The sequence below is a fragment of the Acinonyx jubatus genome, chromosome A2 (genome assembly GCF_027475565.1).
Source record: "Acinonyx jubatus isolate Ajub_Pintada_27869175 chromosome A2, VMU_Ajub_asm_v1.0, whole genome shotgun sequence".
Taxonomy (NCBI): Eukaryota; Metazoa; Chordata; class Mammalia; order Carnivora; family Felidae; genus Acinonyx; species Acinonyx jubatus.
The window spans coordinates 53,197,504-53,341,682 of NC_069383.1; the positions used below are offsets into that span (position 1 = coordinate 53,197,504).

Genomic DNA, 144,179 nt, shown 5'->3' on the forward strand with positions numbered 1-144,179 from the left:
AGGTGTGTTGTGTGACAATCTGGACGGTTAATTAATGTGGTCAAAATGCTGCATCTATTATTAGGTTAGGTGGCGGCTTTGTCCTCCCAAGGAATGCAAGGCACTTTAAGTTTCAGTATTTTAGGGTCTGCCTTAGAGAAAATTGGGAAATGGTTGATCTTTGCCTTAAGTCTCCTGATATCCATTCCTTCCAAGGTTCCTTTCTCCCCTGTCATGGAGAGCTAGTTCCCGGCTTACCCAGGAGATGGTCTTCTCCCCTCCCCCACACACGTTGAGTATGACTTCCTTGAACGTGGCCCAGCCTTTCAGACTGTCCTTGGCCCTTTGCTCAGTCAAAGCCCATCTGTCCTTTAGGGTTTCTCTCTCAGGAGATTTCAACAGGAGATCTGCTAAAAAAAAAAAACCTGTGTCTAACTGTCCAAAGTTGTTACTTAGTGTGTTAATGTGTTACCCTTCCCAAATACTCTCCCCACTTTCTCATTCCTGGCCACTGCCTCTCCATTTACAGATTCTCTACATTTAGATAGAGCCCATGAAGGGGTATCTGAGACTCCAGGCAACCTGTGACAGAGGCAGCAGAGGGAAGATCATCTAGCCACCACCTCTTGGTTGAGATGCAGCAAATGGTAATTTGCAGCCTCTTTAATGTTTACTTATTTTTGAGAGAGACAGAGACAGAATGCGAGTGGGTTAGGGGCAGAGAGAGGGAGACACAGTATCTGAAGCAGGCTCCAGGCTCCGAGCTGTCAGCACAGAGTCCGATGCGGTACTTGAACTCACGAGCTGTGAGATCATGACCTGAGCCGAAGTCGGTCGCTCAACTGACTGAGCCACCGAGGCGCCCCTGCAGCTCTTTATAAAGCAAAAATAGCTTCTCATTGACTCCTGTTGCCAGCAATGGAAAAACAAACCTCTGCCAGGCAGAGTTGGAGGTCAAGTAAACTCTTCTTTGGCAATCTAAGAAACATCTAAGAACACTGGAGGTTCACATACATTTTTCAGAGAACCTGTTGTGTCTATGGGTCATTCTAAGAAAGAACTTTCTGAGAGATTTTTATTTCACAGTGACAAAACACCTGTCAAAGTTCACTATTTCCTTGCTTATAAGAACTAATATTATCTGTACCAGCATTAATCATCATCATATTTTATGGCTGATGGTTAAATTAGTTGGAGAAACTGCCATCACCTATTTTCAAGCTATAAAATTTGAAGCTCAGCTGTTTTTCACTCTTTGTACTTAACCTCTTTCCCACCCCTCTGCCCTAGCCTCTGTTGGCACATCCTTCTCCCAGAAAGTGTTATCTCAATAATGTTAGTGATAATATACTGGAGCTGAACAGCAGGACTGACCAGAAATTACCTAGTCCAGAATTTCTCACTGCTACCTTCAGGCCATGTACATGTAGGGTAACTAACACATGCAGTCTTTGGTTTACAGTAGGGAGTTAATAACTGGTTATTGATCTTGCAACTGGTAGACAAGTAGGTCCTGGAGGTCTGATGCACAGTATAGTGAATATAGACAACAATGTTGTATTATAATCATCAAATTTGCTAAGAGTCTAGATTGTAATTATTCTAATCACAAACAAGAAATGATAAGTATGTGACATGATGGAGGTGCTATGGTCATCATATTACAATATGTAAATACATCAAATCAACATGGTGTATGTCATAATTTACATGACGTTATATGTCAAATATATTTCAATTTAAAAAAGGTTGTTGATTATGAATCAAAATGTGGCTGAGCAGTGATCTGCAATGAAACAGATATGCAGAAATGCTTTAAAATTGCAGAGCATGGAAAGGTCTGCATTAGTCATGAGGGAAATGCAAATTAAAACCACAGTGAGATGCCTTTACATGCCCACCAGGATGGCTAGAATTTAAAAGACTGGTAATGCAGATATTGACAAGGATGTGGAGCAACCGGAACTCTTATATTTCACTGACAGGTGTGCAAATGATACCATTACTTGAAACTTGTTTGGCAGCATGCAAAGAACAGTGTGTGCTGGCCTTACACTCAATAATTCCACTCTTGAATGTATACCACAAAAGTGCACATACATGTATTCTGAGAGTCATGTACAAGACTGCTCCCAGAAGCATTATTCATAATTAATTGCCCTCCTCTGAAAACAACCCAAATGTCATCAGTTGTAGAACTGTCAGATACCTTGTAGCATGTTCATATTTTAGAATATCATACAGCAATGAAAAGAATACAATTACAATAAGAAATATGGATGGACTCAACAAACATAATATGCAGAGAAAAAAGTCAGGCTCAAAATATATGTTCTGTATTACTCCACGTATATAAAATGTAGTAGGCATAGGTACATTAAAGCAATAGGAGTCAAAACTGAGGTTGCCTTTGGAAAAGAGGAAGGGAGTGGTAATTGGAAACAGGCCCAATGGAGCTCCTGGACTGTTGCCAATATTCTTTGTCTTGTGCAGTGGTTGCAGTGTTCACCTGTAACAATCTGCTGATGTAATCATATTTTTGCTTTATCTATTTTTCTACACGTACTGCTATGCTTCAGTTAAAAAAAAAAATAGAGGTTCCTGGGTGGCTCAGGCAGTTGAGTGTCCACTCTTGATTTTGGCTCTGGTCATAATCCCAGGGTTGTGGGATCAAGCCCCGTGCTGAACATAGTTAAGATTCTCTCTCTGTCCCTCTGTTCCTTTCTGCTGCTCATGCTCTTTCTCTTTCTCTTAAATATAAATAAATGAGAAAATAAAATAAAATAAAATAAAATAAAATAAAATAAAATAAAATATAATTGCAGAGCTGGAGGACTGATCCAAGTTAATACAGCCTGCTGCTTCTTGGCCTTTTTAGCATATCTTATTTCCTTCAGTAGACCTTCTGTTTTCAGCTCCTGATAGTGTCAGGAGCTCATGGTCTGCAGAATGAGAGACTCCTAGATACTGTCCCAGGCTCAGATATCTACATCCTGCCCTCTGCCCTCCCCATTATCTTTCCTAAAACCCTGCATTTTCTTAGGGACATGATCAAGTAGTCTCTGCTAATTTTCTGATGACGATAACGACTTTTCTTCCTGGGGAAATTCAAATTTGAAAAAAAATCCTTACGAGTGACTTTAGGGATTAGTACCATGGTTCAGCCCATAGAAGTAGAGGTTTTTTGGGAGGTGACACCCTCTAAATGACACAGGGTAAATGGGCCTGGACACATACCCCAAGCCTGTACTTAGGACTTGCCTCAGGTAAGCAGAGACATTCAGACATGGTGTTCCTTTCCTGGGTTCTGCTGGCACAACAGGTATGGAGAAAGACCAGCTTGATGGTGGGCTGGGTCACTTCAACATGGTGGTGGAGGAAACAGGTGCTGGGCTTGTCTTTACTGAACAGCAGTGATGATGTTGAATTTGCTCACTGGCATTTTTTTCTTTTTGGCATAAATATCAGGGCGTGGTGATGATGACTAAGTAGATGAGAACAAAATTGAAAAATGGAAGTATTACTCATATATTGGACTCTCTGAACCCAGGAGTTACAGACCAGAGTGAATGGGCTGGCAGAATTTTGGGGGGATGTGCTTCTTCCTGCCATTCCTTTTTGTTCCTCTCCTTGCAGCTGGGCTTCAAGGTCCCAGGCTTATTTACCCTTCAACCAGTACTTGAGCTTGTTGAATTGCTTCAGGGGTACCACTTGGCAAGAAAACCAAGAAAGTATGTGGCCCAAGAGCCGTTTCTGTTCTCTGGGTGAGAGGTTAACACATGGGAAACAATTTCGGGAGGATTCAAGGTGATACGCAGTGAAATGTTACACTGAATACTACTGAAGTACTTTGCATCCCATGAATGCAGTGAGCGGTCAGAAAGGGAAGAAATCATGTTTCCATTTGGCCTATGGAACCTGAAAATGATTCATAAACCAAACCTAGACTGTGGAGAAAAACTGCCAATTCTTCATGTTCTCCTTTTACCTGTGTTTCTGAAGTTCCTCCTTGGGCCCAGCAATTTCACTATTGTAGGAGAGCCAGAAATGACAAAACACAGTTCCTCTTCCCCTGGGGTGGGGGTGGGAGCAAAGGGAGAGTGTCACTGTTTATCACAGTCATCTATAGATTTTTTTTCTGTGTTTTCTGTTCTCTGGGTCTCCCTTTGGAAGGGAAAAATCTACATACAAGTTTGTGCTCTTATACTAAATACTAGCGAGGTCTTTTGCTTGTCAACGGTAATAAGATCTTCTCTGTGGAATTTATGACAGCACTTTAAAGAATTTTGAATAATGCATTGGATACAAGTAACAGGAAGAATGTTTCACTGAGGTTCACTTGGGCAGAATTAACAATAAGCTGTGTACAGTGTGTTGCCTATTCATCTTAAAAAATAATGTGCACTTCTTTTTTTGGTTATAGAGCTCTATCTGCTTTATTGTAGAATATTTGGTAAATCAAAAACATATATGAAGAAGAAAATGAAATCCACCATGATTTCTTCAAGCTTACATGTTGTTGATATATCCTCCTGGCACGAACATGTGATTCATGTTGTGGTCATGTAATATATGCAGTTTGTACCATGTTTTTCATCTTTTTCCCATGTCATAAAATATTTTTACAACAATGTAATTGATAAAAGCTATATAACAAGAATCTCCCAACAATAATTCTTCTAGAAGACATTGGTGAATAAATGTCTCAGGAGATACATGTGGACATTTTACATTTCCAATCACTTGAGTGTAGTAACTACTCATTAGGTTTTCCATCCTTACTACCTCTATGGCTTTCTCATAAATATGAGCCAGATTGGCTCCACTAGTAAGAGATAAGAGAAAGACTTTTCCCCCTTAAAACATCTGTTATAAACATACTGAAATTTTAATTTATGAATCTTTAAAAAAATTTTTTTTTTTTAGAGAGACAGAAGGAGAGAGATAGAGCACGAGTAGGGGAGAGGGGCAGAGGGAGAGAGAATGAGAGGAAGAGAGAGAGAGAGAGAGAGGGAGAGAGAATCCCAAGCTGGCTCCATGCTCACTGCAGAGCCTGATGTGGGGCTCAGTCGCATGGCCCTGGGATCATGACCTGAGCTGAAATCAAGAGTCAGACGCTCAACTGACTGAGCCACCCAGGCACCTCTATGAATCTTTTTTTTAAGATGTGAAGAATGTTTTTTTTTCCCCTCTGAGATGTTATTTCTAGAAAAATTCATAATCAACCTTGAAGGATAAAGTTCTCTTTGCAAAATACAATTGATCCAGCTTCTTTTGCTTGGTCCACAATTCTGGGAGTCTACTTACTGGTCTATACAGGAGTGAAAGGTACAACAATTTACTTAGAATACCTTAAATGATGCAGATGGGAATCTTATAGGACTCTGGGAACAGCTGGGACCTCACAGATGTTGAACACAGGTGAGAATTGGTGTGATTCAGTGCAGCTGTAGGAATGGGTTATCTCATTTTTCCCTCGACAGCAGGATTTCATTGATCTCTATCTTTATACAGTGACTCATTCTGCTCTGTCTCTACTTCTACGGTTCCTTTGTTACCAATTACTTCATTCTCTACTTTATATGTCTCTTCTCTGCCTAATGGCTTCAGTTTACTCATAACTTGCCCTTCTCAGGGCTTCTCGGACTGTCTTTCCCAATACATGATTGATTTTGTCTTCACATTCCAGTTCAAATTCTTGAAAGAGAATGGGTGTAGTTAGTCATTGCCATCCTTGTTTGGCTAGAGTGTTCACATCAGGTCACATTTTAGGCCTGGCTGCCTCAAGTTATATGTTTCTATGAAGGGGGTTGTCTGATATAGATCATGCCTCAGCCTGCTGCCTCACCTGGGGACACTGGCTGGAGTAAAACTCTTAAAGGGTAATCTGAATCTGGCACAGCAGCACAGAATGACCTCTTAGGCCCATTCTTTTTGTTTTGGGTTTAAAGACAAAAATTTTAATATACCACTAAGGTAACATTTTTCATGCTTTTTTTTTTTTTTTTTCCGAAGACAAAATTCTCCTAACTCTTTCATTTAATATAGTCATGTTAGGGGCACCTGGGTGGCTCAGTCAGTTGAGCGTCTGACTTCTGCTCAGGTCATGATCTCACAGTCTGTGGGTTCAAGCCCCGTGACTGGCTCTGTGCTGACAGTTTGGAGTCTGGAGCCTGCTTCTGATTCTGCGTCTCTCTCTCTCTCTCTCTCTCTCTCTGCCCCTCCCCCACTCATGCTCGGTCTCTCTCTCTCTCTGTCAAAAATAAACACTAAAAAAAATTAAAAAAATAAAATAGTCATGTTACATAGAAACAATAAGTAGATTTGTGTGGTTGCCAAGGGCTAGAGGTTGGAGGGAAATGGGGAGATGTTGGTAAAAAGGTACAAATTCCCAGTTGTAAGATGAATAAGTTTTGGGGATATAATATACAGCATGGTGAGTACAGTTAACAATACTGAGCTATATTCTTGAAAGTTGCTGAGAGAATAGATTTCAGGTGTTTTCACCATAAGAAAAGAAAAAAAAAAAGGTAACCCTGTGGGGTGAAGGATGTGTTAACTAATCTTATTGTGGTAATCATTTCACAATATATATGTATATTAAATCATCATGTAGTACATCTTGAACATATACAATCTTATATGTCAATTATATATCAATAAAGCTGGAAAAAAATAGTCATGTTACCTCGCTATTTTTCAGCTGACTCTAATAGAAATATATTTGAGCTAAATATTTCTTAAAGTTCCTAAATTTTAATATTATGGAGAAAATGTTCATGCTCTATAATGTTCAACTGGCATTTTAATAAGCTTATTTGCTTATTAAAGAAAGTAAATGCATTTTAATAGTTAATATAGAATTGTGCCTACAGATATCAGAGAATAGCAAAGATGGGTAGGGAAGGTCTGGAATATGCTGACTTTCGTAAAGTAGGTTAACAACATTTCCCTTTTGAAACAGAATGTTCTCAGGCATTTTCCTGGCCCTTGGCTGCTAAAATATAAATGGTTATGTGTAATGGTTAACTGCAGACTGTTATTGTTGGAAATTATTTTTATATGCACAAATTATGATGGAGAGTGAATTGCAAACATAAATTTGTTTTTGGTTTTATTCTGATTTAGAAGGATGACTTAAATTGCCTTCTATATCATCTTACCACTGTAAAACGGGAAGTGAAGTCAGGCAAAGAACTGCTTCCTGTCTTCTTGCAGAGAGGAAACAAATATATAAATATGCATAGGCAGCCTTCAGTCTTTCTCTCTACTCAGTCTATCCCATGCACAGTCTTGATTTAGCATTAGTAAAATATAATGTCGTTCCCCTATTCTCAACTCTGGCTGTATGTTAGAATCACTTGGAAAGCTTTTAAAAGAAAACCTATTTCTAGGCCCCACTCCCCAATTTTTTGATTTATTTGGTGTGGGTGCAGTTTGGGCATTGATGCTTTTGAGAGGCATCCTAAGTAATTCTAAGGAGCAGATAGGAAGCCACTAGGCAAAAAGACAGAGTGTGAACATTTACATTTGCCTTCAAGACAAATTTTCTATCCCCAGTTTAACTTATCAGGCAGTGGCCAGCTCAACTAGCCTCCCATACCCTCTGTACAGTGCTTGTGTTTCCCCCTCTTCTATTTCTTTTTCAGGGATTCCAAGAGTTTTCTTCTCACGCAGTTTTTTCTGATTCAAATTCCTGCCCGTTTTTCAAGACGCTGGCTCAGTTTTTACCTCCTCCATGAAGACTTCCCTGACTGCCCTTGTTTAAAGGGCTTGCTCCCTCTTCTGAACTCACACAGCAATTCTTGCTTAGAAAATCATCTAAACAATGAAGCAGTCATGTACTGCTTTGTGTCATCTCTTCTGTTGTGTTAAATACATTAATCTCACTTTTCACCTGTTATCCAGCTACCTACACTGTAAGCGTCTAGCATTACTTTGTATCTTTGACAAGCTGAGTGCCTTGCACAGTGTAGGAAGTCAATAAATATTCTCCCCTCCCTTCCATTCTCACTTCCGCAGGTATTGTTCAGGTCTTCATTTCTCCTGGAGTTTTGCCCTGGTCCTACTGTGCCTTCCTGACGCCAGAGTCTTTGGCTTTTTTAAGTCAGGCCAATGCATCAGTGGATCACATGGCTAGTGTCCAGTAAGACTAATTGTATCTTGTACTCTGCTCATTCTTGCTTTCTTCCTATTTTATGAGCTAAGTGACCCTTTGGCTTTCTACACCCCCCCCCCCCACCTTCTGTTCCCTCACTCTTTTACTCCCTATCCTGCCAGGATTTGATGACAAAATTCAATTTCTCAGGTTTTGACCTCTTGTGCTAAGATGTCAGAGTATAACATACTTTCTGGGGCTTCTTGTCCCTATTCCTTTGGGCAAACACTTCCCCTGCCAGGCTCTGGCCCAGCTGACCTAAATTATTTTGTCAGTACCCTTGTCTGATCTGTCAAGATTCCCCTCAAAGAGAACAAACACTCTCTATACTGTCTTTAGATTCTCATTCTTTAAAAGAAAACTGATTGTCTACATGATTAAAAACTTCTGTTGGTCCCTTATTGCCTGCAGAATAAAGTTTAAACCTGAGATGTCCAAGATGGGAGTAATTAAGACTCAATAAAAAAGTGAGTTCCTGATGTGAGAACGATCTGGCTGTGGTATCTGTCACCCCATTGATTGCCAAGGTTGATTTGGCTGATCTGTCTGGCCAGGTGGGTATCCATTTTCTCCCTCACCATTCTACGTGTTCTCTCCTGAAGCTGAACATAGCTCCAAGAAGACAACTTGTCCTGATAGAGGACCATTCTTCAGGTAGCTGAGCTCCCCTGCTAGATCCTATAAACAAACTCTCCAGGTCCATTTGTAGGAGAAGGTAGACTAATAAAGCTTCCAAGACTCCAGACACATCCAAATGAGGTGCTGCAGGTGGCAGTCTGCCTTTATTAAAAAAAAAAAAAAAGAGTTCTTCAGCTATGCCATATAAGTGGCTAGTGGCTATTGCACTGGACAACAAAAATACAGAGCATTTCCATCATTGCAGAAAGCTCTGTTGAACAGTGCTCTTCTAAATACCTTAATGTAGCTCATGAGGCCGTTTATAATCTCATCTCAATCTTTTGCTCTAAATTTTTTGGCGCTACTCACTTTCAGTCCCATCGACTTTCTCAGTGGGTGCCCTTTTACAACTCCATGCCTTTGACAATGCTGTTTCCCTTTTACTGAAATCCTGTTTGACTTTCTTCTCTGGCAAATTCCTATTTACCTTTTAAGATCCAGCGCAAACATTACCTTCCTTGTGAAGTTCCCTGACATTCCTAAACACGATGATTTCTTCCTCTGTTTCCCTTGCTCATTGAACCTAGCTCTATTGCCCTTATTACTGTATTTTGTTATTTGCTTATAAAGTCAGCTATGTTCTTGGAAGGGGGATGCTGACTGTTCTAGAGATCTGCTCTAATGGTTATCTAAAATTGTTTGCTTGATGCCTGTTTGAAATCATGTATTTTCTTATTTATGTGCTTGGCATGTTTGAAAGGATCATTTAGTGCTTTAGAAGTCCTTCCCCTTTCTGGTGTAAACCTAGAATGACTTCTTGTCTTCCAGACTGAAGTCCATTTCTCTTCTAATTAGTTCTGACTGGACTTGAGAGGGATGTGATAGGAGGAATTGACAAAGTCCAAAACAGAGGGACTGTATGTAGGAACTGGTTCAGATGTGCTCAGGTTCCAGTGGCCACACAAAATAGTATGTGTTTGGGAAAGAGTAGGGAGGGAATATGGAGAAAATAAAAACAGCCCATGGAAAGAAGTTGGGGATTTGTGTTTGACTTTTTCCAGGCCAAGGCCAAAAGCAATTAAGATGGGAAGAATTTTTATGACCATTTTGCAAAAACGTACATATTTTTCCCTCCTGGTATTTGATGAGATTTTAATAAATTCTTGTGACTTGAATTACTGGGAAGTAAATGCTCCTGACCAAGAAATTAAAGTATCAGTTAGTTTATCTTCTGCGATCATGGTTAACATCACTCTGAAAGGCTTATTTTCTTCTGAGAGGGCTATAAATCCTATTGGCTCCGATCTGAGAGACCTTCGCGGATCACTGTAATCTAGCCGTGCCGCAAATCGTACAGTCAGTCATCTTCCCCTTGGCGCCCCGATCACGCCCATTGATTAGACCACGCCTACCTAAAAGTCTCCCTCCCTCCCACCTTGTGGCTCCGCCCCAGGCCAAGCAGAGGAAGATTCTTATTGGTGAAGAAGTTGTCCTGGTTCCGCCCCAGGGCACGGCGATAGGCCGAGCCGGAGTGGGGCGGTGGTGGTTGGCTGCCTAGGGACGGGTCGGTAGCCTTGCCTGTCAGAGTGGCTGGCGGCAGTGGCGGCTCTCCGGGCTGGGTTGTCAGTCAGTGAGCAGAGGGGGAAGATGGCTCGCTGGGACCCGTTCTGTTAGGAAGAAGGGGGGGGCAGGTGGTGCTTCTACTCCGGAGAAAGCAGAGCAGCCGCCGTCGCTGTCGCTGGGAGTCAAACAAGCCGAGGTTCTGGAGGTGGAGCTCGGGAAGCCGCTCTGGTGAGTACGACCCAGCGACCCACGCCGGGCCCCCAGGGCAGCCGGCGACCGATAACTTTTTTGTCAGGGAGGAGCCGGGGCGAGGCGGCGGCGGGGAGGGGACCGGGACTTTGTCCCCGGGGCGGCGCCTTCGTTGGGGGTAACGGCTCCCTGGCGAGGCGCCGCGGGTGGGCGCGAGAAGGCGCTGGGCTCTAGGGGCGTCCGAGGGGCCGGAGCAGCGGGGTCGGGTGAGTGGGCTGCGGCCGGCGGCTGCTCGCCCCGAAGTTGGGCGCAGCCCGTGTGCTGCCTGGGCGGCGGCAGCTTTGTGCGCGTGGACTCGGGTCTTTCTCTTTCCCAGCAAGGAGCAGCCCAGACTCCGGGCGTGCCCAGGGGGCAGCCGCCTGGGCGGGACCCGCCGCCCCTCTGCGGGGAGCCCCCCACCCCCACCCAGCCGCAGCTGATGCTCGGGCCTGGCCTCTCCCACTCCCGGGAGGCTACGGCTGTACGTCCAGTCTAGTGGCTAAAATGGTCACCGTCAACTCCCCCCCCCCCCCCATCTTTAAAAGCAGCGTTCGCCCTGGTCTTCGGTGTCCCCCGCAGGGCAGTGAGATTCAGAAAGCAGCCACGATTCCTTCCTTGGTTATTACACTGGAGATCCCCTCTTCAGCACTTGCTCCCTTCTTTCTAGGAGTTATTCCGCTCCTGAGGCTGCTTTTAACGCGCTCGAGAATCGTCGGGGTTTTGTCTGAAAATGGTTGCATTGGAAGACCCCAAGTTTGCACGCTTCAGCAAAACTGCGTATCCGCCCTTGAGCGTGCACAGTTGTGCTCTTGTGCCCTCCAAGTTCAGGCATTCCTGAAAGATTTTAATTTTGCCCTAGTGGTTTCGTGCTGCACTGGATCGGGTCTCTGATAAATACGCTGTCACACACCCCGCAGCGGCTCCGCTCTTCAGGCAGGGGGAGTTTGTTCCACAGGCAGCTACTAATTTCAGAGACCACACGACAGGCAGTAGGACCAAGCTGTCCTTTTGCAAATTGTGTGTCCTTTGGGTCACACAGTAGTTTTTGGAGCCGATAGGCCACCCCTTTGGTTCATGTAACACTTGACAGTTTGAAATTTTCGGCATTTAAAATCTTATCTGCATAAAGTCATGAGGATCGGTGTAACCTTGAGTCAATGTGATAGACCCGGGTTGTTTTCCATAAGTACATTTTCCTAAAATCCACAGACTACCCCTCCCCTCCAGTTTCTAAGCATCTTTTCTTTGGGTTAATACATTTTTAAGGTTTACGAGATGAATGTTGGTTCCAAACACCATTTTTTTGAAGTACAGGGAAAGGCAAGAAAGAAAAAAAAAAGGATCTGCTGGGCCAATAGTAGCTTTAAAGTCAGTTATTCAAATAATTCATTTAAATAAAGTGGCTCAGGGGAAAACCATCACATATTTAGATTAAAAATATTCTGGATTTGGCTTATTTTATCCATAGATAGTTATTACCATAGAGGGATTATAAAACCTTTTAGTTATCGACATTAACAGCACCTGGATATAGACACCCAGATAAGGTGTTGGTTGGGTCAGTATGTTATTCCTGCTATGCTTTCTTTCTTTGTTGTGTTTCTATTTTATGAAATCTGCTCTTGATTGCATTTCTCAGAGTGGTGTCGTTTTGACAGTCAGAGTTTAAACATGTCTTATAGTCAACTGTTTTATTCAGGATCCTGTGGCATGATATTTATTTTATAATGAAAATGTAAAAACTTTGAAAAATGTTAATATCAGTACCCTTTTGGGGATATCATATTTACATTTTGTAAATAACTGAAATTATGCCAAACATAAATTTATTTTGCACTGCCCCAGGCTGAATAGGTTCTATGGCAGAAATGAATGGCATAACTCTTGTCATCAAGGAAAATACTGTATGATGTACAAGACAGATAAGTAACAATTATAATACAATGTGATAAATGTGAATAGAGATATGCCTAGTGTAGGAACGTAGCAGAGTAGGAGATGGCTAACTCAGCTTGGATGTAGGTAGAATCGGGAGCACACAGTACAGTTTGGAGATCTGCTATGATTTAGCCAAGTGCAGGAGGTCACTAACTTTCCAAGAGAAGAATATGATAAGTGAGAAGGCAAGGAGGCATGAGAAATTATGGCAATTTAGAGAAGTCATTGTCAATGACAAGTCCGAAGTCAATAACATTGACATTAACATGACTTGAATGCTGGGGTTAGATAAGGAAATGGTAGAAGATGAAAATAGTGAGGGTGGTAGAACTCCAGATCAGGGCATTGTATCCTTGGCTATGGGGATTGGATTGGCGGTGATGAGTAGGAAGCCATTTAACAAATTTCTGTTTTAGATCCTCACTCTAGTAGAGTGTAGTGACAGGTACTGTTACCTTTGGGAAGAAAGAAGGAAGAATCAGGACCCTGAGGATTTGACTTGGTTCTAGTGATTGGAAGTGAGGGAAGATGGAGGGAAGATGATAATTTCTATTTTGGGTTTTCTGAATCTGAGGAAGCTGTGGAGCATTCGGGTGAAGATGTCATTAGATGTTTGGATCCATGGATGTGGAACTTATAAAAGAAATCAGGATTGCAGGGCAGATTGGCGGTTGAATTGAAGCCGTATTGATTTGGTGATATTGAAATGACTCAGGGAAAGGTTTTAGTGTTGTAAAAGCAGCGGCTAGAGAACAGTCTGTTAAAAAGCAGAAATGGGTAGAAGAATAGTGTGAAAGAGATAGAAGAGTGCTGGTTAGAAAGGTAGGAGGAACATCAGGAGAGATGCTAAGGATGGAGAGAATTTCAAATAGAGGGGAATGGGTCAACAAGTTTGAATGTTGTAAAGAGGTGTCAAGGAAGGAGAGGATTCCAGGGACCTAAGGATCAGGATTCCATAGGTGGCTTGAACAGGTACAGTTTTAACTGAGTAGGGTTCAGAAACCAGTCTTTGGAAGATTGAGAAAGAATGGGTGATGATAAAGTAGACATGCTTGAGTGAGGCATTTCAAGAAAACTGAAGAAGGGAGAGGATGATAGCTAAAGAGCAGTGGTTCCCATCCTTCGCTGCACATTTCCAACCATCTGGGGAGCTTTTAAGAATCTTGGTTTCCAGGGGAAAGTCCATACCAATTTGAGGTTGAGGTAGTACCCCAGGCATTAGTATTTATTTCAGCAGCTTTGTTGAAATTAATTGGCATTTAATAAACCACACATATTTAAAGTGTGCAATTTAATGTTTGCCATAGATTTGCACCTGTAAAATCATCACCGCAGTCTGAATAATGAACATATCCATCACCTACAAAAGTTTTCTTGTGTCCCTTTGTAATTTCTCCCTCTCATCCTCAGGAAACCACTGATCTACTTTTTGTTACTATAGATTAGTTGGACAGGTATTTTAAAGTTCCCTGGGTAATTCCAATGTTCAGGCAAGGTTGAAAACCACTGAAGAGGGATATAGGTTGAAGGAATGTTATGTTTGTTTCTTTACATGCATAAATAAGGTGAGAAGTAAGAAGTAGGAAAGATGAGATATTTACTGGAATTGAGTCCCCAAGGAGATGGAAGTGGGTGAAATTCAGAGCTTTGACAAATAAGAAAGGAAGACAATTTGGAAGCAACAAAGAATCTGATGTTAAAGACAGCACATTTCTTTGTTATCAGCATCCAAGTTGTCATCGTGTAGTATCAAGACTGATTTTCTAAAGTATTCAAACAAAGTTAGCATATTAATATTGCGAAAATGGATGCCGCTCAGGAAATCTCCCTAAATGGAGCCTGGGACCCCTGGCACCACCATGTAATGCTTTGTCATTTTTTGGAGGGGAGCAGATGGAACTAACAGTTTGACTACTGCTTGTTACTGAGAGCCAAGTACTGCCAGAGTCTTTTTGGCCCTGTTGGAGTTAGGCTGCATATCTGCACTGAGGAAAGAGAATATTTAACATTTGAAAATCTTCTGTTTAAAACATCTTTTTGCTCAGAAGAAATTCTGTTTGCTTGCCCTTTGGATATATGCCTTTTAAATGCTTTGGAGGATGAAATCATTTCTGTGTCTCCCAAATGAGACCAGGAAGAGTTGTGATTAGGGAGTTGTCAAAGGCCCATACTTCCTATCCTGAGAAAGGTAATATTTATATCCCCACCCCCTCCTCTTTTTTTCTTTTCTTTTTCCTTTCTTTTATTTTCTTTCTTTCTTTCTTTCTTTCTTTCTTTCTTTCTTTCTTTCTTTCTTTCTTTCTAAACCTTCTAAATCTTTTCAGATTACCTTAAAAAATTTTTTTAAGGTTTTATTAATTTTTGAGATAGAGACAGAGCATGACTGAGGGAGGGGCAGTGAGAGAGGGAGACACAGAATCTGAAACAGGCTCCAGGCTCTGAGCTGTCAGCACAGATCCCGACGTGGGGCTTGAACTCACAGACTGCGAGATCATGACCTGAGCCCAAGTCAGATGCTTAACCAACTGAGACACCCAGGCACCCCTTCAGATTACCTTTAATTCAATTTATTAAGATCTCAAAAGAGCCCCAATGGAATTTCAAATTAATTTTTTTTGAGATAGTTGTGATACCTTTACAATATTTTCATCATTTCTTAAAGTCATTTAAAAAAAAATTAGTATTATTTTTATTAGTAAACTCTACCCCAACGTAAGGCTTGAACTCGTGACTCCAGGACCAAGAGTCACATGTTCTACTAACTGAACCAGCCAGGTGCCCCCAAGTCATTTTTTAATGACTCAGTGTTTTATAGTTTTCCTGATGTGGTTCTGCCTATTTTTAAAGTAAATTTTTGGTATTTTAAAACATGTTGCTATTGCGAATGGAATTTTTTTTCATTGTATTTTTTTTTTTTAACATTTGTTTATTTTTGAGACAGAGAGAGAGAGAGAGCATGAACAGGGGAGGGTGAGAGAAAGAGGGTGACTCAGAATTTGAAGCAGGCTCCAGGCTCTGAGCTGTCAGCACAGAGCCCGACGTGAGGCTTGAACTCACAGACTGGGAGATCATGACTTGAGCTGAAGTCGGACGCTTAACCGACTGAGCCACCCAGGTGCCCCTCATTGTATTTTAATGAGGATTGCATATTCTCAGTGGAATATAGAAAAGTTGGTAATTTAGGTATACTGTTTTCTAACTGGTCATTTTATGAAATTCTTTTTTTTTTTTAAACCCCCAAATAGAGCTTGAACTCATGACCCTGAGAGCAAGACCTGAGCTGAGATCAAGAGTCAGATGCTGAACCAACTGACCCACCCAGGCACCTCCATTTATAAAATTCTTAATTTCATTTTTTTAAGTTTATTTATTTTGAGAAAAAGAGAAAGCATGTGTGCTTGTGCATGTAAACAGGAGAGGGGCAGAGAGAGAGAGAGAGAGAGAGAGAGAGAATCCCAAGCAGGCTCTGTGTTGTCAGTGAGAGAGGTAGAGAGAGAATCACAAGTAGGCTCCATGCTGTCAGTGTGGCGCCCAATGCAGGTCTTGATCTCATGACCTTGATATCATGACCTGAGCAGAAATCAAGAGTGGATGCTTAACCAACTGAATGAACACCCAGGTGCCCCTAAAATTCTTAATTTCTTATAGTTTTTATTGGATTTTGTGATACAGCAGTTATAGCATTTGTAAATGATGGTAAATTTGCCTTCTTGCCAATATCTAATCCTTATTTTATTTTTGACATTAAATGTCTGGAGTGATGTTAAATTATATTAGTGAATAGTGAGCATCTTTGGCTCACTTCTCATTTGAGTGAGAAGCCTTTAGGGTTTCACAGTTGTGTATTCTTTCTGGCAACTTTTGTTTTTAGCATGTTAAGGAAATAATCTTCCTTAATTCCTTTTTGTAATTGAGATTTAATTGGAAAAGATATTAAATTTGATCACACACCCTTGTAATGTACACTGAGATGATCATATAGTTTTTCTTCTTTTACCTACTGGCTGATGAATTATATTAGAGGACTTCCTAGTAGATTTCACCAAGCAATTGCTGGTAAAGGCAACTTGGTAATAGCATACCTCTTTAAAGTAGTGCTATGATTGCTACGTAAGATTGATCTTTAGTATTCTTCTTATATTACCTTATATATTACTAGCTTCGCAAAATAAAAAAAGAAAGAGAAACCTTCCATTTTTCTTTTATATCCTCTGGCAATTCATCTCTTCCTTAAGGTCAGAAATAGTTTAGCTATAAAAATGTCTAGGCCTTTTGGATTAAGTACAGTTTATGTACATGCACAATTTTGAGACATAAGTAGCATTGTCCTTACTCTACAGATTAACTGAGACTCAACAAGGTTTAAAATACTTGTTCAAGATCAACAACTAATTAGTGGTAGAGAGTTTAAGTTGAATTCCTATCTGATGCCATAGATCATGTGTTTTAATCAGTACCCTAATTTTTTCTTAATCAGACTCTTCCCTTATTCTCTATTATTGAGAAGTTAATTTAATCACTTTATTTGAGTGTCTTATTGTTTTCCTTTCTGCCCAATTAGTCTCAGTTTTTGGTAACCCTATCATAATTATTACTAGTCACTCTATGTAATATCATATCTCCTGCTATTTTAATAAATACATCCAAGTGTGGTTATGATAGAAGATCCCAGAATTGAAATACAATAAATGTATAATGTACTTTATATAATTTACATTTTAATTTAATGCAGTTTCAAGATCAATTTGCATTCCTGAATCCTGTTTGTACCTTGTAAAGAATGTTAAGTGCAGCACAGATAAAAGATCAAGGAGTTTTGGAAAATAGTACTTTTCCACTGTAGTTTAAACATTTGTCATTGTTGAGGCTTGCATCAGAGTAGCCTTTTAGTAGTAAATGTTAAGTGATATTTGTTTGGTGTGTGTTTTCCTGAACAAAGAGTCTTTGATTAGCTGATGAACATTAGTTGCTTTCTCATGTAAATGCTTAAGGATTCATTCAGTTATTTGTACTTGACTTAATGAAAACATTGTATATGAGTTCTTAAACTGTACTATGAAAGTTATTTGAGGCATCAGCTTTTGGAAGATTTGCATTTATTCTTTCATAGAATGATGTTTAGGTTTGGAAATTTAAAAGAATAATGTAAGCCTTAAAACTGCCTAAATTGGGCAAGCAATTATGAACTCTATTTTAATCTTTTGGCGCTTGCCTGGTTTTATTTGTTTGTTTTTTCCCTTTTGAATGTAAAGAGCATTTAACTAATTTAATTAGGGTATTAGTTCTAAGCAACATACACATACTGTACTCCCCTGCTTCTGCCAATGGGGGCATAGAAAGTTGCCAGTCTGACCTCTTTATACTTGCCAGGTATATACATTCCCTTTTCAACTTAAAGTTCAAGGTTCCTGCTGACTTGTTAATCCATAGATATTACTGTGGTGGATGGAGTGGCAACATAGCCCCCCAGGCAGTGCGCACTTTTGTAGTGGAAAAGCAGGGGAGACTATTTTGGGAAATTATGAACCTTCAAGTGGGTCCTGATAAGGGAATAGAGAGGAAGGTGGAAGTGTTTTAGGAATCAGGAGGGGAGGGGAGAAGTGTCAAACTAAGAAAGGAAGTAGAAATGTGCATATGGAATGGACTATTCAAGAAGTACAGAAAATCAGAATGGTTATATGGGTGATAGAACCAGAATATTGAGGTCAGTGAAGTCTTAGAGTTTCAGAAAGGAATATGCGTGTGGCAAGGTTAAAGGGAAAGAATATTGAGAAAAAAATCAGTAGATTGTCATTTCTAAGGTGATGGAAAGTATACGATGAGAACCAAATACATACTGTAAAGGGGGTTAAGGAATAAATTGGTGGTGAAATAATTGGAGGCAGTAGCAGTAGATGAGGCTACTAAATCAGAAAGTTAATCGGTGAAGAATAAGTAAGTATGGAAGTAGCTAGAGAGCATAAGAATCTAATGAAGCCTCCCTTCCATCACCCCTCTCCCCCCTTTTCAGAAACTGTAAGCTTCTGAGATGCATTCTCAATTGTCCAATTGATAAATATTTTGTTAGTGACAATTAGAGCTATTGTTATTGAACATCTATGGTGTGCTAGTGTATTATTTTTAATCCCTAAAACATTCCTGTGATATAGATGTCATCACTACTTTTCACGTTGGAGGAAATTGAGACTTAGAGAGTTTAAGTAATTTGCTGGAAATTGGGCATGAGTTTTTGGACTCTTTTTATTGTGCCATGTTGCTTTTTCTATTTGTTGAGCTGTGTCAAAACACTAGAGGGGAAGGGTGTAAAAGGACTATAAGGTATGATAGTCTCCTAATAGAAAGGAGTGGAAGAGAGATTTTAGCTATGTTTGCTATAATTTGTATTAGCTATATTTTGTATTTAAAATATTAAACAAAAATTTTTAATGTCTTTATTTTTGAGACAGAGAGAGACAGAGCATGAGCAGGGGAGGGGCAGAGAGAGGGGGAGACACAGAATCTGAAGCGGGCTCCAGGCTCTGAGCTGTCAGCACAGAGCCCGATTCGGGGCTCGAACTCACGGAGAGTGAGATCATGACCTGAGCTGAAGTTGGACGCTCAACCGACTGAGCCACTCAGGCGCCCCTTAAAATATTTTATAAAAGGATTCCTTTCAACACACTTCTCTACCATATATATATATAACATTTAATTAAAAAAATTTTTTTTAATGTTTATTTATTTTTGAGAGAGAGAGAGAGACAGAGTGTGAGCAGGGGAGGGGTGGAGAGAGAGAGGGAACCACAGAATTCGAAGCAGGCTCCAGGCTCTGAGCTGTCAGCACAGAGCCCAACGTAGGGCTCGAACTCACAAACCACAAGATCATGACCTGAGCTGAAGTCAGACGCTTAATCGACTGAGCCACCCAGGCGATCCAGCATTTAATTTTTAACAAGCCCTTTTCTGGGGGAACTGATATGCTTTTTTTTTTTTTTTTTTTTTAAATCCATGATAATGATAAGTTGAGGGGAAAGGAAAGACAGGCTAAGAAAGGTGATGTCAAGAAAAGTAAGAGTAAAACTTAATTCTTTTCACTATGAGAACTTCAAATATGTTATACAGGTGTATGTTATACTCAGGAAGGCCAGCCTCTTGGTGGAAATGGTGTTGAGCTTGTTGCTGATGTAATCAGGGCAGATACTTTTCATGTCAACAGATTATAAAGCTCCAGAGTTTACAGTAATATTATGTGATTTATGGCACTCGAATTCCATCAGTCAGGAATTGGTTATTGGCAAAAGGGTCCAAACAGATGTGTTCTGTTTTCTGTTATAAACCCTTTTTTCAGAAACAATGCATAATTGAAAAAGAAATGCTTAAACTACTTTAGGGATTTTAAACATTCTTACAGGACTTTGAAGTACTTGGGGAGGAATCAAGATAGAAATTTTTGTTGTACTACTTTTAGTTTCATATTCAGCTGCAAAGCAACATCTAAGTTATATTTTGTTATACTCATATAAAAGTTAATATTATTGAAAACTTTATTTAAAGAAAAAATGTAATGTTTATTTTTGAGAGAGAGTGAGAGACAGAGAGAGAGAGAGAGCATGCACACAAGCAGGGGAGGGTCAGAGAGAGAGGGGCACAAGAGGATCCATAGTGGGCTCTGTGCTGAGAGCAGGGAACCCAATGTGGAGCTTGAATTTGCAAACTGCGAGATCATGTCCTGAGCCAAAGTCTGAAGCTTAACCAACAGAGCCACCCAGGTGCCCCTTGAAAACTTTATTTAAAAAAATTTTTAATTCAGTCTCTGCTAAAACAAATTGACTCTTACCCCAGTTAATATGCATCAGCATGATCATACTGAACCATTTATTGCTGCTTTGCTTTCTATAAGTTTTAAACCAAGATAAACAACTATTTTAATAAGATCCACCAAGTTTCTGATTGAGAAGAACCGAGTAGAATTTTGTAGTACAGTCAAGATCTGTCGCTTTTGTTATTATGGCTCTGCTAGCACACATTGCCATCATTAACTATGTTTACTTGCATTTTCTCATTGCACCTTCCCTTTGCCCCCATCACTTTTTAATTGAACATTGGAGCCTCTATTGGTGGCCTTTATTTATTTTAAATGATTATTTATTTATTTTGAGAGAGAGAGAGCACAGAGGGGCATAGAGAGAAGGAGAGAGAGAATCCCAAGCAGGCTCCATACTGTCAGCTCAGAGCCCCAGGTGGGTCTCGAACTCCTGAACTGTGAGATCATGACCTAAGCTGAAATCCACAGTGGGATGCTTAACTGACTGAGCCACCCAGGCCCCCCTCAGACTTTATTAACGGTTGAGAGTTTCATTCCAATATACGAAAGGGCAGTGACTCACTCTAAAACATCAACCCAACCCACAAGTCAACTGGAATTTGGCTCCCTTAACATTTCTCTCTTCCTTTGTCCTCAACACTCGAGCAGATAAAACTGCCACTTAGAATGCAAAAAGCTTTAAAGAAATTAAAGTAGAGCTGTGCCTCGGAAAGTGTATTTCTGTACGCTGTAATTTTGGGGAAAGAGAGAGGAAAAAGGACCAAATGGTAACAAAATGATTCCAAGACAATATTTACATTGGGCTTTCTTTTATATTCCTCCCCATTTTCCTCATAGCATTGTTATTATTTTATTTTATTTGCCTATACCCTGATTTGCCTTGCTTTGTTTCAAAAGGGATTAAAGGACACTCGCTTCCACGTTTACTTGTCTCCTACAGTGGACTGAGAATCCCTCAGGTCAGGGACTATGTCATATTCCGCTTTGTAAACTTAGCATCTAGGACATATAGACATTCAATAGTTTATTAATAAATGGGTGATATTTAAAAACCTCTAGTACAAGAAAAGAGAGATTACTTTCTACAACCCTACTTTATTGCAGCTTTGAAAGTGTTAATGGGCTGAATTGTGTCTTCTGTCCCCCTTTTTATATGTTGAAATCCTAATACTCAGGACCTCAGAATATAACCATAATTTGAGATAGGGTCTTTGCAGAGTTAATTAAGTTAAAATGAGATAATTAAGGTGGGCCCTAATCCAATATGACTGATGTCCTTATAAGAGGAAGTTGGGACATGACTTCTACTGACAGAAGATGATATGAAGACATAGGGAGAAGATACAAGCCAAGAAGAAAGGCCTGGAACAGATCCTTTCCACTCAGTAGAAGCCAACCCTGCTGACTCCTTGATTTTTGGACTTTTAGTCTCCAGAAATGTGAGAAAATAGATTTCTGTTGTTTAGACCACAGTCTACGGTACTTTGTTACAGCAACCCTAACAAACTAATATTGGTGACTTGTCTGCTTGGATTTAGTGAAATCCCAAATACCCCTAATTTGCCTATCCCCAAGGATCAATTTGCAATGCTGAATGCCAGAACCTTAAAACTTTGACTCTGCCCTCAGGCAAGACAAACAAGGTAGAGAGAAATTTGGATGGCTCAATGTAGAAAGTAATAACTATTTGTCTATTTTCACCTCCCCCCCACAGTACAGTCAATGGCAAGCAGCTGGCTGATTCTTTAGTTCAATTGGATTTATTTGGTTTGGCAAGGAAAAAGTGTTTATGGGTATTTTGTGTTCTTAAGTGTTCAAGAGCCTCTGCCAATAGACCTGGTTACTTTTTCAGAGTAGAAACTGCAAGAGGAAGACTGAATAAAATACTTTTTAATTTAATATTAATTTGAACTAATTGCTTGTACATAATCTTAGCAACATTACTTTGCTTGTGTTATGATCAATAGGAGCAGAGTAATGTATCTTTTGGCTCATGCCTATTGCTTTGATAGTTGTCATAACCCCTGATCATCAACCAGTCATACTGAGTTGTCTCAGTTATTGTCAGCACTTTGTCATCACACGCTTTAGCCATAAGCTAAATATATATGCATTTTTTGCCACTTATTTCTTGTTTTTTAATTGGACTATATATTAAATTGTGATGTGTTAGTCAACTCTTATAGTGTTTTGAGATACTTTGCTGAAAGGGAAAAATTTGAACATATACAAAAGTAGAACACTTGCCCTTTCATCATTTGGAAGCAGATATCAGAGTTCTGAGAATAGGGCAAACTAAATTAACTAGTGAACTCTGTGTCACCCTGCTAAAGATGATCTTGCTTAGTATCCCATAATGCTGTGTGTCCATCAATCCTAAATTCTGGCCAGTGAGCTATACGTGTAAGTTAAAAGGGGCGCAGGGAAGGAAGTCTCCCTTAAAAGAAAGGAGGACATTCTTTTGCCTGCTTAACTTCTTTTCTGGAATGTGGGCAGGATGGCTATGGTAGCCATCTTGGAATGTGAAGTAGCCTTGAGGATAGCAATTTTGCTAGGATAGTAGAGCAAAACAGGCAGCTGCCACCATACTAGCCCTGGACTGCCACCCTCTTCCCATTCATTTTTGATAAGACAGAAATAAACTTTATCTTGTTTAAGTCATTGTTACTTTGGATTTTACTATAATATACACTTAATTAAATTTCTAAAAAAAATGTCATTTAATTTATAGTAATTAAAATAGTGTAGTACAGATGCAGGAATAATCAAAAAGATCATTGAAATAGAGTCCAGGAACAGACCCAAGTATATGATAATTTAATATATATTAAATGTGTCAATTCTTACCTCTGGGAAATGGTTCAATAAATGGTGCTGGTATAACTGGTTATTCATTTGGGGAGAATAAGTTACATTCACACTGTGTGTATGTATTTAAAAAAAATCCAGAAATATTAATGATTTATCACATAGAAAATAAAAGTCTGGTTACTCTAAGGGAAAACTCTGGAGAAAAATTTTATGAAGCAAAATTCAGTATTAATAAAAGAAATGATTATCGGACTTGAGTACATAAAAATGTAAAACTTTCTATACAATGAAAATACCAAAAACAAAGCTAAAAAGCAAATGACAAAACTGGGGAAATATTTGCAACATTTAGAAAGGATAGTCTGTGATAAGCTCTACAAAATTTGAAGGAAAAAAATAGGCAGAGTATATGAGTAGACAATTCACAGAAGAAGAAATAATAAACATTTGAAAAGATTTTAACAGAAATGCAAATAGATGTTTGCAATGTGGCTTTTTTGGCCCATAAAAATGGCAATAATTAAGAAGATTAATAATGTCTATAATTGGTTAGGGTATAGGGAAATGACACGTCCATCTATTCTTAATGGAAGTATAGCATGATATAATCTTTTTGGAAGGCAATTGTAACCACAAGTAACCTTTGATCCAGCATCCTGAGTCTATCCTGTAGAAATACTTGGAGAGATTCAGGAAAGTTTATCATAGCATTGTTCAGTTAGTGAAAACTGGAAACCGCCATTTTAAAGGGCTGGAAAAAAATTTCAAAAATGGGAAATATCCCTAACTTAATAGATTTAGTTAAAATTGTAATATTCAGAAGGTTTTTTTCTCCAAAAGACCGATTTCTCTATATGTGTTCTGAGGTATATTAGTTATCTGTTGCTGTGTGACAAATTACCCTAAAACTTAGTAGCTTAAAAATAACAAAGATTTATTATTCTCATGATTTTATGGGCAGTTCTGCCTTTGTGTAGCTAAAATCAATCTAGTTGAAATCACTTGTGCAGCTGCATTCTTCTGGGGGCTTACATGAGGTTGAAATCCCCAGGATGGCCTCTCATTTTCCAAGATCTTTCTCCATGTGGCTTCTCATCCACATGCCTATCCCTCAGATTTTATAGCATGGTGGCTGCTTTCTGCTGGCATCATGCTTCCTAAAGTCCATTCACCAAAACAGGTCACATTGCCAAGCCCAGTACCAGTGTGGGAGAGGACTGCACAAAAGTATACAGACTGTTGAAGGCCATAAATATAATGGTAATAGTCTACCACACATGGATTAAAACACCACCACCACCACCACCAACAACAAAAACAACGAAGTCCAGGTCCAGAATATATTAGGTAAAAAAAAATCAAGTCGTGGAGAGAGTGATTCTATTTTTTTTTTCTTTTTGTGAAAAAATCAAAACACAATTTGACTATCATATCATATCAGTTTGAATGCAGGTGCAGTTTGAAGATTCAGCTGTGTCCTATTAAGCCAAGACGTTAAAGAAATTTATGAAAATATGAAGCAAAGCCATTCTTCTCAGTAACTTTTTTGTTTGTGGGAAAATTGTTACATTTATTTATTTATGATTATTTTTTATTTGAGTATAGCTGACACATAATGTAACATTAGTTTCAGGTGTGTAACTTAGTGATTTGACAAGTTTATACACTATGCTGTGTTCACTGCAACTGTAGCTACCATCTGTCCCTTACGTTGCTATTAGTGTCATTGACTATATTCCTTATGCCCTGGTTTTTATTCCTGTGACTTATTCATGGAGTATTATTATTTTAAATAAAAACGTGTGGGGCACCTGGGTGGCTCAGTCAGTTGAGTGTCCAACTTTGGCTCAGGTCATGATCTTGCAGTTTGTGAGTTCGAGCCCAGCATTGGGCTCTGTGCTGACAGCTCAGAAACTGGAGCCCGCTTTGGATTCTGTGTTTCCCTCTCTCTGCCCCTTCCCTGCTCATGCTCTATCTCTCTCTGTCTCTCAAAGATGAATAAATGCTAAAAAAAAAAAAAAAAAAAAAAAAAAATGTGTTATGTTGACATGTACTGGATTTATTGTAACAAATGTTTAAAGTTTTGTCATAAAAATTTCAAACATGATAACCATCAGTAAATATAACTACCACCATAACAAAAGCTATTTGGGATTCTCAATAATTTTTAAGAGTAAAGAATTTTCAGAATTGCTGATTATATAGTATATGCATGGAAAAGAGTTTGAAATAATACACAATGGTAAAGCAGTGCTTTCTAATGAAGAGTGGGATAGCAACAGTGAGAAGGATGAACATTTCTTTTAATTATGTGGGAAAGATCTAAGAATAGCAATTAAAAAAATCTCTAATATAGAAAAATATTGATGAAGGTGGGAGATCAATGTTTTACCAAAGTGTTTATATTTTTTTGTTTTCTTTTTTACTGGAAAATTTGTAATTTGTTGTAGTTGCATAATAAACAGAACCCTTCTTTTAAATTCTACATTGCTGATTTTGTGTAATTCTGATGATCTTATGATGATTCTAGCACTTGCAATTATTCCTTTGGAAAATAAAGGTGCTACCTTGTTTCAATTTTTCCCTCACTTATTTTCCTCACTTCCTTTGCCATCTGGATTATAGGCTCCCATAGACACAGAGCATATTTTACTGTTCTTTTGCTATTAGTACAAAGTAATAGGCATAGTTTGCATTATACTCAGTAGGCACTCAAGGGCTTGTTGAATTATTAATGTTGCCATTTGAATGCATAGTAATGTTTACTTTTTGTATAAGTAAAAACATTGTGTGAGTTATCCACATAACTTCCCATCCTATGTCTGTTTTTGCCTGGTCTTGTTCTCTTTCTTTGTTCCCACTCTGTCCCTGCCTGGCCTATAGTCTGGATAAATTGTATGAGCTAGACAGGGGATGAATAAAAATTTGCCATCTTGAGGTTCTGGTTTACTGAATCCGTAAAAGCATTACTAAGCACCATACTACTTACTACTTATGCAATATCTTGAATATTGTTATTGAATGCTCAGTGAATGGTATTGAGGTAATTTTTATCTTTTGAAATGTTTATACTTATCTCTTAAAATCTTTAAGTTCAAGGTTGTTTTCTCTGGTAAAGCCAATGACATGAAGTATGTATGTATCCACTCCCAAGAGCCACATTAATTATTCTTATAAGATAAAAGAGCATTTTCTTTAAGTAATGTAGATAACACATAATAGTTTGCATGTTGGAATATGAACATAAGGGCAAAGTGAGACAATGGAGGTAAATCATTGTGTTATAAATAATTTACCTCTACTTTGCTGATGGGGAAGTCAGACTTGAAAATTTCAACTTAATGGTAGTGTCTTCATTTACAACATGCAAATACTTTTGTCTTGTTACCTTCATAACTTTAAATTACACTGCCTACACCACTGCTTTTATTTTTCTCTCCATTAGATCCCAATGAAAGCCCTGGTGTTCAATGATTTCATTCCATTGGAATTATTTCCGGTTTTGTTTTCCTGAACATTCATCAGATTCTTTGTTGTAATTCTTATATACTTTTATTGCTTTCCTCTTCGATATTTCTCCTGTTTCCTGTTTCATTGAGTTCTATTTCATTGGCCCTTTTGGAACCTTTCTCAGCCTAGACCTGTATTCCTTCTCTATACTAAACATTAAAAATGACTTTTCACTGTGAATATTTACTTAGTTTGGGGCCTCCTATACTTAGTGTATGTCCACTTTGGGAAAAGTCATTTATTGTTATTGCACTCAAAATTAATACGTGGGTAGCTTTTCAAGAGATCTCTAGCTCCGATTCCTTACTTTTTTTGTAGTATAAAATTCCTTGCATTCAGGGTGACTTACTGCATACCATGATGTCAACTACCATGGAGGGCTAATAATAAGGTAAATATTACATTAAAAATTCTGAGTAGAATTCAGGGCCCAAACTATAAAGATTCAAAGATTTATTCTTATTTATTCAATGGCTCATGAACTTGTTATGTGTGAGCCAATTTAAAAAGGCCAATTGTAACTTAGATTTTTTTTTTCTTTCCAAGATTTTATGTTCATTAAAGTTGGCTAACATATAGTGTAGTATTGGTTTCAGGAGTAGAATTTAGTGATTCATCACTTACATTATAACACCCAGTGCCTGTCACAACAAGTGCCCTCTTTAATGCCCATCACTCATTTAGCCCATCCCCCCACTTCCCTTCCCCTCCAGCAACCTTAACTTAGATTAAAAAAAACAATTTTTTTTTTTTAACATTTATTCATTTTTGAGAGACAGAGCAGGAGCAGGGGAGGGGCAGAGAGAGAGAGGGAGATGCAGAATCTGAAGCAGGCTCCAGGCTCTTAGCTCTCAGCACATAGCCTGACATGGGGCTTGAACTCAGGAACTGTGAGATCATGACCTGAGCTGAAGTCAGACGCTTAACTGACTGAATCACCCAGGTGCCCTGACCCTAACTTAGATTTTTACGAATTGATTGGGTCAGAATGAAAAAGGTGTTGGGATTTAGCTGAGTTTAAGCATAAAATGAGCTATTTCTGTGAGGCTTGATTGTTAAGGAAAGTTAAAAATTTTTAGGTTTCCCAGATTAAAATGTGCCTCATAATCAGTTTGTTAGATTTCTTCTGGGGTGTTATATTTATAGTAGATACTAGATATGTTTACCATTCTACCCATGCACAGCCCCTTCTAAAAAACCAGTCTCTACATGAGTCTATATCAGTGATCTTAACTGTTGGATCCAGGGGAGATATCTTCCCATGCATGGCCAATCTTCAGCCTGGCTAGTAAGTTGTAGTCAGGATCAAAGTAAGGATCTGTCACAGTCAGATTTATTTACAGAATTTAGATTGTGGAAATTAAGAAATATAGATTTGGTGTAGAGGAGAGTGTGTGCCTAGAGCAAAAAGACCATGATAGTTAGGACTAGAATAACCATAATGGGCCATAGGTAGGATGAGTAAGTTAGGAAGCCATTCAGCAAATAAAGAATGGCACTGAATCAGAGGAATTAAAATAGACTGCCTTTAGAAGATAAGGATTTAAGTTCTAGTTTCTGGTTTTTTAGGTTCAATTTCTTTAAGCCCCTTTTGTGCTACAGTTCTCGCCTTGGATTTCTGCAAGATTCTTTGCAAATATTTTTTTTTAATTTTTTTTAACGTTTATTTATTTTTGAGACAGAGAGAGACAGAGCATGAACGGGGGAGGGTCAGAGAGAGGGAGACACAGAATCTGAAACAGGCTCCAGGCTCTGAGCTGTCAGCACAGAGCCCGACGCGGGGCTCGAACTCACAGACCGTGAGATCATGACCTGAGCCGAAGTCAGACACTCAACTGACTGAGCCACCCAGGCACCCCAAATATTATTTTTTTTAAGCTAGCATTCAAGTAGCCTTGACTAAAATAATGTGCAGTTTATTGACAAATTAGATTTCTTTTAGGTAAGAGCAGCTAGGATGGTGAGATCTCTGGGAACCCCATCACAGAGATGAGCCACTTCTTTTTTACGTTAACGTAACATATGCCTCAGTGGTTCAACGTATTTTTAAGTTCTCTATTTTATACTGTGGTTTGTGATGGGTTTTATGAACTGTGGCTTCCTGGTGGAGTGAATATGTGTTTCTTGGTGGTTTTATTATATAGTAAACCATCTGTAGTCTTTATCTTTCCCCCCACCTTTTGTAGAATGGTAGAGTTTATAAGCTCCAATATTCAGGATTATTCAGGTTAAAGGCATTTTACAAAGAATTATGCTCTGTATTTTGCCATCAGATTAATAAAAATTATCCCTTTGGAAAACATCAACACTTTGAAAGCAACCTATATTCATCCTATGCTTTGAGATATGGGTATTGGACATGTGGGTTCTGTGGTCTTCTATGTATATCCTTATCTAACATTAAGATAGTGTATTGTCTGAAAATGTCTAACAGTATAATAACATTTTATGAAACTTTGTTTTGAATAACTTATTTTTATATATGGATGTAGGATGAGGAGGCACTTTAAGAATCTTTTAATTTATTCCCTAATTTTCACAGGGGTTTTACTTAAAAATTTGTAGACAGATGTGTAGAGAAATCTATCACAGTCTTAAAGGATTTTGGAAATTGTATGTTTTCTCTCAGGTGCCTGTTTTATATTGAAGTTCCCAGTAATAAGAGTTATTAATTATTCTATCAAACCTGAATCCCTTATTGCATCATTTGACTTTTAAAAATTTATATTATATTAATTGTCTAAAAATTTGCAAATATCTTATCTTATACTATAAAGCAGAAAAATCAGATGAAACCTCATTTTTTCTTAACTGAAAGTTTAAATGGAATCATTGACCTCTCAGGAGAATTTTGAGGTGTTGGCATCAGGATATATGCAAAATGAGGTTGTTTATATCTAATGAATAAAAGTAATTTTTATGTAGTATAGTGGCAAATGTGATGGTTACTGTGGTATTTTGGTTTCATTGATTAAGCGTAGCACTTATGATAGGGTGATTATTAGTGAGTTTTTTTTCTCCAGACTTTGAATTGTATCCAACCAGTGTACAATATCTGCCATTATTAACAATAGGATCAGACAAAAAAGTATACATATGCAGAATATAATTACATTTATTGAACATTCATAGATTATGTCCTAGTTGCAATGGGTTTTACTATGAGTTTTCATGGAAAAATCTAATTCCTTGATGGCAGGGACCATGTTTTGCTTAACCTAATATTCTCTGATGTGAGTTAGCACAATGCATTGCACTCAAAAGGTATACCCTAAATGTTTGATTAAGACAGTATTGTGGTTATCCATTGCTACCTACCAAACCAACCTCAAACTTAGTGCATTCAAACAGCACATATATATTATGTCTCACAAATCTGAGGTTGACTAAATTTAGCTTGGCAGGTCTTCTGCTCCATGTTGTCAGCTGAAGCTGCATTCATCTGGAGACTTGACTTGGCTGGAACGTCCAAAATGGCCCAGTCACATGGCTGGTACTTAGTGCTAACTCTCAGCTCATAGCTTAGCAGTGGCCTCTGTTCTTTTCCATGCAGACTTTCTTGGTAGTTTGGGCTTCTTACAGTGTGGTAGCCTGATTCTAAATGCGTGGAAGTGGAAGCTGCAGGTTTCTTAAGGCCTAGCCTTAGAAGTTTTACAGAATTTAGTTCACTGCATTTTCTTGGTCAAAGCAATTCATAGGGCCAGTCCAGATATCAAAATGGTTGTTGACAAATAGTTTTTTTTTTTTTAACTTTGTTATTTCAGTTTAAATCAAATATCCTTTCCCTAGATAAAATATTCTTCTGAAGTCCTGAAGGATTTGAGAAGAATAGGAAGATAGAAATAGGAAATGAGAAGAGGGATTGCTATATTTTTTCTAATTGTCCTATCTTTTCCAATAGAAACACACTGGCCTGGTTGCCATAGCACACTGATATCCTAATATGATTATATTTGTTCTTGGGGTAGACAAAAGATGCTTTAGTCAAATACCATGTCCCATAATAAAAATTTCTGCTCTATTTTTGATAATCAGATACTTGTTTTATGATTTACAGGGAGAATAGGCCTAGGTTACAGGTCTTTGGATTGACTTCCCACATCAGGTTCTATAAATTTCTATTTCTTTTCCCTGTGCCTTGAGAGGAAGCTTTATTCACTTGAGGACACAGGTAAGTAGTGAGGCCATGAGCAACACTTCTTTTCAAACAATAGCACGGATACCCTATTCTTTCATAGGATTTTCCAGTTGATTGGTCAGTTTCTAAGCAGTGAAATCCTTAAAATTAAATTCATTTTATTCTGTAACATAATCTGAGCATTTCCTTCTACTCTGTTTTCCTGTAATTCAGCTAAGAATCTTTTTTTTACTATCTCACTGAGTTTTTTTTTTTAATTTTTAATTTTTTAAAATTTACATCCAAATTAGTTAGCACATAGTGCAACAATGATTTCAGGAGTAGATTCCTTAGTGCCCCTTACCCATTTAGCCCATCCCCTCTCCCACAACCCCTCCAGCCACCTTCAGTTTGTTTTCCATATTTATGAGTCTCTTCTGTTTTGTCCCCCTCCCTGTTTTTATATCAGTTTTGTTTCCCTTCCCTTCTGTTCATCTGTTTTGTCTCTTAAAGTCCTCATATGACTGAAGTCATATGATTTTGTCTTTCTCTGACTAATTTCACTTAGCATAATACCCTGTAGTTCCATCCACGTATTTGCAAATGTCAAGATTTCATTCTTTTTGATTGCCGAGTAATACTCCATTGTATATATATACCACATCTTCTTTATCCATTCATCCTTCGATGGACATCAATGGGCTCTTTCCATACTTGGCTATTGTTGATAGTGCTGCTATAAACATGGGGGTGCATGTGCCCCTTCGAAACAGCACACCTGTATCCCGTGGATAAATGCCTAGTAGTGTAATAGCTAGGCCGTAGGGTAGTTCTATTTTTAGTTTTTTGAGGAACCTCCATACTGTTTTCCAGAGTGGCTGCACCAGCTTGCATTCCCACCAACAATGCAAAAGAGATCCTCTTTCTCTGCATCCTCGCCAACATCTGTTGTTGCCTGAGTTGTTAATGTTAGCCATTCTGACAGGTGTCAGGTGGTATCTCATGGTGGTTTTGATTTGTATTTCCCTGATGATGAGTGATGTTGAGCATTTTTCATGTGTCGGTTGGTCATCCTGATGTCTTCTTTGGAGAAGTGTCTATTCCTGTGTTTTGCCCATTTCTTCACTGGATTATTTGTTTTTTGGGTGTTGAGTTTAATATGTTCTTTATAGATTTTGGATACTAACCCTTTATCTGATATGTCATTTGCAAATATCTTCTCTCATTCCATCGGTTGTCTTTTAGTTTTGCTGATTGTTTCCTTAGCTGTGCAGAAGCTTTTTATTTTGATGAGGTCCCAATAGTTCATTTTTGCATTTGTTTCCTTTGCCTCTGGAGACGAGTTGAGTAAGAAGTTAATGTGGCCAAGATCAAAGATGTTTTTGCCTGGTTTCTTCTTGAGGATTTTGATGGCTTCCTGTCTTACATTTAGGTCTTTCATCCAGTTTGAGTTTATTTTTGTGTATGGTGTAAGAAAGTGGTCCAGGTTCATTCTTCTGCATGTCGCTGTCCAGTTTTCCCAGCACCGCTTGCCGAAGAGACTGTCTTTATTCCATTGGATATTCCTTCCTGCTTTGTCAAAGATGAGCTGGCCATACGTTTGTGGGTCCATTTTGGGGTTCTCTATTCTGTTCCATTGATCTGAGTGTCTGTTTTTGTGCCAGTACCATACTGTCTTGAGGATTACAGCTTTGTGGTACAGCTTGAAGCCCGGGATTGTGATGGCTCCTGCTTTGGTTTTCTTTTTCAAGATTGCTTTGGCTATTCGGGGTCTTTTCTGGTTCCATACAAATTTTAGGATTATTTGTTCTAGCTCTGTGAAGAATACTGGTGTTACTTTGAAAGGGATTGCATTGAATATGTAGATTGCTTTGAGTAGTACCGACATTTTAACAATACTTGTTCCTATCCAGGAGCATGGAATCTTTTTCCATTTTTTGGTGTCCCCTTCAATTTATTTCATAAGCTTTCTACAGTTCTCAGTGTATAGATTTTTCACCTCTTTGGTTAGATTTATTCCTAGGTATTTTATGGTTTTTGGTGCAGCTGTAAATGGGATCGATTCCTTGATTTCTCTTTCTGTCGCTTCATTGTTGGTGTATAGGAATGCAACCGATTTCTGTGCATTGATTTTATATCCTGCAACTTTGCCGAATTCATGAATCAGTTCTAGCAGTTTTTTGGTGGCATCTTTTGGGTTTTCCATATAGAGTATCATGTCATCTGCGAAGAGTGAAAGTTTGACCTCCTCCTGGCCGATTTGGATGCCTTTTATTTCTTTGTGTTGTCTGATTGCAGAGGCTAAGACTTCCAATACTATGTTGAATAACAGTGGCAAGAGTGGATATCCCTGTCTTGTTCCTGACCTTAGGGGAAAGCTCTCAGTTTTTCACCATTGAGGATAATGTTAGCATTGGGTCGTTCATATATCGTTTTTATGATCTTGAGGTATGCTCCTTCTATCCCTACTTTCTTGAGGATTTTTGTCAAGAAAGGTTGCTGTATTTTGTCAAATGCTTTCTCTGCATCTATTGAGAGGATCATATGGTTCTTGTCCTTTCTCTGATTGATGTGATGAATCACATGAATTGTTTTGTGGATATTGAACCAGCCCTGCATCCCAGGTATAAATCCCACTTGGTTGTGGTGAATAATTGTTTTACTGTATTGTTGGATCGGTTGGCTAATATCTTGTTGAGATTTTGTGCATCCATGTTCATCAGGGAAATTGGTCTATAGTTCTCCTTTTTAGTGGGGTCTCTGTCTTGTTTTGGAATCAAGGTAATGCTGGCTTCATAGAAAGAGTTTGGAAGTTTTCCTTCCATTTCTATTTTTTTGGAACAGTTTCAAGAGAATAGGTGTTAACTTTTCCTTAAATGTTTGGTAGAAATTCCCTGGAAAGCCATCTGGCCCTGGACTTTTGTTTTTTGGCAGATTTTTGATTACTAATTCAATTTCCTTACTGGTTATGGGTCTGTTCAAATTTTCTCTTTTATCCTGTTTCAGTTTTGGTAGTGTATGTTTCTAGGAATTTGTCCATTTCTTCTAGATTACCCATTTTATTGGCATATAATTGCTCATAATATTCCTTATTATTTTTTAATTTCTGTTATGTTGGTTGTGATCTCTCCTCTTTCATTCTTGATTTTATTTATTTGGGTCCTTTCCTTTTTCTTCTTGATCAAACTGGCTACTGGTTTATCAATTTTGTTAATTCTTTCAAAGAACCAGCTTCTGGTTTCATTGATCTGTTCTGTGGTTTTTTTGGTTTTGGTAGCATTAATTTCTGCTCTAATCTTTATTATTTCCTGTCTTCTGGTGGTTTTGGTCTTATTTGCTGTTCTTTTTCCAGCTCCTTAAGGCATAAGGTTAGGTTGTGTTTCTGAGATCTTTCTTCCTTCTTTAGGAAGGCCTGGATTGCTATATACTTTACTCTTATGACCGCGTTTACTGCGTCTGAGAGATTTTGGTTTGTGGTGTTAACATTTTTGTTGACTTCCATATACTTTTTAATTTCCTCTTTAACTGCTTAGTTAGCCCATTCATTCTTTAGTAGGACGTTCTTCAGTCTCCAAGTATTTGTTACCTTTCCAGTTTTTTTCTTGTGGTTGATTTCGAGTTTCATAGCATTGTGGTCTGAAAATATACATGGTATGATCTTGATCTTTTTGTACTTACTTAGGGCTGATTTGTGTCCCAGTATATGGTCTATTCTGGAGAACGTTCCATGTGCACTGGAGAAGAATGTATATTCTGCTGCTTTAGGATGAAATGTTCTGAATATATCTGTTAAGTCCATCTGGTCCAGTGTGTCATTCAAAGCCATTGTTTCCTTGTTGATTTTTTGACTAGGTGATCTGTCCATTGGTGTGAGTGCGGTAAGAATCTTGATAATCTTCTTGTGGCACTTAATTTATTGCTATGGCTCCATTTCATAAAACAGAAGTGTAAAACTTCATGATGTGTCACAATCCACTTATAGAAATTTAGTTCTATAGATTTGTAGGAGCTTGATTTTCATAATGACATTAAAAAACAAATGGTTATGAATAAGTTGGTAGTAATTTTTGGTTAAAACTTCATGATGAAGGGGATGATGTAAAGTAATAGTAAAAATCAATAAATCTTTAGAGTTTTACAGTAAACATTGTAAATACATTTTTCTTTCTATTTTTCACTTGAAGCATAGTTGACATATAATAAGATATTAGTTGACATATAATAAGATATTAGATATGTAACAGTGGTTCAACAATTATATACATTACAAAATGCTCACCATGATGAGTGTAATTATCCTCTGTCATCATATAAAGATATTGCAATATTATTGACTATATTCCCTGTGCTGTATTTTTTGTCCCCAGACTTATTTATTTTATAACTGGAAGTTTGTATCTGTTAGTCCCCTTCATCTATTTTGCCTATCCTCCTTCACCCCCCTCCCCTCTGGCAACCACTAATTTGTTCTCGTATATATGTACACCACATGTCCTTATCCATTCATCTATTGATGAACACTTAGGTTGCTTCCATATTTTGGCTATTGTAAATAATGCTGCAATAAACATAGTGATACATGTAACTTTACAAATTAGTGTTTTCATTTTCTTTGGATAAATGCCCAGATGTAGAATTATTTATTGGGTTTCGTGGTATTTCTATTTTTAGTTTTTTGAGGAATTTCTATACTGTTTTCTATGTGGCTGCACCAATTGATGATCCTCCCAACAATGCACAAGCGTTCCCTTTTCCCCACAATCTTGCCAACACCTGTTATGTGCTATCTTTTTGTACATTTTTTTCTTTTATTTTCTTCCCGAATTGGAGAAAAATAAAACAATTACAATAAATTATGTGTCTCTGATGACAACACTTTTATGGTATGCTTTCTGGAAAACTTCTTGAGGAATTCAGGAATTGTTGTTAAAATAAGAATATAAGGCCCACATTATAGAAAGGTCTTATTATATACTAAAAAATATAAAAAAAATAATTTCACACAGATGAAGTCTGCTTGTGAAATACAACATAGAATCCTAGCAAGCTTTCTAATATAACTTTAAATGTTCTATTTCAAGATATTTTTGAGAAAGATAGGAAGTTAGTTACACAGCAGAAAGCATCTGTGTTAGTTTTGTTCCTTCTGCCTTTGAGAAGAATAAAGATACTTTATGTGTTTTTTTAAAATTTTAATGTTTTTATTTTTGAAAGAGAGAGAAAGAGACAGAGCACGTGGGGGAAGGGCAGAGAGAGAGAGAAAGAGAGAGAGGGAGAGTCTGAAGCAGGTTCCAGTAGTCTGAAGCAGCTGTCAGTACACAGCCTGATGCAGGGCTTGAACTCATGAGCCGTGAGATCATGGCCTGAGCCAAAGTCGGATGCTCAACTGACTGAGCCATCTAGGTGCCCCAGAATAAAGATATTTTAAATGTGAGACTATATTTTGAATATTACTTGAGGTGTCTAATTAGGTTTAAAAAGCTACAAAGTTACATAATCAAGACTGCCATAAATGTTAATAGGCTACATGTTAGATATGAAATGTAGGGGTGTAGAGAATCTCTTTGCTGAGTGTTGGTAGAAACAGTTTTTTAAATCATAGTTTCTATTTTGTGGTCACTTTGCTTCTTGCCCTACCTAGTCTCTAGTGGTACCTTTAGTCATAACTGTTATTCATCTTGGAGCCCAGGGCTAATGGAGAGAACATTAAAAAAAAAATAACATTACAATGTGTGGTTAGGACAAAGAAAAGATCTGCCCTATATGTGACTAATATCTTTCTATCAACTGGAAAACACTTGGCTTTTCACTTTCTATTTCTTTAAATGCCTATCCTACACTTTGTAAAACTCTATTGTTCTCTTTCTCATATAATGCATTAATATTTCAGGTCACATTTTTAAAAAACTTTTTAAATGTTTATTTATTTTTGAGATAGAGACAGAGCACGAGCAGGGAGGGACAGAGAGAGAGGGAGACACAGAATATGAAGCAGGCTCCAGGCTCTGAGCTGTCAGCACAGAGCCCGATGCGGGGCTTGAACCCACAAACTGTGAGATCATGGCCTGAGCCGAAGTCGGACGCTTAACTGACTGAGCTACCCAGGCACCCCCCACATTTTTAATATTTATACATTTTATGTTTTTCTTAAGATGCTTCTCCTTTTTATAAAGTTTCAAAAACTTGCCATTTGAAAGGATTTTTGTTAAGTTTTACCATATTTAGATTTGCTTTGAACTACCTTGATTTGGTAATCTAAAACTATATGAATACCATTTGAATTTGTCAATTATTAGCATTTTATGGCAGTTTAATATTTCTATGAAATTATAGACTTAATTTAAAATATTTCAACATTAGGGGAAGTGGGTGATGGGCATTGAGGAGGGCACTTGGGATGAGCACTGGGTATTGTATGGAAACCAATTTGACAATAAATTTCATATTTAAAAAACAAAAAACAAAACAAAAATAAAATATTTCTACATTGTACTGAACCTTTTTTATATAAAGACAAAAGGTTTAAGTATGTTGCTGTTCTTTTCATTTTTAACATTTATTTATTTTTGAGAGAGAGAGAGAGACAGAATGCGAGCAAGGGAAGGGGAAAAAGAGAGGGAGACACAGAGTCTGAAGCAAGCTCCAGGCTCGAGCTGTCAACACAGAGCCCAATGCATGGCTCAAACTCACAAACTCCAAGATCATGACCTGAACTGAAGTTGATCGCTTAACTAACTGAGCCGCCCAGGTGCCCCTGGAAGGTGCTTTCAAATTACATTTGTGGCAGATAATATGCTATATTATTCTATGTTTAATAAAATAAACTTACCAGGCACCTGGGTGGCTCAGTTGTTTGAGCATCCAACTCTTGATTTCAGCTCAGGATGTGAGATCAAGTCTTGGGATCAAGTCTTGCATGGGGCTCAGCATGGAGCCTGCTTGAGATTCTCTCTCTCCCTCTTTGCTGCTCCTTGGCTTGTGCGCACTGTCTCTCTCCCTCTCTGTCTTTCTCTCAAAGTAAATAAACTTTAAAGTAAAATAAAATAAATTTGCCTTTAAAAATTAGAAATATCCAGGGCGCCTGGGTGACTCAGTTGGTTAAGCATCCGGCTTCAGCTCAGGTCATGATCTCGCAGTTTGTGAGCTCAAGCCCTGCGTCATGCTCTGTGCTGACAGCTTGTAGCCTGGAGCTTGCTTCGGATTCTGTGACTCCCTCTCTCTCTGCTCCTCCCCCACTCACACTCTGTCTCTCTCTCTCTCTCTCTTTCTCTGTCTCTCAAAAAAGAAAACCAACCAACCAAACAAACAAACCAAAAAAGAATAAATGTTTAAAAAAATTAGAAATATCTGTACTAATTTTTATTTCAGATCTGCCCTATATGTGACTAATATCTTTCTACAGATTTGGAAATGAAGTTCTTGAGTGTACTCTTGCAGTTAAAACATTATGCAGACATTGCACATCAACTAGTCATTAGGGAAATGCAAATTAGGACTGTAGTGAGATCAACCACACACCCATTAGCACAGGTAAAATAAAAAGTAGTGACTACCACATGCTGACAAAGATGTGGAGAAACTGAATTTTTACACATTATTGGTGAGAATATAAAATGGTATAGCCTGGAAGACAGTATATCTGGAAAATAGTTTGGCAGTATCTTAAAAAACTAAACCTGTAACTATCACATGAACCAACAATCACAACAATTTCCTGGATATTTATTTATGTCAGACAATTAAAAAAAAATTTTTTTTAAATGTTTATTTTGAGAGAGAGCAAGAAAGAACATATGCAGGGGAGGGGCAGAGACATAGGGAGAGAGAGAATCCCAGATGGGCTCTGTATTGTCAGCTTGGAGCCCGATGCAGGACTTGAACTCATGAACCGTGAGATCATGGCCTGAGCTGAAATCAAGAGTCAAGACTTAACCGACTGAGCTACCTAGATACCCTGAGAAATGAAAACTTGTATTTGCACAAAAACCTGTATAAGAATATTCATGGCAGCAGTAATAATAAAAAACCGGAAACAACCCAAATGTCCTTCAGCAGGTAAATGATTAAATGGTATATTCATACCATAGAATACTAGTTTGCAATAAAAAGGAACAAAGTATTGATACATGTAACAACTTGGATGGATCATAGGGACATTATGCTGAGTGAAAAAAAGACCATCTCAAAAGGTCATATAGTATATGATTGTATCTATATAACAGTCTTAGAAAGAGAAAATTGTAGAGATGGAGAGCAGATTAGCGGTTACCAGGAATTAGGGATGATGAAAATGAAGAGGATAAGTGTGACTATAAGGGAGTATCACTAGATAGATCTTTGTGGTGATGGAATAGTGCTATATCTTGATTGTGCTGGAGGTTATACTAATCTACACACATGATAAAATGGCATAGAAAGAAACATTCTCTTTGTACCAGTATCAATTTCCTAGCTTTGATATCATATCAAATTTACCTATGGTGTAATGATTAAGAGAAACTAGAATAAAGAGTACATTGATTTCTTGTATTATTATTTTTTTAAGTTTATCTATTTATCTTGAGAGAGAGAGAGCAGGGGAGGAGCAGAGAGAGGGAAAGAGAGAATCCCAAGCAGGCTCCACAGTCAGTGCAGAGCCTGACCTGGGGCTCGATCTCAAGACCCTGTGAGATCATGACCTGAGCCGAAATAAGAGTCGGATGCTTAACTGACTGAACAATGCAGGCACCCCTGTACTATTTTTTAATGGGGTAAAATTCACATAAAATTAACCATTTTACACTGTACAATTCAGAGGTATTTGTACATTTACATTGTTGTGCAATCCTTGCCTCTATCCAATACCAAAACATTTTCATCATCCCAAAAGGAAACCCCATACCCATTAAGCCTTTCTGCCCCCACCTTCCTTCCAGGCCCTGACAACCACTAAACTGCTTTCTATCTTTATGGATTTACCTATTCTGAATACTTCATCTGAATGGAATCATATAGTATGTGATTTTTTTGGTTTGAATTTTTCTATTTACATAATATTTTTATTTATTTTTAAAAATTTTTTTAACGTTTATTTATTTTTGAGACAGAGAGAGACAGAGCATGAACGGGGGAGGGGCAGAGAGAGAGGGAGACACAGAATCTGAAGCAGGCTCCAGGCTCTGAGCCATCAGCCCAGAGCCCGACACGGGGCTCGAACTCACGGACCGCGAGATCATGAACTGAGCTGAAGTCGGATGCTTAACCGACTGAGCCACCCAGGCGCCCCCATAATATTTTTAAAGTATATTCATGTTGCTCATGAATCAATCTTTCATTTCTTTTTATGACTAAATAATATGGCACATTTGGTTTATCATTTCGCCAGTTGATGGATCATTACACCTTTTGGTTATTGTGAATGGTGCTGCTCTGGACATTCATGTGCAAGTTTTTGAACATCTACTTTTAATTCTTTGGGGTATATTCCTAAGAGTGGAATTGCTAGGTCATATGGTAATTCTATGTTTAAAATTTTGAGAACTGCTTGGGGCACCTGGGTGACTCGGTTGAGTGTCCGACTTCAGCTCAGGTCATGATCTCACAGTTCATGGGTTCAAGCCCCACGTCAGGCTCTGTGCTGACAGCTCAGAGCCTGGAGCCTGTTTCATATTCTGTGTCTCCCTCTCTCTCTGCCCCTCCCCTGTTCATGCTCTGTCTCTGTCTTAAGAATAAATAAACATTAAAAAAAAATAAAATTTTGAGAACTGCTAAACTGTTGTCCATAGTGGCTAAACCCTTTTACTTTCCCCGGCAGTGTACAAGGGTTACTGTTTCTTTACATGCTTGCCAACATGTGTTATTTTCCTTTTTGAAAGAAAAGTTGTTGTTGCATATTTGAAAGTTGCTAAGAGAGTAGATGTTAAAAGTTCTCATGACAGGAAAAAAAATTTTTTGTACCTATTAATGGTGTTGGGTGTTAACTAGACTTATTTTGTGATCATTTCACAATATATACAGATATTGAGTCATTATATTGTGTACCTGAAACTAACATAATGCTATATGTCGATTATACCTCAAAAAATTATTATAGCCATCCTACTGGATATGAAGTGGATTTCCTCTCATGGAGGAAATTTGCATTTCCCCAAAGACTAAACATCTTTTCATATGCTTGTTGGCCGTTTGTGTATTCTATTTAGAGAAATGTCTATTCAAGTCTTTTTCCATTTTTAAATTTGGTTGTCTGTCTTTTTTATTGTTATTGAGATGTAAGAGTTAAAAAAAATTTTTTTAATGTTTATTTTTGAGCAGTGAGAGAGAGGGGGGTGAGGGGCAGAGAGAGAGGGAGTCAGAATCTAAAGCAGGGTCCAGGCTCTGAGCTGTCAGCACAGAGCCCTACGTGGGGCTTGAACTCATGAGCCATGAAATCATGCATGACCTGAACCAAAGTTGGACGCTTAACTGACTGAGCCACACAGGCACCCAGAGTTGTAAGAGTTTTTTTTATATCTTCTTATAGTAGATCTTTATCTGATACATGATTTACAAATATTTTCTCCCATTCTTTGTGTTTTCTTTTCACTTTCTTGATGATGTCCTTTGATGCACAAAAATTTTAAATTTTGATGAAGTCTATTTTTTCTTTGTTTGCTCTTACTTTTAGTGTCATATATAAGAAACTATTGCCAAACACAAGGTAATGAAAATTAACCCTTATGTTTTCTTTCAAGAGTTTTACAGTTTTAGCTTTTATATTTAGATCTTCAAATCATTTTGAGTTAATTTTTTTATTTGGTGTGAAGTATGGGTCCAATTTCATTCTTTTTCATGTAGATATCCAGTTGTTCCAGCACCTTTGTTGAAGAGACTGTTCCTTACCCATTGCATGATCTTGACATCTTTGTTGAAAATCAGTTGAACTCTTGATTCTACTTTATTGATCTATGTATCTACCCTTACACCAGTACCACGGTGGTTTGGTTACTGTAGCTTTGTAATATGTTTTGAAATTGGGATGTGTGAGTCCTCCAATTCCATTTTTCTTTTTCAGGTTTGTTTTGACTATTGAGTTCTTGAAATTCCATAGGAATTGTAGGAACAGCTGTCAATTTCTGTAAAAAGGCATTTGGAATTTTGAGAGGAATTACATTGAATCTGACAGAGTTCTGCAAGAGTTGATATGACAGCTTTTGTTAGCTTATTAGTTGCTTCTGTCGAGAAATAGAGCTCTGGAATGCTCTACTCCCATTTTTGTCGACATTACTCCTGTACTAGTTTTTGCATCTTTCTATAAATTTATGAGTATTTCAAAATAGAAGTTTAAAAAGTTATCCCAATTTTGTGACCTTCTAAGGAATGAGCTATTATAAATTCATAGAAAAATAGTCTTTGTGGTTGTGTGCAGACTTTAGCTATAGAAAGTATTTTCTTTCTCCTGAATAATTTGGTTTAGAATATGACAGACAGCAAGAGAGGAATTGGAAGAAAGAGGTAGAGATTATTACCCTAATTTGAAGATCTCTAAATTTCTGTTCTTGAGTCCCCAGTTCTTAACATATTTACCTCTCATTTTGGTAAGATCAATGACAGTTTTGTGTTAATTCAAGCATCACCTGGATAATACCCTTTTGTGGATATTGAAGAGGTAGGTATGATATGGTAAAGTGGAATTTGAAGGACATTTTATGGATATCTTCTATATTGAAAGGAGGGTAAATAGATATGAATAGCAAGTAAGGCAGGTACAATTAGGATTTAATTAATACCCAGCTTAATTACTTTTCTGTTTTGTAAAGTTTACTTATTTTTGAGAGTGGGGGAAGTGGGGCAGAGAGAGAGGGAGAGAGAATCCCAAGCAGGCTCTGCACTGTCAGCACAGAGCCTGACATGGGGCTTGATCTTAGAAACCATGAGATCATGACCTGAGCCGAGATCTAGAGTCAGATGCTTAACCGACTAAGCCAGGCATCCCATTAATTACTTTTCACTAGTGGTTATTGACGTTTTTTATTGATTCTCTTCCCCCTTAACACTTGTCACTTCTTTGTAGAGAATAAAATAAAAATCTATAGTTATATACTACTATATATATAATACTTTAGAATTAGCTTTCAAATTCTTGGTTCAGGTCAGAGTCAAGAAATCTAAGCAGTTTTGAAAATTTGTTGAACTTGCTTGACCAATATGTGTCAGCTTTATTATACTGACATTAGCTATAATATATGTATAAAATATGCTAGATTTGTTTTTAAAAAGGGCTTACAGTGTATATAAATAGGGGCCATTTATTAACTTAAGAGATCTTTCTTAAATATCTCCTATCTGATAGGTACTGGATTAGGTACCGAGAATAGAATGTGGGCAAAACCAGTTTTAGTTCCTGCTCCTAAGGCAGAGTACATCTACTTGGTATATTATTCACCTATGCAAAAACAAACTGACCATTATATCTCCAGAGCAGCAATTTATTTCTTGCCTACATTACCTGTAGGTGATTGTTGATTAGTTGTGGCTTTGCCTACATGTCTCTCATTCCAGGATAAAGGAGCAACCTCTATCTGGGACATTTAGGTTTCCCCCTCCCTCTCTGCACTTTAGCCATACAGACTTCTTTCTTTTCCTTGAACAAACCCAATGGTTCATTTCCAGGGTCTTTTCCTAAAAGATTCAGTTTACTTGGCACACTACACACCACACCTTCTCATCATGTCCTAGTTAACTCACACTTAGTTAAATCTCAGCTGAAGTTCAGTTATTAGGGAAAATTTTCCTGATCCCCCAAGTCTGTGTCAGTTTACACTAATTCAAAGTGATCAGCCAGTAATTGAATTGATTACTAAAACAAAAGTCAACACTCTTTAGAGGATTATAAAAGGAACCAGAATACATTTTGTCATCCATAATGTCCAATATATAATCAAAGTTCATAGTCACGTAAAGGAGAAGGAAAATGGAACTCAAGAAAAATGAGTGGTCAATAGAGATCAGCCCTAAGATGGTTCATAAATTGGACTTAGCTGAGAAAGGTTTCAAAGCAGCTATGATAAATATACTCAAAATTAAAATAAAATATGTTTAAAGAGTCAAAGGAAAATGAAACCTTAATGACAAAATCCAGCACCCTTTCTTAATAAAAACCCTTGAGAAAGTCAGGATAGAAGGAACATACTTAAAGATCATAAAAGCCATTTATGAAAAGCCCACAGCTAACATCATCCTCAACGGGGAAAAACTGAGAGCTTTTTCCCTGAGATCAGGAACACGACAGGGATGTACACTCTCACCGCTGTTGTTTAACATAGTGTTGGAAGTTCTAGCATCAGCAGTCAGACAGCAAAAGGAAATCAAAGGCATCAAAATTGGCAAAGATGAAGTCAAGCTTTCACTTTTTGCAGATGACATGGTATTATACATGGAAAATTCGATAGACTCCACCAAAAGTCTGCTAGAACTGGTCCAGGAATTCAGCAAAGTCGCAGGATACAAAAATCAAGGTACAGAAGTCACTTGCATTCTTATACACTAATAATGAAGCAACAGAAAGACAAAGAAACTGATCCCATTCACAATTGCACAAAGAAGCATAAAATACCTTGGAATAAACCTAACCAAAGATGTAAAAGATCTTTATGTTGAAAACTATAGAAAGCTTGTGAAGAAAATTGAAGAAGACATAAAGAAATGGAAAAACATTCCATGCTCATGGATTGGAAGAATGAATATTGTTAAAATGTCAATACTACCCAAAGCTATCTACACATTCAGTGCAATCCCAATCAAAATTGCACCAGCATTTTTCTCAAAGCTAGAACAAGCAATCCTAAAATTTGTATGGCACCACAAAAGACCCTGAATAGCCAAAGTAATTTTGGAGAAGAAGACCAAAGTGGGAGGCATCAGAATCCCAGACTTTAGCCTCTACTACAAAGCTGTCATCATCAAGACAGTATGGTATTGGCACAAAGCAGACACATAGACCAATGGAATAGAATAGAAACCCCAGAATTAGACCCACAGAAGTATGGCCAACTCATCTTTGACAAAGCAGGAAAGAATATCCAATGGAAAAAAGACAATCTCTTTAACAAATGGTGCTGGGAGAACTGGACAGCAACATGCAGAAAGATAAAACTATACCACTTTCTTACACCATTCACAATAATAAACTCAAAATGGATAAAGGACCTGAATGTGAGACAGAAAACCATCAAATTCCTAGAGGAGAAAGCAGGAAAAAAACCTCTCTGACCTCAGCCGCAGCGATTTCTTACTTGACACATCCCCAAAGGCAAGGGAATTAAAAGCAAAAATGAACTATTGGGACCTCATGAAGATAAAAAGCTTCCGCACTGCAAAGGAAACAATCAGCAAAACTAAAAGGCAACCAACGGAATGGGAAAAGATATTTGCAAATGACATTGGACAAAGGGCTAGTATCCAAAATCTATAAAGAACTCACCAAACTCTACACCTGAATAACAAATAATCCAGTGAAGAAATGGGCAGAAAACATGAATAGACACTTCTTTAAAAAAGACATCCAGATGACCAACAGTTACATGAAAAGATGCTCAATGTCGCTCCTCATCAGGAAAATAAAAATCAAAACCTCACTGAGATATCACCTCATGCCAGTCAGAGGGGCTAAAGTGAACAAATCAGGAGACTATAGATGCTGGTGAGGCTGTGCACTATTGGTGGGAATGCAAACTGGTGCAGTTGCTCTGGAAAACAGTGTGGAGGTTCCTCAAAAAATTAAAAATAGATCTACCCTATGACCCAGCAATAGCACTGCTAGGAATTTACCCAAGGGATACAGGAGTGCTGATGCATAGGGGCACTTGTACCCCAATGTTTATAGCAGCACTTCCAACAACAGCCAAATTATGGAAAGAGCCTAAATGTCCATCAACTGATGAATGGATAAAGAAATTGTGGTTTATACACACTGTGGGATACTACATGGCAATGAGAAAGAATGAAATATGGACTTTTGTAGCAATGTGGATGGAACTGGAGAGTGTTATGCTAAGTGAAATAAGTCAGGCAGAGAAAGACAGATACCATATGTTTACACTCCTATGTGGATCCTGAAACACTTAACAGAAGACCATGGGGGAGGGGAAGGAAAAAAAAGAAAAAAAAAAAAAAAAGGTTAGAGAGGGAGGGAGCCAAAACATAATAGACTCTTAAAAACTGAGACCAAACTGAGGGTTGATGGGGGGGTGCAAGGGAGAGGAGGGTGGGTGAGGGGTATTGAGGAGGGCACCTGTTGGGATGAGCACTGGGTGTTGTATGGAAACCAATTTGACAATAAGTTTCATATTAAAAAAATAATAAAAAAAAAGAAAAAAATTTAAAACATATTGTTATTACATGACCTAGCAATTCTACTCATAGGTGTTTTAGCAAGATAAATAAAAATGTGCCCATAAGATTTGTATACAAATTGTTCCAGTTGCTATTGCTGCATAACCATCCCAAATTTAGTAGCGTGGATAAAGCCATTTTATCATGCTTATGGATTCTATAGTTAAGGATTTGAGAAAAGACAGGTAAGATGACTTTTCTGTTTTGTCTATGTTTATGGCCTTAGCTGAGAGGGCTCAAAGGCTAGGGGTGACTGGGGGCTGGAATTATCTGAAGACTCGTGTGCTCATAGGTCTGCTGGTTGATGCTGACTATTAGTGGGGAGTCAGTAAGATTGTCAATGGAGAACTCCTACATGTGGCCTCTCCATGTTAGTCCTTGGGCATTTTCATAATACAGTGGATAGGTTTTGAGAATGATGGTCCGACAGAGAATCAAGTGGAAGCTATATCACCTCTGTGACCTAGCCATGGTAACAAGCTTACCTACATTGAAAGGGAGGTTACATTGATTGCACTTCTTGATGAGACAGATGTGTCCAAGTTATCTTGTAAGGAGATTGTGTTGTGGTCATCTTCAGATAGTAGTCTGCCAGGTGAATGTGTATAGCAGCTTGATTCATAATAGGTCCAAACTAGAGGTAATCTGTATGTCAATCAACAGGTAAACAGGTAAATACATTGTGGTATGTTCATAAAAGTTAGCAATAAGAAAGAACAAGCTATTGATATACTCAACAACGTTAATAAATTTCAAAAACATTATGCTGAGAAGATGAAGCCAGAAACACACATACATAATATATGACTCCATTTATATGAAGCTCTTGTGCAGACTGAAATAATCTATAGTGATAGAAATCAAATCAGTAGTTGCCTGAGATAGGGGATTGGAGGATTGACTGGAAAGGTTGGATATATAGAACTGAACATTTAAAATGTGTACATTTTATTGTATATAAATTGTACCTCAAAGTTGATTTTTAAAAACTAAAAAAAAAAAAAAAATAGTAAGGGCAGATAGAAATTAGAAACAAGCATACAACTCTTTTGAGAAGTTTTAATGTAAAACTGGAACAGGAAATGTGAAGATAGCTAAAGAGGAAATGAGGTTAAGAGCTTTTTGAGGTGAATGAATTAGTAGCGAGGGACAAATTTAATTAGGAAGAGACGGAGACTTGTTAAAGTGATTTTGTTAGGTAGGTAAGAGAGGATAATTGTAGTGCATTATTCAAAGGATTGGCCTCAAATAGGTTCATGGACAATTCATTTATAGTTACCAGAAGGGAAGATGGAGTGTATAGATACAGATGCTTTAGGTATGTAGACATTTGTGAATATGTGGTAATTTTCTTGTGATTGTTCAGTGAAGTGGGAATTAAGATTATCAGCCAAGAGTTAGAATGGGGAGAAGGTTTTGGGGTTTTGAGTATCAGATACAATACATGAAACAAGCAGGAGAGTGGGAAAGTGAGTAGACTATAGGGGAACTCTGCATGATTGCCAGGTAGCCTTAAGGGCATGCTTAAGGTTCTTGGTCATAACTTTTAAGTGTTGTTTTAGTCATTTTCTCCACTTTGTTCAGCTGAGTGGTGCTGACATGGACCATGTAGAGAGTTGGATTTTACCAGGGCTGTATTTTTCCAGAGGAATAAACAATTAAAGGCAAAATAGCTGAGAAAGTATATTCAAAATGGTGATTAGAATTGACTAATAATTTAAATGGGCAAGGAGAGAAAGAATATTGGGATATGACATTATGTCCGGTACGGTCAAAAGGTTTTGGGGTTTGAGTGCATAAAAGGGTGTGCTGAAAAGATATGAGAGATCAAAGTGGGTAATGAGAAGGACTAGAGCAGTAGCTCTCAAAGGATCATTTGGGGATCTCTTGGGAATCCCTAAGACCCTTTCATGTAGTCTACAAGCTTAAAACTATTTTCATAATAATAGTAGGGCTTCTATTTGTCTTTTTCATTCCCATTGATAAATAAACAGTGGTTCTTTCCAGAGGCTACATGGTAAGTGATGACTAATGGGATGCTTATGTGTTCTTGTTTTTTAAAAATTTCTGTTTTGTTTTTAAATATAGTAAATATCAATAGATATTAACCTACATAAATAAACAACTTTTTCAGAGCCTCAATAATTTTTAAAAATAATTTTATGAACAATTTTAGATTTATAGAAAAGTTACAAAGATAGTAGAGAGTATTCCCAAATATCACACACCCAGCTTCAGTTTCTCTCTTTTTTTTAATTTAATTTTTTATTTTTAAAAATTAGCATATAGTGCAACAATGATTTCAGGAGTAGATTCCTTAGTGCCCCTTACCCATTTAGCCCATCCCCCCTCCCACAACCCCTCCAGTAACCCTCAGTTTGTTCTCCATATTTATGAGTCTCTTCTGTTTTGTCCCCCTCCCTGTTTTTATTAGTTTTGTTTCCCTTCCCTTATGTTCATCTGTTTTGTCTCTTACAGTCCTCATATGAGTGAAGTCATATGATTTTTGTCTTTCTCTGACTGAGTCATTTCACTTAGCATAATACCCTGTAGTTCCATCCACGTAGTTGCAAATGTCAAGATTTCATTCTTTTTGATTGCTGAGTAATACTCCATAGTATATATATACCACATCTTCTTTATCCATTCATCCATCGATGGACTTTGGGCTCTTTCCATACTTTGGGTATTGTTGATAGTGCTGCTATAAACATGGGGGTGCATGTGTCCCTTCGAAACAGCACACCTGTATCATGTGGATAAATGCCTAGTAGTGCAATTGCTGGGTCATAGGGTAGTTCTATTTTTATTCAGTTTCTCTTAATGTCATTTTAGGATTGTACATTTGTCATTACTATTACATTTCTATTAACTAAATTCCAGACTTTATTGGGATCTCATCAGTTTTTTCATCATTGTCCTTTTTCTGTTCTAGGATCTGTTCCAGGATACCATATTGTATTTAGTTGTCATGTCACCTTAGTCTCTCTGGTCTCTAAGAGTTTCCTGGTCTTTTTTGTTTTTTTATGACCTTGTTACCTTTGAGGAGTACAGATTGGAAATTTTGTAGAACATCCCTTAAATTGAGTTTTCTCTAATGTTTTTCTCATTATTATATTGGGATTATGGGTTTTTAGAAAGAATACCACAGTGGTTAAGTGCCCTTCTCATCATATCATATCAGGGGTGCGTGATATTCACATGACATCATGGTTGAGGTTAATCTTGATCAAGTCAGTGTTTGACAGATTTCTCTTATAAAGTTACTATTTTCCCCTTTCTATATCCTATTCTTTGGAAACAAATCACTATATACAACACATTCTCAATAGGGAGTCAGGGAGTAAACTCCTCCTGGATATATCATTTGGAATTCTTATGAAAGGAAGCCTTGTCTCTTGCTCTCTAAATTTTATATATTTATGTATGTATGTCTTGTCTTTCCATATGGATTGATGTATGCTTATTTTATACTTTGGGTAATAATTCAGTACTAAGTTATTTGTTTCATTGCTGAAATTGTTCCAGCTTTGGCCATTGGATATTCCTTTAGGTTGGCCCAATATTTTGAAGTGTAAAATGGCTCTGACCAAATGTTTGAGAATAGCTCATCTAGGTTATGATCATAGGATTGAGTAGCTGAGGCAGGGAAGAAGACAGTGTTGTTGGAGATTTTTAGGGATTAAGAGTTCAGGGTGTGAGAAAATAATCACCAAGAATTTAAGTCTGAGTAGTTTGAAAGAGGGACAGTGAGTCAGAGCTAAGGTCATTTACAAATGAAGGGGAGGGATAGTGGTGGGTTTGATTGATAGATGGCAGCTACAGGAGTTTCAGGGTAATGTTGGGTGGATATTTTAAAAAGAGAGAGGGAGAATGATCTGGAATGATAATAAGGAGGAAGAAGGACACTTATTTTACCTCTAGGCCCAGTGGTTTCTTCCAGGGCTACATGAGGAAAAGCAGCCACTCTGAGAAGATCACAGGGAAAGCAGTGTCTTTAGAGAAGAACCAGGCTTCGTGTTAGAATAAGAAGAAAGAGACATACAGAGAATTGTTGAAGATGTAGAGGATTTGGCTGCTAACAGATTGTTAATTTCAGAAGGCACAGTGAAAGAACCTCTTTCCAGAATTAAGATGGGATGGGAGATGGCGGTAAAATAGAGTGTACAAGAGTTATAAACCTTAGTGTGTGAAGGCAGAGTGTAACCTGGGGGTGGTAGCTTCTTGTGGTTCCCAATTTAAACAGGAATCAGGGATGAAGGGAATAATGACTTTGGTTTTGGTAGACCAGAGGCAGATAGTGGTGGTGAGGCTGTGAAAGTTTCAAGGATAAGGAGGTATTTTGAGACCTCTCTTTTGAGTTCTACAGAAGAAGGCTCAAGTTTTACTTGAGCTTGCATGCCTGTGAAACACGTGAGGATACAGATGAACTCAGGTATGCAGTTGAGGTCTCCCATTTGATCTCTTGTCAAGTGGAAGATAAGAGGTCTGGCTATTTGGTGTTACTATTGTATAATATACACACAGAAAAATGTGCAAATCAGTGTTAAGCTTGGTGAATTTTCACTAAATGAAAATTTAGTAACTGGCCTCTACATCAAGAAGCAGAATATTACTAGAACCCAAGAAATAATTCCCTCAGGGGAACCATTATCCTAACTTTTTTTTTTTTTTTTTAATTTACATCCAAGTTAGTTAGCATATAGTGCAACAATGATTTCAGGGGTAGATTCCTTAATGCCCCTTACCCATTTAGCCCATCCCCCCTCCCACAACCCCTCCAGCAATCCTCTGTTTGTTCTCCATATGTAAGAGTCTCTTATGTTTTGTCCCCCTCCCTGTTTTTATATTATTTTTGCTTCCCTTCCCTTGGGTTCATCTGTTCTGTGTCTTAAAGTCCTCATATGAATGAAGTCATATGATTTTTGTCTTTCTCTGACTAATTTTGCTTAGCATAATACCCTGTAGTTCCATCCACGTAGTTGCAAATGGCAAGATTTCATTCTTTTTGATTGCCGAGTAATACTCCATTGTATATATATACCACACCTTTTTTATCCATTCATCCATCGATGGACATTGGGCTCTTTCCATACTTTCGCTATTGTTGATAGTGCTGCTATAAACATTGGAGTGCATGTGCCCCTTCAAAACAGCATACCTGTATCCCTTGGATAAATACCTAGTAGTGCGATTGCTGAATCATAGGGTAGTTCTATTTTTAGTTTTTTAAGGAACCTCCATACTGTTTTCCAGAGTGCATTATCCTAACTTTTAACACAATCAATTAGTTTTGCCTGTTTTTGAAGTGTATGCAAATGTAGTTACAGAGCATGTACTCTTTCGTCTGCCTTCTTTTCCCCAACATTGTGACACTGATATAATTATAGTTTTCTTATTGTCATTGTTGTATAGAACTCCATGTGGTATATTTATCCATTCTACTCTTGATGAACATTTGGTTTGTTTCTAGTTTTTAACTGTTTACAAAAACTGCTGCTCTGAGAATTCCTAACTAAGCACATCTTTCAGAAAACGTATATCCACATTTCTCTAGGGTATATTTTTATGAGTGGAATTGTTGGTCTGTGGAAGATGCATTTGTTCAAGTTCAGAAGATATTGTCAAAGAGTTTTCCAAGATATTGTACCAATTTATATCCATACCAGCTCTTATGAATATTTTGTTTGCTCCATCTTTTTTCAACACTTGGGATTTTTGTTATTCATTCTAGCCACACTTGCAAGTGTGTGTGTGTGTGTGTGTGTGTGTGTGTGTGTGTGTTGAACACCTTTCATACGTTAGGTTTTTCATTTGGGTAACTGTTATGCTTGTTTTTCCTACTGGATTATCTGCCTTTTGTTACTAATTTGAGTTCTGTATATGAGACTTCTGTTAGATATATGATATGCAAATATCATCTCCCACCCTTTGGCTTTGTCTTTTCATTCTCTTAGTGGTAACTTGATGAACAGAAGTTCTTCCCTTCCCCCCATCCCCAAACCCCACCAGCTTTATTGAAGTGTGATTGACAAATAAAAGGTGTATGTATTTAAGGTATCAATATTTTGATATGCCACAATCAAGCTAATTAATATATCCATTACCTCACTTAGTTATCTTTGTGTGTGTGGTGAGAGCACTTAAGAGCTACTCTCTCAGCAAATTTCAAATATACATTGTCAACTGTAGTTACCATGCTGTATGTACATTAGATCCCCAGGACTTATCTTGTGACTGAAAATGTACATCTTTTGACCAACATCTCCCCACTGCCCCCACCTCCGTAGCCCCTGGATACCATCATTTTACTCTCTGTTAACTATGAGTTTGACTTTTTAAGCCTTTACATATAAGTGAAATATTGGAGTATTTATCTTTCTGTGCCTGATTTATTTCACCTAGCATAATGTCCTCCAGGTTCACCCATTTTGTCACAAATGGCAGGATTGCCTTTTTAAGGCTGAATAGTATTTCATTGTGCACTGCATTTTCTTTATTCATTCATTTGTTGACAAACAGAAGTTCTTAATTTAATGAAGTCCAATTTATTTTTTTAATTGCTTTATGAACAGTGCTTTTGTGCTGCTTGTTTAAGAAACCTTTGCCTACTCTAAGGTTATGAATGTATTCTCTTATGTTTTTCTCCAAATGCTTTTTGTTTTACCTTTTTCACTTAAATCTAAGATCCAACTGGAACTGATTTTTGCATGTGGTATGAACTACTAGGTCATGGTTCTCCATATGTATGTGTGTGTGTGTGTGTGTGTGTGTGTGTGTGTGTATATATATGTATATATATATGGAATGAAACAGGGTGGCCAGAAAAATATTATAATTATATAATTATACAATATAACATATATATAATTATATAATATTATATATATTATATTATTTAATATATATATATTTTTTTCCTGGCCACCCTGTTTCATTCCATTGATTCTTTTTGGCCCTTTTGATAATACACACTGGCTTAACTACTATAATGTTTGTTAAATTTTCTAGTAAACCTTGATGTTTACAAGTTCAAGTCCTGTAGCTCTGTTGTTCTTCAAGATTGCTTGAGTATTCTTGATAGTCAAATCCCTCTTGATTCCTTTCAACCTTTTAAAAATTAATTTTAACTAGGGAGTTGTTTTGAATTTTTGTAAAAATTTCACCTCCCCAATTCTCTGTAATTTGATGTAACATCGTTTTATTTGTGATAATTTTCTATCTTAATTTACTAAATAAACAATGAATCAATACAAAAGAAAACATGTGTATTTAAATTTACTTTCCTTCATTTTGCTTCACAAATAAGTATAATGTAACAAGATAAAAATAAAAATGAAGAAATAAAATAAGGATAAGAGTATAATGTAAAACGACAGATAAGATTAATTCAGGCCTGCTTTTTTGTATACAGAGTTAGGGCAGAAACTGTAACTCCCATTTTATTAGAGTCAAAGCAAAGAGAATCAGTTATGAGATTCACAGTATCCATATGTAAAAGCAAACCAGTTACCTTAAAGGAGAGTTTTTCCTAGTCGTAAAAACTGAAGATGTGAATTTTCTCCTTTTTTGGATTTTAAAGGTGATAACATGTGAGATAGCAGTGTTTTGGGTAACATTTGGGACACAATTCCAAAGCCCAATTTATCTGAATGGACAGTTCTATAAAATCAGTAATATGGTACAAATTTTGCATAGTATTTAAAGCCTTATTGCCAGGTACTGTAATAAGTGCTTTTATTTGCATTTTTCATTTAATCATAACCCTTGACCGTAGGTGCTATGGTTATCTGTATTTCACAGATGAAAAAATTAAGGTAAATAACTTGCCTAAGGTTCTACTACAAATAAGTAATAGAATCAAGATTAAGTTTCGGGCAATTATACCTCTATTTCTACTACATGATTATGCTGATAAAAATTAAGTCTCATGCAGGATTTGTGCTGAATTAGGGGTTTAGGAAATTCAGATAGAGCTAAGATTTTCCTCAAGAAACAGTTTCTAGGTCTACGTTCATATAGATGGGTGAAGAAAACAACACTGTATTTTCACAGCAATTTTGCTTGAGCTAAATTTGTTTTGCATGTTCTTTAGCTTCTTTTTTCCCCTTAATTTTACTTAACTAAATCCCAATCTGAATAACTATTGTTGAATGTGATCATTATCTTGCATATTATCACTTTTACTCTTGTTTTATGAGTATTAAGCTTTCAGGGAGCCAATTGGCTTGCCTAAATAGATCGTAAAGAATCAAAATATAAGCAAATTAAATTACTAAACTGCTTTGTACAAAGTCAGTTTTGTAGCATGTCTTTTTATATTTTTGCAGTTTTAAATTATTTTCTGAAATTTTCTTAAGATGCATGATATTTTGGAATTATTTCGTTGAAACTGGGGGAAAGTATTCAGTATGTTTTGCAGCTGGCATTCCTAAAGGCTGAATGAACATTGCAGAGCCAATTTAATTATGTTGTGATATTTATACTTTTGTTATAATTCTTGCATTTGAATACTTGTTTGTGCACATTGTTTTGAAGTGAGCCTACTAATTTATGTTTGAATCTGCCTTAATTTCACAAAGAAGAAGTAACACAATTTTATAGGATTAGTTCTATTCATAGTAATCTAAAAATAAAATATATTACAAATTTTAACATTTTCTATGTTAACTTCCAGGTTGGAGGTCTAGAACAGATGTGGAAAGATGTTCACTTCAGAGAAAGGGGTTGTGGAGGAATGGTTGTCAGAGTTTAAGGTAATATTTACTGTCTCAATATAATAATTATACTCCAAAGAAGTTTTGTCTGGGGTTTAAATCACAGTGGCTTTTTAAAAAAATATTTTATTTTACTTTTTGTAATTTTTATTCTTTTTAATGACTGAAAGGCTAAATATCTATGGAAGCAGAAATATGTTCCAACAAATCTTAATAGGGAATTATTTATACATAGTAGTTTTTTCTAGGAAATCAATTCCTTTTTTTCTCCCAAGTGGTTAAAAGATTTTGTTTTCTCCTTTTCACAGCAACACCACAAAGAATGGTTAAAGTTTCTGATTATTAATGTTACCCTTTCTAACCACCATCAAAAATTCAATGTTTAAATGTTTCTCCCAGTTTAGAGGGCAAAGGGAGTGGGCATGATCAACAATGAGGAGAAGATGGAAAGATATTTGCCCACCTTTCTAACAATGGATTCTTCTCTAGCTGGTTAACTTTTGTTTTCTTGTCTTATGAAGTTTTCTCTATAATTGCTAAAATTGTGTTCTTTAACCAGTTAATTACCTTCTCCTTGTCCTCTGGGTCTTGTTACACATAATTACGTGAACTTCATGATCATGAACCAGAGGAATGAAGAGTTTTTAATGCAACTATCAATTTTTTGTCTAGCCTAATGAGCCCACCACTTTCTGGGACAGATGTATTGTCTGACAAAGTCAGACTTAATTGGCTTGTTTCAGTGAAGGAGACTGCAACAGGCACTATATGGCCAACTTACCAAACAGAGGAAAAGACAAAATTATTATAGTATTTGGAGGAAGGGTGAAATTCAGATGAAAAATTAAAAAAAAAATTTTTTTAATGTTTATTTATTTTTGAGAGAGACAGAGAGAGGGAGAGAGCAGGAACAGGGGAGGAGCAGAGAGAGGGGAGACACAGAATCTGAAACAGGCTCCAGGCTCTTAGCTGTCAGCACGGAGTCTGACACGCGGCTTCAACTCACAAACCGTGAGATCGTGACCTGAGCTGAAGTCGGACACTTAACTGACTGAGCCACCCAGGGGCTCCTAGATGAAATTTAAATGGAGTAGTATTTTGATGGGCTTAACACAAAGCAGAGCTGTGTGTAATGGAGTTAAAATCTGGTATGGACTTCAGAGTGGACCCAGGATCATGTTGTCTTGGAAACTACACAGTTAACATCCATGTGGAATGTTGTGTTCAGAAACCCCTTATATGAAGCTCTGCACCTTGACTAGAAATCAAGCCTGCTTCTCTGTTTCAAGGTGACTTAGATCCTTCAGGAAAGAGTGGATGTTTCATTCTTACTGATATATGTTTAAACAGCAAAGTTTTTGATATCTATGATTTTAGATAACAAGGCTTCTCAGTGAATAAGGATATAGCTAGTCACTCAAAAAAGGGAGGTTGTTATGACACTTTAGCTGCAGTGTGTCCTTGAGAGAAGTGGTGTTTCCTGTTAATTTTGCAGCTGGTCTTATCAGTCATTATTATCTCATCCTGACAAATGTCTGGGCAGATTTTTACTTTGTAATTTATTATAGTCAGGAGTTGAGTATCCTTCTACAGATCCCCTAAATCATCATAACGTGAGGTAGAATCTTATAAAAGTGCACTGTATATAGTGCCTTCTACATATTTTAATAATTTGATTACATTTTGTATGTGCTTTTTTCCCCTGCATATGTTGTTTTTGTGAGTAAGTATTCAAGGTTTTAAGCTTTTTTTGCTTTAGGAGTATTTAATTTGGTTCATTATACCATGATTTTTTTTTTGACAGTTGATGGAAATTGTCAAATTTAAAAGTTGAGTACTATTAAGGATTCTTATGTTTGATAATGAAGTCAAATTTGCAAAAGCAGATATAGCCAGTTAGCCATTTTTTAATATGGAAGTTGTGGAAAGAGGGCCTGTTAAAGAATGGTATAGGGGAGGGGTCAACTGTTAAGGCAAGTAATTGAAAATCATGACTGATTCCTTACCTTCCTGCCTGTTTGTTTATTCCCTTCCCCTCCTGGCTTGGATACATAGCACCCTAGTGAGTGTAGCAGTGAAGAGTAAGGTAAAGGGGCAGTGCAGCAGTATGGGCAACACTATGCCCTAGTGCTTGAAGAAGTGGGTAGCTAGGGTGGAGGGTTGCAGAGGTGACATGTAGAAGACTCAACCAGAGGGGTTACATTGGTAGGTTGGTTATAATAAATAAATATATGGAGGATAATGGGAGTTAGGTTTCTCAGTGTCTGAGAAAGGAATTAGAAACATGGAATGGGGAATGGCAAGAAAGAACCTTAAGGTGTTAGATTGGAATTGTAAGAATCAGTATGACTCATGGATCTAAATATGTATGTGATATCATTATACATGTATATCCGTATGTAAATGCATACATATATTTCCCAGGTTTGTTCACTGGGAGGGCTGAGAAACAATGACAGTTACACCCCAGTAGTAATGAGTATACTATGCACCCAGATCTTATTTTCTAAGTACCATTTTCCACTAAAAGAAAGTAGGATGTGAATAAAGTATTATCTAAATAATATTTTATCTAAATAGTGTATTAGTGAGTAGTGCTATTTTATCAAAATTTTTATAAGTTTAATTCAAGGATAAAGAAACTTTTCCATTGGGAGGATGGGAGTAAAATCCTGGGCCCTATGAATTAAAAAGTAATTTAATTTAATTTTCTTCTAACCCTCAAGATTAAATTTACCCAATTTCCAGTCAATTTAACTGAGTAAATGTTTTAAATTATTGTCAAGTCTGTATTATAGTTAGTTAAGAAGACATTTTCTGTTTCTTGGTTAATTTGGTAAGCATTCCTGAAAATTATTTTGAATGTTATTCTGAATTGTGTTCATGTATGTTGAATTCAGCTCTGTTTATGTTTAATGAAGAGATTAAGGTTATCAGGCAAAATCAGCAGCATATTAAAGGTAATAAAAGGTAGAAAAGTACTTGAGAACGTATCTCTTAAAAGTATTTTGTCTTTTGAAATGATTTGTAATGTTAATTACATATTTTGGTTAAAATAAGAAAGGAAGTTTGGATGTGCACATATATATATATATATAGAGAGAGAGAGAGAGAGGGAGGGAGAGGGAGAGGGAGAGGGAGAGGCAAAGAGAGAGGGAGAGAATGAGAGGGAAAAGGAGGGGGGTATTGAGGGAGAGAAGGGGTTGGAGGAGAAAGCCTTTGCTTGGTTGTTGAATTTAATAACCATGGTACTATTAAAGCTAAGATCATCAGATTGATAAAGTATTACAAAGCACATTGGGCTGAGATGTCAGAAACCGTTTGATCTAATCATAATTATTCTGCTGTGTGGTTTTATGATGTTGGAAAAATCACATAACTTTTTTGGGTTTCAATATCCTCATCAGAAAAAGTGAGTGGGTGGTCTGTGAAGATGATTTTAGTTTTACGTTGTTCCATGGTCACAGTTTGAACTCCCAACCTAACTTCATTCACTATGCTCTCAAATGCACAAAGAGAACACAATTTGTTGTGTGAAAAAAAATTTTTTTTGCCTTTGGAAAAACTTTTCGTATATACTCTAGCTATAGGCCCTCATTAGTATTCTCTTTATATACCAACAAAATGATTCGATTTGAGACTTCATTATTTTAATATTTTCTGAATCATTCAGTTTTTATCTTTTCAAAGATTGATTTGTAAAGTATTAACTTTCAGATTGTATTGTGTTTTCCTTAATGCTATGTGTAGATTTATCTAGCAGAATTCTAGACTGCTAATTTTTCAATTTTCTTGTAGTCACTGAATCTCAAAATCTAGTCTTATGTGTAATGTTGTTGAACAGAGTTATTTTATTTATTGGCTCTCCATCCATCTGTCTATCTTCATTAATTCTCTTCTACCCAACCCATATCACCTCCTTACGTTTTTAAAAAGCCATCTGCCAAATGATACTTTAGTATGAAGCATCTGTCTTCTTCAACTTTTGCCAAGACTAATTTCCCATTACTTTTTTTTTTTGTCTTCTGACAAAAATTCTGCCTTCTGAAAAGTGAGAAAACTTAGCTGGTATTTAAGAAGGCCGGTACCTTTGAACTAGTACAGTGCAAGAAAATTCAAAGGTTTGCTATAGTAGTACTTAAGTCCACTAGGCATGGTTAGATCTTAAGTTTTTCAAAACACTGTTTATAAACACAGAAATTATATTTTCTCCCCTTCTATAGACAAAAGTAGCTTTTCCCACATTCACAAAATGAAATAACGACAGACTTGTGCACTAAGTTTTAGAAGACACTTCCTCTCATTTAGCAGCACAGTGTCCTGGGTCCAGGATATTTTCTGGAGTTTGTCTCTTCAGAGAAGAGCTATCCTTTTGTCTTTGGCTGTTTCACAGACAATGTTTTATTTCATGAAGGTTAATTGGTACATAAATTGAAAATTATAATGAACATTTTTAATGAATGTTCCAGTTTTAGCCTAAATAGTATATGTAACATAATAATCTTTCTATTTACTAATCATTTTTAAAATTTATATTTCAATTCACTCCATTTTAGATTTTATAGTTAGACATACACATCTATATAATAGTGTATTTTATATATATATAGTTCAGGTTCATTTCCATTCAGGGGGTTAGAAATCTGTTATTTATAGGGATGCCTGGGTGGCTCATTAGTTTAAGCATCTGACTTCTGCTCAGGTCAGGATCTCATGGTTAATGGGTTCAGCCCCACACTTGGCTCTGCGCTGACAGTTCAGAGCCTGGAGCCTACTTTGGATTCTGTGTCTCCCTCTTTCTCTGCCCTCCCCCGCTCACACTCTGTCTCTCTCAAAAATGAATAAACATATTAAAAAAACTTAAAAAAAAAAGAAATCTGTTGTTTATTTGACCGTTACTCCCTTTTATATAAATTCCCCTAGTGTAAGGTTACTCTTGATCAAATAACGGAAATGGAATGTTGCCTGGAGATCTTTTGTTACTTGCTTTTGAAATATTGAAGAATGCCCTAATCTCCTCTTTATGTAAGCAATTGCAGTGAAACTTTCTTTTTTTACTCTGGAGAATGGTGGAAGGTTTCCAGACAGTTCATATTTACTTACTGTTCTGGTAAACAAAACTATCTTATTGAATTAAAAAAAGAATCTATTCATTTATATATCCTAAGATGTAATGTGACCTATTTTTAAAGAATCTACTGAAGTGTAAATAGTGGCAGTGTTTATTCTCATTTTGTTCATCTATACTAAGTCCCTTCAGCGGAGGTTTGAGTATGAGGCCTTGTGCTGAGTGCTGTGGATGGAGAGATAATAAGATAGTTTTTGCCCTTAAGGAACTCATGGTAAAGTAAAAATGAATCATATATCCTTAGTACAAACATTTATGCTGTTTAATTTTCAGTGTCTGTTTATGTACATGTACATGTATATGCACTAATCATAACTTTTAAATTATTAAATACTAGGAGATGGGACAAATAAGAAATAGTATATACCGTGGAATGACTATTAGCAATATCCTGAGACACTGTATCTACTGCAAGATTAACATTTGTTGACTGATTAATTGAGGTAATTTGCATGAGAAAAAATAATGACTTGGAGACAGATATTAAGGAAGAGGTATACTCTAGAAGGGTAGGTTTTTGTCATTTGTTATAATGAAGTGTTTTGTTTTTGTTTTGTTTTGTTTTTTTCAGATTTCCCTAGTACTTTTACCCTAAACCGTCTGATACTGGAGTTTGATCTCTTCCCATTCCTCTCTGGTCATGGTGTCCTTTCTGAATGGGTGGTACTGGCAAGCTGTAATTAGTGGTCCATATTTTATTTTATTTTTATTTTATTTTTTTAATGTTTTTATTTATTTTTGAGACAGAGAGAGACAGAGCGTGAGCAGGGGAGGGGCAGAGAGAGAGGGAGACACAGAATCCCAAGCAGGCTCCGGGATCTGAGCTGTCAGCACAGAGCCCGACGCGGGGCTCGAACCCACGGACTGCGAGATCACGACCTGAGCCGAAGTCAGACGCTTAACTGACTGAGCCACCCAGGCGCCCCTAGTTATCCATATTTTAAATGGCATTAGGAAAATTAGTTTGCTGGTAGTATGGCTATCTTTTTCACCAGTTCTGAGAAGAAAATTTGCCCCCAACTCTGTTAATTGAACAGCCTTATCTAAGTTAACAGTCACCATATATAACTCAGGAGTTACTTTGGTAGATAATCTGTGGCTTTAAGGTTTGAAACATTAGATCCATATACAACGTGTTTATTAAGAGGTAGGATTCAATACCGCTAATGAGATTTTGAATTTATATGATACTACAAAAAATATATCTCTAGCTTTACATATGTTTTGTATTCTCATTTCTAACCCCAAACTGTTCAATCAAAGATGAAGTGTTAATGTTAATTTTTATCCTTGTTGATGACAAGAAAATTAAATATGTTTTTTGTTGAGATATATTTCACATAACATAAAATTCATTGTTTTAGGCTGAAAATATAGTGGTTTTTAGTATAGTCACAATGTTATGCAACTAACACCAGCATCTAATTCCACCACCCCAAAAGGAAATTCCATACCTGTCAGTCACTCCAAATCTCCCCCACCCCCCAACCTCTGGTAACAAGTAATGTACTTTCTATTTATGGATTTGCCTATTATAAAAATACATTTTTTTTAAATTTGTTTAGACACTACCAGAAACATCTTTATCAAATTATGCCACAAATTTGAAAGAGAAGAGTTCTTTAGTTTCATCTCTGTATAAAGTTATCCAGGAGCCACAAAGTGAGGTAAGTACTCTTATAGTTTATTGTGCTTGTAGTATTCAATTGATTGATTTTTAATTTTTTATTGTGAAATATCACATATATATAAAAGAATTAGAAAAAGTATATGTTTAAAGAACTTTAATATATATTATGGGTTGTTTATCTGATTACATTTGGGAAGTGGTGTAGAGGGGATGAGAGTAGAATACGGTATTTTCAAAAAAATGGTTGAATAATAAAAAAAAAGAACTATAATAAAATGAACTTCACTGTACCATCCCCTAGGCTAAGAAGTAGATTATTACTATATTCTAAAAGCCATCTCTGAACATGTTCCTCCTCTTCTTTCTATCTATCTATCTATCTATCTATCTATCTATCTATCTATCTATCTATCTTGCTAGAGGTAGCCTAGAAAGTCAGCGTCATTATATGTCTTTGTTCATTCAGCAAATATTTGTATGCTCACTATAAACCAGCTTTAATGTTAGGCAATAGAAAATCAAAGAGTAGTAACACATGGTCTTTATCTTGAAAGAGGAAAAGGAGAGAAAATAAGTAAATACATGCTTTCAAGGGAATGCTTAGATGCATATGCATAAGCTTTCCAGATATGTAATGTGAAAGGACATTCTAAGCTGTTGGAATAGTATATGGAGGGCTGAGAAAATGCAAAACACTCAAGGAATGGCAAGCAGTTTTGTCTGGCTGATGTTTCTCTGTGCTTCCTTCTTTTCTCTTGCTCCCACCCCCCGCCCCCATTTCCTTCTCTTTTTTTAGAAAGAAAATTTAGTTTGAAGGTGGTAAAATGATTTATACTTCAGATTCTGGTGCTTGTAAATCCCACTATTCATAATAGAATAGAAAAGGATTGGAAGTAGTGTGGACAATAAAAGGCATGGCATTTGGAAAATAGCAAATAGGCTAATGCAATAGGAAACAAGAGAATAAGACTGGTGGTACTGAACTGAAGCTGGAAAGATTGGTTTAGGTCGTAACCATGGTGAGCCTTGAACTCCATCATAAGCAATTTAGACTTTTGTACTGAAGGTATGACTTGATCAGATTATTGTTTCAGGAAGGTGGCTATGTGGAGGATAGATAGGAGAATGGAAAAATTGAAGGCAAGACTAGGGTACTAGGATAATAGCCTAGGAGGAAGCTATTGAGAACGGAAAGAGGGGGAACAGAGGAGAGGGATACGAGGAATGTAATTCTTTTTGTACACAAGTTTGGTAGATGACATGGCAGCTCTGACACCACTAGTCTTATTACTTGATGGTAAAATAACTTATACCCTGGAGTCCAGTCCTGTGTGGATCTATGTGTCTTTTGGATTAACCTTCCAAAACTAGAGCCTGTTGTTATTTGAGTAGTTAACCTCTTCAGGAAGGAGGTCTGGAAAACCCAGCTTCTACTGATGATGCTATAAAATGCATCACGACTGTTATGTGCAAAAGACAAGACTAGGGGTGAAATTGACAAACCCCAAACTTGTCCTGGAAAAACTGAATAGAATAATCACATTTTGCTTGTTCTTTCCTTTTCGCCAAAGCTTTTTAATTTGTATAACATGTATAGGTAGCTTGTTTTCTTGAAGGGTTTTAGTTTTCAAAGTATTTCGGTGGATGCTATTTTAAGGTTTTCCATGTGTAAGAATTATTTCACCAAACAGAGTAAGTATAGGTATAGCTTTATTATTTTTTTAATAAATGAAATCTTGTTTCTAATTTACTGCTTTATATTTTGAAATTACCCTGTGATGAATGTTGATTTAACCAGGCTATGTTGGATATAGTTTGTAAGGTAAATTTCTGATAGACTAGTTTGGTTCATAGCATTTCTTTTATTCAAAGTAAATACAACTCTTATGGTTCAGAGCAGTATTTCTCAAAGTATTTGTGGTGAAGGACCAGTTTTTAAAAAAATTTCAGTCTGTTGCAGACTAATAAGTGTACCTAGTGCACATGATTAACATGAAACTCACATCATATGTGAGGTACCACATAAACTTGATAACCCCTAACTGATCTATACTATATCCTGTTAAGTAAGTTTGCTGATCACCAACTTGGATGGTGAAGCAATATCAAGTTGCTATAAAAGTCTCTTAATGTTTCCTCTCAATTTCTGTATTTACATTGTTTCCTCTCAATTAGTGATAACATTTGTGGCTGGTCTTCAGTCCATGGGCCATGCTTTTAGAATCACTAATTTAGGAGATTTTGCATTTAAGTTTGTTTTATGTTTTTAGCCAGATTTATGTGGTGAGGATAGTGTGTATTCTGTATTCTTAAAACCCAACTCAATCTTAAAAAAATATATTTAGAAGGGCTTCTAAAATATAACAGTGTAATCTATTTGAACATCATAACCCTCCTTTTTCTCTTTAGAATATTTTGTATCCTAATTTGGAAATAGTCCCAAAATGTTGATATCATTCATTGTCTTTTGGCATTTTTGAAATTTGGAACATTGGTTTGGGTGTTATTTGAAGTTTAGCAAATTTGGTATTTGGATTTTAGTAATAGTACTTTTTCATTATTTAGTTTAATTCTTTAAGTATTTTTTGAACCCATAAATGTTCCAGAAATCACTTAGAAATGTAGCAGTGAACAAAATGGACTAAATTCTTTTTTTTAAGTTTATTTATTTTGAGAGAGAGAGAGAGAGAGAGAGAGAGAGAGAGAGAGAACACATGCATAAGTGGGGGAGTGGCAGAGAGAGAGGGAGAGAGAGAATCCCAAACAGACCTTGCACTGTCAGCTCAGAGTCCAACGCAGGGCACGGCCCATTCCCCTGCAATGTGAGATCATGACCTGAGCTGAGATCAAGAGTCCTACGCTTAACCAACTAAGCCACCCAGGTGCCCCAAAATAGACTAAGTTCTTGACCTTCTGCATCAGAACTTTTAGGTGAGATAGACGTTATACAAATACCTAAATGTATAATACAGTGTCAATTAGTGATAAAATTATGAAGATAAAGTGGAGTAGGTAAAGTATGTGTTGAGACTCAGGAGCTCTTGGTTGAATCAGGTCTGAATGAATTAGGGGGAGAACATAAAAACTAGGGGCAAGAATTTTCCAGGAGAGTAAATTTTCCAGGAATAGTAAATACAAAGACCCTGAGATAGGAATATGTGTTATATTCAAGAAATCGTAGAAGCAGTTTGTGGTTTGCTTGACTGGTATATGTATCTATCTAATCTATCTATTTCTTTAAAGTGGGCTTGAACTCAGCAACACTGAGATCAAGACCTGAGCTGAGATCAAGACACTTAACCGACTGAGCCACCCAGGAGCCCCTTGACTGATCCTTTTAATTGCTGTAACTTTAAGAAAGGCATAGGGGCGCCTGGGTGGCTCAGTCGGTTAAGCGTCCGACTTCAACTCAGATCACTATCTCACGGTCCGGGTCCGTGAGTTTGAGCCCCGCGTCGGGCTCTGGGCTGAGGGCTCAGAGCCTGGAGCCTGCTTCAGATTCTGTGTCTCCCTCTCTCTCTGCCTCTCCCCTGTTCATGCTCTGTCTCTCTCTGTCTCAAAAATAAATAAACGTTAAAAAAAAAAAAAAAAAAGAAAGGCATATGATTAGAAGCTAACAGAGCCTGTTATGAAGTCTGTTATGAAGCCAGCTATTTTTTGAAAGAGTCACATAAAGTCTGGTGTTCTAGGCATAGGGAGCCCAGAGTATGGAGAGATCAGTTCAGTGGCTATTGGCACCTGAATAGTGGTGTCCTTCCAACTTCTATATTTTTTCCTACCTATGTGCCTCATTAATAGTTCAATGTAAAAAATGTGCAAGATTTTCTTGTAAATATACCCGACCTTAACTCTTTCCTAACTTCTATCCCTGCTTTAGTCATTCAAAGGCATTTTTTTTTCGTATTTAAAATAAATGTTTACTTATTTTGAGAGAGAGGGAGGGGGAGCACAGGCATGAGTGGAGGAGGGGCAGAGAGAGAGAGGGAGAGAGAGGGAAAGAGAGAGAGAGAGGGAGAGAGGGAGAGAGAGAGAGAGTCCTAAGCAGACTGTGCTGTGAGCTCAGAACCCAATGTGGGGCTCAGTCCCATGAACTGTGAGATCATGACCTGAGCTGAAATCAAGAGTCAGATGCTTAACCTACTGAGCCACCCAGAGGCATTTTTATGTCACATTTCTATTACCATTAGAGGGACTCCTGGGTGGTTCAGTCAGTTAAGCATATGACTCTTGATCTCAGCTCAGGTCTTGCTCTCAGGGTCATGAGTTCAAGCCCCGTGTTATGGCCCCACACTGGGTGTGGAATCTACAAAGAAAGAAAGAAAGAAAGAAAGAAAGAAAGAAAGAAAGAAAGAAAGAAAGAGGGAGGGAGGGAGGGAGGGAGGGAGGGAGGAAGGAAGGAAGGGAAAGAAGGGAGGGAGGGAGGGAGGGAGGGAGGGAGGGAGGAAGGAAGGAAGGAAGGAAGGAAGGAAGGAAGAAAGAAAGAAAGAAAGAAAGAAAGAAAGAAAGAAAGAAAGAAAGAAAGAAAATCTCTCTTAGGATACAGACTTCTTATCTAAAAATAGATTTTTGTAAAAATTTCATTTGTAACTTCTTTTAGAATTTAGAATATATTTTAGAATGGTAATAAGGTTATGATTAGATTCTCATTAGATCCATAAAAAGCCCATTTAACACCTGAAAATATACTTGAGGTACAGTTCTTTCTTAATAGTACTGTAAAATCCACCCACCAAATAGAACAATATATCCATGAGAAAATACATACAAAAATTCGAACCAAACACTAGTAACATAGCATGTTCTAATGCTCCATTACTTGTCTCAAATATATTCAAGTTAGATAAGCCAAATACTACCTATATTTCATACATTATGTATCTTTCTATTCTTTTCTGATATTTTTCAGGTATGTTTGTAAAGGAGTCAAAAAGTGTTGGCTGCAGTTCTGAGCTTTGTGAGCTGCATAATTTTGGTCATATTAGATGGCCTCTTTGTCTCAATTTCCATGTAGAAAGTATGGATAATGATATTCTACCTTACAATGTTGTGGGAATTGAATAGGTTCAAGTGCTTTGAAAGTGCTTTGCAAGTTATAAAACATTGCACAGATAATTGGTATTTCTCTCTCTCTTGGTTTGATATACATAATTTCATTTAATCTCACTGCAGTATCATAATTTCTCCACCCCATTGAATCTGTCTTCATTTGGTTATGCTTTTGTAAAGCAAAAGCCCTTTTAATTTTGGATTTTAAATTGGTTATAAGGTCTTTGGAGGGTGTTCTGATTAAAATTTATTTATGTGTTCATGCAGATTATTGAATAAATTTTTAACATAAGATTTTATAATTTTGCAGATACTTGTTAGATTATATCAGTTGATTTAACCAAAACACTCGTAGGTATTTAGAGATGACGGATGTTCTACAATAATACAAGATTATTGACACTGGCCCACAAAGAAATTTTAAAAACTCCCCCCTGAAAGCTAAACATCTCCCTACCAGTTTTTCTTTTTGCCTGCTACCCCAACCCAATTATTCCAAATTTCTACCTTGAAAACTTCTCTAGCTATGTATGAGTAGGGTTACTTTTCCTCTAACCTTCCAGTTTCCTGCTACCCTTGTCATACCACAGTGGACACCTGTTGCCCTCTAACAACCATTTTGAGAGTGAAAAAAAATACTCCTTAACTGTCAGAAGTTAGATAATTTTTCAGTAGGAAAGACTAGTTTGACTTAATGTTCATTAAAGTGTAAATTTTGCTATACCTTGTTATAAATAATACTGACTTTAATTATACCCAGTATACATTACATATTTAGCATATTTGAAATCATAACATCTACTGTAAATTAGTTTCTGTTTATTATAATTACTGGAAGTATAAAATCAGTTTAGTAAATTGACTTAAATCTATTGCCTAAGTTAGCAAAATGAATGAACTATAGTCCATTGAAAATATAATAGCTTGATGCTTTGAAAAATCAGTATCCTGTGACATATTTATGACTTGTGTGTGATCATTGTATATGCTTTCAGGTAATACTTACATATGAGTCACTTATGTTAACTTTCTGATTAAAAAAATGTCTATGATATAGATACAGTCAGCTCTATTGACTGGGTGATGCTGGCATGTGGTGGGAGAGGAATATGTTAAAAATAACTTTAAATCATGTTTCAAACAAAATGGCAGCAATGTTTAGATTATCCAGGGGCAATTAACCATGGTTACAATAGGGATCTAGATTTAGGGGTGCAGTAATTATTCAGCTACTCCACACACATAGCTGTCGTATGCTGCCTAATTATAAGCTCAGGAGGGTGATGTGATGATAACTACCTACATTCCCATTTCAATTTCTCCATCCCAGTAGCCAATCATGTATATATTGGCATGTTTTATCAGGAAGTAGGATATTAAGGATATTAAGGAAGAAACTTCTTATAGCCTAGCTATTTTAAAAATAATTTTTTTTTACATTTATTTATTTTTGAGAAACAGAGTGAGACAGAGCGTGAGCAAGGGAGGGGCAAAGAGAGAGAGAGGGAGACACAGAATCTGAAGCAGCTCCAGGCTCTGAGCAAGCGGTCAGCACAGAGCCTGATGCGGGGCTCGAACCCACGAACTGTGAGATCATGACCTGAGCCAAAGTCGGACGCTCAACCGACTGAGCCACCCAGGAGCCCTAGCCTAGCTATTTTAATAAGTTAAAAAGATATGGTTTAAATACCAATACTACTTTAGAGTTATAGGATATTTAAAGTTTATTAAGTGCTTTCAAATACGTTTATTTTGAACTGTTTGACCTTCCACTAGAAGTAAACTTTCAAAGGTTTGCTAAATAGCTTAACAGTGAATAGTTTTGCTTCCAAAAAAATGAAAACATTTATATATTTCAGTAATTACCAACAAGGAAAAACCATTTATATTTCATATGTCAGTGTCTATTCAAATGCAGTGGAACCCTTGAATTAACACTTGGTCTTTTTTCCAGTTGCTAGAACCCGTCTGTCACCAGCTCTTTGAATTCTATCGCAGTGGAGAAGAGCAGTTGCTTCGATTTACACTGCAATTTCTTCCAGAATTGATTTGGTGCTACCTTGCAGTCTCAGCCAGCAGAAATGTGCATAGCAGTGGATGTATCGAAGCTCTTCTTCTAGGGGTTTACAATTTGGTTTGTATTTAATGTAGTTAACAAGTGTTTGCCAAAAGCAGATCTATAACTTTTATAGCAAACGTGAAGACATAATAGCAACTACTTTTCATTTTAGTGAAGCTAGTATTTGTTTTTCATACATCAAATGACTCCTATCTCATTCTCCTAAAAATAACTTTATTGAGGTTGAAGGCTATACAGGCATACATATAACTATGTAAATATATTTTTTGGAGTTGATTGAAGACTGAAAATCAGACCATTTCAGTTCTTTTATAGAGGTATCTCAAAATATCAGTGTTGATTTTTTTTTTATTTTTTTTTAACGTTTATTTATTTTTGAGACAGAGAGAGAGACAGAGCATGAACGGGGGAGGGGCAGAGAGAGAGGGAGACACAGAATCGGAAGCAGGCTCCAGGCTCTGGGTCATCAGCCCAGAGCCCGACGCGGGGCTCGAACTCACGGACCGCGAGATCGTGACCTGAGCTGAAGTCGGACGCTTAACCGACTGATCCACCCAGGCGCCCCGAATTTTTTTAAACTTAAAATCTATTGTCTGTAAATTGTCTGTTAGTGACCTTCACAAAAAGCTTGGGAAAAAAGATCTAGTCTAATATGTGCCACTAATAATTTCATAAAATCTGGACTATCACCAGAGTTCAAACCATTGATTTAACATATAGTTTGCATTACTCTTTGTTTATTAATCAATATGATATTCTACATATTTAAGATTTGTACTTTCTTAAAAAGAAATTTAAGGGCCTTTTCTTGACATATTTCATAACTATGTTAATGGATTTAGAAAATGTGACTTTTTACATGAGAAATATCAGTGATTATTAAGACACTACATATCTCTATTTCAGCCTTCCTTAAAACTGTGTTCCTTATATCTTTCTTGTACCTTGTATCTTTCTTTACTTATATCTTACTTGTATCTTAAAAAGGAAGGTTAACTCCTGTTGTTTATAAATAATTGATCATTGATTGTCTTAGTTTATGATTTTAGTCAACTTTAAAATTCCTTTCCTCTCAGATCTTTTTTTCTTAGACTAACAGTTTAAAGTTAGCTCTTAAACTTATGTGTAAAAAATAAATATTTTAAGTTTTTTTTCACTTTTATAGGAAATAGTTGACAAACAGGGACATAGCAAAGTATTGAGTTTTACGATTCCGTCTTTATCCAAACCATCTGTATATCATGAAGTAAGTAATATTTTATCAAAGTAAATTTTTTAGTTCTAAGATTTGAAGGTGTTATAAATTAGGGTCTGGTTATTGAGGCAAAAAAAAAAAAAGATTGATTTATTAGTACCTTAAAAAGTGTAAAACACCACACAAAGTATTTACTATACCCAAAGTGAAATGAGAACTCAGTATCATAAAGCTTTAAAATCTGATTACAAGAAAGCTATCAAAAATAATCATTTTGAAGTATTTTCTCTTCTGATCAATAAAACTAGTCTAATATTTTTGTGTGTGGCAGTTGTGTATTTCTGGGGTAGAATTTTTTAATTAAGTTTTTATTTTAATTCACCAGTGGTGAGGTAGACTTTTTGAAAGTAAATTATTTTATTTCTATTTGTGGTTTGTATTTTAATTATTTGTGAAATATTTGAGCAGAAAATTTAGTATGCAGTTGGAATATTTTTAAGACATATGATGTTCGTGGCCATCATTCTTAGTGGCGCATATATTCCTAATGTCACATTTTCAACAGAATGGCTTTTTTTTCCTTCATTCAAATGTCTCTTCTTCAGCCTTCCAGCATTGGGTCCATGGCTCTGACTGAGAGTGCGCTATCCCAGCATGGTTTGTCGAAAGTTGTGTACAGTGGACCTCACCCCCAAAGGGAGATGTTGACAGCACAGAATAGGTACACTGTGGAGACATAACCCGCTATTCTAATCCACCACACTGGTTTTTAAAAAATTATTTCAGTACCTTTATAGGTAATCTTTAATGAGTTGTATGTAACAGGTTTTTTGTTGTTGTTGTTGTTGTTGTTGTTGTTGTTGTTGTTGTTGTTTTAGATATTGGGTCATTTTATACAAGGGAAAAACATGCTTTCCTAATTTGTTATTTTGTACTTGGATTCGGATGTCATCTGGAACACTGAAATTTTGAGATCATTTTCAGATGACTGTTACTTGGGAAGTCTTTTTTCTTTTTAGTTTTGTATTGTTACTGGTATAATTATATTGTATAAGTCTGTTCTGTAATATAGTATTTTTCCCCAATGCCTGCTAAATTATGATTGACTTCTTGGAATTCTAAAGATTTATAAATATTCTTTTGGTTTATCTTTAGGTTTGAAGTATTGACATTCCTTTTGTTGTGTTACAATGCTGCCTTAACCTATATGCCCAGTGTTTCTCTTCAATCATTGTGTCAGATTTGTTCAAGGTAAATAAAAATTCAAATGTTTTTAATATTCAAATATATGAATCTAGGATTGCTAGTTTGTTACATGTCTAACTTATTTTTGTTTTGTTTAATCATTTGTTTAAAACATTCGAGAAGTTAATATGAAGCTTAGCCTAGTCAACACATAGAAAGCTCCCTATAAATGAAATTCCAAAAAACATAATGAAGAGGGTAAAGCTGAATAACATTTCAATGGAATATTTAATCAGGTATTATTCTATATAATTAAAAGGATGCAACTGTTATGACCTTTTGATTTTTGACATGTGGCTGGTTTCTGTTTTGTTTGTTACTTTGTTTTTATTAATTTTATTGTGTTCTGATTTGGTATCAAGAAATAAGTAAGAGATACTAGTTTTTAAACTCTCCTTGTTAAAAAAAAAATAGTTGAGCCAAGAGGTTGCTTAAATAAATTATGACAGTCCTTGGGTAGACTATACAAACATTTAAAAATTCCTATTTAAAGGTATTTAATGACAGTATATAGGGTATCATTCCAGCATTGACTGAATATGACCAGAATATTAATAATACTTATATCTAATTGGTAGAATTATGGTTTGTTTTCATCTTTTCTGTGTGATTTTTTTGTCATTCTTTAAATTTTCTATGATGAACATATTACCTTTTTAAAAAAGAAAACAAAAGAGAAAACAGAGAAAATGCCTTTGGAAATTCAAGTAATAAGGGAAAATATGGACTTAAGAAACTTGTAGAATAATTTAGATTTGGGGAACTTATTTAGAAGATATAACTTTGGGGGGCACCTGGGTGGCTCAGTCAGTTAAGTGTCCGACTTTGGCTCAGGTCATGATCTCACAGTTTGTGAGTTTGAGCCCCGCATCAGGCTCTGTGCTGACAGCCCGGAGCCTGGAGCCTGTTTCAGATTCTGTGTCTCCTTCTCTCTCTGCCCCTCCCCTACTTGTGCTCTGTTTCTCTCTGTCTATCAAAAATAAATAAATGTATAAAAAAAAATTTTTTTTAAATAAAAAAAAGAAGACATAACTTTGGAAAGTTAGTAAGAGGGAGAGTATATAGAGCAATACTTAGAAATCAAAACAAAACAAAACAAAAAAACCCAAAAAAGCATAAATTGATACTGAATAGAATAGGAAATAGGGATAGGACCAGAATAGGATAGGACCAGAGGGAGAAAGTAAGTAACAAGGCATGGAACTTACTAGAGAAGATAGAGAAGTGGAGAATCTTTCAGATAATTCCTGAATTGGAATTTGGTTATGTTTCCCAGACCTTAGAAGATGGCACCAATGTGCCGTCCCTCCCATTTACTGAAGCTTTCTAATGTTTCTTATTTTAAATCCTTTAAAGAGAGAGGTATATAGAGTTTTGAATTTCACAGATCTGTGAAATTTCAAAAAGTTAGAGTGGGTGGGATATCTGTATAGCATTGCCAACTTTTTATTTTGCCAAGTCAGTATCTTATTATGAATTTCTACCATTCTAGTAATGTTTTGTTAACATTATTTAACAAAAGGGAGACGATTTGAACATCAAAAGAAGTGGGGAGAGTGGAAGTGAGGGACAACAATTTATAAATTAAACATAGGATGTTTAGCTTTTCTTGTTTCTCATTTCACTATGATCCAGTGAAAACTTTGTAATGGACTAAAATAAATGTGAAGACCAGCCCTTCAGAAACATTTATTTAAGGGGTAACTTGATGTAGCAACTTTTACCTGTAGAACTTAAAACACACTATAAAGCCCAAGTATACTCTAAAGCAGCGTCTTAGATGGTAGGACCCAGGAATAATGTTCTAATACATTTGAAGCTCTAATATTCTAATACAGACAGATAATACAACCTCCTAAATAAGAATGACTATTGATGTTTTCTTGAAACCACTGATGGAAATGTCAGGAAAGAACTTATATCACTGGTTTCTGTCCTGTGTGACTCCTATGGACTGCCCTATAATATAATTACTTTCACATTTTTGGTAGAAAATTGCTAAGATACCCATTTTAACTAACCAGGGAACTGTGTAATCCTTCAAAAGCACAAGTAATATCTGGTTTTAAAAACAAGGAGAAGGGGGGTGCCTGGGTGGCACAGTCGGTTAAGCGTCCGACTTCAGCCAGGTCACGATCTCGCGGTCCGTGAGTTCGAGCCCCGCGAGTTCGAGCCCCGCGTCGGGCTCTGGGCTGATGGCTCGGAGCCTGGAGCCTGTTTCCGATTCTGTGTCTCCCTCTCTCTCTGCCCCTCCCCCGTTCATGCTCTGTCTCTCTCTGTCCCGAAAATAAATAAACGTTGAAAAAAAAATTAAAAAAAAAAAAAAAACAAGGAGAAATACAGATTAAAAACTAGCTGTAGGATTTTGGCCAAGATTTTAGTAGAGACACGTTAGATTAATTCTATGCCACCAAAGAAAAACTGAAAAAAGGAAATCTTTGTACGAATGTTCACCAGCTGGAAGAGAATGAGGGAGGAAAGAGGTCTAAGTAATCCAAAAGACTTAAGCTATTTAAGTAATGCTAACTCTTAAGCCACAGAAGATATATAAGAGGAACTCTATCAAATTTGTCATACATGTCTTTTTTAGTTTGCTTTTGTTTTTTTAGATTCCCTATTCCTGTGTTCTCAATGGTTTAAAATCCAGTTATTAATTTCTCGTAACTCCTGACTTCCTGAATCGTTTATCAAATATTCTGATTAAGATATTTTGTACATTTTTAAGACTAATAGAAAAGAATTAGAAAACACTTGTAGCCGATCAAGCAAAGCCTAGTCCATGTCTATGGAAAGAAAATTGATTACAGCACTGTGATGGCAAGTAAGTTATAAATGGTTATGATAGTGAAAGAACAGGAGCTTCCTGATGATATTGGTCCTAGTATCACGCTACGGCTAATCCAGCCCTTTTGGCCACGTGGCAGTTGTTTTAGATTGCTACTCAGTTTGTTTGTTGATGATAACTATGCCAAAATGATTGCGTTATCTAGGAGGAAGGATACAACCAGAAAAATTTCATGGAACATTTGAGCTAGATTCAGTGACAAATGTATCCCATTCTTTCCTTAACCTTCTGATTGTAATGAATTATGGAAGTAATTAAAACAATCTTGGTTGCTTCCCACCCTCCACCCATACATACATATCCCTTCTAGGGGCACCACTGGTTGAGTGTCCAACTCTTGATTTTGGCTCAGGTAATGATCCTAGGTCGTGGGATCAAGCCCTTGCTGGATTCCAAGCTCAGTGTGGCACCTGCTTGAGTTTCTCTCTCTCTCTCTCTCTCTCTCTCTTTCTCTCTCTCTCTCTGTCTCCTTTAGCCCCTCTCTCTCACTCGTGCTTTCTCTCTAAAAAAAAAAAAGGAATAATAATTAAAAAAAAAAAAGAAAATTTGCAAATCCCTTCTACTCAGCAAAAATGTTTGGTTGCTATAAGCTTTGCTTTCCTGGTTCAGACTTAAGGCCAACTTGATAGCCTGTATTTTCCTCCTGTGCAGTGTGTATGGACTACTTGAAGAAGAGACCTGAAGAGAGGCAAGAACTAGACTGAATGAGTTTTAGTCAAATTTTTATTTTCACTAATACTAAACATTATATATGGTCCTCCTAAAAGGACTATAACCACCAATACTGCAAATGAGTTTTGTTAGTATATACCCAAATCCTCTAAATTGTGGGAAATAAGTTTCTTTTTTTACTGTTGACATCTCTTATAATATAAGGCTGTTTAACAGATGGCTTATCTTGCTTTTGGTGTGGAATATAAATATTAAAGATGAAACTGTACTAAGCTAGTAAGTTAAATTATTTCTCATTGTCTAAGGTACTCTTAATTTTGTTCACATGGTGAATCACCTGGCTGACTGACTTGGATACGTACTGCTATGGATTCTTGATCAGTGTATTTGTTCTTGTGTATCTGTAGTAAAACCCTGCCCCTCTCCACACTTCTATGTCAGCTTTCCTGACCACCTAAACAGATTTCTTCTTGTTTTTTGTTAGGGATACGCTTAGTGCAATTAAGCCATTCTGTGGATTAATTCTCCTGACTGATAAAATTATATGTGTATATCCTATATTACATACGACATAAACCACTTAATATATGTTTTTACATATATCACTTAACATGTGTATGCCACTTTGTCATCATCCAATAAATGACAGCTATTATATATTGTACACTACTGCTGAACATACATGCTTACTGTGGATGCATAGCATCATTTTTTTTCTTGCCTGTTTGCTATTACTGACATTTAGAGAGCATGTCTTACACTAAATCATGCCTTGTTGAAAGAACCTACAGTTGACTTTTCATTGCTTCTTATTTGTGAACTTGTTTTTTAACTTATCTAAATCTTCTCCGTCCTTTACATCCCAATTAAAATACATCTCCTCCAACTTGAGAACAATTTTCGTATGTGCTGTTCTCTTGAGGAAAGTGATAGAAGATTTAGACTTTATTAAGCTCCTAATTTCAAAAAGCAGAAGCATGAGAACAGAAAAGTGCTCATTACTGGATAGGCAGTTCTTATTTCCCCTTTTTCTGTTTGCCTGGCCTTTTCATCTCCCCTCTCCTCACTTGAAAAGCAGAGCAGAAAAGGAAGAGGATTTGAAATTAGTTTGTTTTATTTTATAGTCTATACTTTTACCCAGATGGATAAGAAGTAGAACTGGACCAAATTTAGTAGAAATGGACCAAATTTTAAATATTTCTCAAACTAAAAGTTAGAAAAACATTTTTTCCCTTTTTCTACCTAGATTTTACTTACTGGTCTGATGATCTGGCAGTAGCTAATCTATGTTCTTTTCTCCTTTAGGTTCTGGTATATTCATGAATCAATACTCTCTCCAGTTAGCCTTATTGTAATTGTGCCTTCTAATTATTTTGTGGTAACTCAAAATATATTGACAACGCTCTCAAAAGTTTACTTTTGGCTAGGAATGAGACAGCCCAACAGAGAATGAGAATCATGGCAAGAGTTTTCCTCACTTAAAAAATGATACTTAGAACTTCTCCCAGAGATGTATTTACAAAATATGCCTCCCCAAAGTATTTTTGTTTTAATGTGGTTTATGACTTGGGGAGATACCTATATGTGACCAAAGAGTAAATTTAATACAGAAATAGGAGTAATATCACCCAGCTGCTCTTTTGTAGGGCTGGGTGCCTATGTTTTGAATTTGTAAAATTCAGAGAAACTTCAGGATACTTCTTTGATGAAAAGAAGAGTCAGGCATTCATGTGGCATTGATCATTTTTATTTTGTTCTGCATTTTATTTAAATTCAATGAGGGATCTCTGAGAAAAGAATATCCTTAAATAGAGAGATCTGAGACCTGAAAAGTAAGTCAGAGAATTCTTGATTATTAAAAGGAATGACGAAAAGAAGGTAAAGAGATTGCTCTTTATCAGTTAATGATGCAGGTGGATAGGATTAGATGATTTTGGGTCTTGGCTCAAATGTCACTTTCTTGGAGAGGCCTTCCATGACCATTGTTCTTTTTTTATTTTTTTAATTTAAATTTTTTAAATTTACATACAAATTAATTAGCATATAGTGCAACAATGATTTCAGGAGTAGATTCCTTAATGCCCCTTACCCATTTAGCCCATCCCCCCTCCCACAACCCCTCCAGCAACCCTCTGTTTGTTCTCTATATTTAAGAGTCTCTTATGTTTTGTCCCCCTCCCTGTTTTTATATTATTTCTGCTTCCCTTGTCTTAGGTTCATCTGTTTTGTCTCTTAAAGTCCTAATATGAGTGAAGTCATATGATATTTGTCTTTCTCTGACTGACGAATTTCGCTTAGCATAATACCCTCCAGTTCCATCCACGTAGTTGCAAATGGCAAGATTTCATTCTTTTTGATTGCTGAATGATACTCCATCGTATATATATACCACATCTTCTTTATCCATTCATCCATCGATGGACATTTGGGCTCTTTCCATACTTTGGTTATTGTTGATAGTGCTGCTATAAACATTGGGGTGCATGTGTCCCTTCAAAACAGCATCCCTGTGTTCCTTGGATAAATACCTAGTAGTGCAGTTGCTGGGTTGTAGGGTAGTTCTATTTTTAGTTTTTTGAGGAACCTCCATACTGTTTTCCAGAGTGGCTGCACCAGCTTGTGTTCCCACCAGCAATGCAAAAGTGATCCTCTTTCTCCGCATCCTCGCCAACATCTGTTGTTGCCTGAGTTGTTAATGTTAGCCATCTTGACTTGTGTGAGGTGGTATCTCATTGCAGTTTTGGTTTGTATTTCCCTGATGATGAGTGATGTTGAGCATTTTTTCATGTGTCGGTTGGCCATCTGGATATCTTCTTTGGAGAAGTGTCTATTCATGTCTTTTGCCCATTTCTTCACAGAATTATTTGTTTTTTGGGTGTTGAATTTAATACGTTCTTTATAGATTTTGGATACTAACCCTTTATCTGATATGTCATTTGCAAATATCTTCTCCCATTCCATCGGTTGTCTTTTAGTTTTGCTGATTGTTTCCTTAGCTGTGCAGAAGCTTTTTATTTTGATGAGGTCCCAATAGTTCATTTTTGCTTTTGTTTCCCTTGCCTCTAGAGACGTGTTGAGTAAGAAGTTGTTGCGGCCAAGATCAAGCAGGTTTTTGCCTGCTTTCTCTTTGAGGATTTTGATGGCTTCCTGTCTTACATTTAGGTCTTTCATCCAGTTTGAGTTTATTTTTGTGTATGGTGTAAGAAAGTGGTCCAGGTTCATTCTTCTGCATGTCGCTGTCCAGTTTTCCCAGCACCGCTTGCCGAAGAGACTGTCTTTATTCCATTGGATATTCCTTCCTGCTTTGTCAAAGATGAGTTGGCCATACGTTTGTGGGTCCATTTTGGGGTTCTCTATTCTGTTCCATTGATCTGAGTGTCTGTTTTTGTGCCAGTACCATACTGTCTTGAGGATTACAGCTTTGTGGTACAGCTTGAAGCCCGGGATTGTGATGGCTCCTGCTTTGGTTTTCTTTTTCAAGATTGCTTTGGCTATTCGGTGTCTTTTCTGGTTCCATACAAATTTTAGGATTATTTGTTCTAACTCTGTGAAGAATGCTGTGTTATTTTGATAGGGATTGCATTGAATATGTAGATTGATTTGGGTAGTATTGACATTTTAACAATATCGTTCTTCCTATCCAGGAGCATGGAATCTTTTTCCATTTTTTTGTGTCCCTTTCAATTTCTTTCATAAGCTTTCCATAGTTTTCAGTGTATAGATTTTTCACCTCTTTGGTTAGATTTATTCCTAGGTATTTTATGGTTTTTGGTGCAACTGTAAATGGGATCGATTCCTTGATTTCTCTTTCTGTCGCTTCATTGTTGGTGTATAGGAATGCAACCGATTTCTGTGCATTGATTTTATATCCTGCAACTTTGCTGAATTCATGAATCAGTTCTAGCAGTTTTTTGGTGGCATCTTTTGGGTTTTCCATATAGAGTATCATGTCATCTGCGAAGAGTGAAAATTTGACTTCCTCCTGGCCGATTTGGATGCCTTTTGTTCCTTTGTGTTGTGTGACTGCAGAGGTTAAGACTTCCAATACTATGTTGAATAACAGTGGTGAGAGTGGACATCCCTATCTTGTTCCCAACCTTAGGGGGAAAGCTCTCAGTTTTCCCCCATTGAGGATGATATTAGCGTTGGGTTGTTCATATATGGCTTTTATGATCTTGAGGTATGCTCCTTTTATCCCTATCAAGAAAGGTTGCTGTATTTTGTCAAATGCTTTCTCTTCATCTGTTGAGAGGATCATATGGTTCTTGTCCTTTCTTTTATTGACGTGATGAATCACATTGATTGTTTTGTGGATATTGAACCAGCCCTGCATTCCCAGGTATAAATCCCACTTGGTTGTGGTGAATAATTGTTTTACTGTATTGTTGGATCTGGTTGGCTAATATCTTGTTGAGGATTGTTGCATCCATGTTCATCAGGGAAATTGGTCTATAGTTCTCCTTTTTAGTGGGGTCTCTGTCTGGTTTTGGAATCCATGACCATTGTTCTCAAATAGCACCTTCCTTACTGAGTTTATGTTCTTTTAGCACTTATAACACTGTAACCACCTTGTTTGTTCATTTGATACATAGTCTGTCAACTGCTGGAACTTCATGAGCTCAGGAACTTTGTTTTGTTCACTGCTGTCAGAGTTTAGAGAAGTGCCTGGCATACAGTAGAACGTAATAACAATTTGTTGAATGAATGAAAAATAGATGACCTCTTCCACTTCCAATTTATGATCCACTAAGTATAACTATGATTAAGTAAAATAATTCATTTTTTAAAAAATCTTACATTGAGAAATGCAAAATTCCTGCAGTTAATTCCTACAAATGGGTAAAGTTTTAGTAGTTATGAGAAACTAACTGCTGCGGTCTGAATGTTTGTATCCCCCCCAGAATTCATATGTTGAAATCTTAACACCTAAGATGATGCTATTAGGATGGTATTAGGAGGTGCTGTCATAGCCAAGAGATGCCAGAGGTCCCTCTTCCTTCTGCCATTGAGGATACAAGGAAAAGTCTACAACCCTCAAGAGGGGGCTACCCAGTTTGTTGTACTGTGTTGTAGCAGCCTGAATGGACCAAGACTAATCCTTTGCATTTCTAATTTTTTTTTCAACGTTTATTTATTTTTGGGACAGAGAGAGACAGGGCATGAACGGCGGAGGGGCAGATCTATGGCAAAGTTGTTTTTTTAAAAAAATTGTGTATAAATAGCAATAACTTCTTTTTCTGTCTATATCTTCTATCCTGAATCCTATACTTCCTGATTCTAAACCTATATATCCAATCCTATAGCCATCTCTATCAAGATGTCTTATAGGGGCAGCTGTGTGGCTTAGTCGGTCAAGTGTCTGACTTTGGCTCAGCTCATGATCTCATGGTTCATGAGTTCAAGACCCACATCAGGCTCTCTGCTGTCAGCACAGAGCCTGCTTCAGATCCTTTGTCCTCCCCTCCCTCTGCCCACCCTCCCCCCTACCAATAACTAAACATTTAAAAAAAGATGTCTTACCTTGTAAAAGTTAGAACTCTTTTTGCTGCAACTAATTGATAATCTATATAAAACTAGATTATGCTAAAGGGAAAATTTTTTGGCTCTTTGTTCCTGGGAAGAGCAGGGATGGAACTGACCTCAAGATCCACTAGATCCAGAGGCTCAGATGTTAATGTGGATATTCTCTACCATCTCTCTCTCATCTCATCTTCTTCATCTGTTAGCTTTGTATTTTCTTTGTGTAAGGCTTCTAGGTTGTAAGAACAGTGACCACAAGCAGCTGAAAGCTTACATTGTCTACCTTTAATGAACTCAGAAGAAAGAACCTCTCTCCCAGTTTTACTGTGAAAAACAAGGCAGCGAAAAGGCTTTGATGTTGTAAGCCTGAAGCTTCACAAACCCCTCTGGGGTCACATTTGGTAGTTTTATTGGAAGAGTACTATATCAGTTTAAATATTGGTTTGGCTGTTATAACAAAGAAGAATAATGGTAACTTAAATAGATATTTATTTTTCTTTCACATAAAAGTCCAAGCTGGTAGATGGTCTGGGGGTAGATTGGTTATGTTTCTAAGGTGTTCAGACTCCTTTCTTGAGATTCTGCCATTCCCTAGGATGTTACTCTTCTCTGTATGGTGATGGATCACTATTATTACATGTGCCTTGTATCCTGCAAGCATGGAGAAAAAGAGTGAAAGGCATGCAACTACTTTTTAAGGGTACAACCTAGAAGTTGCACTACATTGGTTAGCAGATCATTGGCCAGAACTTGTCACATGGTCACACCTAGATGCTAGGAAGACTCGGAAATGTGATCTCTAGCAGGTGGCTATTGTTCTAGTTAAAATTGGTGGGGGAGAGTGGAGGAGAGCATACCTTATGTCATTAAAGGGAAGAAGTAAAAATAGATGTTAGGGTGTTGACCTCTTTTCATGGGTAATTTTGTTATTTTATTTATACCACAATCACATGGTTATACTTGATGATATAGAAGAAGACTAGTTCCTAAAAGTAAGAGGGTTAGAGGTGCTATTAATGGAAAACATTAGTGTCAGGGGGAGAGTTCATGGCAGACAAAAGTGACATCTATACCATATACCTACGAATCAACATATCTGATACTTAGCATCTTCCCAAACAGTATCTCTTATTTGTCCAAGTTCGTTTAATAACACTACCATCCAGCCAGCTATCCAAACTAACTGTGGGAAAATTACACACTCTTCTTGTTTCTTCAGTGTTACCCCATGATTATACTTCCTAAGTGGGACTCCAATCCCACCCTTTCACCTTCTCCCCACATTACTTCTTTACCTCAAGCCACCTTCATCTCACTCATGGGCTATTTTGACAGTCTCCTCTCCAGAGGAACACTATTATCAAGACTAATCTGATCATGTCACTCTCTTGCTTCAAACAGCAAAACAAAAACCTTCAGTTGCTTTCAATTGCCTGCATGATAAAGCCTGGCAGGTTATAAGATACTCCATGATCTGACCCCTAGTTTGCATCTCTGTTACTTTTCTAGTGTCTTTCTATTCTCAATCTCATTGGTGTCGTGCTGTTTAATCCTTCTGTATTGTTGCCAATTGCTGTATTTTTGCCAGGAAAATGCCACTTTTTCTTCAAGGCTCATTCTGGGAAGCCTTCTCTGACCCTCTGCTTCTTCCACTAGAGTTTACCACTCTCTCCTTTTGCCACCTTTATAACTTATTCATTGCAGATATTTGTTTACTACACAGTCTTCATGATGAGACGGTAAATCCCTGAGGGAACTACGTCTTTCATCTACATTCCTAGTGTCTGACACAATGTAAATCTTTAAAAATATTTACTGAATGAAGAAATGCATTAATTGAAAAAACCTATCTTTTGTGTATTGATTCTCTATTATTTACTACTATCCCTATCATAAAGGTATATAAAGTATAAGGAAAAAAATTTTTTTCTGAGCTTGCTTCTTTAGATAGTAAGAGGAATTTCTATTCTAGTTTGGATATAAGTCTTTATAATATCAAACAAAATTTGAATTGGTTTTATTTCAGGTACAGTTAATTTTTTTCAGTTTTTATTTTAGTCATCTCAGGCTGCTTTAATAAAGTACCATAGGCTAGGTGGCTTAAACAATAGATATTTATTTCTCACACTTCTGGCTAAGAAATCTAAGGACAGGGTACCAGCAGATTTGATTTGTGGTGAAGGCCCTCTTTCTGGCTTATAGGAAACCACCTTTTCACTGTGTCTTTCCATGTCAGAGAGTGGATTCTGGCCCCCTTCCTCTTTTTAATAAGGGCACTAATCCCATCAAGGAGTGTTCCCATCCTCATGACCTCATCTAAACCTAGTTATTCGCAAGGGTCCCCAAATGCCATTATATTGGGGAATTGGGGCTTCAATATATGAACTTGGGAGAGAACATAAATATTCAGTCCAAAATATCCCTGTTCCTTTTTTACTCTTGGTTCTAAAGAGTTCTAAGATCCTTCTCAGTATTAAATGAATTTTTATTTTTACTTTAAAGTTACTTTGAATTGAAGAAAAATAAAGTTACTTTGAATTAATGATATTCTCAAGGGTATATTTTTGAAATGGTCTGTGATATACTTTAGCATGTTTAAATGAAGGCTCAGATTCACTGAGTGGGGGAAATATTAAGTCCTAGGTAGTAATTGCATGTGGGAGGGGGTAAATAATGATAATCTATTGACTAGTACTATCATAAGTGAAGTTTTATTATATCAACCACAACATGTTATGAGAAAACAGCTATTTTCTAATTTTATTAAAAATAGCAACTTACTTTTGTTTGTTTTAAAAGCAGTGTGTGTTGATCATAGAAAATTTAGGAAATACATACAAAGAAGAAAATAAATCTAGAATCTCAAGGCCCAGAGACAACTCTAACTTTGTGTATGATCTTTGGGCAGTAACACACACATCATTCACCTTATTTGTTTATTCCAAACATGTGTTATGTACAGTTTTTACCCCTGCCATTTAAATAAGCTTTCAAAACATCATGTTTAATTGTTTCATAGTATTCTCTGAATGATTTATATGATTTGTTCTCTGTGTTGGACCTTTAGGTGACTTCCTATTCACTATAGTAAATACACGTACTCCTTAAATATTCTTCATTATAATAAATACTTTAAATTTCAGCTTTTTTCATGGTAGTTTCTTTACAAAAATTAGTAAAATCTGTTGGTCTTTAGGATTCTACCTTTGATGTTATGTTTAAACTTATAAAGAATATGTAACTACTTGCTTCTGTTTTATTTCTCTTACGGTTTTTTAACATTAAAAATTTCAATCTACCTGAAATTTATTATAGTGTATTATATGGGACTTGAGTCTAATTTTAGAGTATTTTCTTGGAGCCTGCAGTTCGTGTCAAGAACTTTGTCAGGAATAGAAGATCATACCATAGATCTATTTATGATAAATAATACCAAATTTCATGTAGTAGGTTTTATGGTAACTAAAAATTATCAATTATTAGATTGATTGAAATTAGTGAAATAACTATATAATAACATACCTCTAGCTTTATATATTTTTTCCCCTCAGTTTCACTTACCTAAGAAAATGTTCTATACAAATGTTCTGTTTGGATAGATTCTTTGTTTCATAGCTATTAGGTTTGTTATGAGAGCATATCTAGTACATTGTTTCCTTATAAATGTTAAAAAAAAATAAACTACCTAAATTTTTACCAATTTGACAAATATATTTATTTTGTTTTTTCTAGAATCTGTGTTTGTGGCTATCCCCGACAACATGTAAGAAAATACAAAGGAATAAGTAGCAGGATACCAGTTTCTTCAGGGTTCATGGTACAAATGTTAACAGGAATTTATTTTGCTTTGTAAGTTCATTTCATATACAGAGTAAATCTTTGATCTCTCTGGAAAATCATAGTCTGTTGTGTTAGTGCTTTTGTTATTTTATAGTTATTATATTAGAATCTCATTGGATAAACAATCAGCATATTTTTGTGAAAGAATATGAATCAAGATCTTGATAATAGTTTTATTACTTAAAACATATCTCTTAATGTTCTGAAGAATTTGTAACCAACTAAAACACTTCATCTTTCTTTAACTCAAGGACAGAATGAAAATTAGCAACACCCACATATACTCACAGTTTTTTCATTACTCTTTTTTTTTTTTGCTGTAATTTCCAAATAGCTTTTTTTTCCCAATGAAGATCTTTTTCCATTTCCAGAAATTTTAAATCTTGAAAAACACTTAGAGCTTCTTTGATCATAAAGTTTATTATTAATTTACTATTAATTTCTAATATTGATGCTCAGTCTTACTTAGTGCCTTAGATACTGGTATTTGTCTTTGAACCCTATCTTCTACTATATATATTTTACTATACTTTACATTATATCCATTCAGTACTTTAATTTGTCTTAGCAGATTATAAGCTTCTTGACTAAAGGCAGAACTTGTGATCTTTGGGCTAAATATGGCCTGCTGCCTGTTTCCTTATTATTAAAACACATTTACATCTGTTTGTTTACATATTGCCTATGGCTGCTTTTGAGCTACAGTGACAGAGTTGAATAGTTGCAATAGAGATTGTATGGCCCACAAGCCTAAAATATTTATTATCTAGCCCTTTAAGAAAAAGTTTATCAACCCCTGCATTAGACCATTAATATTGTCCCACAGCTCGTGAATGCTCTGATCTATTTATTTTCTCTCTTTATTGCTTTGTGTTTCAGATTTAGTAATTCCTATTAACCTATCTTCACATTCATTGATTTTTTTCTTGATGATGTTGAGTCTATTAATGAGCCCACTGAAGGGGTTCTTCATTTCTGTTACTATTTTATTTCTAGTCTTTTCATTTGACTCTTTCTTATGGTTTCCATCTCTCTGCTTAAATCACCATCTGTTCACACATGTTTTCCGTGTAACTATTTATCATAGTTATTTTAATTTCCCTGATAACTACAGAATCTGAATCATCTTTGAATTTGGCTCTATTGTTCTTTGTCTCTTGACAGTGGGTTGTTTTCTTCTTGCTTTTTGTGTGCCTTGTAATATTTGATTCATTATCCTTTTGTTCATGGATAGAACAATAGTGACTGAGGTAAATATTGTTTATGTCTAGAAATGGGCATGCCTCTTTTCTTCTAGGCTTCTAGTGGAGTTATTATAGGCAGGAATGAGCTGAGGTTGGATTTTGTTGTTGCTATGGTTACCTTCATGGCACCACCTACCTCAGATTCCTCTCATGGTCCCTGGCAGTTAGGATGTGAGCTGGATTGCTGGAGGGTTTTTCTCAATGTTCTTGCTCCATCCTCAGCTTTTAGCTTTTCCTTTGTGTCTGTCTGTACCTCACAGACGATCTTTCTTCATGTCTTGTTCCTCCTTCAGCAATAGAGTACTTTTGCTTGTTTCTAAATGTGTACTAGTCTAGGTGGGGGGTTTGGAGGAAGTGGTGTTCTCTGTTGCCTGGTCCAGCCTCAGTTATAAGCAGGCCCTGTTTCCCTCTATCTGGGATTCAGGAAAGGAGGGTAGCTCTTCAGTGGTCCTGTCCCTCCTCCAGTGGTAAGAGACCCTAGTGGTCTCAACATAGGACAATTTCCTGATCCTTTCCCACATGTAGTTTTTTCTTTTTCTTTCTCTCACTGCCACAGTCAATCTTCACCTCTGCCCTTGGGGTGAAAGGGTTTGATACTCTCTCCCCAGAGGCTTTAAAACTTTGCTTTCACTTGAGAAAAAGGTTGGCTGGGTCTTCATGCCTTTCTTGCTCAGGCGGCTACTCTTCTCCTCTAGGCCCGAACTACCAGAGCAACTTCCTCTGGTCCCTTGCCTTGCCCCCAGTTTTTCTTATGAGTGCCTAGAGGAGGTTTGTGGTAAAGAGCTTGTGAGTGGTTATGAGCTCCCCTTGCATCTGCTCCTAGAGATTCTATACTCTAGTGCTGGCCCATACTTGGCTTTTAGCAATTTGTTTAAAAAGTTTAGCTCAAGTCTTCTAACCTGCTTGCATTGTGGCCTATCTATCTTCAGAGGCATCTGTCTGCCCTTAGGTTTTAGGCTACTTGGCTGCCCTGTGACTTTAGCTCCTTGCTGGATTCATGGAAAGCTAGGATTTTCTAGATTATCTGACTTTATCTTGTTTTTAGGGTGGATAACAGTGCTGTTTCTACTTTTTAGGCCTCACTTGCACCCTTGATATAATTCATACTTCTTTATTTTTGTTGGCAAATGACCAAATCATTATTTCTGTGTCCATTGTTATCATGTATCTAATTTTTAGAGTTTGGCCATATCTTTGAAAATGAATATGCATAACATACACTCTTCCCCCCCCCCAGTATCTATCTGATATTTGCAGCATATATCATATACAGTTCTAAATGACTGTCAAAATGCAAAGAAGTAATTACTTAAGATACTGCAAGCCACAGTAGTTGTAGATTCTCACTAAAATCTGTGGGAGTTACAGAGTAATTTGACCATAAAGTGTTCTGAACATTATTCTATGATATATAATTTATTATGCTCCGACTTGTTTTGAAAGTGTAAAATGCTTTGAGATTGCCTCTTTTTTTTTTTTTTTTTTGATATCTGGCTATAAATAGACATGTTCTTTAGAGAAGAAATATAGATCTATAAAATTTTCTTTGCTATTAATAGCATTTTTGGATAAAATTGAAAGGAATTCAGAGATATAAAAATAAGTTTTCAAGGAGGGTGGCATGCTAAGCAGTGTGCTAATGTGATCTATTATTTTACTCAGCAAACATTTTCTCATTGTATTTTGTTCAAATATACAGAATCAATTAAAAATAATTAATACTTTCTTCATTTAATTTTATAGTTATAATGGAGAATGGGATCTAGCTCAAAAAGCATTGGATGATATTATATACAGAGCTCAGCTAGAATTATATCCAGAGCCATTGTTGGTAGGTGCCTCACTTGTTTATGTAAATTTTGTAATTTAAGATTTCTCATTTTAGAACTATAAATTGAGAAGTAGCCATTCATAGTGCATTAATGCCATTAAACTCAGTGATTCATGCTGTTATACTAGACAAATTTTATGCTTGAAAAGGTGTATATAATGGAATTTGAGAATTTCATTAAGCTAACTTCTGAGATATTTAATAGTCTTTTAAACTTACAAGAATGTTCTCCTTAACATGCTAGAGCTGCACTTATGAATTAGCATTAAGCATTTAGAAATATAATTTCAATATTTTGGAATTTTAAATTTCATCACTTACATATTATTTTTAACCACAGTTTCCAGGGTGCCTGGGTGGCTCAGTCAGTTAAGCATCCGACTTCGACTCAGGTCATGATCTCACGGTTTGTGGGTTTGAGCCCTGTGTTGGGCTCTGTGCTCATAGCTAAGAGCCTGGAGCCTGCTTCGGATTCTGTGTCTTCCTCTCTCTCTGTTCCTCCCTTGCTTGCACTCTGTCTCTTTCTCTTTCAAAAATAAATAAACATTAAAAAACAAAAGAACGATAGTTTCCTTCTGAGCTCTTACTCCTTATCCTAGAAGATTTACATATCACTTTAGGAAATACATTGGAGAAAGTATGATTTTATAAAATCTGTTAAAATTTGGCATTTTATTTGATGTAAGGGTATAATACGTCTGTTAATACCAATCTGAAACTGTATTTTTTCCTTAGGTTGCTAATGCCATAAAGGCTTCATTGCCTCATGGTGCCATGAAGTCTAGTAAGGAGGGTACAAGGTGTATTCAAGTTGAAATCACACCAACTTCCTCTAGAATATCAAGAAATGCAGTAACCAGCATGTCAATAAGAGGTCATAGGTGGAAAAGACATGGTAAGAAATAAAAAAGTCTTCAAATTAGAGGATTGTTGATTCTATCACATTTTTGTCTGTATTTATAGGGCTATAACTTCTAACTTTAGTAAATAATATCATAGTGGCATGGATGAAAGCTGTTGGATCAACTCCTAAATCATTATCCACAAGTGATAAGCAGTAGGCAATATAGCTCCTTATGTTACATATATGAATGAAAATTTATTTAAACATTGTATTTGTTTTTAAATTTATTTCAATAGAGGAGGAGAGTAGGAAAATGCATGTTAAAATTATTCACACATGGGTTTCTGTTCAAAACTATTGGCAAATATTCCTAAATGTTTCTTATTTCTCAACTCTTTGGCAAGTAAACTTGCATATTGAAACAGAACAAGTAATAGGGACTTTGACATTTTCTTTTGTACTTCCTGGCAAAGAATGCCATTTTATTGATACAACTCTGGGCATTTCTATTTACTGGAAGTTAATTTTCTTACAAGATTTTTTGTTTTAATATTTCTCCTTGTTTTCTTCATTTTACTACTTAAAAATTCTACTAGAAGTTTATTTTATTTACCGTGGCCTTCTTAATGCTTTCTCACTTCTCTCCCTTTTCTCAAGATCTATTATTTTTAATTTAATTTCTTATTCTTTTGGTAACTCCCCTCCTACCTACAAGTTACTGTAGTGGCAAGAATCAGTGTAAGATTACTATCACCTCTCTGAGAAGGTAATCATAGGACCAGAAGCAAAAAGCCACTTCTGTGCCCCAAGCAAACATATATATTACTGTTTTCTTTTTCCTGTAAACTGTGATGAAAATGGTAGCTCCTATATTTGGTTCCAGTTGTTTTTATGGTCTCTGCAGAGAAATGCAAAAGTGAGAAGAATATTATTCATGGTGAAATAGAAAGTTCGTAATAAGAACATTGTTCCTACTTAGGAAATCTAGGAGATAATATGTCAAAAGGGAATGGTGATGGAAAATTCCAGCTTACCCAATGATAATTTTCATTTTTTTAAAGTATTGTGACAGTTGTTGAAATTTCTTTAGAAAGACATAAAAGAGGTGATAATGTTTGCCATTAACAAGGCAAATTTTGTTACAATTTAAACATACAGAGTCTAAACATACTTCAGTTTCTTCAGTGAAATTTATGCTACTGAATGGGACTAGATTACAGGTAAAAAGTTGTTTAATTAGTATGATGGCACCCTAGACTTCAGATTTCTGTTTTGGCATTAATAGGTGAAAATAGGCTTACAGGCAACGAACCAGATCATGTGGGTCACTGTGGCCATAATCGCTCCCAAACTACTATAGGAAATGCAAAGAATGAGTTTTAATTCTTTTTCCACATTCCCTTCTTGCTCGTTAGGTGACTGGGGAATTAGAAAAGAGTATATAAGTTCTGCCATTAAAAATATGAAATATTGAAGTTCAATTGTATCTATGCATGTGTGTGAGAAAGAGGTATGTGTATATTTCCATGCATGCATTTAACAGAACAAGATGTGTACCCTGCAGTAAAATAAAAGCAATTTTCTAGAAATATTTTATAGGAATAAATTACCAAAATGAGAGAGAAGACTACCTGAATATGCTGTATCTATTTGATTCTTACTATCTTCCAGATTCCATTTGGCTACTGTTTGAGGAGTTGGTCCTGTGTCTTAATGCGATAGCCATGTTAAAATAATCTCTTTTATCAGCTACCCCTTATGCTCATTCAACCCTCAAAACTCTAACACTTGGATAACTCCCACTTATGTTGACAAAAACATCACAGATGAGGATTTAGAAGAGAATGAACTATTAAAAAAGCAAGTCAGGTTCACGGAGACATTATAGAATATGGCTTATCTTGTTTACCACTCTTCTGTAGTTGTGAATTCTCTTTTTCCAGTGACTAAAATACTCCTACTTTAAGATACTTATTTATCTCTACAGGTAGGTTGCATTCTCCCTTTTAAGGGTAGTCTTGGCTTCCCTTTCCAGAGCGCTGTTTTTCATTGTTAATCCCATCCTATTGAATTAAAAACTACTGTTTTCCATCTTTGTGATCCTGATTCCTACTTGAACACCTTATTGTTCTGGGCTTTCTAGCCCACTGGCTTCTTGTGGGGAAGATAGGTAACTGTGCTTTGGTTGTTAAATATATAGGCAATTCTTAAGTTATAAATGGATTTTTTTATATATTAATTATATAAATTTTAACAAAATTTACTTTTACATTAATTTTTGCAGAAACAATGTTAAAGGGTTTGTAGATTTCAGGGTGAACCACAAAAGGCTTTCATCCCATAATGTTTCTGAAGCATAGTGCTATAGGATGTAGGTTTAGTTTATGACTCTGTGAGAGCACATTTAGAGCTTATTTTATGAAACTGTTTCCTGTTCCACCTGTATCCTTACCACTCTCTTACCACACCAACCCTCGCAGGAGGAGGGATTTCATATCAGACCCCAAACTGTATCACACAGTAGGAACATGGAATATGCAACTCTAAAACAGTGATGATGAGGGCTGGGGATAGAGAAGGGACAAGACACATGAACTTAAGGCATATTTCTTTTTTTTTCCTTGTCTCTTTCTTTGTTATTGTTAGTGCCAGGAAAGAAGAAAGCAGTTGGCCCTTTTTTCTTTCCGTGGGTCTCTTCCCTTTTTCTTTTCTGTTTTCTTATATATATGTCTTTTTCAAAAATTGAGATATAATTGACTAGTAATACTATGTTAATTTCTGGTGTACAACATAATGATTTAATATATGTGTATATTGCAAGATGACCACCACTCTAGACTCTACCAAGTCTAGTTACTATCCATTGCTACACATAATTACACATTTTTTTTCTTGTGATAAGAACTTTTAAGATCTAGCAACTTTCAAATATATGATACAGTATTATTAACTATAGTCACCATGCTATACCTTAGATCCCCAGGACTTACTTATTTTATAACTGGAGGTTTATACCTGGTGACTGTTTTCACCCATTTTGCCCACCCCACCCCACCCCTGACCTCTGCCTCTGGCAACCATCAATCTGTTCTCTGTATCTATGAGTTTGGTGTGTTTGTTTGTGTTCCACATACAAATGAGGTCATATGGTATTTGTCTTACTCTGGTTTGTTTTACTTAGCATAATGCCCTCAAGATCCATCCACATTGTTGCAAATGACAAAATTTCCTTCTTTTTTATGGTTGGATAATATTTTGTTGTATACATAGCACATTTTCTTCATCCATCCATTGATGGACATTTTTTCTCCTTTTTCCAGCCTATCTGGGGAGAAGAGGGAGAGGAGTAAATGAGGTTCTCCTATGGAAGCAGCCAATCAGAATTTCTTTTTTTGTTTGCTTATTTTCTTTCCATCTCTTGTTATTAAAGAATATAGATAATTAAGTCATATATTAGTATGTTTGCATATCTGGGTCACCAAAAATTATATATGCAAACAAATGCATTAAATTAGAACAATTAATCACATATATTCTTTTCTCTTATTGTAACAGAAAAAAACTATCTTTACAGCAAATGCTAACTGATATTTTAGTGATTTTAAAGTTAATTTGGAACAGTTTTAATTTCTTACATTAAAATTTTTTTTTTCTGAGCTCTTCTAGAATGTATTGCAGATCTGCCATTCTTTTCTTTAAGTTAAGAATTATCCAAAGCTTATGTTTTAATGGAAAGTATTCTTTTGGAAGGTAAAAAATTAATAGTTTTAACATTTCCACACATTTCAGAATTTATATTCTTATTACTATTGAAAAACAATCCAAATTTCTAGGATTATATTTTGATCAGTTTTATTTGCTTGGCCCTTTATTTATATAATAATAATAATAGACTTTATTTTTTAGAGCAGTTTTAGGTTCACAGCAAAATTGAATGGCAAGTGCAACATCCATGTACCCTGTGACTCCTGCCACGTCCCCCTCCCCCCCATATATGTCCTCCTCCACTATCAACATCCTATGGCAGAGAGGTACATTTGTAAGGCCCTGTAATTTTACTTTTGACCAGACAGTGTATCCTCATATCAACTAAATAGGGTGACTTTTAAGGAAAGTTTGGTTTCTACAGACTTATTAACTTAGACATGTTTGACGATTAGCACATTTGCCTAATTTCCCCCCACTTCTCACTTGATTATTTTACTATTGTACTGATACGGCTTAACTTAATGTTGTGTTTTTAAACTTTTTAAAATTTGTGTATACATTTCTGAGAAAAGTTTAATGACTTTGTAATTCCATGCCAATACATATGTTTGGAAAGTAAAATTACAATGTAGAACTGCTGCTTTTGACTTTTAAGGGTCATCATGTCAGAATTAATAGTTTTATTTATATATTATTAATTCTTTTGAGTATATTGTGTTTTACTTAGTGTATATTTTTTAAACCTAGATTTTCAGATGACCTACAGATTGAAGGCTATTTAGAAAGTTATAATTTGAAAGTAAAATGCAACTAGGAAAGGATAATAATAATCACTTAAAAAGGATTAAGGTAAGGGAAGAAAGAGTAGATTATAACCAAAGCAAGAATCAAAATGAAAACTCCAATTAAAAAGAAGATAAAATAGTGAAAAAGATTATTGAAAGTTTTAAATTAATAATAAAAATGCAATTCTATTACATATATATTTCCTTTAAAAAATAAACATAAGTAGCTAAAAAGAAAACAGAAAATATCTCTTTACAATTATGCTTCAATTCTATAGTAATTCTTAAATGTTACTTCTAAAAGCTTTCTTCATCATCTACCATTTCAGCTATTAATAGACCTTTTTCTTAAATCCCTGAATGATTTTCCACCACTTTAAGGTTCTATTATACAATCTGTACTTATTTATTTCCTTGTACTTTTTCCATTCCCTCTCCTCTTCCAGAACAAATTTAATTGCTGTTTTTTTGTCTGTCTCCCCGTGTCCCCCACCCCCACCAACCATTATGACTCATTCTTCTTCCACTTAAAAAAAATATATCTATACTTGGAAGAAGGTAACCAACTTTTCTCTGTTCTTTTAAAACACTTGTTAAAATATACTTCTTTGTTCTAGAAAAGTCCCCTAATTAAGTTATGGTTGCAAATAATGAGTGCTTATAATTTTTGCCAACTGGTTATCTAATAAAAAGGCTTATCTAGTGAAATCCCAATTCTTTATTACTGCCCACCATTGTTTCTACTTGTGCATTTATTTGTGAGATAATGAGGCAAGTAAGTGAAAAACATTTGGTATGATTCAAAGCATTACATAAAAGCCGATTGTTAACTCATTAAGGACTATTTAATTTGTTTCATTAGCTACACCATAATTGTATTCTTGGTAACTTTTTATTAGCTAGCTTGCTATTCGCATGGTCCTGTATTTGAGTTTTTCCATAAAATGATGTTTTTTGAAACTTATAGTTTGGATTTTCTCAATTTGAGATAAACATTTAGTGTAAGTATCAGACACAAAAGTATACATGTGTTATATAATAGTAACAACCAACTTAATGATTTTTTTTTTTTTTTTTTTTTGGTAATTTTTGCAGCCCTGAAGTATAGTATCCTAATCTGACATTTATATTACTGTTACAGTCTGGGCTTTTTAGAAGGTTGTTTTAATACCTGTTGTCTCACTTAATCCCAAATTAACATGAAAATAGAATAGATTGAATTTGTATTTCTCATTTATTTGTTGTTAACAACTGTTTGCCCAGGTAGGTATCAATAATAAGAACAGTATTTATAAATTAGGTCCTTTTATAACATTGTATTTCATGACTTTGATTTAGTCAACAATACAAAGTTTTAAGTAGTGAAAAAGAACTAAAAAAAAGAACTACATATATATTTAAGTCTTCAACTTAATAATACAAAATAAGTACACTGAGGATTTTAGGGTACTTAATAAATTATATGAAATGTTTAAGTGAAAAATAAAATTAAATACAGTTTACATAGATTAAGTCTAAAAAAGTGAAGTTTCATGTTGTTATAGCAGTTTGATCACATTTTTAGCATTAAGTTTCTATTTAAGGGATATTTAAATAAATTTAAATGATTATAGCAAAATTCAAAGAGATCTGTGATTATACTTTTTAAAAATGATGAAAAGTGTGATTTGTTTTAATTTGTTCTAGTGGTTTAGTACTAACATATTAGATGAGAAAAGAAAAAGAACAATAAAAAGATGTAGTTCATGTTGGAAAATAATTTATTGATATAGAAATTATTATTAATTTGATTATCACTAAATATCTAACTGTTGAACAAGTCTGAATAATTATAAGAAGTGTATTTCAGTTAAATATTTTAGAAAATCATTATTTGTAAATATTTCCAAACATTTAAGGTAGACTCTTCCTATATTATGACATTATGAATGTCATGTCTTTTTTTTTTTTTAATTTTTTTTAAACGTTTATTTATTTTTGAGACAGAGAGAGACAGAGCATGACCAGGGGAGGGGCAGAGAGAGAGGGAGACACAGAATCTGAAACAGGCTCCAGGCTCTGAGCGGTCAGCACAGAGCCCGATGCGGGGCTCGAACTCACGGACCATGAGATCATGACCTGAGCCAAAGTTGGACGCTTAACCGACCGAGCCACCCAGGCGCCCCATGAATGTCATAAGTCTTGAGATGTCACGTTTATTTTGTGAATCTGATTTTATGAATTTATGAGAAAAACATTCAATTGAGGAGAAACAAAATTGCTAATAGTTATGAAAGCATTTTGATAAACACAGAACTCATAATTTTAAACCAAACATAGCAAGCTCTTAAGAATTGGTTATTGGAATTTCACATCTGTAGATAGAAATGTATAATGCTTATGTATTTATTTTAAAAGTTGCCTTACTTGTTAAGGAAATTAGAAAAAATGATCTGGCAGTTTTATAAAAAGGTTGAAATGTTTTTAGAATCATTTTGAGATGCTCCATTATTTTCAGATTCTAAAATACTATTTGAGGAATAAATTTTCCTTTCCTGATATAGATGATAAAACATTTGGACCAAAAATAAGCATTTCTTTCTAACCAAAATTAGCTCTGCATGAATTTTAACTGGCACTCTTGGTATGAATCTTTATGGTCATGGAGGACAAAATAAAATATTAGGAAATATTAGATGATCACAAGAAAAAGGACAGATTAGCCAGAGCTAAAATATCATGTTGTACAATTGACACATATAAATAAACATTAGGTTGAAAGAGAAAAGCCTCAGATATCCTGGCTTAGCCAACTTTAGAAGAAAACAAAAAAATCTTAGTCTATTTCTAGGGAAAATGAAATAAAAATGCTTTTCTACGCAGGGTAGCAAAATATTTCAAAATTATTGGTCTTATGAGGCAGAAACACTTATTTGTAAATTATTGTGTTCTACATTTTTTGTTAAGGAGGCCTTCCATTAAGGAAGAGTTCTTGCTATGGTTAAGGATTTAACCCCTCCCCCCCCCCCCCCCCCAGCTCCCCAACCATCACACTTCTGGGAGCATTTGTTACACATTGCACACAGAAGAAGAAAAAGGCTTTTATAGATAGTTTTGTAATACATGTTGTTTACCTGGTTTTGGTATGTCTGGTCATGAGGATTTTTTATCATCATGAAGGATTCACCTGTTCTGGCAGCATCCATATGTTACACATCTCAAAGAGATTTTTTTTTAACCTGAGACCTAATAAGAACAACAAAAGAAATTACTGAGAATGACTGTATCAGCCTCAGTAAGAAGAATTGTATCATTTCCTATATACGCAACAAAAGCTAAAGACTTGACTGATATTTACTTAAGGAAACAGGGAATAGCTCCTAAGCAGTATGTTTATAAATAAATCATTCTAGGGGCACCTGGGTGGCTCAGTTAGTTAAGCATCCAACTTCAGCTCAGGTCATGATCTCATGGCTCATGAGTTCAAGCCCGGCATTAGGCTCCGTGCTGACAGCTCAGAGCCTGGAGCCTGCTTCCAATTTTGTGTCTCCCTTCTGTCTGTGCCCTTCCTTGCTCATGCTCTGTTTCTGTCTGTCTCTCTCTCAAAAATAAATAAACATTAAATTTTTTTTAATTAAAAAAATAAATCATTCTAGTCCATACTGTGTTTTTCTTGGTGCCCCAGACTGCTCTTTTTTATCTGGAACATCTACTTCTGGCTTCAGGACCCATATTTCTAAGTCTTAATGTTTGTTGATGTCTTTACTCAGATTGCAGCTCATTAACTGCAGGGTCCTTATTCCGTGTTTCTATGGCAGCTTTGATTTCTTCTAATCTGCCTTGCAAATTGCTGGCCCAGGCTATAGATTGTTACAGTGCTGTTTTTTCTAACCCAGGGCACGCTTCATACTCAATATTTTGTGTTACATAAGTATGACTTCTGTTGATAAGAAATGCTAATAAAATACACACAGTTTATCTGTGTACCTGTCAATGGGTGTGCAATGCAATCAGAACAAAATACAAGGTCTACACTTTGGCATAGGTGATATGGTATCTTGCCTATCACTTTGACCTGAAGTGAAGACCAGACTCATCTTACTTTCTAATTCTTCAACACACTAAGCCATTTCTGTCTTAGGAGGTTCATACTAGTAATTTGAGATATTTGAGCAGAGGTTTGAAAGATGAGAAGAAAGTGCCAGCTTGAACTGTCTTCTTCCACATCATTATGTAGACAGTGACTTTTCATCATTCAGATCACATCTCAAATATCCCTTTCTCAAAGAGGTCTCCCCAGACCATTCATCTTAAGTAGACTTTCTCCCCTACCATCCTCCTTTACTCTTTCCCATTATGCTTATTTTCTTCACTGTATTTTCCATCTAAAATTCTGTTGTTTCCTTAATTCCCATACTGTAGTGTAGGCTCTGGGAGGGCAGGGTCTTTGGTTGGCCATTGTATCCCCAGCATCTAAAACATTGTCTGGCATATAATAGGTGCTCAATACATAGTAGTTGAATGCATAAGTGAGTGAATGAATGATAAAGAAATTTATAATATAGACTGAGCAATTCATTCCTTCTTTTTTTGAAAAACACTGTAACAACATGATAGTAAACTGAGTAGAGGGATATTCACTTATAATCCCAATTCTTAAAGAATTATCATTTTATAGGTTTTTGCATATGTATATGTATTTTTCATAGTTGTGCTCTATTTAAAATTTTTGATGTTTTGCTTTTGTTCATTTAATGTTGTCAGACATTTTCCTAAGTTCTCCTAGTAAGTCCAGTTGTTTTAATGGCTACATAATACCACATTGACTTGATATTCCATCATTTATTCAACCATTTCCTTAACATGTTAAATAATTTGTTTCTAACTTTTTGCTATTATAGATAACACTGCAATGAATAGCTTAATGACTATAGATAGCATTTTTCTTCTACTGAATAGGATAAATTATAAACATAAGCTGACTGGATTAAAAGGTATGAAGCTGTTCAAATATATTATGACATTTAAAATATTTATATCTTATAAATTGCAAAGGAATGTATATCACTTTATTTTAGAGCTTACTCAAAAATACTTTTCATAATGTCAAAATGGCATGATGCAGATGTTTAAAGGATAGGTTAATTTTTAAAGCTTTGGCTTATTTTATTATTTTCACACATATTTATAAAATACTGTAAGTGCCTTGGGTCATAACCAGATTCCTTTTGACTTACAAAGTAGTCTTAGTACAAAGCTGTGTAGAGTCTATGGATAAATGATATTCCTTTATTTAAGTTGTCACTTTTAGTAAATAGGGAAGCCATAAAAAAAAAAAAAAGCTATAGCTAGGATAAGGAGCTTCATGCGTGATGTAATGGGATAGATATTTGGGATAAGATTACATATGAGGGAAATCACAATTTTTCGTGATCAGTTTTAATGATATTTGCAATTTGTTTTACCTTTTTTTTTTCTCAAAGCTGGAAGAAATTTTATAGGGAAAAATGATTTGAGTGCCTTTGAGAACCAATTTGGAAATGTCTTTTAAAGTATTCTTTAACTCTCCTTATTTCTGTATGTGGAGAGAAGTTTACCTGTTTGTAGAGGTTATACAAATAAACTATTCTTTGAGATGTTTCTCTTTGGATCTTTTTTGAACTTTTCGAATTATTTGAAGTCAAATGTAAGTATTGTTTTTTATAGGCATAGAACAACCATGCCCCTTTTTGCATAGATTTAACATTAGATTCTGGGCTTTCAAACATTATGTTCTATTTTCTAATACCTTTATTCCCTTAAAACATCTCCTCTCTAATTTTCTTAAAGAAAGATTAACTTCCTCTCCTTTGCTATTTTATCTAGAGCATAATATAATTTATTATGAACTGTAAATTTAAAAAATGTATATTTTGGACATTATTAAGCATTTTACTAAACCTGCATTTAGAAGCGGCTACTTCACTTTTCCAAAAGAGACTTTGCTTTTCTCTGCCATCTAAAAATTCTTATTAGCATAAGCTGTATATTATTTTTTTCTTTTTATGTAGTCAGGTAACACTTTCCTAGTTTATCTTTGTCATGTCTTCTCCATGATTTTTCACCTTTTTTGTTTTTAATAATATTACCATGTAACAGGACATTCATTTAATTTATCAAGCAAATGTTAATTGGGCACCAACTATATGCAAGCTACTTTCTCAGGTACAAGGTATGCAGGAGTGACCAGAAGAAAGTCCCTGCCCTCGTGGGACATGATAAATAAATAATTGTATTAGAGAGTGATTAAGTGCTGAGAATAAACAAAGTAGAGAAGAGAGTGTATGAAATATGGGGGACATTGAAACTTGATGGGCTGATCAGGGAAGGTTTCACTGAGAAGGAGATTTTTGAGAAAAGACCTGAAATAAGTAAGGAGATGAGCCATGGAAGTAGCTATGTGGGGAAGAGCATTCCAGGTCTAGGGAATAGCAAGACTGGTAAGAAAGCGTGTGCAGGGGGATTGGGTCACATGTGGGGGAAGAAACTGGAGAAAAAATAGAGAGCAAAATCATGTAGCAAATGTTGGAGTTATGTAGTTATCTTTATTCTGTAACTTTCCTGAGAATTTAACTCAAATTGATTTTGAATGAATTGAAGAGTTAGACTATAATATGTTAGAGTTAGACTATAGTATGTTAGAATTGACATTTGGAGTCAAAAGATTTTGCTGTTAACTCACCCGCTGAATAGTTAACTCTTTCTGAACTTCAGTTTCCTTGTCTGTAAATGGGAGAGAATATAATTGAATAATATACCCAAATACTCTTAAAAAAGCTGTTTACTGCTGTTCAAATGTAAGTTGTGTTGTTTTTTATTCTGTTAGGCCACCAATGAATATCTTTTAAAATTTGTTAAATTTTAGTATTCATTGGCTTTGCTATGTCTGGATATTTCTACAGTTCACAATTTTTTTGTACTAGATAGTCCCTTTAATAGATCTTTTGTGAAAAACCTTCTATAACATAAATGGACAGGTCTTGCCTGTCACCCAACAGCGCCATGATGATTTTACTCTCAGTTGCAGTGGCTTCTGGCATTTACCTCAGATTTTTACTTGCCTTTACTTTGAAGATAGCTATTAGCCAGGGGAAATAGGCCCTGTTGGAATTTTTTAATCTCATGGAGGTAAAACTACCTCACTAACATGCTTTGGCCTGTTTAGGAAATAAACATTTCATTTAGAGAACCTCTAGTCAGAGGTTTGTGAAGCTCTAAGTAAATGGGAAATTATTATACCAGCACATTGGCCCTCCAGCCCAGGGTAACATGAAGCTTCAAGGACCTCCTGAAGTGCGTATTGCTGCTGGGTATGAAGTACCTAGGACATTCATAATAACTTTTGCTTTAAGTTTTCAAAATTTGAAAGAATTTGTTAGAATAGAGCATTGGTTCTCAAACTTTGCTGCACACTAGTCACTAGGACCTTTTAAAAATCCCAATGTCTAGGTCATACCTCATACTAATTAAATCAAAATGTCTAGCTTGAGAGCCTGGTAGGAGTAGTTCTTAAAGACTCCCAGGTGATACCAGTGTGTAGCAAAGTTTGAGACCCTTAAGAGTATGTGGCTCTGGCCTCCATTCTTTTACTACCTATTATTGTTTCACATGCTTTAGCACCATGAATGGGAGCTTGATAATCCTATTATGAGGAACATTTGAAAGTAGTAGGTAGTATCTCTCAAACAGATTTGTGTTCCACGTTTTTTTAAGAGCATGTACTGTTTTACATAGTCTTGTGTTGTTTTGAACTTTAATTTTCATTATGACCCATGGTAGATATATTTATGTTATTTTTTTCCATTTATTACAGATATTTCCTTGGCAACTTTAAATAAAGCCATGCTTTGTGATTTAAGACACAGAATAAAATGTTTACAAGTTTTAGCTGGTTAGGAGTTCCATTCCTTTGTTTTGATTACAATGGCTATTTTCAGAATAAAGGACCAACAGCCAAGTTGTTTTTCCAATCCATTTTTATTTTTCTCCAGCTTAGTAATGAACTGTTACAGGCTGGCCTAAATTTATGGTATGAGTACAAATCTGAAGGAATAGAATATTTAATTGTATTATAGCTGCATTAATATTTACTAATACACACAATGATTGGTGTGTGAGATAAAAACTGACTTGCAGCATTAGTAACCTTGATATTATGAGTGAATAATCATTTTCCCAATTTTGTAGTTTATTAAGTCAGCCTCATTGTAATTTAATTAAAAAAATAGAATTTTAAATGTACAAGGGGAATTCCTAGGTGTCTTGGTTCCTAATGTTGCCAAGAGCCAGAGTTTTGGCTGTACATCCTGGAACATTTGCCCAGGGCTTGACCTAAGTTCCAGTGGTTACAATACTATCTTTAAACAATAGAAATTCTATTTTGATTTACAAAAAAATTTCTGTTTCATGGTCCGTGTCAAATGTGTGTGTGAAAAAATGCAGAACATGAGTTGATGCTCTGTGAGTTTTTTCATTGTCATTTAAAATTAAAGAACATGACCCTGCTGTTTCCAGTGCTGTCAAAGTAACGAAAATTATGGAAATTTCCACAGTGCAGATATTTGGCTTAATTCATAACATTCAGTTGTCCAATTTTTGTTTTGGATCTTTTGTTTTTCTTGTTTTGCATTTTTAGTTTGTTTTGTTTTCAGCCATCATTTTGTCTTATCATCTTCAATTCTAGAGCAACCTGACAACAGTAATGATACCAGTGAATTGGGCATCCTTGTCATTCCTGAGATTAGTGTCACAAATGTGGCCGGAGAGAGAACCGGGAATGGGGAAAAAGGCAGAACACTAGGAGAGATTGATGCTCAGCATATACAGGGTGTGCAGGAAACAGCCACAGATCCTAGAACTGAGAGCAAAGGCTTGCCAGAGATCAGGAGGCAAAAATCTGTAAGAAAAATGATGGAGGATGGAATAAACTCACCTGGCAGAGTGCAGTTTTAGCAGAGCACTTTCTAGCTGCCCTCCAAGGTATCTCATGGCACAGGGCCACTGCTGCATGTCTTAAGCAACAGTTGCACAGTCACAGAAATTTTGCATGTCATCTAATAATCGAAATGCATGAATTATGCACCACAATTTCTCAATGATCTAATGCTCTTTGGAATGGTCGTACCTATATTTTCTCTGAATAAACTGTTATAAAAACTAAGGCAGAAGATTACTTCCACAGTAATTTTCTGCTTATATTTTGAGATCTAAAATTATATTTTATCTTTATATTTTTAACATCTTTGATTTGAAGGATAATGTATATAGAATTTTAACAAGTTTGAACTTGTGATACTTAGGGTCTATTTTTTTTTATCTTTGTAAAATAATCTAGAATGTAGAATGCAACCTTTAAAAAAATCTTTAAAATATCTTAATACCATTTTTTTAAAGTTCCTTGGTAAGAGCTTCGATTTTATATTGCTTTGCTACTTGGGGAGACTTTACCCCTAGTTTTACTGTGTGATATTTTCCTTAATTGTTTCTGATCTTTTGCATGAACTGGAAGAGAAATCTTTCTTAAAACATGGGGGGCGGGGGGTGTTATGGCATGCTTTTTGTTTAATACACTCTAAATTACTCTTATTTAGTTACAATGAACTATTTTTTACATTTTATACAATGTTTCAATTTATCCTTTAATTTCGGTCTATAATGGGTTGTTTTATGTAATTATGCTAAAGTTTAAAGTATCATTGATTTGGTATTAATCATGAAATAAGAATTATTTAAGATACTTAATGTTAATTAATCTTTATTATTTCTTTGTTTAGGAAATACAGAATTAACAGGTCAAGAAGAACTCATGGAGATATCTGAAGTTGACGAGGGATTTTATTCCCGGGCTGCGTCTAGTACTAGCCAATCGGGTTTATCAAACAGTAGTAACAATTCTAGTAACAAGACAAGTGTAGGAAAGACTCAGAGACGGTCAGGAGGAAGCAAAACTGGAGGAAAAGAAAAAGAAACCACAGGGGAGTCTTGCAAAGACCACTTTGCCCGAAAACAAACTCAGAGAGCCCAAAGTGAGAATCTTGAGCTTCTCTCTTTGAAGAGACTGACATTAACTACCAGCCAATCTCTGCCTAAACCTTGTAGCCATGGTTTGGCTAAGACAGCTGCAACTGTATTCAGTAAATCCTTTGAACAAGTCAGTGGTGTCACAGTCCCACATAACCCATCATCTGCTGTTGGCTGTGGGCCTGGGACAGATGCCAATAGGTTTTCTGCTTGTAGTCTCCAAGAAGAAAAGCTTATTTACGTTTCTGAAAGGACTGAACTTCCAGTGAAGCATCCATCAGGTCAGCAGAGACCTCCTAGTATCAGCATTACCTTGTCTACAGATTAATTTGTAATAGTTTTCCCACCTAACTAGTGAATCTAGAAATATGACTCTGCTTCTTTATGAAAGCACCCAGCATCTTTCATCCCTGTCCCAGGCAGGAGCTCTTGTGTCTTAAATTCTAAAGGCTACCTTGACCTTATGAAGGGAATAACGTGTAGGTTGTAATAAGGTCAAACGTGGTTCTGTTATTTCTTGGGTGTATTTTCCCCCCTTGATTTGAGTCTTTTTTTTTCTTTATTTGTTTCTATGGTCTAAGATGGTCAGTGTCACAATACATTTTGGCAAGTTGTCTGATCAAATTGGGGACATCTCGTGAGGTTGTGAGTTCTTATTTTTTAATAACTCCTATTTTGGTAGTTGTATGTTTGGCCTTCAGCGTAAAAGGGAATCTCATGCATGGGAGCTGTTTTTGAAACGAGGCAGAGGGTGCAACTCCAGGAATTCTGTAGCTGACTGCACAACAGGGCAGTCTGAAAATCAGGCATGTTAAAAAAACAAAAATGATGTGTATGAAAAGTGCCTGATAAAAATGTTTGTAATCAGATTGTCCTTAAGATTAGTGGAATCATTTATATAAAGCACTGGAAAAAGCCTCGTAACTCAGTACCTAGACTATTATGTAATTCCAGGGGAAGGGTAGAGGGATTTCTGTTGTTATCTTTGGAACATTTTTATATAAAAAATCAGATTGCCAGTAGATGTGTTGTTTTGAAGTATTTGATCTGGATTTAGCAGGTGAAAATCCCTTTCAATTCCTAAAACGTAATCAGCCATGAAGCTGACTTACCCTGCTGCTTGACTTTGGAAATCCTAGGTAGTTTGGTTTCCTAGAATTCAAAGTACACATCATTGAAGTCTTCCTGGAAATCATCGTAAATCGTGCAACACAGCTCTCAAGACACCGGCGTCAACCATATAATACTGAATTGTTTGTCAGCAAATGAAGGAAATTAGGTAAATTTTTCATCTATAAAATGTCATGAAAGAAAACATAATGAAATATGGACAAAGGACATTTATGTAATTAATTTAGGTTTATTTATGTTTGTGCTCTTAAATTTAGAATTGTAAAATATGAAAGAAGTTAAATAATTTGTTTGTGAACGGGCCTAGTTTAAATGTTCTTGTCATGGTAGAAAGAATAATCAATGTAGTTGCCCCCAACCAAAAAAAAAAAATAAAAAAGGCAATATGGCAGAAGCAAAACAAACTTGTATGTAGCTGTAGAGAACTGTGTGACCTCTAGATAGATGTAAAATGTAGTATTTGCTAGTGCTCGTCCTTTTGGCTGTGGTCAAGGCTCCCTGTAAATCAAGTGTATGTAACTAATAATTCAGAGGGAGAGAAAGAAAGCAGGGCTGAGGATAAGGGTAAATTGACTGGGAGGGAAGGCCTGTCTGTCCCCTCTTTGTCTCCTTCACTATTAATGCACAGTGGTTTCCTTATTCACAGTCCCTAGCTGTAGTTGCACAGAAAATGTTAGTTTTCCTTTTGTGCCTGCTTATGCAGAGCTCAAATGTGAAAAATTTGTATGTCCTAAAGAGTGCTAAAGCATACGCTATGAATGCAGTTTTGATCATAACTGCTTTGGCTACCATTTTAAATTTAAATCTTCAAAAAGCATGAACTAGTTTTCATTCATTAATCTTGAATAGAATATGGCTTTTATTAGAAGTAAATTTGAGTTTTTTAGTTCCACTAATAGAAATGGAATAAGATCTATTGCCATAAACTGTAGTTAAAAAAAAAAAAAAAAAAAAAAAAAAGGTAAGACTAGACCGTGAAACTTGATATTGTATTAATTTAACAGGAATCCTGTGTACAATTTAAAATATTTGTAAAATGTCACTGTGAATTTCCTTTTGTCTTTTTCTAATTCTTTAACAAAAAAATTCCCTCAGGCATATAGCTACTAACAATATTAATAGTCTTAATAATTAATTTTAGAAGATTGGCCTTTTAAGCAGGTCAAGTGCTTAGGAAACATTGTAGAATAAATCTGAGGAAACAGCTGGCAGAAATGAGAGATCAGATTTTAATGATCAACTGCTGTAATGGAACCTCATTTTGGTATTATTCTAGACCATTGCTACTCCTACAGTCTGAGGACCAGTAAGTAGCATTGGCATCACTAGGCATCTTGTTAAAGATGTAGAATTTCAGAGCCACTTTTAATCTACTGAATCATAATCTGCCTTTTAACAAGATCCTTAAGTGATTTTTATGTGCATTAAAGTTTAAAAAGAGAGTATCAAAAGTACAAATTACCTACCTAATATTTGGAATTTTCAGTGGTCTCACAACACTAGATCAAATATGTTAGATACTAAATATTATAATCTTCATTGTTTTTAATAGCTTATAAATTTTTAATAGTGTCTATGACGCTTATTAGATCCTTACTTCTAAATTTTTAATGATTTTCATTTATTTTTACAATAAAATTATAACATTTTATATTTTTCATATTAACTATAAATGGAATCAGAGCTGTAGATGCCTACCATTTTAAGTATGAAAGAGGTACCACCGTTTTATACAATGCACAACAAATCTTCATGTGTATATTCTTTAAAGAACTCTGAAGGCTTACTTAGTGGAGTGGTTCTGAATTTTTGTTTCAAGTAATTTGCACGAGTTGATTTCCTGGAAGTTATGTTGACAGTAAAATTATTTTATAGCACCTTTGATACTATTTCAAATAAGGGTTATACATTTGAAAATTTTTATAGCAAGTATAAATATTGGATAAATGCTAACTATGGTAACAATTACAATTATCCCTCTTACTCAGTTTTCCAGATTTTAAAGTTGGGGTGACTTTTTTAGGTCATTTTTTCACAAAGATGCTAATGTAACCATTTGGTCACAGATCTCCTCTATATCTTTATCACAAAAAGGATTCTTCCCCAAATGGGAAATTGCACCCCATAGTTCAAAGGATCTGAACAAAAATTATAGTTCCATTCCACATTTTAAGCCATTAGGGAGTCTTAAAATTACCCAACCTCTCACTCTTCAAGTACTCAACTACCTGGGGTATTCTAGTGAAGGTAGGTCCCAGCATTTGCCTTTGGAATTGAGTAGGGACTTGCCTTTGGAATCAAGTTCAAGGGAGTGTCCCCAGAGGACCTAGGACAGGTGAGCACCCTGGAACCCCTTGTACTCCACCATGGAACTTTTTGAGGCAGCTCTGTAGATTTGAAGGGTAGAAATTCTCAGTCCTTAAATGATGACAAAGTTTGTTTTGAAAAAGCAGTATTTTGTTGCCTTTTTCAATTATGAAGCAACTGCTTAGTAAACAAAACAAAAAATTAAAGGGAAATATGTTTTTTAAACCAAAATAGATAAAAATGATACCAGTTTTAAGGGATTTTGCCTATTTTGGAAGACTCAAATTACAATGTTAAAACCTTTACATTTAAATTATAGAGAAAAAAAATTGTACCCTGAGACATAATTTTAAATAGATATTTAAAATAAGACTGTTTAACATTTGACTCTATAGGCACAATAAATTTACACTTTGTTAAAGGGAAGCACATCAAGGAAATCTATATCATAAATAATGTAACAAAAAATGTTTCTTAAAAAGCCATTAGAAAGAAGAATAATTTGATGGGCACTTAAGCATTGTAGATAGAAATAAATGTATAATAGTGTCTTCCCAGTCTTTGGATAAAAAATATAAACTCTCTAGTCCTTTACTTAGCATGAAATTTATATTTTTAGATTAGTTGCTTAGTAAAATTATACTCAGTACTTGAGTTATTCACATTTATGTTTAATATTGTTAAATTCTTTATCAGAGAACATAAATATGTTATCCTCTGTATTTTGTAACTTGTGCATATCTAAAAAGACTAGCAGTGAAAATTTTGGAAGATGTTTTTGTGTTCTTTTATAGTAGAGATCTAGAGTACCTGTGTCTTAATATGAAGTTTCTTTTAGTAAACTCAAGATCTTATTTTGCATACCTTTGCTTTCTCTTATGTAGGGTTTTTTGTGTACTGCTTATCTTTATTTCTAATCCTGTAGTGATACTAATCTTTTCATAGTAAATATACTTGTTTCTAATTGTATTCCAGGAGTTTACATTCCTAAAGAATAAACTATGACTTTGCATATTTTTATGTGCTCCCTACATTTTTAAGGCTATGGAAATAAACTGGAGTTTAGTTTTTTGAAGTTTTGTATATTTGTGTAAATGTCCTTATGCAGTACTTTATACAGCAGTGTTGCCTCTTGTTTTATTGAAATAAAAACTGAAAAAATATGTTTTCCAGATCATTTTACTCATTAAAAATCATTATAAATTTTTGCAAAAGTCATGATGTGGAGGAAGAAAGTTAAAGGAGGAAGACTTAGGTGAGTTGAGCCATTGATAACTTTTGGGAGTAAGCCATAGGACAATGACATCTCATTTCCAGCTGTATGTTTTACACAGCCCAAGGATAGGAAGTAAGTTCATTGGTGTCCATCCAAGAGAAAATGAGCTCCGTAGGTCATGTGCCATTGACTCATTATTTATCAAACCAGAAGCACAGGCAAATATAGATAATAAAACTTTGCCCTTTTATCTTTAATATGAGTCTTTATCTCTTGAGTACAGAGGTTTTATGTCCCTAGTTCTGAACATAGGACTTTTTGCATAGTGGGTATTGAGCCATTTAAGGAATGTGTGAGTTAGGTTGGGATTAGTTTTGGGAAAGAATGAAGGATGGAGTCTCCAATATATTATACTACTGTAAAATTTTAGAATTTCATTTATTGGCTCTAGGAAATCTCTATGGCATTACTTGAATTGCTTTATTGTGTGTGCTTAGAAACAAGACTGTCTTAGAAACTTGAAAAGAAATTCCTGGTGTGTAGTTGATTTGATTGTATATTTGGCTAATTCCATTTTAGCTAAGGAACTATGTAATTTGGGAAATGTTTCCTGAACTACTATTAGGAAAGTATTTGGAGAGAAGCACAACAGTGATGTTGTAAGCAGTATATTAGCCCTATGAAATATATATTCTTCTAGTGACTTTAGTAATCCCAATAAATCGTTGACTGATCTCAAAGAATCTGACTTTGGTAATACTGATATAATTATTTTGTAATTGTTAGGAAAGGCCTTTACAAACAATTCTAGTCATTTGCTAATTTCCCATGCATTGTTATTGTAGCAGTGGTAATAGCTAATATATATAATTAAAATTATAATCTCATTTCATCTTCAAACCAATTCTACAAAATGAGTAGAATCCCCATTTTACAAAAGAGGAAACTGAAGCTCTCTAAAGGGCAGGTGACTTGCCCAAGGTCACGTAGCTGCTGGGTGGGAAAGCTAGGGCTTGAACACAGCTCTATGACTCTCACTTTCCTTTTGTATTACTTGGTAAAAGGAGGTACTAAGTAAATACTACATAGTGGACATATATTTGAAATTCATTCATCCCATCTGTCTTACAGGTGAGAGAGTTAATTTTTAACATAAAAATAAAAGTTTTCCAAAAATAAATTGTGATATGTTTTGTAGAACTTTAGATAATTGTGTTTCGGTGGTAAACCAAATGCTGATTATTCTGATGTTAAAAACATGGTAAAATGCAAATTAAGATTTTGTCATTTTTTTTATGTGTCAGATAAAAATGAGAGAGATTGACACTGGTATTGGTATAGGTGTGGGGAAAACAATCTTCGGCTAATTTGCCACAGGAGTGTAAATTGATACAACTAAGTCATTGAGCAATTCAGCAGGATCTATCCAACTTTAAAATACATACACCCTCCCACCTAGCAATTCTACTCTTCTGTGTCTATTCCAGTCCTTATATTCTACAGAAATTTTAGCACAAATGTGTAAAGGTATTCATTGCAGCATTGCTTATAATAGCAAAACCAAACCAAAACAAAACAAAACAACTAAATGACCAATAATAGAGAACTCGATAAATATTGGTACTTGCATATAGTGGAATATAATGTAGCTGTTAAAAACAATGCAGATCTGTATGTGGTGATTCAGAAAGATTGTACTATATAATGTTCCCTGAAAAAATCATGTCATACATATATATATATATATATATATATATATATATATCTCATACGTGTGTGTGTGTGTATGATCCCATTTTCATAAGAAGTGTGTGGAACATTTAATATGGGTGTTTTGTATGTATGGTAAGTTTCTATATACATATATAGCAAGTGTATAACGTGTATATATTATATATGTGTGTATATATACAATAATACATATACACATATGTTTGCTGGTATGCAGGGAGGAAAGCATTATTTTTCTAAGCATGATCTAAATATAGCGTGCATTAGAAAAAACTTGTGGTTTTTAAAATACAGATTCTGGGGCCTTGTATTAATCCCCCTGAATCAAAACAACTGAAGTGTGAAGCATGGCAACCTATATTTCTGACAAGTTCCTCAGTTAATTCTTAAACAAACTTAACATTTGGCCAAGTAGCTGAGAGAAATGAATTGATTATCTTTGTGTCTCTGGTAGTTGTTTGTAGAAAGATGAACTTCTTTTGGGGGAACCTGAATGGCTCAGTAAGTTAAGCGTCCAACTCTTGATCTTGGCTCAGGTCATGATCTCATGGTTTGTGAGTTCGAACCCTGCATCGGGCTCCCTGCTGACAATGCAGAGCCTGCTTGGGATTCTCTCTTTCCCTGTCCCTCTCCAACTCGTGCTTTCTCTCTTTCAAAATAAGTACACTTAAGAAAAAAAAAGACAAACTTTTTTTTTACATTTATTTATTTTTGAGAGACAGAGAGAGAGAGAGCGCGTGCGCATGAGCACAAGTGGGGGAGGGGCAGAGAGAGAAGGAGTCAGAATCCAAAGCAGGATCCAGGCTCTGAGCTGTCAGCACAGAGTCCGATGCGGGGCTCAAACTCAAACTGTGAGATCATGACCTGAGCCGAAGTTGGACGCCAAACTGACTGAGCCACCCAGAAGCCCCTAGACAAACTTCTTTTTAAAAAATAATTAATTGATAGATTAATTTTTAAGTTGAAGTATAATTGACATATAACATTATACTAGTTTCACGTGTACCATAATGATTAAATATTTGTACATATTGCAAAATAATCATCACAAATCTAGTTACAGCATTTTTTTTTCTCTTGTGATGAGACCTTTTAAGATCTACTCTGTTCACAACTTTCAAACATATAGTAGAATATTAATAACTTTTGGCATCATGCTGTACATTACATCCCCAGGGCTTATTTATTTTATAACTGGAAGTTTGTACCTTTTGATTCCCTTTACCCACTTTGCCTACCCTCTCTTATCCCCACCTTCTGACTTTATTTCACTTAGCATAATGTCCTCAGGGCCCATCCATGTTGTTGCAAATAGCAAGATGTCCTTTTTTTATGGCTGAATAATATTCCATTGTGTGTGTGTGTGTGTGTGTGTGTGTGTGTGTGTGTGTGTGTTATTCAGTTGACCCTTGAATAACACAGATTTGAACTGCATGGATCTACTATATGCAAATTTTTTCAATAAACACATTCTTTCTTTCCTATGATTTCCTTAATAACATTTTCTTTTTTCTAGCTTGCTTTATTTTAAGAATACAGTACATAATACATATAACATACAAAAAATATGTGTTAATTGCCTGTTTATGTCATTGGTAAGATTTGTGGTCAACAGTAGTCTATTAGTAAATTTGGGGGAATTCAAAAGTGATATGTGGATTTTCGACTGCATGGGGAAGGTCAGCACTCCTAACCCCTGCATTGTTCAAGAGTTAGCTGTATACATTTTCTTCATCCATTCATCCACCAATGGACATTTAGGTTGTTGAGAAAGGACAAACTTCTTGAAGAGATCTTGCTAATTAAGTAAAACTAAGTATGAAAACTGACTGCAGTAAGAGAGTGCACTGCCTTGATGTGCATAGCTGTGCTTCAGAGCCAGAAAATTAGGTAATAGATAGAACTTGGGGATCTGTGCTCAAATGGTTTGAGGCATGTCTGTCAAGAGAGAAAACTGATTGGATTTGGCAAAGTTAATGAAATGGTTTAGGATTGGTGGACACAGCAAGCAAGGGCCTTGAAAAGTCTTGATAAACTGTTGTTTGATAAGCCAGCTGTTTGTCCAGATAAGCAAATTATTGTCTCCATCCTATAGGAATTTCCTTATACAAACAAAATATTAGGGACTGCTTCTGTTTGTTTTTTGTTTGCCTAGTTTACAATCCTGTCTTTCCTAGGCAAAGGTTTCCTGGAATAAACAACTAAGTCCTGTTGACATAGGTGGGCTAAAAAGTCTTATCTGGGTCACATTGACACTGATGGTTTCAGATCTGTTTATCTCTCCCTATTCAAATTGTAATTCAATATTATAAACAGCATATTCATAATGTCCCTTAGTGACTTCTTATGGCTCTACTGAAGATATCAAAGATTTCTTCTGAAGCTTCTTGACTCCTATATCACACTTGGTTTATAGTTGGTGTGTGCTCCAACATAATCATCATCACAAGAATTATCTCTTCACACTCTTCCACACTAGGCCATTGCCCTGTGTGTTAGTTTAGTATAAACCTATTATATGATAGTAAATGAAGATTTGTTTTACTATATACTATGTGAATCCAATCCAGTAAATGGGTGGCAAATAAGAGATGTGTGTTACTTTTCTTCGATTCAAGAGAAGTATGTGAAACTCCTTTGTTTCATACATCCACACAGAGATAAAGGTGAAAGTTATAAAACTTGACTGCTTTGGCTTTTTAAAGTGTATCTGCATAAAAGTTCTTTGGGAAGCAAATTATGATACATTACATCATGGGTTTTTTACTTAAAGTAATGAATAGCATGAAGATATTTCTGGTCTAGCATTTGAAATTTATTTTTTTCTTCTATCAGATTCTTTTCTTTTCATCATGAAGGTGAATAGGGTGCACACAGATATACAACATACAGACAGGTAAGGCAAATCTAAATCCAGATTCACATGGCCCATTTTATGAGGAATCTCATGTATATATGGTATCTATGTATCTATGGTATACATGAGTGATGTCTATACTTTTCAGAAAATAAAGTAGGGAAGACCTAACTTCAACACTATAAATCCTCACTTCTTATTTCACTTGCTTCCTTTTATAGAAGCTACAAGTATATTTAACTTTGTATCCCAGGTCCACTACTGCCTCATGAAGGCTTGTAGTTCATTTATCTTAAAACTTTTACTCTTTTCATTTAGCTGAGATGCTTCTACTTCTATCTTGCCCCCACACTATAATTTTTACTAACATTTTCTTCTCCAAATCTCATAAAATATAACCCTAAGGAACAACATGTCACCACTTCCTCTTCTGTTCCAATTCTACTCTAGTGTAGAATCTTGTTTCAATATCCATTTACATCCATCAAGTTGAATTTAATGAGGCAGGATGCTTGAAAGGAGAAAAAAAAAAAGAGCAAGCAAGTAAACCCATGAACTATACACTTATAATGCAAGAGAACACTATATTTCCCAGTTCACCAAGGAGGAAAAAATTGAGTCTGGTTATACAAGTGGTACTGCGCAGTATGCTAGTACTAGGTAGAAATAGACAGTGGTACTTCAACGTCAGTCAATGATGGTGTGGAGGACAGTAAGAAAAGGAACTCCTTGCAGTGAGAATAAATGTGGGCAGTATTTTTTGTTGTCTGCTTTGCACAGAAGGTGAGATTTCTAGGTCTACACCATTTTATGACTCATGTTGACCAGGTGGTAAATTCCATGGTAGTAACCTTGGAAGATGAGTGATAAAATTAGGGCATAGTTGGACTAATTGTAAATGTAAGTGTATGGTTGGACTTCTCAAAATGGGCTCATATGGTAAGAATAATCATTTCCCACATAAATACTAAGCAAAGGCCTTATTGTGAAGGAGATGCTTCATAAGCAGATGGTCAAGTTGATTCTGAAGATGTTGACAGTTTTTTGTTTTTTTTTTTAAATACCCCAATCCATGTTCAATCAGCTTATGAACAACGTGGCTATCCTGGAAAGATTGGGCTACACATGGACTTCAACAATATGGCTCTCCTTTCATCAAGGCTACTCTGATGGCTGCTACTGCTAAAAGCCTAGTCTGAAAGCAGGAGGGACCAACCCTTAGACATCATGCCCTAGGGTGACCAAATAGTTGGTTAGTACCAGATTGATTTTAATTAAACCTCTTTTCTCATGGAGAGGTTGCTATTTTTCCTCATAAAATGGGCAGTGTGAATCTGGATTTGGATTTGCCTTACCTGTATGTTGTATATCTGTGTGCAGTGCTAAGCACCCTATTCAACTTCATGATTTTCCTCAAAATGTTGCATCTAAGGAGCTTATTACATAAGAAATAAGGTAGAGGGGGAATTCCACTTCCAGGAATGACAAACCATGTAGTTAACATCAAAATTTGTACGGACAACTAGATAATCTGGAAAAAATCTTTTTAAAATATAAAAATCTAGAAAGGCAAGCCCATCATTAGGACCATTTCTTACGTGGAAATATTCGCTGATTCTAGAGGGGGATAAACAGTGGTTTTACTACCTCTGGGAGCTAGGAAGACAAAATTTGGATAGTGCCTACCAAGTTATGAGAGAGAGCTTAGAAAACTCCCATGCTTGGGTTCTAGACCCCATAAAGCTCCATCAGAGAAGTAAAAGTGAATTGAAGTTACACTAACCCCCCTACACACATACAAAGGGAATTCAGTGAAACCTCAAATCATAACAGCTCCCAAAATTGAATTAAAGTAATCCCCTAGGTGCCCAGTAATAAACAAATAAATACTCCCTGGTGGGAGGAAAAAACAAACAAACAAACAAAGAAACCATCATCTTAAGCCTCAAGTTCTGTAAGTTTTCAAATTAAATGTCCAACAGAGAAGAAAAAATAACCAGACACTTGTACAGCACAGCAACATTCAATGATAACAAGTGACATGGGATAAAATTATTTTAAACCAGTGTTTGAAGCCATCAAAGAACTTTTAGGCAAACAAGACTCTAAGAACAAAAAGCTCAGAGAGAAGGTATGCAGAAAAGAATTAACACAGCAGGCCCAAGACACTATCCTTAGAAAGCCCTGCTTGCAAGGTTGGTCTTTGGCTAGCATCTGCGAATTTGGAATATGGGAATGTTCCTACCATTCTTTAACTGAGAAGGTAGCTTACTAAGTGTAAGCTATTTACACAAACAACATGGCTTATGCTGAACACCTACTTTCCTTCTGGGAGTCTGTAATTATGATACGTGCTAGGCAGAAGGTACCTATGACCAACTTCCAATACAAACCCTGGGCAACAAGTCTAACGAGTGTTCACGGCAGACAACAATTCACATATGTTATCACAATTCCACATCCTGTGTGATTCCACAGGGAAAGGATTCTTAGAAGCTTATGGCTGGTTTCCTCTGGACTTTACCCCATGCACTTTTCCCCTTTGCTGATTTTGCTTTGTATGTCTCTGCTATAATAAAGCATAGCCATGAGTAGGACCATATGCTGGGTCCTGTGAGTCCCTCTGAATCACTGAACCTGTGGGTTGTCCTGGAGATTTACAACACAGCAGAGAAGTGAGTAAACATTCTTCAGCTATGTCTTCCTTTATAGAATTGCCAGTTTTTGATACAAATCTGGGTAGAAGGAAGAAAGTTAGTGCTAAGAATCAGAGAAGCAAACAAACTATTGCAACCCCACAAGAGTGAAGAGATAAAAACTTTAGGATAATTGAGCCAACCAGCACTTGGGAGACCTAAAATCCTCATAAAGCAGGAAGGTTCAGAGAAGTGAGTCTCACACTCTGCTGATTTCCCCCCTTGAGTATTTGCTGAATTCTTGGATTGGCCAGAGCAGAAGGATTTTTAAAAAAACAAAAAGGCAGAAACCTGAAGGCCAAAACAAAGATTTTTTAAAATGTATATTGCATCATGGTATTGATGAAGCAAAAATTACATTCTAGAACCCATCAAGAGAGGCACTGGTGTCTACTCCAGAATCTCATATAAGAACTCTGAGAATTACACCTTAGGAACAGGAAAGAATCCAAGTAAAGTAAATTAAACCTTATAACATTGCAAACTAGTTTCACATTCACTGAATTATAGATTGGATTAATGTGATTTGCCTACACTGTCTTCCTACCTGGGAATAGAGTTATCCCCCTCTGTAGGAAGGTAACATCCAGAGACTGTACAGTATATCATATACAATACCTAATATTAAGTAAAAAATTACAAAGAATACCAAAGAGCAGAACCATGAGGAAAAATAGGCAATAAAACCAGATCCACAGATGATCCAGTTATTAGTGTTATCAGAGGCAGACTTAGAAGTAGCTTTGATTAATGAGTCAAGATGGAGAATTTCATGAGAACCAGAATCTTTTTTTAAAAAAATTGATTTGAAATTGTACAATTGAAAAACGCAAAGCCTAAAATTAAGAACTCAATATACATGTTTTGGGACACCTGGGTGGCTCAGTCAGTTAAGCATCTGACTTCAGCTCAGGTCATGATCTTGCAGTTCATAAGTTCAAGCCCCGCATCAGGCTCTGTGCTGTCAGCTCAGAGCCTGGAGCCTGCTTCAGATTCTATGCCTTTCTCTGCACCCCCCACACCCCCCTCCCCGGCTCTCTCTTTTTCTCTCTCAAAAATAAACAAACATTAAAAAAAACTTAAAAAAAAAGAACTCAATATATATGTGTAAACAGATTGGAGAATGGATTAAACAACCCATTGTAAACAAAAGAGACAGATTGTTAAACTGGATTAAATAAAACCATATGATGACTACAGAAGATATGCTTTAGATTCAAAAGCACAACAATTTCAAAATAAAATGATCTAAAAAAGATATATCATACAAACAGCAACCATAAGAAAGCCATAATGGTTACACTAATATCAAACCATTAGATGTTAAAACAACAAAATGTTACAAGAGACAAAGAAGGCATTTTATAATGACAAAAGTGTCAATCCATCATGAAGATGTAACAATTATAAACACATTCACTAAAAACAAACCCCCAAAATCTATGAGGTAAAAACTGGCAGAATTGAAGGGAGAAATAGAAATTCAATAAGAGTTTGTGCCTTCAATACCCACGCTTTCTTATTTATTTTAATTCAAGTATAATTAACATACGATGTTATATTAGTTTCAGGTGTATGCAGTAGCCCACTTTCAACAATGGATATAATGATGAGGCAGAAGATCAGCAAGAATTTGCCCTAGTAATTCAGGGTTGGTGTATTAATTTCCTAGAGCTGCTATAACAAAGTATGAAAAATGTGGCTTAAAACAACAGAAATTTGACTTCCAGAGGACCCTAAGCTACCTTGTCTCACAGATATAACTAGACAACAATCACATCAGTGTAAATAATCCAGAAGACACCCGGAACTGGCAGAACAAATTCCACAACTAAATGTAGAGAAGAGGCTGCATCAAAGAGAGTAAGAGGGGTGGAGATGTGGTCAGGAGCTAAATAGCCAAAACTGCTGAGAGGGGAGAGAAACAGACCCTCACACTGGGGAGCCCATGTGGGGAAGACAAATCCCCATAACATTTGGCTCTGAAAACCAGAGGGGCTGAATTTTGTGAGTTTTTACAACCAGCGGACTTAAAGCCTGAACTTTAAGAATCAGCTAGCTAGGTCCTGGGAGTGCCTGGAAGGTGATAGGAAAGTCCCCACCCTTAAAGAGACTGCACAACAAACAGCACGTAGAAAAAGACCAGAGAAACAGCAGTTTGAAAAAATGCCTGGGGCATAGGAGAGGGAGTTAGTTACTCCCCTCAGAGTGTGTCCCAGAGGGACAGAGATCTCTGGGAGACTCCTTTAGGAACAAAGTTGCCGGCAGGCACGATTTCCCTCCCCTACCACCACTGTACACACACGGCCACCTGTGGGAACCAATCTGTGCCGGCATTCATTACCTAATTTGCTTACACTGTGTCCTGCCCTTCCTGCAGGACTTACCTCAGTTGCTGCACTGTGCATCCCCTCCCCTAGAAGACAAGCACAAACTTTGCCAACACTGCATCTCCTGACTGGATACTTTGCAGGGTCTTGGTCCTGGTGGTGGCCACCAGTCACCTCCCATGGAAGACCAGCCCTCATCTTGTCAAAACTGAGCACCCTGCCTGCATGTGCAGTGGCAGATCAGTCCCAGCTGGCTCCAATCTAGGCAAAGGCTGCATGTCTCCTGTGGAAGAGAAGCAGCATGCACCTTTTTAAAAATGTGCCCTGCCCACTAATTTCAAGAGCAGGAGATGCACCTGGTTCTCCAAACACACAGAAAAAGATGGAGAGTTAGACAAAAAGGTATAGAAAGTTAGAGGAGACAGAGGAATATTTCCAAAATGAAAGAATAGGACAAAACCACACCAGAAATACCTATCTAATAGAGAATTTAAACTAATCATAAAGATACTCACTGGACTTGAGAAAAGAGTGGAGGACAACAGTGAGACCATTAACAGAGAGATAAAAAAGAATCAGAGATGAAGACACAATAATTGAAAATAAAAATACACTAGATGGAATAAATAGTGGATTAGAGAAGGCAGAAGAATAAATCAGTGATCTGGAGGACAGAGCAATGGAAAGTGATCAAGTTGAGCAGGTGAGAGAAAAAAAAATACGTAAAATGAGAATAGACTTAGGGAACTCAGGGACTCCACCAAGCAAAATAACATTCACGTTATAGGGATCCCAGAAGAAGAAGAGAGGGAAAGGGGACAGAAAATTTATTTGAAAAAATACCTGAAAACTTCTCAAATCTGGGGAAGGAAACAGAAATTCAGATACAGGAGGCACAGAGATCCCCTAACAATATCAACCCAAGGAGGTCCACACCAAGACATATAATAATTTCAATGGCAAAAAGTGGTGATTAAGAGAGATTTTTAAAAGCAAGAGAAAAGTAGACTGTTACATACAAGGGAAATCCCATAAGGCTATCAGTGGATTTTTCAACAAACTTTGCAGGCGAGAAGGTAATGGATGATACATTCAAAGTGCTAAAAGGAATAAAATCCACAGCCAAGAATACTCTATTCAGCAAGGCTATCATAAAGATAAAGGCTATAATAAAGATAAGGAGTTTCCCAAACAAAATTTAAAGGCATTCGTGACCACTAAATCAGCCCTACAAGAAATGTTAAAGAGGACTCTTTGAGTGGAAAGGAAAGACCGTAAGTAAAAGTACAAAAAGTAGGAAGCACAAGAGCAGTAAAAATAAGTATATCTGTAAAACTCCGTCAAGGGACTCACAAAATAAAAGGACAAAGAGCAGGACACCATGTAACTAAAACATGGGGAAGAGAGGAGTCAAGAATGGGTTCTAAACTAAGTGACTATCAACTTAATATAGACTGCTATATTCAGAAGATGCTATATACAAACCTAATGTTAACCACAAAAACCAGTAACAGATATGCAAAAAATAAAGAGGAAGGAATCCGAGTATATCACTAAAGAATGCCAATTTACAGTGAGAGAAGAGGGCAAGGGAAGAAAAGAACAGATAAGATGCACAAAAACAAACACAAAACAAATAAAAATGTCAATAAGTACATATCAATAATTGCTTTGAATGTAAATGGACTAAATTCTCCAATCAAAAGATATAGGGTGATGGCGTGGATTAAAAAAAAAAAAGAAGAGCCATCTATATGCTGCCTACAAGAGACTCACTTCAGACCTAAAGACACATGCAGGTTGAAAGTGAGGGGAAACATTTGTCATGCAAATGAATGTGAAAAGAAAGCCAGGGTAGCAATACTTTTAAACAAAGACTGTAACAAGAGACAAAGAAGGACTATATATAATTATATTATTATAACAAAGGGGACACATGAATAAGAAAATATAACAATTTTAAATATTTATGTCCCCACATGAAAGTACCCAAATACATAAAACAGTTAATAGCAAACATAATCGATAGTAATACAATAATAATAGGGGACTGTAACATCCTACTTACACTAATGGACAAATAATCTAAACAGAAAATCAATAAGGAAACAGTGACTTTGAATGACACACTAGACCAGATGGATTCAACAAATATATTCAGAACATTCTATCCTAAAACAGAAGAATAAACATTATTTTCAAGTGCACATGGGACATTCTCCAGAATAGATCACATATTAGGTCATAAAACAAGTCTCAACAGTTCAAAAAGATTGAAATCATACCATCCATCTTTTCTGACCACACTATGAACTTGAAATCTACCACAAGAAAAAAAACCTGGAGGGGCGCCTGGGTGGCGCAGTCGGTTAAGCGTCCGACTTCAGCCAGGTCATGATCTCGCGGTCCGTGAGTTCGAGCCCCGCGTCAGGCTCTGGGCTGATGGCTCGGAGCCTAGAGCCTGTTTCCGATTCTGTGTCTCCCTCTCTCTCTGCCCCTCCCCCGTTCATGCTCTGTCTCTCTCTGTCTCAAAAATAACAATAAAAAAAAAAAAGAAAAAAACCTGGAAAGAACACAAACACGTGGAGGTTAAATAAAATGCTACTAAATAAATGGGTCGACCAAGAAATAAAAGAAGAAATAGAAAAATACATGGAGACCAATAGAAATGAAAACACAAGTGTCCAAAATCTTTGCGATGCAGCAAAAGTGGTTCTATAGTAATACAGGCTTATTACTTATAGTAATACAGGAAAGCTTATAGTAATACAGGCTTACCTCAAGAAGCAAGAAAATTCTCAAACAACCTAACCTTACACCTAAAGGAGCTAGAAAAAGAACAACAAACAAAACCCCAAACCAGCAGAAGGAAGGAAACAAAGATTAGAGCAGAAATAAATGATATGGAAACTAAAAAACAATAGAACAGATCAGTGAAACCAGGGACTGATTCTTTGAAAACCTCAACAAAATTCATAAACCTGCAGCCAGACTCATTAAAAAAGGGAGAGAGAGAGACAGAGAGAGAGAACACTCAAACAAAATCACAAATGAAAGAGGAGAAATAACAACCAACACCACAGAAATACAAAAGGTTATTAGAGAATATTATGAAAAATGATATGCTAGCAAATTGGGCAATCTAGAAGAAATGGATAAATTCCTAGATAAATTCCATATAACCTACCAAAACTGAAGCAGGAAGAAACAGAAAATTTGAACACACTAATTACCAGCACTGAAATTGAGTCAGTAATCAAAAAACTCCCAACGAACTAGGGTGCCTGGGTGGCTCAGTCTGTTAAGTGTCTGACTTCAGCTCAGGTCATGATCTTATGGTTCTTGAGTTCAAGTCATGCATCAGGCTCTCAGCTGTCAGCACAGGGCCCACTTTGGATCCTCTGTCCCCCTCTCTCTCTGCCCCTCCTCCACTTGTTCTCTCTCATTCTTTCTCAAAATAAAATAAATTTTTTAAAAAACTTAAAAAAAACCCCAAAACTCCCAACAAACAAAAGTCCTGGACTAGATGGCTTCACAGGGGAATTCTACCAAATATTTAAAGAGTTAATACCTATTCTTAAAATTTTCCAAAAAATAGAAGTAGGAAAACTTCCAAATTCATTTTATGAGGCCAGCATTACATTGAGGCCAACATTACACTGATACCAAAACCAGATAAAAACACCACAAAAAAAGAGAACTACAGGCCAATATCTCCGATGAACATAGATGCAAAAATCCTCAACAAAATATTAGCAAACTGAATCCAACAATACATTTAAAAAATCACTCACCATGATCAAGTAGGATTTATTCCTGGTTTGCAAGTGTGGTTCAAGATTTGCAAGTCAATGTGATACATCACAGTAATAAGAGAAAGGATAAAAATCATATGATCACTTGGATAGATGCATAAAAAGCATTTGAGAAAGTACAACATCCATTCATGATGAAACCCTCAACAAAGTAGGTTTACAAGGAACATATTTCAACACAATAAAGGCCTTATATGGAAAGCCCACAGCGAACTGTAGGACCATGTCAGGGTCCCCAACTGTGGGTTTGACTTATCACATTGGGGTCACCAATTGTGGGTTCAGCTTTCAACATTGTCCAGCAAAGCCAAGGATGGCAGAAAGGATTACTCAAGACTCCATGCAAGTCAAGAGAGGTGAGAGGGAGGCTAAGGGAAGACTCTCTGAGCTGCATTCAAGCTCTTGTATTTATTAGTCATACATTATAGGGAAAACATTGTGCAATATGTCCGTGCCAGTAAGAACTATAGAAAGCATGCAAAAAACAAGGCATTCCCAAGAGTACAAAAGAGCAGATGCCGAAAGTAGGGTGAACAAGATAAGATATTCCATAGATAGGATGGTCTAAGGAATTTTTGAGCACAGGCAGGACCCAACCCTTAAATACGCATTAACTAGATACTTTCAGCAGGGCCAGAAAGCAGTGTAATGCCTTCTTTATAACCTCCTTAACCAGAACATAGCTATTAGATTACCCACAGCAAACATCACAGGCAATGGGGAAAAACTGAGAACTTTTCCCCTGAGGTCAGAAACAAGAGAAGGAAGTCCATTCTCACCACTTTTATTCAACATAGTACTGGAAATTTTAGCTACAGCAATCAGAAAACAAAAAGAAATAAAAGCACCTAAAGTGGTAAGGAAGAAGTACAACTTTCACGATTTGCAGATGACACGATTCTATATACAGAAAACCCTAAAGACTCCACCGAAAAACTACTACAAGTGACAAATGAATTCAGTAAGGTCGCAGGATACAGAATCAACGTACAGAACTCTGTTGCATTTCTATACATTAATAATGAAGCAGCAGAAAGAGAAATGAAGAAAACAATCCCATTTACAATTGCACCAAAAATAATCAAATACCTAGGAATAAACTTAACCAAGGAGGTAAAAGACCTGCACTCTGAAAACAATAAAACACTGATGAAAGAAATTGAAGACAGCACAAAGAAATGGAAAGATACCCTATGCTCTTAGATCGGGAGAACAAATATTGTTAAAATGTCCATGCTGCCCAAGCAATCTACAGATGTAATACAATCCCTAACAAAATACCAATAGCATTTTTTCACAAAACTAGAACAAATAATCCTAAAATTTGTATGGAACTACAAAAGACCCTGAATAGCCAGAGTGACCTTGAAAAAGAAAAATAAAGTTGGAAGTACACAATGCCAGATTTCAAGTTATACTGCAAAGTGATAGTAATCAAAACAGTATAGTACTGACATCAAATAGACATATAGATCATTGGAACTGAATAGAAATCCCAGAAATAAACCCATAATTATATGGTCAATTAATCTCGGACAAAGAAGGCAAGAATATGTGTATACCAGATTATATCTCTGTATTTATCCTACTTGGAGTTTATTGAGTTTTGGATATGTAGATTAATATTTTTTCAACATATTTAGTACATTTTAGCCATTATTTCTTCGATTTTTTTCTCCTTTTACTTATTTCTCTCCTTAGTACTCCCATTACTTGAAAGTGTACTTAAAGGTGTCTCATACTTATTCTGAGACTCTTTTTTTCATGCTATTTTTCTCTCTGTTCCTCCGATTGTACAATCTCTATCAATCTATCTTCAAGTGTACTGTTTCTTTGTTTTGTCGATTCAAATCTATCACTGAGTTTCTCTAATGGCTCTTTTTTAAAAAAATTATTAATTTTGAGAGAAAGAGAGAGTACCCATGCATGTGTGAGCTGGGGAGGGGCAGAGAGAAAGGGAGAGAGAGAATCCCAAGCAGGCTCCGCACTGTCAGTGCAGAGCCGGACTCAGGTCTCAGTCTCACGAACCATGAAATCATGGCCTGAGCCAAAATCAAGAGTCCGTATGCTTAACTGACTGAGCCACCCAGGTGACCCTCTAATGACTCTTCATTTCAGTTATTCCACTTTTTAATTCCAAAATTTCTGGTTTTTTTCATAATTTCTGTCTCTTTATTGATATTCTATATTTGATGGGATATTGTCATCATAAATTCCTTTACTTCTTTAATTTTTTTTTCAACGTTTTTTATTTACTTTTGGGACAGAGAGAGACAGAGCATGAACGGGGGAGGGGCAGAGAGAGAGGGAGACACAGAATCGGAAACAGGCTCCAGGCTCCGAGCCATCAGCCCAGAGCCTGACGCGGGGCTGGAACTCACGGACCGCTAGATCGTGACCTGGCTGAAGTCGGACGCTTAACCGACTGCGCCACCCAGGCGCCCCCTTTACTTCTTTATACATCATTTCCTTGAGTCCTTGGAATATATTTATAAGAGGTACTTTGAAGTCTTTGTCTGTTAATCTGACATCTCATCCCTCTTGGTCAGTTTCTTTTGTTCCCATGTGTAATCTGTACTTTCCTCTTTCTTTGCATGTCTCAATGTGTTTTTTGAAAACTGGACATTTTGGGTAATATTTTGTGGTTATGGATTCTGATTTCCCTCCCCTCCCTCCGGGGCCTATTTTTGTTCTTATTTATTTTTGGTGGTGGTGGTAGAGATTGGTGTGTGTATGAGAATTAGCTAGCATGTTTTAGTAAGGTCTGTTTTCTCTCACTGTGTGGTATCAGTCTTTGGAGGGCACTTCCTTGGACATGCACACAGTCCCTCTGGAAGTCAGTGGGGCTGAAGCCTCCACTCTTAATCACATTCTGAGACTATCCAGTGTGGTCCAAGGCACCCAGGTAGACAAAGACGCTTATTAGGCAGGGCATTTCAAGGGATTAGAGATCACCTTCCAGGAGCTCAGGGCAAAGGCCAGACCTTTTTCTGGGCAAAGTTAATTCTTTACTACACAAAGTATGAAGATTTCCATGCTGGTGGGAGTGCGTTGTGTATTCACGAGTGTAAAGGTGGCTAGTGGCAGGTTAGAGAATTACTGATGAGGTGACAAATGAAGAAGGGATAAAAGCCATTAACACATGACATAGATGAAAGACATGCATGGAATTAATCAGCTTTTTTTATCATTACTTCCCTCAATATAGTGTCAGGAAGACCACAATAGAGATGTAATAAAACCAAAATCACAAGCAGAAGAAGAGCCAAGTTGTATCTCTGTGCTAGAGGATTGGGGTATGTGTTTTACAACAGTGCCATGACAGAATATCTAAACAAGGAAAGCTGTTTAAATTGAGCATAAAGGGAATTTATAGCAAAAAGTTACAGCAATGGGGCACCTATGTGGCTCGATGTAAGTGTCTGACGTCAGCTCAGGTCATGATCTCGTGGTTGGTGAGTTTGAGCCCCACATTGGGATCTCTGCTGTCAGATAGAGCCCACTTCGGATCCTCTATTCCCCTCTCTCTGCCCCTCCCTGCTGGTTCTCTCTCTTTCTCTCTCTTGCTCTGTCTCAAAATAAAAAAATAAACTTAAAGGGGTGCCTGGGTGGCTCAGTCGGTTAAGTGTCTCACTTTGGCTCAGGTCATGATCTCGTGGTTCATGGGTTCGAGCCCTGTGTCAGGCTCAGTACTGACAGCTCAGAGCCTGGTGCCTGCCCTGGATTCTGTGTTCCCCTCTCTCCCTGCCTCTCCCCTGCTCACGCTCTCTCTTTCTCTCTCTCTCAGAAATAAACATCAAAGAGCTACAGCAATGGGCATCAAAGCTTTTGTTATGTGATAAAATGAAAAGCACCAAATCCTCCAAAAAAAATGTGTCAAATGGATCTTTGTGCTACTCCGTTGTACAGAAATACGTCTTACTCATTTACTCATTTTTCATCTTAAGCTATTTATTTTATTTATTTATTTAATTTTTAAAAGTTTATGTATTTATTTTGAGAGCGAGAGTACAAGCAGGGGAGGAACAGAGAGAGAGGGGAAGAGAAAATCCCAAGCAGGACCCACACTGTCCTGAGCTTGATGTGGGGCTCGAACTCATGAAATGTGAGATCATGACTTGAGCTGAGATCAAGAGTCGGACACTTAACTGACTGAGCCACCCAGGTGCCCCTTATTTTTTTACTTGAGATTGAGTGTAAGCAGGGGAGAGGGGCAGAGGGAGAGAGAAGGAGAGAGAGTGAAAGAGAATCTTAAGCAGTCTCCATGCTCACCATGGAGCATTATTAAGTAGGACTTGATCCCACAACCCTGGGATCATGACCTGAGCTGAAATCAAGAGTTGGAAGCTCAACCAACTGTGCCACCTGGGCACCCCTCATCTTAAGCTATTTCTAAGTTATAAATTGTTATAAATTGTTAAAAACAAAATTTTAGACTCAGAAAATTTGGGAGCAAGAAAGGTCTTAAAGCTCCTTTAAGTCCAATTTTTTATTTTAAAGCTGGCCCTTGAACTGCCTGTGTAAGAATCTTCTGGGCAGATTTCCCAGCTTCATCCACAGAGATTCTGGTTCAGCAGGTGAGAGGGGTTGGGGATGGAACACAGCAATCTCCATTTTCATAAGCATGCCACTCTCATTCTACCTATCTCTCCTTCAAAATATTTTATGCACACAATTACTTCCTCATGATGATTTGTTTAGACAAGCCTCAGGAAAGTATTTGTTTCAATGGAGTATCTGACACCTAGAAAGCCCTCAGTAAGTGTTTTCAGTTAACTCTCCTAACAGACCTAGATTCAAGGATTTAGACAGAAGGGTGGAGGGTTTCTGTATTGAGGTCACCTGGAGAGACTAAGGTAATGAACTAGCCTCAGTCTCTGCCTAGATGTCACCAGGTGGTGATACTCTTTTGTTACGTTTTACCTTTATTTCATCATAATAAGAGTTTATTTTTTACAAACCCAGGCATGTCTTACCTACTAAAGCGAGTAAGGAGATGAGGGAAGTTTCCTCACTTTTCTTAGACACCCTTGTTCTTTGGTGGGAGCTTGGACCAGCCTTGGCCAGGTAATTGACTTGCAGACTAAACGTTGAGAAACATCGCTTTAGACCAACGCATCATGTATAGTGAACACTGAGAGTTAAATGACTTGTCCGGAGTTATATCAATACTTTGTGAATACACTAGTTCAAATGATTACCTGCATAGTCCCCTAAATGGAATCACCAGCTTAAGGATATTAGCTCTTTTATGGTTTATTGCTAGGGTAGATTTTATGAAAACTAAAAAAATTGCATTGCTGCAAATTATCCATTACATCTATGTGTTAGCAACTATGCATTCCTCCTCTGCCCTCCAACCCCCCTTTTATCAACAAGTGCTTCCAATCTTAAGCTTTAATTTACTTTTAATATTTAATAGATATGTAATTGTGCCCTAAAATGTCCATTTCCTTATTAAAGAAACCCAGCAAGACTGCATTTTTCATTTTGGTAAGCTGATGTCTGCAAGTCTGCATGTGTAAATGGTTTGTCCATGTTGACTGTAAATCAGGTAGAATAACGTACTGATCTTATACATTTGAGATTTTTGCTCAATAATTTGGATAGTAAACCTTTATCAATAGTTTATTACACATTTCTCTCTTTGACTGACTTTCTTTTAATATTCTATATTTTTACAAAAGTTACATATTTTAGGTATATCTGAAAATGGACTCCCATTTTGTCATGTTCTTCCATAGCGTAAATAAATACATCAGTCCATTTTCCCTTCTAGATTTAAAAATAATGTTCAATGTTTAATGCTAGACTACTTGGAATTATTTTCAGAGTTAGTACATCAAATTTTGATGTATTAAAAAATTTCTTATCCCTCTTCTTGAATTATTTCTGCCCTACACTTCCTCTTTGTTTTCAGTGGTATGCGAATTTTCTCTTCCTTACTAAGGAGACTGTGGAGATGGAAACATTAACTGATCTGAGTCAGTGAGTACCAATGTCTTTCTGGAAAAAAAGGATGCCAGCCTTAAGATTATGATGATAATATTGCTATTACCACTACTACTATGATTATTAATCATCATTATCAAATAATAGCACCATATGATAGTCTTGTTCACTATTCTTTCTAGATAAATTTCACTATTAATTTGTCAAGAGAATGGGCTGGAGACTGTAACTGGTATTTAATTTAATCTAACTTAAATTTAATCTAACATGTTAATATTCTACTTAGACTTCTTAGACAGGAAAAAGTCATACGTCTTCATAAATTTATCTGCCCTCCCTCTATTAGAGTTTTGCGTTTTCTTGTAAGTAAATCCCTTCTATTAGATGGTGAAATAATCAGGTTAAAGAAGACTTTCATAACTTATGTATTTCATTTTTATCAAATAACATGTAGAAATTAAACATATTTGGTATCCTATGTGAAAAGGCAGAATACATAATGCTGTGTAAAAAATATATCTGCATTTTGGAAAAGGTTAGAAAGAATTATACAAAGTAAAGATTTAGGAGATTACGGTAATTTTTCCTTTTTGGCAAATTTTCTTTAATGATATTATTAAATTCTTATGAGAAGAAGTTGATTGATTGAGAAATGTTGATTCCTAGAATCAATGATTATTATTTATGTTCACTTTATGTATATTGCCCATTTAAATTATATTTCTCCTATTTTAACTCTTTTGTATTTGCTGTCTGTTTTCTCTCATTAATTTGTTCTTCAACAAATATTTAATAATGCAGAAGTTAGTTTCACTGATTAGATTTTCTTTTTCTTTTTTCATTATTTGAGTTAATAGGGTTTGTATTAAAATTTTTGGCAGAATCAGCTATTGGTGTTATTAATTTTATCTCTCCTCAAAATATGTTTATTCTTAGTTTTATTATTTCCCTTTTCCTACTTTCTCTTGGCTTGCTATTTAGTTTTGTTTTGTTTTGTTTTTTTTCAAACTAAAGTAGAAACCCAGTTGATGTTTCTTTTTGTTTCTTAGCTCTGGAAACCTCTAGAGCAATACAATTTTCCATAATGTTCTGCTTTTGCAATAGTCCATAAATTTTGACATAATGCATTTGTATATCCTGTTATTCTGTAATTTAGCTAAACATTAGGAAAGCATATAGAAATATACTTCTATTTGGACACTTTTTAAGAAGATTTTATTTTTAAGTAATCTCCATACCCAGTATGGGGCTTGAACTCACAACCCCAAGATCAAGAGTCACATGCTCCACCAACTAAGCCAGCCAGGCACCCCTTCTATGTGAACACTTTTAAGTTCTACTGTTGTTGTGTATCATTTTGTTGTGATTTGAGTATGTGGTTTGCAGATTTCTGCCTTTGTGCATTTCCTAGTTATATCATTGTTTCCCAAATATGGTTACTTTTTGTGGAAAAGCCTACAATAGCTTGGAAAAAATATGTTTTCTTGCCTTATCATTAAGGTTTTTTAAAATGAATTGGACTATTGCTACCTAATGTATTATTTTATTCAACTTTCTGTTTTTAAGAAAACATTTGTCTATGTGTTCTGTCTTGTCATATTTTTCCTCATAATGGAGTATTGAGTTTTTTAAGTATATTTTTATTCCTATTTCTTTTTGCACTTCAGGCACTTTCTAGTTTAGGTATTTTGTTACTATATTGTTTGAGATATATAATATCAGTATTGTTAGGTTTTCTCTTTTTATTTTATTTTTTCCAGTTTTTATTTAAATTCTAGTTAACATATAGTGTAATATTAGTTTCAGGTGTGGAATTTAGTGACTCATCACTTCCATACAATACCCAGTGCTCATCACAAGTGCCCTCCTTAATCCCTATCACCTATTTAACCCACCCCCCCTCCACCTCCCCTCCAGTAACCATCAGTTTGTTCTCTATAATTAAGAGTCTGTTTCTTGGTTTGCCTCTCTTTTCTGCCTCCCTCCCTCAACTCTTTTTAATATACCTTATATAATTATATAAGGAGCTTGTTTACTTCATAATTCTTTTGGTAAGAAATCTACCCTATTCACTATCATGATAGTAATCCCTACTTTTCTTGTATCAAAAAAATTCAATTTTCTTCATCTTCAATTTAGATCATCCTAGTTTTTACTTCCTGTACGTATTTTGGGTTTTAAGATGCCCTTTGAAAGCATCAGATTTATTGGATTTCTTTTGAATCTAGATATTTATCTTTTTTTCATGGAAGTATGATACACATGAAGTTGATACACAAGGTCACATTAGTTACAGGTGTTTAACATAGTAAACCAACAAGTCTATACATTATGCTATGTTCATCACAAGTGTAGCTACCATCCGTTGTCATACAATGCTATTACAATACCGTTGACTATATTCCCTACATTGTACCATTTATCCCTCTGACTTATTCCATTACTGGAAGCCTGTATCTCACACTCCCCTTCACCCATTTTGCCCATCCTTCCACCTCCTCCCCTCTGGCAACCATCAGTTTGTTTTCTGTATTTACAGGTCTGTTTCTGCTGTTTTTGTTTTTTTAGCTTCTGCATATAACGAAATCATATGGTATTTACCTTTCTCTGTCTGGTTTATTTCACTTAGCATAATAGTCTCTAGGTCCATCCATGTTCCAAATGGCCAGATCTTAGCCTTTTTATGGCTGAGTAATATTCCACTGTATATATACATTACATCTTCTTTATCCATTTATCTATTGATGGACCCATAGGTTGTTTCATCTTGGCTATTGTAAATAATGCTGCAATAAACATAGGGGTGTGAAATATTTATCTTTTTTTAAAAGGAAGCTTAGCCAGGTGCGCCTGGGTGGCTCAGTTGGTTAAGTGTTCAACTTTTGATTTCGGCTCAGATCATGATCTCACAGTTCATGAGTTTGAGCCCCACATTGGGTTCTGTGCTCACAGTGCAAAACGTGCTTGGGATTCTCTCTCTCCCTTTCTCTCTGCCCTTCCCTAGTTTGCTTTCTTTCTCTCTCAAAATAAATAAATAAACTTAAAATTTTTTTAAAAAAGGAGCCTTAGCCAAATCACATTTTATTTTAATCAATTCCTTTGCATTCACATTATTTAATTTCTACAAAAGCTTAAATATTGCTGCTACACTTTTTTTTTCCTCAAAGGAAAACTAGATGAGTTTTCTTGTGCCTTTTTAAAATGTATTCCTTCTGGGGTGTCTGGCTGGCTCAGTCAGTAGAGCATGCGACTCTTAATCTTGGGGTTGTAAATTCAAACTCCATGTTGGATGTAGAGGTTACTTAAAAATTAAAAAAAAAATCTTAAAAAAATATATCCCTTTGTCCAATTGCATCAAGAATCAATCACTGATCTACTTTCTGTCACTAAAGATAAGTTTCTATTTTCTAGAATTATATAAATGGAATCATAAAATACATACTTTTCCTGGCATCTTTCATTCAGCATAATTGTTTTGGGATTCATCTATTTTATGGTGGGAATCATAGTTTATCCTTTCTGTAGGTAAGATAACTAAATCGTATTCCAGTGTATGGATATATCACAATTTGTTTATCCCTTCAGCTGTCAGTGGACATTTGGGTTGTTTCTAGTTTTGGATATTACACATAAAGCTGATGTGGATATTTGTATACAAGCTATTATGTGGATATATGTTTTCATTTCTCTTGGGTATATGCCTAGGAGTGTGTCTTAGTCTGTTGGGGCTGCTATAACAAAATACCACTGATTGAGATAAACAATAGAAATTTTTTTCTCATAGTCCTGGTGGCTGGACATCTGAGATCAGGATGCCAGCATGTTAGGCGAGGGACTTCTTCAGGGTTGCAGACTTCTCATTGTGTCTTCCCATGGTGGAAGGGGATGGGGAATTCTGTGGCATTTCTTTTATAAGAACACTAATACTATTCCTGAGGGCTTCACCTTTATGACCTAACCACCTTCCAAAGGTCCCACCTCCTAATACCATCACATCAGGCGTTAAGATTCCAACATATGAATTGGGGATGGCGGTGGGGGGGGGGGGGGCGATACACAAACATTTAGGCCATAGCTGAGTGCTGTTGCTGGGTTGTATGGTAACTTTATGATTAACCTTTTGAGAAATCAACAAGCTCTTCTACAATGAATGCACCATTTTACACACCCTCCAGTAGTTAGAAGAGTTGCAATTACTTCACCTTCTTAACAACACTTGTTATTGTCTGTTTTTGTAAAATTCTAGCCATGCTAGTATATATGAAGTGGTATCTTACTATGGTTTTGATTTGCATTTCCCTAATGACTAATGATATTGAGCATCTTTTTATGTGCTTAATGGCCATTGATATATCTTCTTTGGTTGTTGAAGTACAATTTATTACTTTTTCCCTTTATGATCCATGTTTTAGTATTCCTATCTAAGAAACACTGTTTATCCTTAGGTAAAAAAGATTTACTCCTTTGTTTCCTTCCAGAAGTTTTATAGATTTAGGTTTCACATTTAAGTTTGACTTAATTTTGTGTGTGATTTGAAGAAAAGGTCCATGTTTATTTCTCCCCATATAGATACACAACTATTACAGCACCATTTGTTGAAAAGATTTTTCTTTCCTTTCCTTTTTTTTTTTTTTAATTTGAATGAGAGAGAGAGAGTGCAAGTGGGGAAGAGGAGCAGAGGAAGAGAGAGACAGAGAATCTTAAGCGGGCTCCACGCTGAGTGTGGAGCCGGATGTGGGTCTTGATCCCATGACCCTGTGATCATGACCTGAGCCGAAATCAAGACTCGGATGCTCACCCAAAGGAGCCACCCAGGAATCCCAAGATTTTCCTTTTCCCATTGACTTACTTTGGCACTTAAAAAAACAGCTGACCATATATGTATTACTCTCTTTATGGACTGTATTCTGTTGCATTGGTCTATATGACTAGATCTTTGCCAATAACAAACTGTCTTGATTACTGTAGCTCAGAGCTTCTCAACCTCAGCTCTATTGAATTTTGGCTCCAATAATTCTTTGTGGGAGAGGTAAGAGCTATCCTGTGCATTGTAGGGTGTTTAACAGCATTTCTGGCCTTTATCTAATGCTCTGCACCCACTGTAGACAGCATATAGATGGATCATGTTTTTTAATTCACTCTGCCAATCTTTGTCGTCTTCTTCTTCTTCTTCTTCTTCTTCTTCTTCTTTTAATGTTTATTTATCTTAGAGAGAGAGAGAGAGAGAGAGAGGGAGGGAGAGAAAGACAGAGCATGAGCAGGGGAAGGGCAGAGAGCGAGCGAGACACAGAATCCAAAGCATGCTCCAGGCTCTGAGCTGTTAGCACAGAGCCCAATGTGGAGCTTGAACCCACAAACCATGAGATCATGACCTGATGCAAAGTTGGACACTTAACTGACTGAGCCACCCAGTTGCCCCCCAATCTTTGTCTTCTAATTGGTATGTGTTACACCATTTACATTTACTGTAATTATTGATATGTTGTGGCTTAAGTCTGCCATTCTATTTGTTTTCTATCAGTTTCTTCTGTTTTTATTTATATTTATTTTTTTTACTTAGCCTGGGTTGCTTAAACATTATTTTAGAATTCATTCACATTTTTAAAAAATTCTATTTTCTCTTTTTTTTTAATGTTTTTATTTATTTTTGAGACAGAGAGAGACAGAGCATGACCAGGGGAGGGGCAGAAAGAGAGGGAGACACAGAATCCGAAGCAGGCTCCAGGCTCTGAGCTGTCAGCACAGAGCCCGATGTGGGGCTTGAACTCACGAACTGTGAGATCATGACCTGAGCTGAAGTTGGATGCTAAACCAACTGAGTCACCCAAGTGCCCCTAAAAATTATATTTTCTTTTAACCTCTTTATAGCTTTTTGTTTAAAGTGTGCCTTTTGTAGGGAGCATATAGTTGAGTCTTGCTTTTTTATTCACTCTCCCAATCTTTACCTTTTATATGATGTGTTTAGATCATAAACCTGATGTAATTATTGACATGGTTAGAGTTAGATCTATCATTTTGTCATCTCATCATTTGTAGCCTGTTTTTTCCTTCTTCTGTTCTCAGATTTTTGCTTTTTAAAAATTTTTCTTAGTATTCCATTTTAATTTATCTGCTTGCATTTAGGCTGTACTCCTTTATGTTATTACTATTTTTAGTCGTTGGTCTTGGAATTAAAATATACATCCCTAATCAAAGTTTGTTTTAATACAGTGGATCAAAAGCTATCCTGGAAACCCACCTCAGATGTCTATTTATATCTCATTGACTAAAACTGGTTTTCATCTCTGCCCATTTTTTTTTTTAATTTTTTTTTCAACGTTTTTTATTTATTTTTGGGACAGAGAGAGACAGAGCATGAACGGGGGAGGGGCAGAGAGAGAGGGAGACACAGAATCGGAAACAGGCTCTAGGCTCCGAGCCATCAGCCCAGGGCCTGACGCGGGGCTCAAACTCACGGACCGCGAGATCGTGACCTGGCTGAAGTCGGATGCTTAACCAACTGCGCCACCCAGGCGCCCCTCATCTCTGCCCATTTATAAGCAATCATTGTCCACGGGTAGTGACTAGATTAGACAAATTAAAATTCATATTCTGGAAATGGAAGGGCAATCCATCTACACTGAAATCGAGGGGTCTCTACCTGCTACCTGAATAAACTGGTGTTTTCTAGCAGGAACGAAGGGGAGTGAATATAGGATAAACAAGAGTCAGCACCTGCCACAGTGATTAATCTTATATAATATACCTGATTTGCCAAATGTTTAATCTCAGTACATTTTAACACAATTCTTTTTTTGTTAATTTTTGTTATTAATAATCGTTTTACTAAGGAAAGCTATCCTCTTCAAAGTACTATACAAACTCTAGCTTTTAGTGTTTGTTGGCACTATACTTCCTGTTCCCAGTGTTGTTTGTTTGGGTTAGGAGTGACATTTAGAACAAAGTGTGCCCAGGGGCGCCTGGGTGGCTCAGTTGGTTGAGCGTCTGACTTCGGCTCAGATCATGATCTCACAACTCCTGAGTTCGAGCCCGAGCCCACGTTGGGCTCTGTGCTGACATCTTGGAGCCTGAAGCCTGCTTCGGATTCTGTGTCTCCCTCTCTCTCTCTGTTCCTTCCCCACTCGCATTCTGTGTCTCTCTCAAAAATAAACATTAAAAAAAAATTTTTTTGGAACAAAGTGCGCACAAAACTGGCCTATGGCAGACAATAATTATAATCTATTAATGAGTGAGTGAACAATGAATGGATGCATATAAACAGCTATTTTCTGACTATAAAAATAAATTTTGATAAAAGACCAAATTTATCCTAGTGGATCAGAATTTTTTCCAATGAGATTATTTTGTCATATAGGAGACAGTCATAGTTAAAACAAAAACAAAGCAGGAAAAAAGCTTAATTTGTGCCAGTGGGTCGTTTCCTTTCCCATTTTTAAAAGAAGGTAGGTGTTATAAACAGTGTTACTTGTAAGTAACAGTAAATAAGCTTAAATAAGTAAATAAGCTTAAATGGGGGGACAAAAGCATTGGCATTTGCAAAGTTTAATTAAATATAAAATGTTTCGCTTGTGAAAACCAGGCCTGTGATTTTGAAAACACATTTCCTACTTTCTTCTCTAATGGAAGCTTACAGCTCTTCATCAATGATGATTGAATTATAAATTATCTAGGGCAGAGACTGTATTTTCTATCTCATTAACAATTTATGCGTGCAGAGAGACAGGTTGTTGAGCCTCATGATGGTTTACAATTTAATAAATGCTTACACAGGCGTAATCTTATTGAATTTCCTTAACGTTCCAAGGAATTCTCCAACTTTATGGATAAGGAAGCTGAGGTCCAACAATGAATGAAAAATTTCAATTCACATGACTTGAATTGTTCAGGTTGAAACCGGAATTGGCTCCTCAACGCAATACTCTGTCCTCTACCCAGCATCCTCAGGCCCCTCTCCCCTGCCTTTGCACAATCTTCCTGGAGCTGGGCTGCATACAGTTTGCATGGATACTCTCCTGCCACCTTGGTGTTTCCTAGAGGGACCGCATGGGCCATTTGGGTAGGAAATCATTTATTGTGTAGGGTTCTGTTACTTAGCTTTGTTGGACCTCACCAAGTGCCAGCACTGTCCCCCTGTCATTATGACATCCAGATATGGCCTCCACGTTGCCAGATGCCCCCTGGGAAGCAACACTGTTCCAGAGCTCTCCCCCCAGGCTGCTTCTCTGTCATCATAAATGGCAGGACTGACAACCACAATGAATAAAAACAGCCTTGATAAAGCATTTTGAACATCTTTGTCCCAACACATATACCCTCTTGTTTGCAAGGCTGCAGTAGGACACAGGAGGACATGATTAGAGGGCATAAAGGAGTATTTGAAATCCTTTAAGCAAAAGCAGTGCCAAAGTTTAGAAATGAAGCTACCAACTGGGTTAGAAGAATCACCCCCAAAATAATCATGATGATAACAACAATGATGCTAACATCGAGTTATTGCTATGTAATAGGTGCTGTGGTAAGCCACTTACATATATTATCTGATTTCAGTCTCCCAATGGCACCATGTGGTTGTTGCTACAATTGTCCTCATGTTATAGAAGAGTGAGCTACCATCATCCCTTGCTGTAGATATTACTATAACTTCCTTTCTGGTCTTTCTACTTCCATGGTTACTCCCATGTAGTCCATTCTCCACAAAATCAATCTGAGCCATTTTTATAACATGAAATCAGACATAGTACTCCTCTGTTAAGACTCTCCAATTACTTCCTGTCACTGGATAAAATCTAAAGTTCCACCATGGCCCATGGGGCACACATACGCTGCCCCATGCCCCTCCCTGTCTTCATCCTCTGATTCACATGGACCGCTCTGCAGCCACAACAGCTCCTTGCCCTACTTCAAAGCTTGTTCCTGTCTGATGTTCTTTCCCCAAGATAGGACACAGTCCTTTCATGTATTTAGCCTTTGACCCAACCTGACACCCGAGAGAGCCCTTTCCTGAAGGCTTTCTCTAAAATTGCCTCCCTTCTTCACTCTCTTCCCATCATCCTGTTTTACTTTTCTTCACAGCTCTTGGTGTCACTTGACGTTATAAAGACTGCTTCTTTATCCATCTGCTCATTGTTTCTCCTTTCATAAGAATGGGAATTTGGTAGGTGGGGGCTTTGTCTTGCTCACCCTTTAGAAAATTGCTTGGCATATAGTAACTCAATATTTGTTGAATACATGTGGCTTAGAGAAGTCAAGTTTATTGCCACATATTCGGAGCCAATAAGGGGTAGATTTGCACTGTGAACTCCCAAGAATGTCAGAGAAGACTCTTCTTCAGGAAGAAAAAAACTACAGATGGCAGGGAAGCTTAGGATGGGAGATAGGAACAGAACAAGGCCTTTCTTCTCCTCTCTCCAAGGGATGTTCAGAAGAACTCCTTATTTATTTATTGATTGATTGATTAATTGAGTCCATTCAACAAGAGAGACTTGTACAAAAGGCAAAACTAAAGTGAAGACACTTTCACAGACTTCAAGTCAGGAGTCTGCAGATAAACTAGAACTAAAGCCCATTTCTCTTTCTGGGCTGTGCACTTTGTTAGATAGCTGTATGCTTCAGCCTTGGTCCTTAATTGTTATCTTAAAGGAGTTATTGCAACTGGGAGCTGTGTGCCCTTAAAATAGCTCTGTAGGGGTCATTTTGAACAAATTAATTCAGGCTTAGTTAAAAAATAACCAAACCAGAATTGCAGTCTGCCCATTTATCTTTGCTTTGTTCTATTGCTTTAGAGTTATATTCAATTTATGAATTTTCCCCTTTCAGTTCTTGGCATTGTATCTTTTTGTCCCTTTCTCCTTCCATACCATAATCCCTAGGGAGCCTAGCTAGCTCTATATTGAATACTTAATTTTTTTTTAATTATATAAAATATTAAAACGGTTTATCTTGGGATGCCTGGGTGGGCTCAGTCAGTTAAGCGTCTGACTCTTGGTTTCAGCTCAGGTCGTGATCTCAGTTTGTGGGTTTGAGACCTGTGTCGGGCTCTGCGCTGGCTCAGGAGTCTCTCTCTCTCTCTCTTTCTCTGCCCCTCTCCTGCTTGAGCTCTCTCTCCCTCCCTCTCTCTCAAAATAAATACAGAAACTTAAAAAAAATAAATAAATAGAATGGTTTATTTTTTTCACCAGGGGGAAGCAAGGGAAGCCGACAGAATAGAGTCTCAAGTGATGTGGACCCAGTTTCTTGCTGGAATTTGCAAAGCCGATTTAAGCATGATCTTAGTTGTCAGAAGATTGCCTTTAAAATATAAAAATTAAAGAAGACAGCCTCTGCAAATGCAAATTTTGAAGAACTTGGAATCTTTTTCATTTCAAATATAATATTAACCACAGAGCTCCTCTAGCTGGATATCACAGAGTGCACAACCTAAAGGAAATCAAAACAATAAAAACAGCCTCTCTACCTTGCTGGTGTTTGGTGATATCTTTGCCCTACACTGTCTCCCGCATGTCACTGTTTAGAAGAACAGCAGTGTGCACGAGAGACCTAAATCACAATGACTAGCTAAGAAGCAAGGACTGGATTTTAGCCGATGCAATGTGAGGACTTGCAATATGGAAATGATGCTTCCAAAACTTTTCAGGGTTGTTTGCCGCACTGTTAGGGGCAAAAAAAAAGTTTATGTGAGGGAAAAAAAAATGGTAAGAATGCCTGAATGTCACATAGGGTTTAAGACAAAAATGCAAAGCAGTTCACAGGGAGGGTTAAAGGCATAAGGAAAGCCTTTGACTTGAGGTGGCCCACACACCTGTGGGATTCAGGGGTCTGGGCTTCCAGAAGGATGACGTGGTGGGCTTCAGCACTTGTTGGACTATTGGCAGAGCTTTTACATTTCTGCAATTTCCCTCCAGTACCTCTGAAGATGTCTTGGCAAGATAGCATTTCCATATAAATGCCTCAAATAGAACTAAATTTTAACAGAGAGCGGTACTGTAGAAAGGGTTGCAAGTGAATAAGAATGAGGAAGAAATCACATTAGACATTTATTCAGTTTCACATACCCATCGTTCCACCATACTTACAATGCTCTACTTAGTCACAGAGGAAATGAACTGCAATTTTAAAGAGATTATTAAATACACATGCACACCCATGCAATATAAACAGCATGCTTAACTATCCAAAATGAAATTTGTTTTCAATAATTCAAGCATTTTCACTTATAAAGGAAATATCAAGATTAAGCCAGTAGAAGCTTTTTCATGATAAATCATGAAAGGAATGATTTATCAGGAGTGCATTGTACATAAGCAATCTGTATGGAATATTTTTGAGAATTTCAGCCTAACACAGACATAGTAGTTTTAATGACTACTTTTTAAAGTCCTGAGTATTTTTGCCAAAGTGTCCCTATAATCCAGTTTTAACTTGCTCACAATTAAACTTTTCAGTTTACATAAAAGATCATTTATAGCTTGCAGTCTATTCTATCTTGCTGAACTATAGGCATAGAGCAGTTTCACTCCCTGACTTTAGCCCTCAAATTCTAAGGACAAAAAGAGATAGCAGGGAAATTTATAGAATAATGAATTTCCATTATTAGCAGGGTAACATGGGGAGATTTGAAATGTTCCACCACCTAACAAAACTTCAACCCCTTTTCACCCCATAGTGTTTGAAATATACAATTAAAGACAAAATTTTTAAAAACATTGTTGGCCTCCAAGGACCCTCTTCTACAATGGCACTCCCTTGGGGGTATAGGGCAGGCCTCCATTCCCAAGGCTGGGAGATGAGAATACACGTTTGGGCCATCCTTTCTTGGTGGTCCAGACATGACCAAGGACTCTGGGAAGGGCCTGTGATGACTGGTGAGGCTTAGGGATCTTCTGCAGTGGGACAGCAGAGGCAAGTCACTGCAAGGGAAAGGGGGCTCCAAATCCATCCAGGCACGGGGCTACCTTATAGTTTTACCCAAGACTAGCCTTGATCTCTGCAGCCTCTAAACTGTTGTGAATAGTGTGAGGAGGCTGGGGGGACGGTGGTGGGAGTTGGAGGAAGGGAAGGTTTGCTGAGGTTTTCATGAATTGATGTTTAGCATTCTGTGGGGAAAAAAAAATGAGGGCTTATTCCAATGCCCACTTAACTGAAACTGCTTGATGTAAGGAGTCTAAGCGCTGGAGGCTAAGCAATGAATTCCCTAGTCAACTAGAGAACAAGATGGGGTTGACAGGTTCTGCACTTTGTATCTCTAACTCCATAGACAAGGCTGATCCTGGGAATAAAGTAAGAAGTAAGTTCCAGAGACCCCAGTCTTGGAGTTCTGGGACTACACCTAGAGAGTGGGGATGTGGTTGGGGATGTGAGCTGGTCCAACAGAATATCAGAGGGGTTGGGGGGGGGGCAAAGGAGCAGAACTTAGCTTCCCTGAGGGCTCAGCACCAGGCATTGTGGCACAGGTCATGCTAAGGACACCCCAAGTCTTTACAACCCACAGCAGTTCAGAGGATAAAGGGAAAAGGTAGGTGATGGTTTGCTGAGTCTTCCTCTCCAGCTCCTCTAACACAGTCTTCATATTCAACCTCCTCATGTACTCCAAATTCTATCACTGCCCATCCATGCCATAACAGGTTCTGGGTTTGTGTTTCCTAGGGAAATCATCTTTCTTTTTGGTGTCAATCATGATCATTTCTTTATATATCCCCGTAACACTCATAGTAATAAAATGGTTATTGTTAACCATCCCTCTCTACTGATTTAAACATCAATGGTGGGGTTGAAGGGAACCTCATTAAAAAGACATGCTGACAAGCAGCAGTTAAGGTCTCATCTGAACAATCCAGCAGCAAAGTACCTTGGTGAAGGACTGGAGAGCCAGGAAAGTACTCCATAAGGCAGACACCCTTCAGGTGGGGAACAGGCATGGGCTAAGACTCTAGAAGCCAAAGGCTAACCATCTTGGTTCTTTGTTTTTAATCTCCTCACCACTGGACATAGTTGGTGTTCATTAAATGTTGACTAAATGCACAAACCTTTTTAGGGCACTCAGATCTCTCCCTTTTAGTACTCACTTCACCAAACCTGCCCTCTCACATCCTAATTCCATCCCCAATAACCAGCCTAGATGCACATACTTTCAACAAAATTCTACCAGACTAACTTATGTATCCATGACTACTCAAAAATATCTCGACTCTTGTAATATCAGACAAAGCCCATAAATAATCAAATACTATGCATACATTAAAAGAACGAGGGAAACCAGACTTTAGTTTAAGAATGGACCTAATTCTGTGGAAAGCATATACTTATTTGCAGGAAGAAACTCTTCAGAAATCATCAGCTTTTGCCCACCCCCACATCTTTCCTTATTCTGACACATTCTCCACAGCTGTGGAGACACAGCTTTTCTGTCTCAGTGCCCAAAACACTGATTATTGTAGCTGTGTTGGAAAATAGAACTCATGTATTTCAATTTTCTCATTTGGTAGATAAGGGACCTGAAATTCAGAGTGCTTTAATGATTATCTCAAGGTCTTACTTCTAGTTAGAAGTACTAGAACCAGGGCACGTGGGTGGCTCAGTTGGTTAAGCATCTGACTTCGGCTCAGGTCGTGATCTCACCATTCATGAGTTCGAGCCCCACATTGGGCTCTGTGCTGACAATGCAGAGCCTGGAGCCTCTTCAGATTCTGAGTCTCTCCTTCTCTCTCAAAAATACATAAACATTTAAAAAAATAAACTCTTAAGAAAGTACTAGAATCAAAGAACAAATCTCCAGACTCTCGAGCTAGGGTCATGTCTCCCACAAAGAACAGACAGAAGGGGGCAAGAGATGGGCTGTCATCAAACCTGTTAAAGCAATCCATTCAGTTATTAGGGATAGATACACGCTGAGAAGAATGAAAACGGTAGAACTATTTATACATGCTAACATGGAAACACCTCTAGACATTATTGAATGAAAACAGCAGTTGCCAAATGTTACATAGAGTAGGAGTCCATTTAAGTGAACCAAAACGAGTAGTGTATTTTCTGTGGACAAAATCTGAAGGATGCATTCCATTCTGATAACAGCAATTACCTCAGGGGAGAACTCTAGAAGTAGGGGATAGCGGTCAAAGGAAAGTTTGTCTTTCCTTATCTGTATTGTTTGAATTTTTCTGAGGAGTGACTATTTAGGGAGTAATTATTTAAGAATTAATTACAAAGTAAAGCTGCATTGTTTTGCTATACCCCATGTCACCCTGATGGCTTTGTTTCTACCACCATGGATCATGCTCAGAGGGACTCACTCTGTTAACCTTTATCCCGGTGGAAGGCCTAGATTAATCCCAAAGTTTAAAAAAATTTTTTAATGTTTATTTTTTTCATTTTTCAGAGAGACAGAGCATGAGCTGGGGGTGGGGGGGGGGACGGGGAGGAGCAGAGAGACAGGGAGACACAGAATCCGAGGCGGGCTCCAGGCTCTGGGCTGTCAGCATAGAGCCCGCCGCGGGGCTCAAACCCACGAACCGTGAGATCCTGACCTGAGCCGAAGTTGGACGCTTAACCGATTGAGCCACCCAGGGACCCTGAGTAATCCCAGAGTTTTAGGGCTGATGGTCTGATATGGGGGGAAGTGAGAGAGTGTGAATTTTATTTTCCTCAGAACTACACATCACCTTCCTCCTCATGATGGTTGCCCTTTCACACCTTTACCTCAGGTTTAGCAAACTCCTTGAATGTAATAATAATGATGATGATGATAATTGAATATGCAAGTACTTGTAATAATAAGTGACAATAGCTATGTTCTTTTGAACACTAACTCTATCCTGGAAGCTATGCACCTTCCTGCATTATCATTCTTTTTAAATCTTTATTAACATCACTCTGAGGTAAGTACTATTGTTATCCCCATTTTAGAGGTGAGAAACTGAGGCTTGAAGAGATCAGGGAACCTGACTGCAGACACCTGGCTGGTGAGTGGAGGAGGCTGGGCCAGAACCCAGACAGTTTGGCTTGAGTCCGTGCTCAGGCACAGGTGTTAGCCTTCTTGTGTTTGGAGAAACGCCCACCGCCAGCATCTTGTGGGAGGAGTGCCTCCAGGTTGGAAAATTTACTTGGTCTGAATTAGAATGTGCCTGCCTTTGGAGAGACCTTCTGTGTAGTCTGATTTTCCACTGCTTCCTCCTTGTGCTCCTTTGAGCCTTTTAATTTAAGGTTTCAATTGGTGCTGTGTTACTACATCAAGTGAATAATTCTATCAGTCAATGCATAATGAGGGGAAAAATAGTCTCCTTTGGAGAGTAAAATGTCATCTACTATCATATACAAGCCTCACAATTTCTCCATTGCCAACTCCTCTTACCTAAAACAGCAGCAACAAAAAAACAGCTTTGAAAAGAGAGAAGGGCTAACTTCCTGGGGCGGGGGGACGAGGAGGGGTCAGTGAATAACTGCTTTCCTTTTTTTTTTTTTTTTTTTTTTAAATATTGACTCTATTTATATCAGTTTTGTTCCTTAAAGGTATGAAAAGCCTTTAAGTGGTAAGTTTTGAAGTGATTTTTATAGTTTATGTAGAGAAAGCTACTCTTCAGGAAGCTGGTCGTCTTATGCCAAATAAGGAACCGTTTTCTCCCTGCCCCCACTTTTGTCCAAACCTTGGGAATTATTTCATTATTTCTCTATTTGTGACCAAAGCATTTCTAATTTATCATAGACAATTTGAGGTAAGTCACAGGAATCTTTGTTTAAATACACACGAATACACTTATGTGCATGCTATGTATGTATATTGCTATTGTATTACACTTGTGAATACGGTAAATGGGCTCGTTTTTTAAAAAAATTTTTTAAAGTTTTATTTATTTTTTGAGAGCGAGAGACAGAGGGTGAGTGGGGGAGGGGCAGAGAGAGAGGGAGACACAGAATCCGAAGCAGGCTCCAGGCTCTGACCTGTCAGCACAGAGCCCGATGCGGGGCTCGAACCCACAAACTGTGAGATCGTGACCTGAGCCGAAGTCTGACGCTTAACTGACAAGCCACCCAGGCGCCCCATGGGCTCATTTTTTAAAAAATGTTTATTTTTGAAAGAGAGAGAGCAGGGGCAGAGAGAGGAGGAGAGAAGATCTGAAGCAGGCTCCGCACTAACAGCAGAGAGCTCGATGTGGGAATCAAACTCATGAACTGTGAAATCATGACCTGAGCTGAAGTCAGACGCTTAACTTACCTGGCCACCCAGGCACCCCTGAGCTCGTTTCTTGAGTGCCTGCTCTGTTCCTGGCCCTGAGCCTGGGACCTGAGAAAGGGTGGTGAGTTCAGTGGGTGTGAGCCCTGGCCTCATGGGGTTTAGGTCACACCCTGCCAGGCTGCAGGACTTTCAGCCAGCCGAGCTTTCAGTGGCCAGGACTACAGCACTTTCAGACGGCTGCAGAGCTCTGACAAATGTGTGGTACCATACACATTTCTACAAGCAAAGCCATTTATTTTAGGCTGAAGCATTTGCAGCAAAATTTAAATAATTTATCTGGAATTTGTCAGATTGAATGTTTTAAGATATCTGTTTGGCATCCTTTGGTAGAAGCTTTATAAAGTAAAAGCTTTGTTATCTTAGATTTCTCAACCAACTGTCTGCCATTAACTGCAAACAAGATGTATGGACTAAACATGGAGGCGGGCTCGAGAATCTGAGCCTATCTGAGAGAAGTATTTTAGCTCATTACCGAAGTAAATTAGAACTTCAAGTCTACCCAGTGCTCTAAGGTCTTGGGACTGAAAAAAACACACAAAAAGATTTTGTTGGGCCACAGCTGCAACTGAATGTTACTCATTACATTATAAACCAAAGAATCAGAAACCTCCCAATCCTACCCTTCTCCACCCAAAAGAAAAGCCTGATTCCTGAAATGCTCATTAAAAAATGGAATCCTTTTGGTTAGGTTGGCATTGCTGTTGGAAAGAGGGTGAGTCAACCTAGGAGGACCAGCCCCAAACTTATGCTTGGCATTAACCTTTATTGGATTGATCTGTGCAGGGCCTGGCCAGCAGTTTGCTGAGGGAAGGAGGCACCACAGATGGGCATCAATGCTTCAAAGCCTGGAGGGAGAAAGGTGTGGGGGGCCAGAGCCCTGAGGGGCATTCTCTAGCATGGAGGCAATCTGCAGACCTGTTGCCACTGAACTCTGCAGAGGGCCAGCTCTTGTTTGCCTCTAAGCGATTTATGACCTATTTTAAAGTGCAATACAAAACTTTCTTCTTTAAGAATCTTAATGGGTGTTAGTGCATCTTATCCCAGGTTCCTGCATGTGTCCACAGGAATGTTTTGGGTATTTCTTGTCCTTGTCCAAGCTGAGGCAAGAGACGTGGTGTGTCTGCTTCTTCCAGTGAGGGGACCCAGAAGGGCCCCTGCCAGAGCATATCGTGCTGCAAGGTCACAGGTGGCAGAAACTGCCGGCCTCCCTTTCAACAGCCCGCAGGGAACGTTTGCACCTCCAGCACGTTCGTGCTCAAAGTGGTCCACAGTAGCAATGCCCATGTGGAATCAGAAGCTCTTCCCACAGTGCTTTGTAATTCACCTTTCTATAACGCCGTGGGCAGTCCACTCAAAGATCCAAACCTTCCTGCTGTCTCTGTTCGGTAAGCAAAATGTTGAAGTTTTAGAAATTCCTTTCTTTTTAAAACTCTCGTTAGAAGTAAAATAGTCATTTTCAGAAGCAAGCGTTTGT

At 36.7% G+C, this 144,179-nt stretch overlaps 1 protein-coding gene and 1 long non-coding RNA gene across 4 annotated transcripts; both read left to right on the forward strand.

Moving 5' to 3' along the window:
* The first annotated feature begins 10,320 nt into the window (after nucleotides 1-10,320).
* HYCC1 (hyccin PI4KA lipid kinase complex subunit 1) lies at nucleotides 10,321-107,046 on the forward strand. Of its 3 annotated transcripts, XM_027075117.2 has the most exons (12): nucleotides 10,321-10,546; nucleotides 54,755-54,833; nucleotides 61,488-61,589; nucleotides 68,553-68,732; nucleotides 69,844-69,924; nucleotides 70,479-70,594; nucleotides 71,029-71,124; nucleotides 83,888-84,004; nucleotides 86,983-87,070; nucleotides 87,806-87,965; nucleotides 101,109-101,404; nucleotides 102,199-102,336. In XM_027075117.2, exons 2-11 carry the CDS (start codon nucleotides 54,783-54,785, stop codon nucleotides 101,375-101,377), a joined length of 1,260 nt encoding a protein of 419 aa, XP_026930918.1. In that variant the 5' UTR covers nucleotides 10,321-10,546; nucleotides 54,755-54,782; the 3' UTR covers nucleotides 101,378-101,404; nucleotides 102,199-102,336. The 3 variants fall into 3 exon arrangements, with proteins under 3 accessions (XP_026930918.1, XP_026930917.1, XP_053074284.1); XM_027075116.2 differs by lacking the exon at nucleotides 101,109-101,404 and having other exon boundaries at nucleotides 102,199-107,046; XM_053218309.1 differs by lacking the exons at nucleotides 10,321-10,546; nucleotides 101,109-101,404 and adding an exon at nucleotides 10,623-10,773 and having other exon boundaries at nucleotides 102,199-107,046.
* An 18,004-nt stretch (nucleotides 107,047-125,050) lies between these two features.
* Nucleotides 125,051-138,852, forward strand: LOC128314770 (uncharacterized). The gene is made up of 3 exons (XR_008296804.1): nucleotides 125,051-125,595; nucleotides 126,449-126,516; nucleotides 136,659-138,852. It is a non-coding gene; the product is annotated as an uncharacterized LOC128314770 (long non-coding RNA).
* Nucleotides 138,853-144,179: the final 5,327 nt, after the last annotated feature.

Excerpts from the sequence above, each read along its gene's own strand:
- HYCC1 (XM_027075116.2), top strand. The coding sequence starts at position 54,783 with ATGTTCACTTCAGAGAAAGGGGTTGTGGAGGAATGGTTGTCAGAGTTT. Across the intron at positions 61,590-68,552 it reads TCCAGGAGCCACAAAGTGAG|TTGCTAGAACCCGTCTGTCA; the intron begins GTAAGTACTCTT and ends TCTTTTTTCCAG. Across the intron at positions 70,595-71,028 it reads ATGTTGACAGCACAGAATAG|GTTTGAAGTATTGACATTCC; the intron begins GTACACTGTGGA and ends GTTTATCTTTAG.